The sequence below is a fragment of the Cryptotermes secundus genome, unplaced genomic scaffold (assembly GCF_002891405.2).
Source record: "Cryptotermes secundus unplaced genomic scaffold, Csec_1.0 scaffold194, whole genome shotgun sequence".
Taxonomy (NCBI): domain Eukaryota; kingdom Metazoa; phylum Arthropoda; class Insecta; order Blattodea; family Kalotermitidae; genus Cryptotermes; species Cryptotermes secundus.
This window is the reverse complement of record NW_019738957.1, coordinates 995,634-1,139,812: the sequence shown is the minus strand read 5'-3', so window position 1 is coordinate 1,139,812 and position 144,179 is coordinate 995,634. Positions and strand designations below refer to the sequence as shown.

The window sequence follows — 144,179 nt, the reverse complement described above, 5'->3', positions numbered from 1 at the left end:
TTAACTGTTGGGAACGGTGACGTACGCACAGTCGGCTGAAGAGTTATGTAAAGAAACAGAAGGCAGACACAGAATTCAGAAGAAGTGAGAAGTCAGGTCTTCATTTTATGTGGTGTAGCTGTAATAACCTTTAGAGTGTTATAATTGTTCGGAGTTAGGTGTTAGAATAAGATTCAAAGGGTTAAAATTAATTATAGTTCCGCTGGTGAATATCCAATAAATAGATTCGGCAATTTACGTCTAAGTCTTCCTAGTGTTCTCTTTCCTTCTGGCTTTCCCACCAAAATCCTATATGCATTCCTCTTCCCCACCCTTTGCACTATACGTACCCTACCCAGCTCATTTTTTTTTTATTTCTAGTGGGGTGGGACTAAGTCCCTTGTACTGCGGCCACTTCTGGCCTATTGTACCAGCCCCAGGTGATGGGTGAGGGTGATTGTGGAACAATTGGTGGAATGAAGATTGGCAGGGGAAACAGAAGTACTCGGAGGAAACCTGTCCCAACGCCACTTTGTCCACCACAAATCCCACTTGACAAGACCCCGGAATCGAACCCGGGCCGCCGAGGTGGGAAGCCAGCGACTAAGGACTTGAGCTATGGCGCGGCCCTTATGCAGCTCATTTTCTTTGAGTTCTTCACTCTAACTGTACTTGGAGAACAGTAGAAGTTAAGATGCTCCTCACTGTGTAGTTTTCTCCAACTTCCGACCATTCCATCTCACTTCTGTTGCTCTTCCCTGCAGTATTCTGAATATTGTGTTTCGGGTAGCCGCAGTTTTAGTTCAGCATTCATAAAGATGAGGAACTGATGGTCAAACTGCAGCTGTCTGCCTTCGCTCAAACAGTCACTGGACCTGCAACTTACTCATAAATATTCTAATATTCTGATAAGCCACCCACATATCAACTTCATTCAGAAATGTAACCAATATTCTTCTCTCAACATTAAGCTCATACATAAATAAAATTATTGGGGATCATCAGTGTGAATTTCTACGTCACAGATCAACTACAGATGAGATCTTTGGCATTCGTCAGAAACTGGAGAAAAAATGGGAGTACAATGAAACAATACATCGCTATTCATGGTCTTCAAGAAAGCATATGATTCAGTTTGGAGGTAAGTATGTTACGTACAATATTCTCATAGAGTTTGGAGTACCCGTGAAACTAGTTAGGTTGATTAATGTTTAAACGAAACGTATAATAAAGTCAGTATAGGTAAACATTTGTCTGATAAATTTCCTATCCAAAAAGGTCTAAAATGAGGAGATGCTTTATCGTAACTGCTTTTCAACTTTTTGAAGAATACAATATTAGGAAAGTCCAGGAAACCAGGTGATACTGAAATTAAATGGGACGCATCAGCTGCTGGTCTATGAAGATGGTGTGAATTTACTGAGAGATAATACAAATAAAAAAGGTAACAAAGGTAAAGCTATCCCTGTAACAGGCCGTGAAGGCCAATAGGGATGTGAGAGGTGGAGGCTCCTACTTCTACTCTAGATAATCGACTCACAAATGTCGGTGAGGCTGTCAGCCTTACGCGTACTCCGCCCTTTATCCCCCAGGAAGATTCCCAGTAGTCATGTCTGACAGAAACGAAGTCGACCACAGGGACAAAATGCGGATGGATGGATTAGTTAAATTGAAAATATCCACCTCATTGAGACCCGAAGAGGTGTTTTCTATGTGGTCCCGCACCATGCCCATTCTTAAGCAACGACTCAGTAAATACGTTCCAACGATTACGCAACAATACAGGACGTCCATTGCTAGGCAATGTACATGTTTTCTGTGGTGTGGTCTGATCCAGTATATATAACCGGAAACCCAGGCCGGCTAGGTAGTTGGTCGAGAGTTACCCCGTGTGGAGGCGGGGTCGAATACCACCACCGTGACCCTGCGAGTCGTAGGAGGCGACGAAAAGGGAAGTCTCAATTCTGAGACAGTAAAATATGGTCGCGAGTCCCAAGGGACTCGGACCCGAGTAAGACTGAGCTGGAAAGGGCCAGCAGCATATACAAAAGACAGACCCATCCTCTCGTCAGGGAAGGCGCCCCACAGAAACAAGACCGTAACTGTCAAACGATAGTAATTAATATTTGGTTATGAGCCCCAAAATGGGACTCGACACCAAGACTTACTGACTGACTGACCGTTAGTCGCAATGTGACTTTGACTTTGACTTGGCTAGGTAGTTGTAGATCGGAATTCAGGGGGTCGGCAGTCGAAAGTGATAGCAAGGAAGGAAGTAGACTGCGCCAAGAAGACTTAGTGTGTGATTTGAGAACTTATATGTGCTGTAGTTATAGTGATATTGGAAGTTGCAGTGAGACTGTGATAAATCCATTGCCAAGAAACGGATAGTAAAACTAACGATAACACATTGAGAAGATTCAGTGTGGAGTAATAGACAATAGTGTTTTACTTTGCCGTAGTACCAGTCCAAACCCCTTCTATAGTCACTAACACACGTGACAATGTGTTGATTTCTAGTCACCAGAATGAGGGGTAAAACCATGACATCAAAATAAGTAACAGGTGTTTTGAAAATGTGGTACAGTTCAAATATTTGGGAAAGACAGTAACAAATCAAAATTTTATTCAGAAGGAAATTAAAAAAGAGATTGAATTCGGGTAATGCTTGCTTCCATTCAGTCCAGAACCTTCTGTGTTTTCGCCTGCTGTCTAAAAACGTAAAGGTTAGAATATACAAAAATATAACTTTGCTTGTGGTTCTGTATGGGCTTGGAACTTGGTCTCTGACATTAAAAAGGAATATGGACTAAGTGTGTCTGAGAACAATATTTGGACCGAAGAGGGATGAGTGACAGGGAGTTGGAGAAAACTGCATAATTGTACTTTTCGCCAAGTAAAATTAGAATGATCAAGTTAAGAAGGATGAGATTGGCAGTGAAATAGCACGAATATGGCGAAGAGGAATGCATGTAAGATATTGGTGGGAAATACAGAAGGAAAGAGTCCACTAGGAAGGCCAAAACATAGGTGGGTGGATAATATTAAAATAGATCTTAGAGTGATAGGATGGAGTGATGTGGAGTGGATAATTCTGGCTGAGGATAGGGACCGGTGGAGGGCTCTTGTGTACACTGCAATGGACTTTCGGGTTCCATAAAATGTTGGGAATTTCTTGAGTAACTGCACAATCTACTTGCGCCGATTTTTACTACCAGATGACACTCTTGACTTCACCAGTAAGTGTCTTGTCAGGCCACGAGATTAAGAGCATTACTACATTAGCCAAAGCCAAGCATTCTGTGGGGTATGGTGTCCAATGTCCTCTGCATAATTTGTAAGCATGATCAGGAAAATGAGAAGAATAACCAGATATTTGTGAAAAATAATTTTAGTAGAAACCCTTGAAGAACGAGGACATATTTTGCAGGTCAATAGGTTTGGAGACGTTAATGGACACCATAAATACTTCAAAGAGGTAAAAGATTTTATTTCAGACATTGTGAAGTTGGCAAAATTATGAGCTCGGTTAAAAGTGGAAAGATGTTAATTCTCCACGCTTGAAAGATGTTCCAGTACTTAATGTCTCAAGGAGAATGGTACTGTAAACGCATAAACATGTAGGTGAAAGTTAGAGACCGAGAAATATTTTCAAATATTATGAAATGTTAGCACCAGTATATCACAGACTGAAAGAGTTGTAAGTTACGGATGAAGAGAATTGTGTACCGAGGAAGGAGATTGTTTGCGATGAGCCTAGGTAGTGTCTAACATGCCGGTCACAGTAGCCACAGTCTTCCCTCGGTTGAACGCTGGGATCATGAGTTCGAATCCCAATTAAGGCATGGATTTTTCGTGTGTGTGTGTGCGTTTATTCTGTGTTTGTGTTTTCCTCTGTTTAAGTAGAGGCCTTGCGACGAGCTGAAGGAGTTTTACCGTTTGNTCCCTCGGTTGAACGCTGGGATCATGAGTTCGAATCCCACTTAAGGTATGGATTTTTCGTGTGTGTGTGTATGAGTTTATTCTGTGTTTGTGTTTTCCTCTGTTTAGGTAGAGGCCTTGCGACGAGCTGAAGGAGTTTTACCGTTTATGAAAAATTATTACGGAACTGAATGAGAGGCCAGGGCCCTGAATGGGTTCGTGAGACTTTGAAAAAAAGAAGTCTAAAATGAAAAAGTCACATTTTCACTGTTATTATTCAATTAAAAAGTTACAGTTGGTTATCTGTCAAGAAGTTCTCCGTGTCCGTGGAAGCAGATGGTTAGTTACTCTGTTCAAAGAAACTAGTTACAGGACAATACGTACACCACATTTCTGCAAGACGTAACCTAACTTCTGTAACACTGAAAATCAGTCTATACATGTACTGTTAAGTGGTGCCTTCCTCTGAGACACTGTGACCAAAATTACTTACGTATTTCTTATTTCCTCCATTCATGCTACATATCCCATCCATCTTATATTTCTTCCTATTGTCACGTGTAGGAGTTTGCGCACGGCTTATAAGACGGGTTTTGGATTGGATGATTGCATTCATTGCACCTTCTATATTCATAGCTGGGGAATGCAGGCAATACAGGGGTCTACGCACTTTCAGTTCACCGTTGCACACGAACTAGGGTTCTCAGTCTTCACTAGTCTTATCCTGGAAACGGATTTATCACAGTCGCATTATAACTTCAAATCACACAAAAGGTCTTTTTGTAGCAGTTTAATTTTTTTTTTTCATTTCTTCTGAATCACCTCAGACTGCCAAATCCAGAACTCGACTAACTCAATGAACTCTTCTTCAACTGAATTCTCTCATCTTCCGACATTTCTCAACAGAGCCCTTCTTATAACAGCTTTGCACGGACCACGCAGAACATATAGCATCTGTTGTTAAGGATGTGTATTTGATATATATATATGCGTAAGATATTGTAGATATCTTATTGTTGCCGCGTCGGCTCCCGCTAGAATTTGTTTACCGAGTCCTTGCTTAGCAATAGGTATATAGGCCAAAATATGATTAACTTAAATTATTAAGTAAGCGTGGTTCAGGCCACGAAGTTTTTCATTCTCTCTCAAGTTCAGACATCTCCGTACACTCTTTATTCTCAGTTACCCATTATGCATGCCTGCTCTAGCTAATGTCGAGGTCAAGAAAATGTGGATCTATGCATCCCCCCCCGTACGTTTTCATGGTGTAGTATTTAATTAGTTAAGCACAGGGACAACAAATGACCTGCAGGCCTGCTTACCTCAGAGCAAGATCTAGCGGACAACTAAAGGCCAAAATGACATTCGGTCAGTAAGTCGTACATCCGGTCTTGGGCAAACACAGCTAACCCAAAACATATTCTTCGACTTGCATAATGTGTAGAGGCAGATGATTTATTCTTAAGTTACTTAACGATGCTGACTGAAATTCATATGTTACGCAGCGTCAATGAGATGGAAAGACCGACATCAAGTGTTAGGTTGCAGTGGCAGAGAAGGCGTGCGCCATTCGGGAAACTCAGGAACACAATAGAGGTACGAACCGGACACCTTCCGAACATAAGTTCGTGGTTACAGCTACAACATTCTATGCCTAGGCCTAAAGGTAAAGAAAAAAATACATTTTCCTACTCTTAAACAACACTACAAGTAGGCGTATAAGGGAGGTCAAAGTAAGGTTCCACGCGTTCAAAGCTATAATAAATTATTTTTTATTGCTAGTGGGGTGGGACTAAGGCCCTTGTACTGCGGCCACTTCTGACCTACTGTACCAGCCCCCAGATGACAGGTGAGGGTGATTGTGGAGCAATTGGTAGAATGAAGATTGGCAGGAGAAACCGAAGTACCCGAAGAAAACTTGCCCCAGCGCCACTTTGTCCACCACAAATCCCACTCGACCAGACCCGGGATCGAACCCGGACCGCCGCGGTGGAAAGCCAGCGACTAACGGCTTGAGCTATGGCGCGGCCAAGCTATAATAAAAGTAAAAATTGGTAAAGCTATCCTTGTAAACGGGGCCGTGGAGGCTCATAGATTTGTGAGACATAGAGGCTCCTGTTGATATACACGTATATCACTTAACAGCCATATTGGATGAGAAGAACTTTTATTATAATATAAAACAAATGAATTTAACAGCTCCCACATTTTCTAGACAATCGGCTCGTACTAGTAGATGGCGGTGAGGTTGTCAGCCTTACGCGATTGCCACCCTAAACCCCGGTACTCATTTCTTTTAGAGGCTGAGTCGACTCCTGGACCATAGTGCGGTTGGAAGGATTATGTAAATTGAAAAAAAAAATCGAGAATCGAACCCACGACCTTCCGGCTTGTAGCATAGTGCCTCAACCAGCTACGTTACCGCGTACCCCTTGCATCACGCACCGGTTGCTTCATTCCGTTGCTTGCTGGATAGAGGGGCTTGTGGGGTGCAGGGTGTTCCGGATGTGATATGAAAACAAAAATGCTAACGTCTGCACGGGCATTCTAACCCTGGCTATCAGCACGCACTTGGCCTTCTTATTCATTGAGCTATCACCGTTTGTTCACTGTATACGCCTACAGAAGTTTAGAAACAAATGCTATTCGAGGAATCGAATCAGATACAAACATAACTACCTACACTTAAGCTCAAGTACAGCTAAAGTGATGAGGAGGGCAGGTAAAGGCAGTGGTAATGCCCTGCACTTGTATTCGTGAGGTACCCGATAAGAAGGTCTGAGTGCTGGCTGTTGCCCGCCCCATGTCAGTATAAAACAGTACACTACAAATACGGATAAGGATCTTGGCAGGTTATAGACTTTCCTGGCAGATATTTTCGTGCTTTCTTGTTAATCTCTTGAGGAGAATATAGGAATAACTTTCTGAGAAAATTGAAGGAGGTACCTTTCACATCCTGGCATAATAATCGTTTGATTTTTCATAACTTCTGAAGTTGGAACGACGACTTTTTATAACAAAACTGTTTTAATATTAAGAAGTGCATGCAGATTCGGTTCACATAAAGTTTCCTACCTATAAGTTCATAGATTTTTATTCTCCTTCATTTTATCTATAATAACGGGGAAGAAAAAGATAAAAGGTAAACCTATCCCTGTAACATGCCGTGGAGGCCCATAGGGTTGTGAGACGTCGAGGCTCCCACATTTTCTAGACAATCGGCTCACAGATGGCGGTGAGATTTTCAGCCTTACGCGCCGGCCACCCTTTTCCCCCAGGAATATTCCTGGTACTCATTTCTGTTAGAGGCTGAGTCGATCCCAGGGACATAGTGCGGCTGGAAGGATTAGGTCAATTGAAAAATCCAGTGACCTCATCGCAAATCGAACTCAGGATCTTCCGGCTTGTAGCACACTGCTTCAACCAACTACGCTACCGCTACACAGGGAAGAGTGTAAACCGAAGCAGCGCGAGACTTGACCTCAGGTTCTCAAGAAGAGCACAGATTGAGAAAAGTTCTTGAGATAATTTGGAAGTAAAACAGGGCGAGTAACTGTAGGATGGATTATATTATACAATGGTGAGCTTCATGATTTCTATTTTCTTCTTATATTAGATAATTGATTAAATCAATAAGGAGGAGATAGGAAGGATACGCGTTAAACATGAATGAGGGGGGGAGGGGGTGATGCATACATTATTTCAGTATAAGAACAAGAAAGTAAGTAAAGGTATCCCTGTAACAGGACGTGGAGGCCCATAGGGTTGTGAGATGTTGAGGTTCCTACATATTCTAGACAATCGGCTGATAGATGGCGATAAATTTGTCAGCCTTACGAGCCGGTCGCCCTTTACCACCAAGACGATTCCAAGAATATTTCTGGTACTCATTTCTGTTAGAGGCTGAGTCGACCCCAGGGCCATAGTGCTGCTGGAAGGATTAGGTCAATTGAATTAGAAAAACAACAGAAGTAAATACTTCGAAAATTTAAGCATAGGTGGTAAAATAATATTAAAAAGAATGTCGCAAAAATTGGGTGTGCGAGTGTAGTCTGGATTCAAATGGCTCATAATATTGCCCAGTAGTGTACTGTCACGAACCGAGCAATTTATTTTCTGATTTGTAAAGTTTATGACTAATGTCGGCTTCTAAGAAAGGATTTGACTTTATTGAATTTGTAGAACGATTACTCAGTTTATGTTAAGCTTATACGAAAAACTTGCTTTATCACGACATGATAATTTGTACCTGGCCGCTATTAATCTACATCCACATTTTTGTGAACCCCGAAATTATTTTGGTGGTAGAAAAGAAAACAACCCACCGTCACGACCGGGAATCGACTTTTTGCCTTCCAGTTCGTAGCAAGCCTGTTTACTGACTGAGCTATCGCTGCTGGCTGAACGTACCTGTGTAACTAGATTAACATGTCTACCATCTGCTGCTGCGCAAGCTTTCAAACTGAGCTCCTAATGATTCCGAAATGAAATTCAGGGAATTTACAACCGGCCACCCATAAAATCAACGTGACAACATCATTGAGGACATGACATAATAGAAATCAGAATGGAAAGAAGTGAAACGAACAGTTGAAGAGGAAAAATGAAAGGGTAATTTGTCCATAAAGGACAGGTGAAGGGAATATAATATAATGTGATGTAAAAGGAACAATGATACTGAGTGGAACAGAAAAGAGACACTGCTGCGAAAGGAAAATAAAAGCAAACAGTCAACACTTTTGCATGAAAGGCTCAGCTTATAGTGCAACACAGCAGGAAAGTGCTTTTGGATCATTATATATTTCTGCTTAATATACTAACAACAGGCACTCCCCTTTTCGGTTTATATTGAAGGAAAAGAGGAGTTAGGATCGCTCAGTCGGTGTGGCAATATGCTTGACGACCGGAGTTTGATTCTCTCTCAGGGGCAGGATATTTCTATTCCACAACGTCCAGACCGGCTCTGGGGCTCACCCAGCCTCCTATCCAATGGGTCCCGCGGGTACAGACATATGGCGTCGGGCTAGTGTAGTCGGTATAGGGACTAACTACGGGCTGGACGACGGATGGATCCCATTTCGAGTCCCGGTAGGGTCAAGAATTTTCCCTTCTCCATATCGTCAGGCCGGCCTGGGCTCCACCCAGCCTCCTATTCAATGGGTACCGAGGGCTCTTTCCCCGGTGGTAAAACGGCATGGGCGTGAAGCTGACCACTCACCTCCAGCTAGTGCCGAGGTCAAGAAAAAGTGAATCTATACATCCACTTCCCCATAGGCCTTCATGGCGTAGAGCTTAATTAATTAAGCACAGGTACAACTTTACCTTACCTTACAATTAAATATCCATCACATCAACTAATGCTTGCTTTGTCAGAGCAGCAGTAGGGTACAATTGCTATAAAAGAAACATAATGAAAACCTAGGTCGAGAACTTAGATATCTTTAGTGTTACCATTGATTAAAAAATATTCGAAAATTTGTAGGAACATCTCGGAAGAATGAAAGAGAAGCGGGTCCAGATCTATAGGTCTCGTGGGAGGTGGTCACAAATAAGGAGCAAGCAATTTTCTTACGAGCAGAAGAGACCACATGCCTAAGCCTTGAAGAAAATTGTGACGGCATTAATGACTGAATAATACTTGAAATATTTAAGAAGAAGTTCTAGTCTCTATCTTAATAAAATTTTCATATTATATTCTGTATGAACTTCATGACGACGAACCTCAGAACAGAAAATCAATGAGCTTTGCTTCAAGCTTCTTGTGAAGGACGGGTTACGCTGATCTATAAGAAACGAAATCATAACCTCTTAGGAATTTTCAATATAGACTTCCAATTCAAAATTAATTTGAATTCGTTCAGAAATTTCAGAGATGACATGCGAAGAGGCAGACGTACTGTAATGTTAATCATTTAGCACGTAAAACGCAAACAAGCTTTTTAACATGTCTGGGCAATAGGCTCACAAAAGGCTCCTTTTGTTCATGTGTATAGGCTTATGTATTCGCATGTTGAGTCAACTGGTCTAATTTTACAGTTGCCTTGAAAACAAGTTATGCAAGAACACTGACTTGATGTTAATGCACAGAAAGATTCTTGCTTTTGCGTTACACAATAAAAGGATTTGTTAACTGACGTTTTCTAGAATTGGGTCAATTTACTGGGTAACCACGGACTGGAGGAGAGGGAAGGAGCTTCCATTCTTGTTCTCAACATTCAGTTCCACTCAGCCTCCTATATAATGGGCACCGGCAGCTGTTTCTCTGGAGATAAAATGGCCGAAACGCGCAGCTGATCATTCGTTTCTATCTAGTGCCATGTATAAAAGTGCGTGGAGCTTTACATCCACTTATTTCCATGTCTTGCTGCCATTGTGTTTGCGGACAGAGACAACATATATCTCTGAGGTCACCGTTGATGTGGATATTAGGAAGGCGCGTTAGGTATTCGTAAAGCCCTCGGTTCTTCCCTTTTCAGACCAATATCCTTAGTTTCCTCTTGTTTCTACGATTCTGTTTAGTGACCAATCATGAACAAAGTGGACAAAGTGATGTTGGGGCGGTTTTTCTCCGAGTACTTCGGTTTCCCCTGCCAATCTTCATTCCATCAAATTCTCCATCATCATAATCACCCGAGGCAGGTACAATAGGCCAATCAGTGGCCGTAGTACCGAGTGGACCCAGCTGGACTCCACCCCCCAGTAACGAATTAAAAAAATAGTCGCTGGCTTCCCACCAAGGCGACCCGGGTTCGATCCCGTGTCTGGTCAAGTGGGATTAATAGTGGGCAAAGTGGCGCTGGAGCAAGTTTTCTCCGAGTACTTCGGTTTCCCTTGCCAATCTTCATTCCACCAAATTCTCCATCATCATAATCACCCGGGGCAAGTACAATAGGCCAATCAGTGGCTGCCATGCCGAATGGACCCAGTTGGACTCCACCCCCCACAAAGCGAAAAAAGGGTGGTCTTTGATGGACGGTCACAAAGCAACTGATGCGGACCATTTAACTTTACTGGCGACTAGACAACAAGCAATTTCTGGCCAGCTCCTTATATTTACTGGCATGAAAGGGTAACAATAAATATATTTCAAAACATAAGAAGCACAAGACCGAAGTTTCCTGTCAATTCATCTGTCTCGACAAAACCCCTTGTAATTTTGAGCCCAGACAAATAGATCACAGACAATACAAGACACGAAAAAAGTATACTGAATCTACGAACGCTGGCCGACAAGAATCATATTCACCCAGCATTTCCTTTCAGCTGCAATGAAATTATTTTATTGTGTACAAGAAATGGAGATAGAAAAAAGAGATAGGAGCAGGCACAGAAACTCATCAGTTCCCTCTATACAGTGGATGACGTAGGTGTAACAACAAGAGGAACGACGCCTTGAAAATATGGCATGTCACATTACGACGGAGATTGTTAGGGCAGGGACTCGGTTTCAACCGAATTCTATTTCCAAACTCAGAATTCAAGTACTAGAAGTAATGTCCTTTCTTTGTTAGACAAACTCTCATTCTTTTTACATCCACGAGTTATCCAATATAATGTTATTGTTGTTGTTGTTGTTATTATGGCTCTATAGCACTTTTTTGGGCCTTTGTCGCTTTTTAGGCTCTTGACTATATACTGAATAGGTACGACTCCTTGGATTGAGGATCAGCCCGTCGTAAATCCTCTGCCTACAAACAAAACAACACAAACACAGAATAAACGCACACACAGATATCGATGCCTTGAGTGAAAATCGAACCCATGACCCCAGTGTTATATTGGACGAAGACGGTTCATGCCTTAGACCGCGTGGCCACTGTGATCAGCATATAGGCCTAATATCTGTACCGGACTAAAGGTCTTGTTTCCACCACGTATCTTCCCGGACTTCGTCTCAATTTTCTCCTTGTCTGTTTACAACTCCGGAAGACTCTCTTCACCCTTTCCACGTGAGACACAAACTCCGTGACCTGTAGTTCGCAAGAGAATTATCCGACCGAGCGACCGCCGCTTGTCGACGAAGTTAGCGCCAACTTTTATGGATACAGGTTTTCGTGTGATCAGCGCAACGAATCCCCACGGCCGTAAATTTCGATTTTCTAGACCGCAGCTGCTGTTTCCTTGAAATAGCTCCTCAATTATCATCACGAGACTGATTGGTCCCTGTTCCAGACCCACTACTTCTCCGACGTCTGGATCTGTAGCTAGGAACCACTAGACCACAGAGGCGGACTTCCATGTGAGACACACGGTCTGTAACTCCATGTCTTCTTTTAGGCCTATGTAATTAAGGTGGAAAGTAAATATTTAAAGACAATATTAGTCTTCCTCAAAAGTGGCGTTGGTAACATTGAAAACTATATTTCAGCTTTCCAACTTTTTAATCTTTTTATCTGTGATGGGCCTAACAATTTCGGTGCTGGATTCTGCACTAAAGAAGAACAGCTGTTTGTGACCCGAGTTTTCTGGTCAGGGGGTGTGCGAACCAGGGAAATTAACGGAAGGGTGACAGTTCATAATGGCTGTAACTACATGAGCCACTGAGGAGTTTACGAATGGGCAGAAAGATCAGGAAGAAAGCAGACAGATATTATTCATAACGATAGTTCTGTATTTGAAGGTAGTGTTAATATGCGTTCCTTGCTTAGTGTACAAGAAACAGACTGTCATGGGATGGGCAAGTCCGTCTCTCTGTCTAGTTGTCAGTATATTTCACCAGGACACCACTGGAAAATTATGAATAAATTTGACATGAAGGTTGTGACATTGGAGACCACCCCAAATACCAACTTTGTAATTTCCTGCAGTTGGTAATAGCAACGTGCCGGATGCATCAGCTTTGTGAGCTGGGAGGGACACTAGCGCAGAAACGAAAATCGGTTACAATGATAAAGTTAAGGAATATATTAACAGCATAAACTGTGACAAAGACAGTACGCTTGAACATATTAAAGACAGAAACCAAAGTAAAAGGAGTAAAGAATTTCAGAGCCTTAGGACTCCTCATTGCAGATCACAAGTACCTTGGGGTACTGCTCGGCTACCGTGACCGGCAGATAAATAGAAAGATAGATAAGAAATTCACGACTATGTACAGTCAAATGCGCCTTCAGAATGCTGAAGTGCGAAGAACGCATGCGAGAACTTTTTGCATTCTGAAACGAATTGCTCACTTAAACTTTTGTTCTACGTACAAAAAAATATGATGCTCCTTACTACCGTGGTATTATTTTGTCAAAACCTATAATATAATTTGGCTTTAATGTTTTACTTGCGTCCACCGCAATCTCTTAAATTATACTGTCAATCTTAAGTACTTCCCATATTTCTGTATCCTAGCCTATAGACCATTGTTTTGTGCGCTTGTCTTAAAAGTCTCATTTATATAACTTCTTTTTGTTTCTCGTAATCCGTGTCCCATGTTCTTGTTTCGCTCTCGTATTTTGCCATTGTCTTAAAAACAGTTCATAAAACTGCGAATTGGCCTGCGCATTCGCGGATGTTATCACACAAATATGTCTGTGAATTACTAACTTTGAATGTATAAGGGGTGGGCCTTCTTGGCCCTTGCACCGCACCACAGTGATCTATTGTGTCTAATTACTAACCTTTATGTTTCCTTGGCACTACAGCCCCAGTGGGCCTAGGCCTACCTCCATGAACTCCGTTCACTTCGGTGTTTCTAGATCTTACACATACGGTAGGACTCCTTGGGCGAGTGATCAGCTCGTCGCAAGGCCTCTACCTGTAGACAAACACAGAAAAACGCACACAAACACACATTCCCTGAGTGGGATTCGAACCCACGATCCCGGCTTCCGTGCGAGCGAACACAGTGCATGCCTTAGACCGCTCGGCTACCGTGTAGTATTCTAGTAGTCCTATTGATCTATATACAGCATAATCTTACTCGTTACCAGTTCTACTGCTCTTTGCATATCACATCCTTACACCTTACTAGTTCTACTGGTCTCTTATGCAGTATATCCTTATTCCTTCCTTGTTCCACTGGTCTGTTACATGACCCAGGTTTACATCTTCTTTTTTATTCCTAGTGGGGTAGGACTGAGTCCCTTGTTCTGCGGCCATTCTGGCCTATTGTACCAGCCCCAGTTGATAGGTGAGGGTGATTGTGGGGCAATTGGTGGAATGAAGATTGGCAGCGAAACCCGAAGTACTCGGAGGAAACCTGCCCCAGCGCCACTTTGTCCACCACAAATCCCACTTGACCAGACCCGGGATCGAACCCGTGCCGCCGTGGTGGGAAGCCAGCGACTAACCGCTTGAGCTATGGCGCGGCCCAGGCTTACATCTTACTGTTTATATTAGTGGTTTGTTACATTGCACAGCCTTACGCGTTTCAGTGTTCTCTCCTTTAGCAGGTTATTCTTCTGCCTTCCTTTTTACAACTTTTAAATCAAAATGTTTATTCCATAATTCAAGTAACTGACACTTTCTATTTAATTAACCAGATGTTTCTGTAAACAATAGGTGGACACCTATATAGGATAAGTGTACTTTCTTTCCATATTGATTTGTTCTCGTGTCATTTTCTTCACTTTAAGAAGGCCTTTGTATTGTCACGTATGTTACAATGGGCCAGAAGTGGTCGCAGTACAAGGGACTTAGCCCCATCCCACTAGCAATAAAAACTTTATCACGTATGTGGGGCTAGCATGACCAATACTAGTGTGTTCTGGATATTTTCCCTTTGGCGCTACAGCCCCAATTTTGGCCTTAGCATACCTCCTTCAAACTCTCCGTTTCACTTCGGTTTACTACATTTTAGATATTTGTTAGAGCTCCTTGGGCGGGTGATCAACTCGTCGCAAGGCCTCTACTTGTACACAAACACAGGAGAACAAACACACACAAACACTGAACTGTGAACTGAGTGGGATTTGAACCCACGATCGCGGCTTCCGAGAGAGCGAAGACAGAGCATGCCTTAGACCGCTCGGCTACCCTAACCGGCGGGTTCTGGATTAGATGATTGAAATTATTGTCACTTCTTCAGGATTAAAGTCAATTATAACAACTCACACATTGAACTGCTTCTGAACGACGTTTGTCTGCTTAAGCTCTATGGGGAATCCTGGACTTCATTGAATGCACAAATGAACTCCCTTTCATAACTGCCACTCGGCCCTAATATAAGTAAGTATATGTCACCAAGTTGAACATTAATTGTCCTCTGTTATTCTGTTTTTTGTCACTTCAATTTTGTGTTTAGCAACTTGCTATCTAGCAACGACTCGTTCGTTGCTATTTCATATGGCGGAAACGTGATTTCCAAGCCGTTGCTTAGCAATGGAAGTCCGCTCTGGCTCCATTATTCCGGCTTTCATGCCTCATGTCACAATATATTTTCATTATTTACATATCTTTTATTTGTGTATTTATTTATTATTTTCCATTCGCTTATTTTTTGTTAACTAATTTATTTCGTATTCGCTTCCTTCTTGTGGAATCAATAATTTAGTTGATCTGAAATTGTTATAACTCGCAAAGTCTAAAATATGATCACCGCCGACTTGCATTCTTACATAAGACCCTGCTGAATAGGAGGAAAGCCAAGGATTTTTTTTTTATAGCGGTAGATCATAAAGTTTTTGTGAATTACATGTAAATATTTTTTATATATTGAATTAAGATGTATATGCTTACAATAATTACTTGAGCGCGGATAATTCACGCGATAAACGAAAACTAATTTATACCGGGCCCAGACTCCCACTGTATAATTACCAGAGAGCGTAACATATGACAGCGCGTCTGACACTTGTGTCTCTAAATTAGTAGGTTCGAATTTCAGTAAGGTGGATGAGGTTTTCATATGACTTAACCCAGTCATTACAGGCCGCGCCATAGCTCAAGCAGTTAGTCGCTGGTTTCCCACCGCGGCGGCCTGGGTTCGATCCCGGTTCTGGTCAAGTGGGATTTGTGGTGGACAAAGTGGCGATGGGGCAGGTTTCCTCCAAGTATTTCGGTTTCCCTTGCCAATCTTCATTACACCAATTGCTCCACAATCACCCTCACCTATCATCTGGGGCTGGTAAAAATAGGCCAGAAGTGGCCGCAGTACGAGGGACTTAGTCCCACCCCACTAGCAATAAAAAACAGTCATTAGGTGCGAATGCTGCGGAATTATTATGAAATAGGCCCTAATATTTATTCCCCTATCCTTATGAGTTCGGTGTGCAAAATGAGACCACCTGCTGTCCTATAGCTCCTGTCGTTGATAAAGAATTGTTAAGTACATTAAAATACTGCCAAAAACTTAAGGTATCTTCAGAAGTCCGAGTAAGTTCTATTAGAAACTTCATTCTTTGTCCACAACGTCCAAACACAGCGCATGGCGAACAGGTAGCATTTACCCGCTGGGCGCCAGGAGAGGCAACTCCTGAGAGCGCAGTTCACACGGTGTTTCTATTCTTACAGCTGAAATGCAGGTTGTCAGCAGTCTACAAGTTCATGCAGTAAGCATTCAGTCCAGTATCAAAATTCAAATTTTATATTGCCACCGGAACACTAAAATGACACATATATATAATAAGCTCCGTTCAGAAATGAACATTTTTTGTTGCAACCTTCAATTTATTATCAAGAAACCCTCTGTTTGTTGTAACAGATATCGTTTCCGCATTTATATATACTACATAAACATTACAAAATTTAAATTTGTTGTAACCACCTGGAATTAAACTGAATGGACTGTTAGTTGTGGCAAGTAGCGTTCACAATATCTTAACAATTTTGATACAGTCGCCGACCCATTTTGTATCAAGCCTTCAAAATATTACATCTATGTCCATCTATATCTACTTTGCGGACACAGCTAAATTAACTGCTGTTTTATTACCAGGAAAGCCAGAATTTCGTAATTCCTCTACTACATTATTCGGCTGATTGTGAAATAATCTTTCCATTAGCCACTCCGTGTATGTACACCTTCAATTTATATCCCAAACAAAGTGAATTCATTTAAGGACGAAACGTTTCAAATAGAAATGTAAGCAGCAAATGCAACAGGTTCTCTGTTTAATCAAATATGAACGCGGTTCCTACGTGCATGTTGTGCTGCTACGGCTCAGTACCAGAGGACGATATGGTTGTAACAAAAAGAAAAGAAATACGAGAGAGAGAGAGAAACCAAATATCTCTGGGGCGCATGCAGTCTGCAGCCTCAATTTATCACGGGACGGCCCTCCTGAATACCATCCTTACGAACGCAAGGTGTTTGACAAATGAAGTGACAAGCCCGCAGTGCAGGTGCCTGACTGATGGCCTTATGACTCGAATTGAAATAAAGAAAGGTATAAGTACAGAATGTCTCAGAACAAATGTTGCACCTTGGAGAAGAAATGCGAATAGTGTTCAACTCTGAATCTTTTGCAGGACAAAATTAAAGGACACTAAAAAAAACATACGAGAAACACAAGACTCAAAATTACTAGCATTCGCTAAAGGACATGGAACGGTAATGATGTGGCTAGCAACATATTTGTTCCGCATGATTCTAAAGTACAGGTGAAAAAAGATTATGACGTTAAGAGAGGAGTACAGTGCAGCTTAAGACAGGTGACAGTCCTCGAAGGGCTATCCTGAATAATGATTCAATTTGAGTAATACTGAGTGTGTGTAATAGTAAACGAAAGAAAGGAGAAGGAACAAAAAGGAAAATAAGCTGTGGTCCGATTCGAAACAAGCTCAACTCACGATTAATCTCGGAAAATAAAACAACTGTTTCCACTCGTATTACTGACAGCCTTATAACATTCAATTGCTAAATGAATGAATTAATATGAAGGGAAGTGCAGGAAGCACAAAGAACTGAAACAAGGGATTTTCAATGAAAAGTATACTTCAAGTACTAGAGTAGTTGGTTGAGGTACTATGCTACAAGCCGGAAGGTCATGGGTTCAAGTTCCGATGAGGTCATTGGATTTTTATCAGTTGACATAATCCTTCCAGCCGCACTATAGCCCTGGGGTCGACTCAGCCTCTAAAAGAAATGAATACCTGGAATTAATTAAATAATTTTCCTGAGGAGTAAAGCGCGGCCGACGCGTAAAGCTGACAACTTTACCGCCATCTTTGAGCCGATTGTCTACATAATGTGGGATCCTCAACGTCTCACAACCCTATGGGCCTTCACGGGCTGTTACAGGGATAGCTTTACTTTTCTTACTTTACAAGTACTGAAAATTTATAGCCATTTTTGTAAGATTTGGTGTGATGAAATTAAAGAAAGAAAAAAAAAACATGGACACAATATCTTTCCAACACAAGAGCCATATGTCTGGTCCTGGAATAGCTTAATTTTATATACATTACCATCACAACATAAAGTCCATTTTCATACTTTCTTCTATTGTTTTCAAATGGCTTCCAAGTCTTTTCAGCGCCAAGAGATTCTGTGTATTTTCTTTCGCGTGCAGGAGCTAATTATAATCTAAAGCAAATCATATGACACCACTCAGATCCCCTTGCTATTGCCCAGTTCCATCACGTCAGGCTTCCTAGCCTCTGTTTCCAAACGTCTGCAATATTCGTATATTTCCATTCACGTGTCACAACTCAATGACAACACGAAAAGCTCATGTCTTGCGTTACTTCAAGATATATGTTCTAAACATCTTGATGAGAAAATTATTTTCAAACAAACACTAAGAACTTTAGAATTTGTACTTTATGTAGAATAAACAATTATGTGTGTCATGAATTTGAAAGGACGTGGAAAGAAGCAGTTGTGACCGAATTTAAGATATTACGCTGGTACTATTTGGAAGGATCAGAAATTTATGCCGATACAATCGTTTTTGGGACCGAGGTGCAGCAGAATATGATATGGCTATGCTGACCAGCGCACACCGACGTTTTGTGAAATGCAGTTCATCTCGGTCATTGAGTCAGCAGCCCTTAACAGTTTATTGAATATAATCATTCCACTGTAGGAGGTCACTAATCACATCAGTTTATACATTGTGACGCGTTATCTTACGTCCATCACCGCGACAACCGCTACAATCGGACCGGACACTTCCACGGCAACGAATACGTGGTAAATGTGGAGTTCCCGCAGCGACAAATCGCAACAGCGAATTGTCGTTGAGTAGCAACGGATGAGACGAGACACGTTACCGGTGTATTCTATAAAGAGCGTTCCCGTAACAACGGACTGTCTGAACAGCGGTAACGGAACCGTGAGGATTAGTGTCCGGTATCCAGTCCGCATAACCCCTATAGAAGCAGAGCTTACGGCACGTACAGAGCATTGAGTATTGAGAACGAAACAATCTTGGGATAGCCGCCGCCAGAGACATTTGAGATCCAGCCACGGCCAAGGATGATTGAGACGTCGCACTGAGTACTGGAGTATAGGGCCAGAAGTCAGGTGATACTGTAAGTGGTAACAATTGTAAGGTGTGTAAGAGCGAGTGTCCAAAAAGATTCGATAGATTCGAGACCCACATAAAGTTATTTGTCGCGTGACATACCCAACACGTGACAATATTGTCACGCGATGGAGTGGCTATAGACGGGGTTTGGATTGGTAATCGTATTTATTGAACTCTCATAACACGTAACTACTAGTAATTACAACCATTTCACTAATTCAAACACTATACATTTTACTAGAGCACACACTTAAGTTTTCTCAGGCTGCCGTGTCTTCACCAGTCAGTTGGTAAGGTTTCCAACGGCGGATGTTCCCGTTCCTCTGGGTTCTCGAACTATCCCCAGGCCTCAGCTAACAGTTTTCAACAGCAACAGCTCACAAGGACAGTACCGAACTCACCAACCAACTTCACTCCACTGACTGCCTGAACTCACTCCTCGCTATAACTGTTCTGCTTATAACATCTCTGCAGAGACCGCACAAAATACGCCGTTCCTCTGTTGCTATTTACGAGCCGTTGCCCAACAACGGGTCTACATGCCACACTATTCTCATTAATAACCGCCAAATTTTTGTATTATTCAAAAAGGAGCGGGCCTTGTGGGAATTGTTTATTTTCCTTTGGCTCGAAACATGTTTTTGAGACAGGTTGTTGGAGAACTGACAGCAGGTAAGCCATACGCTGCCGGGAGGAAGGTCACAGCAGAACAGTTGGTCAGGTCGACGATGTGAGTGTGGCTCCCTCGCTGGAGGCTGCGGTGCCATTTGGATCATTGAGTTTTCAAGGCAATTTGGGATTACAATTCGGGCGCAGTTCACACCAACCCACAGCCATGCAGCCCACTCAGAACTGATAAACAACTATTTACTTTAAATTGTGGGGTAAAGAGTGAGTTTGTAGCAGTCGGTGGATTGAGAATTGACAGGAAAAACCGAAGTAAAGTAAAATAAAGTGAAGTAAATGATCCCTGTAACAGGCCGTGGAGATAGGGTTGTGAGATGTTGAGGTTCCCATATTTTCTAGACAATCAGCTCATAGATGGCGGTAAGGTTGTTAGCCTTATGCGTCGGCCGCCCTTTACCCCAAGGAAGATTCCTGGTACTCATTTCTATTAGAGGCTGAGTCGAACCCAGGGCCAAATTGCGGCTGGAAGGATTAGTTCAATTGAAGAAATCCACCTCATTTGGATTCGATCCCGCGACCTTCCAGCTTGTAGCATGCTTCCTCAACCAGCTACGCTATCGGAAAACCGAAGTACCTGGAGAGAACCTGGGCCAGTGTTATTCTAGTCACCACAAATTCCACATGACCTGACCCGTGGGGTTGTCTCTATGAGAAGTTGACACTAACTGCCTGAGCTATGGCACTACCTAACTAGCTAAGTAACTAACTAACTAAATAACTAACCAACTGACTGCTTGACTGACTTACTGACGGACTTCGTGGAGCTTCTTCTTTGAGGAGCTGAGAGCAATTCAGCAGGTCAAGAAATCACTTCTTTAACACAGACTGGCTATTGATCACCGTATTGACAAAGGCTGTCTCTCCTTAGCTAGTTATATCTGGTCCACACCTCGTACTCCATTTCTCTAAGATCTATTTTACTACTGTCCTTCCACACACCCCTAGTCTTCCTTTCCGGTTATTCTACTAAAATTCTGCATCATTTCTCGTTTTCCTCATGCGTGCTGCAAGTCTCATACATCTTACCTTCATCAGTGTAACCAACTGTTGGGTGAAATATATCCTGCAAATTATTTCTATCCTCCAGGGCCTTTTTCTGCCTTTCACATAATATTCTCATCAGGACTTTCTGCTGTAACACCCTCAATCTATGAACTTTCCTTGGGGAAAGTTTCACAATCATACAAAACAAAAAAGTTTGTAGGTGTGCGTGTTTTACTTACACCCATTGCTTTAAAGAGGATACGCGGAGATGATGAACTCTGAATTTATTACTGCCAATGATTCTCTTCATTTCGTCACTAAGAAAGTTTATATCTCTTAGAACCATTCACACTTTCTTGAATGTTTCATGAAATAATGTTTTGCATGCTTATTCAGATTTTAAGAGAATTCTCCCAAATAATCATAGTGTCTTGATGTGAACCGCGCTTTAGGTGGCTGTCAGTGCTTTTAAGCAAGGGTCGTGTCGCTGTGTATTTCGTGATTTATAAAACAATGAACAAGAACAGAACCATTTATTGGGGGGGGGGCTAAAGTCGGATGGATGAAGTGTTGCCAGGTTTAGTGCAAGCAGTGACTGACTTCATCACTTGTACATGCAACGAAGTCCAGGGCGCAACATCTTCTCTATGAGCTGATAGAAGCTGTTTTGTTCAAGAAGTTCTTTGTTCTTATGGAAAGAGAGAGTTTATTAATGTCTTCACATGTGTCCGTTTTGGACCCTAGAGTGGGTCAGTTGAATGCTTCCAACAATTTCGAACCCTCTAATTTAAGATTGATCTTAATATTAACTTCCTATCAACAATCAGATCTCCCAAATGGAAAGTTGCACTGAGATTGCACCGACTATAATTTTAAGATTATTCGAATTTCTCATCTCTCCCGAGCGCGCATAAAATGAGGTGTAAATCGACCACCAACAGCAACAACGGACTCACTCAAGAAAAAGTTCTGACAAGACAGCTACAACATTGACACTACCACTACCACGGGAGATCCATACATATTTCACAACATTAAATTTCAACTAACCCCGTTAAAAATCTACCATAGCGGGATAAGAGTTGTCCCTGTGCTTAACTAATTAAGCACTACGCGATGAAAGCGTATGGGGGAGTGGATTTATGGATCCACATTTTCTTGACCTCCGCACTAGTTGGAAGCGATTTGTCAGCTTCACGCCCCTCCCGATTTACCCCCTGGGAAAAAGCCCCTGTAGCCATTGGTTAGGAGACTGAGTGGGCCCTAGAGCCGATCTGGACGCTAAGGAGAAGAGAAAATTCTTGACCGTATCGGGACTCGAACTCCGACACCTAGGTAGTCCAGCCCGTGGCCAGTCGCTATACCGACTACCTCAGAGCGAGGTACCAAGCTCAAGATCAAGCGTAGATGGTACACAATAGGAGTACTATAAAACACAAGCCCTAATTGTAATAAGGATCGCAGCGTGACTGGTTGCCCCAAACATACTTACTACAACCTTAATTAAGTAGCGGTCACACAAAAGTCTAAATAAGACCCATTAATACAAATTAATAAAGCATAATTTTAATTTATATTTTATTCAATTCTAAGCAGCAATCATCGCCTCGAAGGACATCATATATCACTTTTTAATAATAATAATACAGTATTCTAATATTAATAAGTGCATAATTAGACTCCCAAATTTATACGCTAGTGACACGTCGTATTTATTTCTAACTATTCAATTTAATATAGATAATAACGTAAATACCAGTACCATAGGTGTATATATTATTTGATAAAATTTGAAATAAGTATTTTCAAAATATAAAACCTATTAATATAAAATGTGGATCCATATTAATGCGTTAACATATTCAACAGCTTATCACTATTGTTTCATATATGCATGAAGATAACCTAAAGAAAGATCGAAACATGTAGAATTAACATATGATCCAATAAACCAATAGCGACACTGTAGTGTCTAGTTCGTCTCAGTTTCAAATAATTTGCTGTGTTGACTGACCCATTTACATTTTTCTTGAACGACAGGCAACAGGATGCATACTATAAAAGTCAACAGACTTACCTCTTCATTGGATTTTATTGATCCACCAATGAGGTTTCTTTTATACGGAATATTATTTTAAAATATTCTGCATGAAATGGGATTCTCGAAGAATATTGTTTTTTAAATAGTATATGTGTGTGTGAATGGGTATTGATAATCATGTATAACATGTAGGTGCAGATCTACGTGCAGTGTCGCAAAGTTGCTCGTATTACAGAATATCATACACCAAGTGTTTTCCCAGCATTTCTTTCAATATTTCACTAGTTTTATCCTGGTTCCTTCTACACATCTTCCAGTTCATCACTGATACTTATTCTAACAATTGTCATTTGTCGTTACATGAAATCTGTATGCGATATGATATAGGGATGTCAGTTAAAGTAAGATACAATAATTGAATGCAGGTATGTGTATTAAAATAAACGATGGTAGTTCATTTCCTAATATTAGAAATATTGATTCGCTGATTACAAACATTTTCAGTTCCATACAAAAATTAAGGGTGATCCTATTAAAAACTGGAGCCGAGGTAGTGCATTCGGTATAGCGACTGTACGGGCTGGACGACCAAGCGGTTGGAGTTGGAGTCCAGGTAGGGTCAAGAATCTTTTCTTCTCCACGTCATCCAAACCGGCCCTGGGGTCCACCCAGCCTCCTATCCAATGGGTACCGTGGGTTCTTTATCCGAGGATAAAGCGGCAGGAACGTGAATCTAACCACTCAACTCCAACAACTAGTGCTGAGGTCAAGAAAATGTGGATCTGTACATACATTCGCCCATGTATCTTCATGGCGTAGTATTTAATTAGTTAAGCACAGGGACAATTTTACCTTTTACCTACCAAAAACTACATGAACAAAAGCTATAGTCCTGTCTATAATTTTCAAAACACAATTTTGGCTTATGTATTAATTCGCAGAGCCCTGTGATGACCATCCAGTAGATATGAAGCGGACATAGCCTGAAACTGATCATTAGTTTCATCTAGTTCTTATGTCTGCGATTAGTAAATATTTTCTCCTGCTTCAAATGTGTGTGCAGTTATTCAGTTCATCAAGAAATTTCCTTCATGTATGGGTCTCGAAGGTTTACTACGGTGTTCACAAAATTCCATGCCAATCCGCTTCAGTCCGGCCCACAGTTTCGCTCCTATTGATCTTCACTTAATTTCACTGTCAACCACTCACCTACAGCATTTCGTGCTCTTTAAAAGATTCGTTTGACAAGTACTTTCTTCTTTGTTTCCCTCTTTATTTCTTAACAGTGACTAAACTGAAAGGGTTGAAATCCTTCCCAAAAGGGAGGGGAGGCTTATTTGCTGTAGAATGTTCACTTTATTAACAGTTTTTGAGTCCACCTTTCCAGGACGCTGTACTTGAGAGTTAATAAACAGTGGAGTTGTCTGTCCACTCTGACTGACGTTGAGTGGGGAGTGGCAGATGTTAGGTGTTTCTCTAGCCTCATTGTTTTCAGGAATCAGTGTCCGCACTGCAATCTGGTGGCAGGTTCAGGAGAATTTGAGATGCCACAGACAAAGCTGTTATTAGGGCTATTAGAGGAAGGCAGTTCCATATTAATTTCTTAGTGTTAAGCACTCACAAATTCAGCAAGCTCACTGTTCTTGGTTTTAAGATCATTCATTCATACGTCACTACAACTTACTTACTCCATGGAGCGGGGTCGTTCTAGAGAAGCCACCAGTGGCTCAGCTACTCAAGAATACAACCCGAAAGTTCATTGCTGTGTTCAAAAGCACCCCCCACAATATCCTATCCTGAGGCAGATCGAGCCAGTTCATGTCACTTCGTCCTGTTCCTCTGTCATAAATTTCATTATTATCCACCCGTTTTCGTCTAGGTCTTATGCCACCTCAAAGTTATGCCATTTAAGGGCGGCCTGTTTCGGCCTCAGCTTTCACGTTGCCCAACAGTATTTTCAGTGAACGCCCAAGTCGCCGTCATTCTGTAGGATGGTAACATCTGTTTGGAGAGTATGTGGTATTCCACTGGCAGCATGTGTTGAAATGAACTGGAATAAAGATGGAGCTCTTCCTCTGAAATTTAAATATTAAGTTTCTGCAACATTTCTTCGTTTCTTTTTCTGTAAAGATTGTGCATGTACAGCGCCCTGCTGTTGATCTCTGCAACCGTAGTTCGTTACTAAGTAGTTGAGAAGAAGAAAATCCATTCCTGCTAGAAATCGAACCCCTGTCATTTAACCGTGCTTTGTCACTAGACATATATGTCCGATCTACCACGGGTCCTGGGTCTATATCTGAAATGGAAATTATCATCCAGCAATGATTCTGTAGAGGAGTGAAACATGGTTTCCTCCTTTGAGAGCAAGTAAAAAAAAAAAAAAAGTAAATAAAGGTATCCCTGTAACAGGCCGTGGAGGGCCATAGGGTTGTGAGATGTTGAGTTTCCCACATTTTCTAGACAATCGGCTCATAGATGGCGAAAAGGTTGTCAGCCTTACACGCCGGCCGCCCTTTAACCACAAGAATATTTCAAGAATATTCCTGATACTCATTTCTGTTAGAGGCTGAGTCGAACCCAGGGCCATAATGCGGCTGGAAGGATTAGATCAATTGAAAAAAATCCAATGATGTCATCGAGACTTGAACCCGCTACCTTCCGGCTTGTAACATAGTGTCTCAACCAATTACGCTACCGCGTAAGAAGAAGAATTGGTCTACAAACATTTTAAAATTATTTCGGGGTGAAATATTTCAATAATTTAGAATATAACATAAGAACAAATTTCGTAACTTATGCACGTCACTAAATGTTCTTATAACAATGATATCAGATAGGCTTGACATAGGCCCGCCCTTATCTAGGATACGGAAAACTTGTAGCCTACAGTTCGAATGAACTTTTGTGTAAGGGTTCTATTCTCTGGGATATAATGCCTTATAGTTCCCTGAAAATCAAGGGACGTTTTGGGGGAATATATCACCCCAATCTTAACTACTGAAGAACACGCCAAGCAAGAAACACTCATGAAGCCAGTAGGAAACTGAGGCTCTACTTGCTCTCTGCTTCTTGCCTGTTTCTTGCCTGACTTATTCTGCTGCATTGAAGATGGAGATGACACGTTCTACCGTGACGTCGGTTGATTTTTGGCCAAATACCGGGCATTATATCACATAAGATAGAAAACTTCATAGGGGCAGCTGAGTGAAAATCGAGTCCTATGAATTTTGCTGAGGTTCTGCTCTCGGAAACCTGACTCTAAGGCAGAAAATTAAGGCCATACGGGATATCATTAAGTCGGATTTTATGGACATGAAGCGTGAGAAGAGGGAAGTGAATGAGACTCATCCACGATCGTATCAAATGGCCAAACTTGTATTAGCGGTGCTCACGCTTCGAGTCCTGCTATCAGCACAATGCTTAGTGTGTTGAGAACGTGCCCACTCATTAGTTCTCCTTCCCGTACCGTCTCGTGTACGTCTCACCGTCTCCTTTCTTTTTGTCTCTCTCCTACTGCACGTAAAATGGGGGAGCGACGAGCATATGACATAGGATTATTCTAAACCGTAGATTCGTGAAGAAGCGATTTCATCTCTTTTACTTTCGAGTTCAGAACAAAGCGAATGGACATAAAGCCTTGAAGTGAAGCCTGTAGTTACTACTCTTACAAGTAACTTCCCAAGGAGTGGAGACAGAATCGGTCAGAACAAATTCAGTCCTTTATGAAGATACCTCTGATCGATGTATCACAGGAATAAGGGACGAGGAGTCAGTGGCCGCCATGCCGAGTGGACCCAGTTGGACTCCCTCCACTAAGCGAGGGATACGAGCAAGTGAATGTCATTTTCACGTTCCGACCGTCTTTACAGTCGGAGAAAGAGCCCCAGTATCCACCGTTCTGAAAAGAGTAACGAAGAGAAAAGTCTCTGTTCTTACCAGATACCGAACCCGGGTCTTGTAACCCATAGCCAGTCACCACACTGGTTGAAATATCCAAGTTCATCCTCCGACTTGTGTCTTATTACTAGAGTAAAAGAACTGAGGCTGAAGGTTTCGAAAAAATGCTATTTTTGTTTCTGTATATCTTGCCTCACTACTTCCTTGTGAGCCACGACAGCTCCGCCGGCGCGAACTGCAGAGAGAGCTTTCATAACCTGATGGAATCCTTTGACCACCAGAATTAATCCTTGCGTAGTTTTATTGGCACTTCTGTGTATTCGGGAGCGTATAATTCCAATCTTGGCCCGAGGACCGGTTTTCCTGTCTGAGGTTTTCAACGGTTTATGGTGTATGGTTATGCTATGTAATATAACGGTTTATGGTGTGTGGTTATGCTATGTAATATAACGGTTTATGGTGTATGGTTATGCTATGTAATATAACGGTTTATGGTGTGTGGTTATGCTATGTAATATAACGGTTTATGGTGCGTGGTTATGCTATGTAATATAACGGTTTATGGTGTGTGGTTATGCTATGTAATATAACGGTTTATGGTTTGTGGTTAAACTATGTAATATAACGGTTTATGGTGTGTGGTTATGCTATGTAATATAATGGTTTATGGTGTGTGATTATGCTATGTAATATTACTCGTAATTTGCGCGAGTTGTGCGTATACGTTCAAGCTGTACGTGGTATCAGATGTACTGAAACAAGAAAAATGTAGAATTCAACATGCTGTAAGAGTCGTCTATATAAACATAAATACGAGTGAGCCTGTCTATTTCTTCGTGTATTTCTACGCTTTTCCAAACCAGTGTATCTGTTTCGACAAAATCCAGCATGATGATAGAGGGCCTCTCAGGAGTGGTTTCATGCACTTCAGAACCTGCATAAGTTCGAGTCCAAGCCAAAGCACTCCTCCGCTGTTCCTCTGTAAAAAAGCATTACAGTCGTGACTACAGTGAAATAACGGCAATGGATTCTTGAAGACAATGAAGCTGTTGTTAGGCTACGGGGTAAAACCAAGAATATCTTGTGATGTTGTTAGGCAGGGAAACCCCGAACTACTTTCGGCCGTTGCTAGATCTATTGTAATATTAGCTTCTTATACGTGTGCACTAGTCCTTTGTAATGTCGGACATNTAGCTACTGGCAGGGCCTCCCTTGCTGGACAGGTCAAAGGGTAGGCATCAGACGAAGAGAGACACCAAAAACCAAAAACTGATGCCGGAAGCAGCGTCATCAGCAGCGACTTGAAGCACAGAACAAATGATGCTCGAGATGGTTCAAGTTCGTATAGCAACAGGCGTGACCAGAGTGGTTTGAACGGCTGCTGTACTGCGATGTGGAAAGCAAATGGAAAAACTACCACATTATCACTTTTCCTGGACAGTCTCTTTCCAAAAACAGAAGATCACATTAAGTGGAGGAACTGTTTTGGAAGAGACTGTGGGCCTGTCATCTGACAGTTACTGATCAATCAATACGTGTGCACTAGTCCTTTGTAATGTCGGACATATTTGTTAGTACACTATAATGCGCGTAATGTTTCCTAAAACGCGAAGTTTCTGCTAGATGTTAAGCCCGTAATTATAAGACACATCATTATCCAGTAATACCTCAACAATTATACTGTGGCATGTAGTACCGTTGCTATGCAACGATCGTGAGATGAAACAAGTTTTGCTTCTTAGCATCTCGGTAAAAAAGTTCCCGGGGAAACGATATTTGGACTATCGCTAGGCAACCGCCCATAACAACAATAGAAGAACTGATGGAGGCGGTGTTTTCTTTTGGGTCCGGCCCGAGGCTATCGCATATTGAGGACCGGAGGCCGGCTGAATGAGTTCAGATCTGGAGTGTTAACCAGCGGGCAAAGGCGAGACCACGGAAGCTAAAGAATCTCAGTCGGTAGGATCCGTTACCAGGCAAAGATTACTGGAGACTGTAACAACCCTAGTGTGTGTGTAACTGTAACCTGTAAGATGTAATCACGAGTCGTGTGTTAAAATGATCAATAAATCGAGTCATCAAACCAAACCCAGTCTACAGTCACCCCTAAAAATCGTGACAAAACAATATTTCAGAATATCACCGTAATCACATATAGAACAAACAAAAATACTCCCTTATCATTTTTCGGTATTTTAACTAACTGTATTTTATAATTATATATTCATAAGATCTATATTACATAGCATTTCAACTTTTACAAGTATTAAACATCATTTATTATGGAGGCCTGTATATCCCTGTTAAAGTGCCCAATGAAGAGAGTCTTATTACTTTTCAAGTCGTTTTATAGGAAACTTGGAAATGATCATGTAAAGCAGAACTATGCAGCCCATGTATCACTGTAATTATATATATATATAATTTGTAATAATTGTGTTGCCATTTGTGGCTGGTCTTTATATACACTAATTAATAAAGTATACAACCTCATATTTCACTATAGGACATTTGCACGGACTATTATCGTGGAAGCATTTACAAAGAAGAATTTTCTTTTCTATTGTCATGGGTATAAACTAACAGAAATTTCTTTAATTAAACTAGCAGTACGGGAAAGGTTAAAGGCAGCCGTATCATGAAACATACCACGGACCTGGTGGTTACATTGAGAACAAGAAGGTTTGCAGAAGCAACCGAAGGGCAAGTCTCGGTAGCAGGAATGAGCCTTTCCCTTTTTGGCGGCTATATTGACATCTGTAGGTCGCAGTTGCGCGCGGTCTAAAACATGAACTGTCTTTGCTCACTCGAAAGCTGGAATCGTGAGTTAGAATCTCACTTCAGGAAGCACACTGGACCACTGTAGGTCGCGGTGCAAGGGTCGAGAAGGCCCACCCCTTATACATTCATTCATTTCACTTAAGACATGGATGTCTGTGTGCGTTTATTCTGCGTTTGTGTTGTTCTATGTGTATGTAGGGACCTTATGAGGAGCTGAGCCCCCGTCTAAGGAGTCCTACCCTCTGTGTATAGGACCAAGAAACTGAAAAGGGGGTCAAGGCTCAAGAAAGAGCTATAGATCCATAATAATAATAATAATAATAATAATAATAATAATAATCACATCTACTGTAGGGCTCACTCAGCAGCATATCACTCAGTGAATCATTGCATATATGCGACACCTTATCATCCGTAAATGTATATGATGTCGAATGATGGTATGATAATAAATCACGAATTAGACACGAAGTTCTGGGTTCCAAGGGAACAGCAATGTGACCAGAAGAAGAATTAGAAGACATAGTGTGGTACGTTACATGTGCTATAATTAGAGTAACTTTGAGAGTGTAAGAACTAATCGTAGTTACGACTAGTGAAGATCCAATAAACCGATTTCACCAATCCAAACCAGCTTCTTATTCACTGAAGCACGTTACAATATTCTTAGTTTTAAAGTGCACGACCATTCTGAGTGGGAACAATTTCTCAGCATTGCATTCTGTATATTTCGAGGCACAGTCACTTGTTCACCATCTTGTTTCGTTCCAAATGTACCGCGACTCTGCTAACGTCCATACGGATAAGGATAAAGATGTACGAGGTAAATGTAGCTTTAAAATATGTACTTATAACCTGAAAATATAACCCTAAACTTCTGTTCGATCTTCAAAGGCACTTAAATACACAACTTATGACCAACAGTTCAGCTGTTGCTGAAGTAAATCAGTCGGGAAAATGCAATTTTTACTAAAGGAACTCACTCAAGTACGGCGAAGAACCTAAGCTAAAGAACTGATAAAAACGTCATGTATTATGCGAAAAATGATGGATCGTAAGAGTAGCGAAATATTACAAGTCTTTCATATCTTTATCTACCTTTCAGTAGATCGGCGTTCTTTCCAGGTCACCGGATATCTGCATAATACTGGGCAGCTGCTACCAAACATACAGAATAATAACGTCAAAAGAATCCTTATGCATAAAGCTACAATATGTTGCTCTGACTTCAGATATCTCAGAAAGTGGCTGGATACGGATAGGTCGGGTTTGAAATCAGACAGAGAATGGATTCTCGGAGACCTATACAGGGTCAAATCTAGCTATCCATCTCTGATTTATGTATCAGAAAATCTTGCACAATACTCTGCCAGATTTTAATGATATTTCTCATAATCTCCATACAATGTCAGGCAGGTATCCCAAACAGATTAAGAGTATTGTTACGTGTATTAGATGAATATAGGCGGGGCCTGGATTGGTGACTCGATTTATTGACCACTTGTAGACACCACTCGGAACTACAAGCAATTACAACGCTATCGTTAATCTCCACACTTTACAAATCACAGCAGCACCCGCTATGCCTTTTCCAGCTTGCTGTCTTTACCAGCCGTTCTCTAGCAACGGCTTCCAATAGAGGAAGTCCAAAGTCAGAGTTACTTTATGACTAGCGGTTTACCGCCAGTCAGTTCGCCTTAGCGCCAAATCCCTAGAGATTCACGACCAAAGATATTTTCTGCAACTGAACACTTGCGGTCATATTCCTTATGTAGTATTTCTGGCGAGAAGACGCGGTTGTCTCTCATAAATACGGTTAGCCTTTCGTCAAGTAAACGTATCGCACATGTAGAGTGTTATTGAAATTCTTCTTTTTCACTATATACAAGTCCACTGCCAGTACAGGCTTTGCAAAGCAGATCATGTCTATCTCACGTATCTTAAGCTACAACGTCAGGTTATTCACTTGAACGATGGTAAGCTTGACCACCGCCAAGTTTAATCATCTCATATTTTCTGTCTGGCTTCGCCTTGTTCTATACTGCTAATACGTGTATGTTCATTCTCATGATTTTGTACGACTTCTGTCTGTTGCCTGCACAGGTTTGTTATATAAAATCGTATACATATGGAATGTTGAAAGCTGTGTGCAAATCGCGGACCGGGGTATACCTTGAGAAATTTTCAATGGTGCTGAGAACCTCATTTTCTAACGGATGCAATTTTAAGAGGTAAGTGTTTGCCGCTAATTCCCAGGCCGGGCAAGCATAAGTCATTACTGATCTGATCAGTGCTTTATGCATGATTGGTTTAATGTTGGCGCTTAAACGCTCACTTTTGAATAGGGAGTAAAAGGTAAAGTTATACCTGTAACAGGTTGTGGAGGCCCACAGGTCTTGGCTTCAGTCATTTCTATGTGCAGTCTTCATGTGGTTCTCTTATCGAAGATTACACCCAGATATCTTACATGGAAGGCGTTATTCTGTACATTCAACTTAAAATGAGTATCAGATTGTATAAGTCTGTGAGAAAAGTAGACGGCCTGAGTTTCATCTTCATTGATTTTTATGTTCCTGTGTTCACATCATGCCCCAATAGCACCGAGACCTCTTTGCAGATTTCTGATGATCCTTCTTTGCGGTCTGTCGCTTATATGCAGGTGTAATCAGCAATGAGACTTAAATAGACACCAGGTGTTCTGGACGTATCATTTATATGTATACTGTACAAAGCGGGGGACGTGACGGAACCTTGTGACACTCTTGTTTGTATATCCCTGCGCGCAGATATTTCACCTTCGACCAAAGCTCTGAATTTTCTCTGAGAAAGAAAAGAGCTACTAAGTTTAATTAGACTGATCGAAAATTTTAATTCTGATAATTAATATAGCAAGCCAAAGTGCCATGTTGTATGAAAATATTTTTCAATATCCAAGAATACAAAAGCCGTAGACAAGTTATTGTCAAAATTTAAGGCGATGTGTTCCGTAACCCTCGTACATTGAAGTGCTGTGCCGTGACGGGCATGGAAACCAAACTGGCTTGCATTAAGCAGATCACTTTCTTCCAAGTGTCTCTGGGCTATTTTCAGAGTAACTTTCTCGAATAACTTGCCTATTGTAGACAAGAGGCTAATCGGACATAAATATTCAGGAAACATTGGGTCCTAACCGGATTTCGGTAACGTTATATATTTTGAAGAAAGCAGTCTTCTGGGATTTGGCACCGTGTATATGTGGTGTTAACCGACGTTCCCTCCGAAACGTCGGTTAACACCACATATACACGGTGCCAAATCCCAGAAGACTGCTTTCTTCATAGTCACCGCCGTGAAAGCCTCAAACCTTACGTTATATATTTTGTTTCCATCCAAGGCTTTGGAAAATTGGACAGCCGAAGGCAGGGATTAAATAAATGTATCAAGTGCACCAGTGGTCTTCTTGGAAGACGCCTAAAGCATTCGTTTGGAATAGCATCAAGAACACCAGACTGTCTCAATTTCAATGAATTTATTAATTTATGTATATCACAAGGTCTTACTTTCCCGAACGGGGTGCCATCTACAAACGCGAGCAGAGCTTGGACTCCAGTCTCCACCTGTCGCTCATGGTTATCGTCACTCAGGCCATGAAATAGGAACTTGTTTTCTAAACAGTACGCAATCACGTTGGCTTTCTCGCTCGGGTGATATATAAACGTCCGTGGTGTGTCTGGTGCATTCCTTGTCATAAGCGTTTTCGCAATATGTCAGAGAGCTGGAGGCGCGACCTCACAGTTCCCTGCTTTTGTTTGTCTGTTTATCCGCCTATTGCATAACAACGTTACTACGTGCTACAGTATATCCCAAATATTTAACTTCTCATCTTTCAAGAGTGACTGATTGGTTCTTACCTTATTTAACGACTGTCTTTCAATTGCACAAATTACATAGCGTCGACTCAGAATGGGCAATAATAATGGTTAGTGATCAGATAAGGATTTTGGAGGAGAGGGTCGACACATATTTCAAGAATTCTATGAAGGTACCAGAAAAATTTCTCCCAAAAAATTTGCTGTAAACCATTGATACCAAATTTCATTGGAATCTTATATGCATAAAACAAACTCTGTGGCCTGTAGTCCGGAAGCTTACTATACCGACCGAGCAACCGCAGCTTGTTGGAGAAGTTAGTGCCAAATTTAGAGGATACAGGGTGTGACGTGGTCAGCGCAACGGAATCCCCACCGTTGTTAATATCGGTTTTCTAGACCGGAGCCGCTATTTCCTTGAAATAGCTCCTCAATTATCCTCACGAGGCTGAGTGGATCCCGTTCCAGACCCACTACTGCTTAGAAAATCTGGTAGCGCCGGGAATCGAACGCGGACGTCTGGATCTGTAGCCAGGAACTATAACCACTATACCACAGAGGCGGTCCTTATAAACATCATCATCATCAGTAATCTGTCAAGACGACAGGTCCACAGTCTCTTCCAAAACAATTACGGAAGTAAAAAAATTGAAAGGACAAGGACGTATAGCATAGTAGTATCGTATGTATACTACGTGTATGTAGTATAGTATAGTATACTGTAGTAGTATCACTAATATACTATGGTTTCACGAATGAGTTCTCTGTGGATAGAAAGGTACGGTAAGGTTAGGTAGAGATATCCCTGTGACAGACCGTGGAGGCCCATAGGGTTGTGAGATGTCGAAGCTCCCACATTTTATCTAGACAATCGGCTCACAGAAGGCAGTAAGAATTTCAGCCTTACTCGTCATCCGTCCTTTTTTAATCCCAGGAAGATTCCTGGTACTCATTTCTGTTAGAGGCTGAGTTGACACCAGGGCCATAATGCGGTCGGAAGGATTTGGTCAGTTGAAAAATCCAATGACTTAATTGGGAATCGAACCGGCGACCTTCCGGCTTACAACATAGTGCCTCAACCAATTACACTACCACGTAAACCTCTGTTGGCAGAAAACATAACAAAATTATGCATGAAGCCTGGATTTCTAACGTCATTCGATTGTTGTTTCTAGATTAGGTACAGAGGGGGAGATGAAACTTCCTGGGCACATTTTTGAGGGATACAGCTTCAATCTGAGACGAAATGGGGTCGATAGTGATGCGGAAAGAAAACTCAACGAAGGATGAAATTCTTTTCTAGTCTACTGATTGCAGATTGGCGTTCCTCCTCTGTTTCGTCTTCTGCCCCACCCATACATCATTCTCTTCAGGCTGGCCACAAGTAGAAACGGAGTTTCCCTTACGGACAAGAGGCAATATGCAGAGAGTTCGTCTGAAAGCGAATAAAGTAAAATTCTGCGTTGCTTTCCACGTGTGGCTGATTGGTTCTCTCTTCTTCCGTACATAAGAAGTATTTGTGAAGGTAAAAAAGAGACAAAGCTGTGTCTGTATTATTCAGACAAGCCAAGAAAACATATGGCGTGTGGATTTGTAAATCAGAATATTGTTAACTATGGCACTAGACAAATGTCACGCTCCGACCGATTTACACCATGGGAAAGTACACCCAGTATCCATTGGATAGACTGGACGGGAGAATGGTTTGACTCCAATATCAGTCTGGGTACAGTGGATAGGAAACAGATCTCTGTCCCTGTTAAAAATAGTCTCGTAGCATGACCAGTATGCTGACTGAGGTATCCGGCTCCAGCAGAAGTTAAGGAGTACAGCCTAATTGAACGTAACTGAGTGGAAATTGTCGATTTATTGCTCCTTATTTTATTTAACGATACGATTATCTGTAGACGTTATGTAGCGTGGAATGAGAGGCGGTTATTATCAACAAATGATGACTAAGAAACATAGGCTGCGCCATGGCTCAAGCGGTTAGTCGCTGGCTTCCAAGCGCGGGGGCCCGGTTTCGATCCCGGGTCTGGTCAAGTGGAATTTGTGGAAGACAAAGTGACTCTGGGGCAGGTTTTCTCCGAGTACTTCGGTTTCCCCTACCAATCTTCATTCCACCAATTGCTACATAATCACCCTCACCTATCATCTGGGGCTGGTACAATAGGCCAGAAGTGGCCGCGTACCAAATGGACTCAGTCCCACCCCACCAAGTAATAATAATAAAAAAGTAGAAATATAAATATATCCCAGTGCTTAATTAATTACAGGATTTAAAGAAATGTGAGGGAGTGGAGTTATAGAACCACGATTCTTGACCTCGGCACTAGATAGAGGTGAGAGGTCAGCTTCATGCTTCGGCCGCTTTACCCTAGGGGAAAGAGGCCCAGATACCAATTGGGTAGGAGGCTGAGTGGGTCTCAGAGCCGGTCTCGACACTGTGTAGAAGAGAAAAATCTCCTACCTTGCCTGGGATCTAACCCCGGTAGTAGCCAGTCGCTATACCAATTGAGTAATCTCGGCTTATGATGAATAACTAAGCATTTCTAATTTTTTTTCATGCTAGTGGGGTGGGACTAAGTCCCTTGTGCTGTTGCCACTTCTGACCTATTGTACCAGCCCCATAGTATAGGTGAGGGTGATTGTGGAGCAATTGGTGGAATGAAGATTGGTAGGGGAAACCGAAGTACTTGGAGAAAACCTGCCCCAGCGCCACTTTGTCCACCACAAATCCCACTTGATCAGACCTGGGATAGGACCCGGGCCACCGCGGTGGGAAACCAGCTACTAACCGCTTGAGCTATGGCGCGGCCTTTCTAATGGGTTACCATGGTACATTTGAATACCGGGATAGCGTAGCGGTATAGCGACTGGCTACGGGCTGGACTGCAGAGGGTTCGGAGTTCAAGTCCCGGCGCAGTCAAGAATAACTTCTACGCCATGTCTTCCAGACCGGTTCTGGGGTACAATTAACATCCTATTCAATGGGTATCGCGGGTTCCTTCCCCGGGGGTAAATTGGCTGGGCGCGAAGCTTATCACTTACCTCCAGCTAGCGACGAGGTCAAGAAAATGTGGCTCTAAACATCCACCAACCCATACGTCTTCATGGCGTTGTGCTTAATTAGTTAAGCACAGGGACAACTTCACCTTTTACCATGGCATATTTAAAGATATAATTTCACCTCTCCTAGAGATATAGAGGAAAATCCATAAGTCCAAAGAAATAAAAAGATCACAATGGCTGGTGACTTAGCACAGATTTGAAAGGGAAACCTCCCCTTTCCAATTTGGTGTAGACCGACCTACTGTTACCTTTATACGAGTACTTACATTTTTATTGCCAATACATCAATATAAGCCGGATGTGGCACGCAGTGTCGCAAGGAAGACGTTCGGAAAACACGTAGCCTCGTGCGTTAAGCACACTTTTCCTCTCTTCTTGCTCTTAAGCAGTGTCAATTGTTTCAATCACGAGAGCCAGAAGAAGGACCGTATATCCTTCTTTCTGAGTGGGTCAAACAGAGGAATTCTACCCCCGATGCCCACTGCAGTGCGCGAGCTGACCAATTTTTGGTTCGGAGATTCATAACAATAAGATCTCCGCTACTGCCAATAGTTCTTCCATCTCGCTTTTGCAAAGTCAGAAGAAATATGAAGACGGAAACGAGATAAGGAATAAACCGAAGCAAGAAAGAAAGGACGAGCAAGAAGCTGTCGCCAGGAGGACACGCAGCCTAGACGTCTGCCTGGTGCAGGGGTGTGTCAACATTCTGCGCGCAACTGTTCACTTTTCTACTCTGTCCCGAAAGGTAAACGGACAAACAACAGGAACATTAGTGGCCATTGATCCGGTCTAGTGAACTCGTGGCCCCTACGCAGCAGGTTGGTTATTTAACAGAGCTATATCTACTGCAACGTTGGTGGGGGAGATTCTTGGAATACTGACACTTCTAAGATCGAGAAATGAAAGGGACAATAACGCTATGGAACTGAGCCCTTCTTGAGAAGTCGTCAGCTGCGCAGCTACCCAAGAATTTTCCAAAATTTTATGGAACCTGAAGGTTTATTACGGTGTTCACAAGAGTCCTTTACTGGTCCTTATCCTGACCCAGAGCAATCCAGTCCATACCACCCTATCCTATCTCTCTAATATCCGTCTTCATATTATCCTCCCACCTATGTCTAGATCTTCCTAGTTGTTTCCTTCTGTCTGGAGTTCCCATCAAAATCCTAAGCGCATTCCTCTTCTCCCATACTCGCGCTACATGCACTGCCAACCACATCCTCCTTGACTTGATCATTCTACTTTTACTTTGCGAAGAGTACAAGTTATGAAGCTCCTCATTATGCAGTTTTCTCCAACCTCCTGTCACTTTAGCCCTCTTCGGTGCCAATATACTCCACAACACCCTGTTCTGAAACACCCTCAGTCTATGTTCCTCCCATAATGTCAGAGACCAAGTTTCACGCCCCCACTTAACCACAGGCAAGAATGTAGAGGGTAATAATTTTAAAAATAAATTGATTGTGAGGATGTACACTAGACTGAAGAGTTTCAAGTTCGAGTCCAGCAAAGGGCATCTATGATGAGATCCGTTCACGTACTTCGTTTCCGAAACTACTGAACATACTCTCCTCATGAAATTAGGTCGGGTCACTGCAAACCGCTCGAATAGACCACTCGCTTCTTTATTTTCTTTCTTTCTTTCCTCTCTTTTTCTTCTCTTCTTCCATTTGTTCTCGTCTATCACTGTTAAGGTAATGACGAAATGGCCGTCCAGTGCATATGTAGTTTGAATGGATGGTAGAAAGCCTACATATAGGGTTCTTGTGGTGCTTCTTAGAAGAGTCTAGTAAAATAACTCAAAGTTAGATGGAAGGATAATATTAAAATGGCTCTTGAGTGCATGGATTTGTTTCATATGTTTTAGGGCCGGATAAAATGGCAGCTAATTATATGAGTGGTGTGGAGCCGTAAACTTCTTATACTAGAAAGTAATTTACTTTCTTTGTCATTTATTTATTTATTTATTTATTTAGATATTTGTTTTGTTACTTGGTTACTTCTTTGGATTCCTAGATAATTAGGTTCTAGCAGGTTTCTCAGTTAGGTGGCTAGTCAGCCCCTTGTCCTTGTCTCCTAATATTTTATCTTCTCACAGTTAGATCTCGAATAACAACAAACAACGTTCTCCCTGGACAAGCCGTCCCCCAGAGCAATGTTTCATGACCGTCTTTATCTCAGTTCAATTATTCACAGTCAGGTGTTCCCTGTTGGGATTAATTATAATCTTGGGCCATTTCCACTAGCCGTCTGTCTGTGTTTACAGTCCTAAACCAATATGTAATTACTCTTACGCTGCATTCACTACCCCGTATTTACGCTTTAGTTCTGTAATGCTTAGTGTTCTATGGCGCCCACAGTGTTTTTACAGCTTCTTGTGAGTACATCTTCCACATGCATACGCTTGCTATCTTGCGTGTCGGACAGGAACGTGATAGCCCGGTAACCCGACACACTCCCGATAGTGTTCATGGGATTTCTCTCATTTCGGCCACGCGTAGAATCCCAGTCAGTCCTACACTTTGGTGTGCGGACAACCATTCTCCTGGACTGAAGCTGACGTTAGTAATCCGCCTTTGTCTAGTGGCACCCAACAAGTTACACCGGCGAAGCTTTACATTTGTCTTTGGGAGGTAGGCGTATTCGGTTCAAATCTCGGCTGGTTTACTAGCTACCGGTATCCTAATTGTGGTTCTCTGTTTCTATCGATTTCTTCCACGTAATTACTCTGTTTCAACCATAAAGTCTCTATTGTGTTATTCGGATTGGGAGATGATCATTAACAGGGAGTAGATAATGATTTTATGGGAAGTAAAAATAACCTTAAACTTCTTTAAAATATTACTCCGTCATCTTCCTCCAAAAGACTGAGAAAAATCACGAAACGCGTCATTCACAATATCCATGACGTAGGCGAAGTTCGAATAACGCACTTCCCGAATAACACATCAGCCTACATGGACTGGAGTGTTGATTCCTGGGTTGGGAAGGAAGAGGTAAGAAAAGGTCGTGGCCTACCTCCTCCATTCGAAAGTTATTTTCGGTTACACTGGCATAGAACTACTATCAGGAACGATCAACCCCATTATTTGGGGCACTGTCTCTATACTGGTTCTGACTTGTCAACTTTCTCTCAAATTAGTGAATTTAAAATATAGTTCAGTATGTCATGGCATACAAAAGCATGGACCAGTGAAAAATTATGTATAAGTCTCTACATCTTGGCTACATAAACCATTTCTATATTATTTACACTTAGTTATAACTTACGTACATTTTTGTAATATGCATTGCAATTCACTGAAGCATTTAGCTGGAGGGCAACAATTCATGAATGAGAGTAACAACCAAATAAATTAATTATTAAGGCAAAAATTTATATTCTGAAACAGCCCTATATAATTATAATTACATGAAGTATAAGAGGGGGCTACTATCTAAAAAAAAAAAAAAGAGCAACAGATGGATGGTCGATGCAACAAAACTAAATATATGAGATTTGAAGTTCTCACAGTTGTGGTCGTGAGGAGCTACATCTTCTGGGATACAGCTCCATGTAGTCCTCTAAAAGTCAGCTGGAGCCTCAGAGAGAAATATCGCTTCCATCTTCAGAGCCTCTGCTTGCCATATGCTTTCATATTTATTTTTTGCTGGGCTTATTGTTCGATCCTGAAAATGGAGGCAATATGTTCTTCCGAAGCTTCTGGTGACTTTCAGAGGGCTACACGGCTTTATATCCTAGATTATAGACCTGTTCAATGGTATAATGTGTCTCTCTTCTGTTACCACGTAATGCTATTTTGAATGCGAAACGTCGATTGACGTCGTGGCTCACAGGTTCTGAAACACAGGACGAGTTGTTTGGGAAAAGGAACATTGCTCTTCTGAGTAGATTCTGCACACTGGAGCAGTCAGTGTAAGCCACGATCCATTCTCCGTCTTATAATCTGCTATAGTAACCATTATTTATTACTTTTTGAAGGTTACTGACCGTGAACATGACTCTTTAAGAGCGAAGAGAGAAAAAGTGTTCCCTGAGAGGTTCGTTGCCCTCCGAATAAAGATCTCTACACTAAAAATTGAAGTTGCCGTATCGTGTTGTCGTGAGGATGAGATTGGGAGCCTTTAATGACTTCCGTACGAATTTCATTATCATGCATAATTTTATACACTCTACAGAATGGCCATCTTTTTCTTCTTTCGTGATGCATCGGTGTGTAACAGTGCTCTGTTCGCGGCTGGAACGAGAAATTCCTACACAGTGCTTTGTTTTCAGTCTTCATATCCACGGGAAACAAGCTTACATTCGTGCACACGATTTCCCGTGATGCAGGAAAAATTTATTGTCGATAATTTCAATATTATATTTTAAATTCCTGCTAGGAACAAATACTGTAAGCTCTTAGTAGCGCCACAGATGTTCATTTCCAAAGATGGGGTCCTAAGAGAGGAACAGTCTGAGAGAAGAAAACGTGCGCGAAGAAGTGACATTAATAATCGACGATGGCCTGATTTCCTGTCTTGCTCGTTAGAGACGCAATAACCTTACGAGCCGCACTATCGCCAGTGTCTTCTTTGTCTTCTTTCTCAACGCCCGAAGGTTTATAACGCCTTTACACCATCCCCCACCTTTCATCGCCTTTCCTGCACGCAGTGATTTCTTGAAACATATCTTCAGTGTAAGTGTATCCTGAATGTCACTACTTCTTTATGTGCGACTGTACATATCTACTTAAGTATCTTAAGCTATTATTCCTGCTACCCCGGTCCTTCTAAATGTATCTGTTACGCCATTTCAATGTAACATCCTGGAAGCAGAAAAACGAAGGATGAATACCTACTGTACTAAACCCAGCCAATAGACGTAATCCCGAGATAATTCAATTTCTAATCTTCACAATCCATCTCTCTCAAATCTATCTTAATGTTATCATCTCACCTTACAGGTACAAGTTTAAACTGCATTAATTTACACCATCCTGGTAAGCATTATCTTACATTGACTGATGACATAAATTTCAGTTTTGGCCTAACACAGTTTCAAGGAGTAATGTCGGGGTTGAGGTAACCTCCAACATATTATTGACATCGCAGTCAGATAGGTCGGGGCACGCGGTAGAGTAGTTGGTTGAGGCACTATGTTGCAAGCCTGAAGGTCGCCGGTTCAAGTCCCGATGAGAAACTCTCAATTGACCTAATCCTTCCAGCCACACTATCGCCCTGGGGTCGACTCAGCCTCTAACAGAAATGAGTACCAGGAATATTCTTGGAATATTCTTGGGGGTAAAGGGCAGCCGGCGCTTAAGGCTGATAACCTTGCCGCCATCCGTGAGCCGATTGTCTAGAAAATGTGGGAATCTCAACGTCTCACAACCCTATGGGCCTCCACGGCCTGTTCCAAGGATATCTTTACTTACTTTTAGTCAGATGGGTCTCACATTATATACTGTCACGATTTTAGTGACAACAGACGTGGTTTTTATCAGTAATTCGATATATTGAAATCTTAAAAGTCGTAGCTACAAGTAAGGAGTATGCTCTCACTCAATCAATGATTGAGATTAGCTCTTTCTAACGGACCCAACTGAGTAGGTTTATCCTTCCCCACCCATCTGAAGACGGAGACACATCCAGTCTCCGAAACGTCGTGGTATTTTGTCTTTTACATACCAGACGATGGATGAAGTCCAAAGCAAGCCAAAATATATTGTATGACCTCTGCTTGTTGCCTGCATTAATTCGTCATGTAATAACAAATATACGGTACTTGGAAAATCATGTACAAATACATGTACGAGCCGGCATGTGTGCACTTTGGAAATTTCCCTTCAGCACTATTAGCTAACTTGTCCTGCTTATTTCATCTCGTTACGGACCGCATAGAAAACACCGTTCCCCTATTGCAGTGCAATGGTTTCTTAGCGATGGCGTTATGTACGTATACCACAGTTGCATGCCCAGCCATCGGCATGGAATGCGCAGAAAACATTATGCTTTTGTTGTTTACGGACCTCTGCCTAGTAACAGCGACTGTTGTGACTCTACAATTCTTACTTTGAGTTACTATTCAACAATATGTTTTATCTGAGGAGAATCTTTGCCTGTAACAATTTGATAATTGTCTACATGGGCTTGACGAATCACGACGCCTCTTCCTGTTGCTCTGGTAAAGATGAGACATTGTCCAGCGTCATGATTTAGTTCCGAAGTTACTGAGCCGGTTTCGGTTAAATACGATATTCCGATTTCAATAAAATTTATGGAACGAATTTGAGCCCTACTTCGTACGAAATTCAAATTAAACTTCACTGAGTTTCCAAAATATAACTCACCGTACAAAAAGAAGTTTTGGAAACAACTAATCACCTACTTTAACTTGATACGACACGGCCCGCATAGAAAACGACGCATCCAAAAACTCTTCTATTCTAAGGTAATTTTATCCCGGGTCTTAACTAATTAAGCACTATGTCATGAAGGCGTATGGGGGAGTGAATGTACAGATCCACATTTTCTTGATCTCGGCACTAGCTGGAGGTGAGTGGTTAGCGTCACTCCTCGGTCCTTTACCCCGGGGAAAGAGTCTCCGGTACCCATTGGATAGGAGGTTGGGTTGACCCCAGAGCTGGTCAGGATGCCGTGGAGAAGAGAAAATTGTTGGCCCTACCGGGACTCGACCTCTGACCCCTCTATCATCCAGAACGTAGCCAGTAGCTATACCGACGGCTCACTCTTCTGTTGTTGCGTTTGAATTTTTACCGCTGTAACTTTTTTTACTGAGACGTTGCCCAACAACGATACGGGTATACACACAGACAGATGGGATGGATTTATGAAGTATGCCGTTGAGATGAGCTTCGGTGCCATAATATTCATTTTAAGTTCCATAAAGATCTGCTCATTCATTCAGACACATCGACAGCATGATGTTATAAGCCTACTTTCATTTTTTCGAACTAAGGAAAGAACGCCAAAACCTGCAAATAATCCTAACTGATAATACAGGCCTAATTCAAATCTATATGTGTTAGTCGAAATTTCTACGACACGGGTGTGGTGAAGCTATAGGGAAATACAAGCAGAAATAATTTTGTCCTCCAAGTGTTGTAACTTTGCAAGAGTATCTTTACAGCTCCAACATAATGGAATAGCCATTTGACATCAACTTTATTTTTTTTAAGAAGACACAAGCTGAAATTTCAAACACACATATGTGTATATGTATATATATATAATTCACAGTGTCCATCTGTCCGACATGATCTGTATCTCGCAAACTAATACAGATAGGGAATTAGAGTGTATTCAGACACTGCTCGCTTTAAGAAGGAAAACTCAGAAGAAATATATCCTATCGTCGCATGAACGGGTTAGAGCCTAAGTCAGTTTTCCCCATTTTCTTTTATCTCGTAATGAAATAATGCGACCGTTACGTTTCATGTACTTCCATAACAACCGCGGTAAAGAATATGTTCTGAATATCATGACGACGAAATGTTACGCGAATAGAAGAATTGGGAGGAGATAAATGCAAGAAATTACCACGAACAATAGAAATTGTTCCCCACATTACAGTGCAGATTCTTCTGCACGAGCACCGTACTTTAAAGGTTAACTCGTTTCTTATAATTTAAGTACGATTTTGTGAAAATACAAGGCCCTAGAGGCAGAACTCATAAAGCCCATTTTCCTATTGAACAGATTGTTTGGCTGTTCCTTAAATGAGGCTGGCGAGTGGTAGAATATCCTCTGGAGGCTCCAGCAGCGTCTTGCAGACTGTGATGAGTGATAAGCGTGCTAGCTCTTGGTTTCTCATCTAACCATCGAATTCATTATACTTGTGAGAAGGATTGCCGATGCAGTCCGACCTTCACCGTTAAAACTTTCCGGAAGTTTCGCGAAGTTCCGCAGATGAGATAATTTTTTTAAGATCTGTCAAATGATGCAGTAATATAGATGGAATAAGAAATGAAGACATAAGGGGACGACTTGGAAAATTTCTTTCTGAAAAAAAAAATTGAAGGAAGCATAGAGAAAATAAAGGAGCATCATTAAAAAATGTATGTAACCCGCATTCCTAAATAAGCTACAACTTACCAAATATATGCCAAAAGAGTGCGGGGAACATACTAAAAAATAAGAGGGTGATAATTGAGGCTGTAGTGATATAGGTATTATCGCTGCCAACTTTAAAGATAATGAAGGTTTCTCTTCCTACTATGTTCATTTACATTCCACAAAAGTAATATATGCAAACAAAATCTACCATTTTTGGACGATATATTATCATCTACTTTTCAGGATTTCATATTAAGTGGGAGTAGAATTATTCCCAAATCACACGTTCAGTTGAACTGTCCTATGTTATTAAAGGCTATAAAAATATAAGTGCCGGTCACGGTAGCCGAGCGGTCTAAGGCGTGCACTGTCTTCGCTCTCTCGGAAGTCGGGATCGTGGGTTCGAATCCCACTCAGGGCATGGATGTTTGTGTGCGTTTTTCTGTGTTTGTGTATAGGTAGAGGCCTTGCGACGAGCTGATCACCCGCCCAAGGAGTCCTACCGTATGTCTAAGATCTAGAAAAACCAAAGTGAACGGAGAAGTTCATGGAGGTAGGCCTAGGCCCACTGGGGCTGTAGTGCCAAGGAAAAAAAATATAAGTATGGGCTTGGGATTTAAACTTATATATTTGACTGTTTTACTTTTTGATAGATATTCAATTGGGTAATTCATATGAATAAGTGACCCAAGTTCTATTAGAATGCATTGAGGACCATTCGGGTGAGCGCATACCACCTGAAGATAACCCAGAAATATTTTGAAATATATAGTGGATAAGAAAAACACTGCATACGTCAGAGAGTTATGTTGAAGGTAAGCTTAGACTCATATGGCCTCAGTGGATTACGCATCATAATAAAGTTAGTGAAAACAGCAGGCATTTCAGGAACAAAAAAGGGAATACCTGAAAGACAAAATTGATGAGCTTGCAATGAACAACAAGAACAAGAACATTAGAGACCTGTAGAAAGGGATAAATGACTTTAAGAGGGGATAAGAGTCTAGCAGGAACTTAGTGAAGGATGAGAATGGTGATCTGCTTGCAGATTCCCACATTTTGAATAGGTGGAGGAACTACTTCTCTCAGCTATTGAATGTACATAGGGTCAGTGATGTTAGGCAGACAGAAATCCATACAGCTGAGCCGTTATTTACCTGATCCTAGCCCTTTACAGATTGAAAGTGCTATTGCAAAATTAAAACGGTATAAATCGCCAGGTAGTGATCAAATTCCGGCAGAACTTATTCAAGCAGGAGGCGAAATATTACGTTCTAAAACCCACAATCTAATTACTTCTGTTTGGCATAAGGAAAAATTGCCTGATCAGTGAAAGGAGTCTATTATTGTACCAGTTCACAAGAAGGGTGATAAAACTGACTGCAGTAATAATCGGGGATATTACTGCTATCAACGTCATATAAAATTTTGTCCAATATTCTTCTTTCAAGATTAAGTCCATATATAGATGAAATTATTGGGGATCATCAGTGTAGGTTTCAACGTAACAGATCAACTACAGATCAGATCTTTTGCATTCGTCAGATATCGGAGAAAAAATGGGAGTACGATGAGACAGTACATCAGCTATTCATAGACTTCAAGAAAGCCTATGATTCAGTTAGGATGGAAGTATTGTACAATATTCTGATAGAGTTTGGGATACCCATGAAACTAGTTAGGTTGATTAAAATGTGTTTAAATGAAACGTATAATAAAGTCCGTGTAGATAAACACATGTCTGATAAATTTCCTATCCAGAATGGTCTAAAACAAGGATATGCTTTATCGCCAATACTTTTCAACTTTGTTTTAGAATATGCCATTAGGAAGTTCCAGGGAAACCAGGTGGGACTGAAATTAAACGGGACACATCAGCTGTTGGCCTATGCCAATGATGTGAATCTACTGGGTGATAATGTAGATACCATAAAGAAAAAAACACAAACTTTACTTGGTGGAATGAAGATTGGCAGGGGAAATCGAAGTACTTGGAGAAACCTGCTCGAGCGCCACTTTGTCCACCACAAATCCCACTTGAGCAGACCAGGGATCGAACCCGGGCCGCCGCGGTGGGAAGCCAGCGACTAACCGCTTGAGCTATGGCGCGGCCTAAGTTAGTTAGTTAGTTAGTTAGTTAGTTAGTTAGTTATGGAAATGCAGGCGGAGTTTTGTCAGAAGTTCGGTAGGTTCGTGACAACTTGGAAAACCTAGGTTTTTACTGAAAGGTCATATTAAAATTCATTTTAAAGAAACAGAACGAGAGAATGTGGACTGGATTTTTTTGCTCACAACAGGGACAAGCGTCGCGCTCTTGTAAATAAGGTAATGAAAATTCGGGTTCCATTCCAGATCTGGGAGGTCACTTGTTTCTCTAAAAGGACTCTGTTCCACGAAATAAGTTAGTCTACTCCAAAGTTAAGTATACGTTCTTCCCACTGATACTCAGTTTATACTTCATTTATATACTCCTACTGTCTGTCTGTCTGTGCTTGTCTATCTATCTAACTATGGCTCTACAGCCCTGTGTTGGGCTTGGCCACTCTTTCAGTTTCTTGTGCTATACACAGTCGGTAGGACTACTTGGACGTGGGATCAGAACACAAATGCAGAATAAACGCACACAGACATCCATGCCTCGAGTAGGATTCGAACCAACGATCCCTGCGCTCGAGCAAACGAAGACAATTCATGTCTTAGACGGCGCGGCCACCTTGATCGGCTACTATTTCTGCTACTGTTGCTACTACTTCTACTGATGTTACTACTACTACTACTACTACTACTACTACTACTACTACTACTACCACTACTACCAGTAATAATAATAATAATAATAATCCGTGTCATGCCACAGGAAATTTATCTTGTGCTCCATACTTATCATATCGAAAGTTCTGGTTAACAGCAATATGGTAGCAAATTCTAGTCCAAATAAATGTATACATAAATAGTGAAGATTAAATGGAATTTGATTTGAATTTCATATGTGCCACATAATGGAACTCAACCGTTACCGATATACAGAAGTTAACTGAGGTATACCCCATTACCAAATTTTGTCAGAATCCATTCTTCAGGTCCAGTTGACTGTCAAATTGCCACGCAGGCCAAGAAGCCCTCCATTCGTGCCTAATTGTTTCAGTGACCGCACCATAACACGTGTTCAGCAGCTTGACGTTATTTCTCGCGATCTGTTCTGTGGTTAACCACATTCTACCAGGGCGAATGTAGCACTTCTTCAGAACCAGTTCCCAGCCTATAATTTTGCTGCAAATATTACTATTTTCACAACGAAACAATCTATATAATTATTTTCTTTGATCTCTATTTCATGGTAAGTATCAAATTCACTTCACAATCAAATATTTCCTCAACATAAATTATATTTCAGAAGAGCTAAAGGAACTCGATAACCCATTTCGTCTTCACAAGAGGAGTGGAATGGCGTTCTCTCTCTCATACTTGTCTTCTTCATCTGTTTCTATCTCGTCTCTCTCTTCTATTCCTTTGTGGTTTCACTCCTTTCTTTCGTTCCTGCTTTATTTTCATTTTTCATGTCTTGTTTATTTCTGTCCTTTTCATTCTATATCGAGACGGGCTACGGTTGGACGGCGGTGGTTCAATTCCCGGTAGTGTCAAGAGATTTTTCTCTCTCGGGCTGATCACTAGCCTCCATCTAGATACGCGGTCAATAATTGTGGACCTATACCTCCATTCACCCAGTACGTCTTCATGGCGTGGTGCTGAATTAATCAATAACAATTTCACTTACTATTTACTTCTCCGTCTCTTAGTAATTTTCTTTTTATTTCCAGATTCCTTCTACCTCTTGTCTTCGATTTTCTTTCTTCCTCGTTTCGTCTGTGTGTACTTTCTTTTTCTCCTTTTCGTTATTTCCTCACCTGTTCTCAACCCATTCTAATCCTACTTTACTTATTCTCCAAAAGTAAAATGAGGCTTACGAGATTAACTTCTGTGTGTCTGTCCCCCCCCCCCCCTTTTTTTAGAAATAGAGGATTATGAGATCATCTTGCTGTCTGGGTGTCTGTCTGGCTATGGGTCTGTGTATCAGGATCATATTAAAGGAAAGTGAGCTATTAATTCTTCCAACAACGTTTTGTTTTCTTTTCCTTTATTCTTTCTTTCCTTCTCTCTCACACCCTCTATACCGTGATCCCTTAGTCTTGTTATCAATTAGCTTATCGATCAATCGTTTGACTCTAATATAATTGAATGACAGCCGGTGTGATGGAATTCTCTGTACAGTTATATGAGTTATTTCAGTGGCGGATAGAGATCGTGATGTGAAATTCTAAGCAGCAGCCAGTCTCCTCTTGTTATGACAAAGCAGTTAACTCTTGTTTGACCCTACGAACCTTGAAAACCGACAGCGCACCGCAACAGTGGCGGATCAATCACAAAATCATGAAAGGATTTTGAGGTTCCGTCGATTTTGAATGAACTCACTCTCAGTGCCAGATTTAAGCAAACTAGTGTTTCCGGTTACCGTTCCTTGAATCTTTCCTGCAACAAATCGAAACAGTTAACTGATTATAATCATAAAATATATCCTCAGCATTTCATTCATGTTCTTACATTATTTAATGACACTGTTTGAAATGACGGAGATCAACAAGCGTCAAATTACACGAACAGGTAGAACTCTGAAGGAGATTTTAGTGTCGTATTTCAAGATACCGTATCAGCGCTTGGCTGGAGAAACACTTAGGGAGTATGTCGTGTAAAGTTATTCCGAGTAACTAGTGACAACTCCGTGGCCTGTAGCCCGCAAGCTAACTACGAGTATACCGACCGAGCAACCGCCGCTTGTCGGCGAATTTAGTACCTACTTTTGCGGATAGAGTGTGTCATGCGGTCAGCGCAACGGATCTCCACGGCCGCCAGCCAGATTCTAATTGGGTACCTTAGGAATACAAATCAAGGTCTTTGCCCCTACACCAATCTGCTTGGAATGTAATAGGCTTATACTAGATTAGGCAAGTTTAATTTGCGATAAATCAATATTTGTTACGTGTAGATTTTTTTTTTCCTTGGCACTACAGCCCCAGTGGCCTAGGCCTACCTCCATGAACTTCTCCGTTCACTTCGGTTTTTCTAGATCTTACACATATGGTAGGACTCCTTGGGCGGGTGATCAGCTCGTCGCAAGACCTCTACCTGTAGACAAACACAGAAAAACACACACAAACATCCATGCCCTGAGTGGGATTTGAACCCACGATCCCGGCTTCCGAGCGAGCGAAGACAGTACATGCCTTAGACCGCTCGGCTACCGTGACCGGCCCGTGTAGATTTAACCACCACAAATTTCTAAGAGAATGTCAGCAGTATTCAATTATGTATGTCTGTCAAAATGGCAGTAATGTGCCTGGATTCTTTGAAGCAATTCCTACTAAAGTGCCAATTCTCCAAAGCTTATTATTCCTTCGGTTTTATGTTAACATCATTCGCAATGGCATTGGTAATACTAGCATATTTAGTCATAGTAATAGCAGTCGTTGCCGGTCACGGTAGCCGAGCGGTCTAAGGCATGTACTGTCTTCGCTCGCTTGGAAACCGATATCGTGGGTTCGAATCCCACTCAGGGCATGGATGTTTAGTTCGTGTGTGTGCGTTTTTCTGTGTTTGTGTACAGGTAGAGGCCTTGCAACGAGCTGATCACCCGCCCAAGGAGTCCTACCGAATGTGTAAGATCAAGAAAAACCGAAGTGAACGGAGAAGTTCATGGAGGTAGGCCTAGGCCCACTGGGGCTGTAGTGCCAAGGAAAAAAAATAGTTGTCATTGGGGGCAAGCGGTAGCTTAGTTGGTTAACGCACAATGCTACAAACTTCGGGTTCTATTCCCGATGAGCTAATGGATTTTTCAATTGACTTCATCCTTCCAGCCGCACTATGGCTCTCGAGTTGATTCAGCCTCTAAAAGAAATGAGCACCAGGAATCTTACGGGGCGGGGGTTAGTAAAGGGTGGCCAGCGCGTAAGGCTGATAACCTCAAAGCCAATTTCTGAGCCAACTGTCTAGAAAATGTGGGAGCCTCGACGTCTCACACACCTATGTGCTCCACGACTTCTTGCAGGGATAGTTTTACCTTTAATAATAATAATAATAACAATAACAATAATAATAATAAGAATCCTACATGCAAGCATAATATTTCAGGATTTTAGAAGTGTTTTTCACAAAAAGAACTCTGTTAGTATGGCACTGGAATGCGCCTGCAACTATGACTGGGCCGTGATGTGGCTAGGGGTGTAAATTGGTTCGGTTTTGAAACTAAAATATTATTATAAATCTTTGTGCAACAAGTGTTGCTACATTAGTGCAGTAATACTGATAATGACTCCGGGTGGATTCATATGACTAGGGACAGAAAGACCTGAATTCTCTTATAAAATCGGTGAGAATGGAACTTCAGTACACCCCGACCGACTCTGGTACACGTCCAGGATCCTGTCTAATCAATGTTGGGAAATATTCCTTTGGATATAAGGCACCGGCGCCTTATATAGATATCTATATCTAATGCAGAGAATATCTTGACCTCTGACACCACTCCCCCACATATCTTCGTGGCTTGATGAGTAATTTATATCAGCTATATTAGTTGATAATTTAATATTTATCGCTAATAAAATATAATGTTAAATTCGGAACTGATCTTCCATGTCTCTCTTACAACCCACTTGTTCTGAAACACAACGCCCAATGAAATACACATTTTTCAGATAGGTTTGTTTCGTGACATGGTAAGTTTTCGCTACCGAAGCCACACGGCCGAACATGAAGCCGAGACTCCAGCAATCCCTTTGTTCAAAGCCTGACTGCACATTGGAATGTTATCAGCGATAAAGCCAGTCATGCGGAAACTTGGAGAGGCACGTGTTAGTGCTCCAGACACCAAAAGTTTCATTCTCACTTTTCGTGCAACAGAAATGTGTGGGCTGTGTCCAGCATATCTTCACTTTCCGACATGGCCAAGAGAAAAATACCAGTAACAGAATGAGACAAGTATTTTATTATGCGATTGTTGCCTCGACGTGTGAATTTAGCCGCATAAGCCATGTTATCCCGAACACGAGACGACCCCGAATGTTAAAAGACCTAATGTTTTATCTTAGCTTTCTGTTGCAGTAGATATTAGAATTTGTTTTCAGTTGTTTACCGTCCACCATGCAATAATATCGAGGTATTAAAACTAAATTATTTTAAAATTAGTCACTGCACTACCTGTTTCCGCCAGCTCATCCATCATGAGGTGAGTTCAAATCCAGAGAGAGCTTTTGTGTCTTCCGCGCTATTGCGATCGGTGTTCTTGTATTTACAGTATTTTAAAATGAAGTCAACGTAACATCCATACTGCACACTTGATAGACAACAGGCACACCGAAAAAAGACAAAATATGTGGCATAGAAGGAGGAAGTGCACTGGTTTCATTTAAAAAACGCTGTAAATACGAAAACACCAACCACAGTAACGCGGAAAACACAGCAGTTCCCTCGAATTTCAAAGCATTTGATGACGGGTGAGTAGGCCGAAATATGTAGTGCACTGACGAATTTTAAAAGGATCTAATTTTAAATCTTAGTATTGTTGCATGAGAGGAATGCAAGTAGGATATTGGTGGGAAAGCCAGAAGGAAAGAGACAACTGAGAAAACCAAGGCATAGGTGGGTGGACAATATTAAAATAGATCTTAGAGATGTAGGATGGGATCATATGGATTGGATTGATCTGGCTCAGAATAGAGACAAGTGGATGGCTCTTGTGAACACTGTAATGAACCTACGGGTTCCATATAATGCCGAGGAATTCTTGAGTAGCTGCAGATTTGGCTTCTCCTCAAGAAGGGCTCAGCTCCATAAGTAAGTAAGTAAGTAAGTATTGTTGCTTGGTGGAAGGTAAACAACTGAAAATAAATCATAGAAAGGCCTATTATTTCATGACAAAATCAGGAGGAAAAAATACAAAATTAAAAATACGAGTATCTGAGGGTTGCAAGCAAAAAGAAGTGAAAGCTATACCATAAAGAAATAATAAATTCGAAAATTCGACATCTTGTATGTAATTCTAAGTACATTCACAAATATATTCAGAAATTAGAACCCCTCACAATCATTCTGTTCTACGTCTTCTTAAGGACCCGAAAATATGGAAGCATCTGAAAGAACTCACTTTATATTTCGGCTAATACGGTAAGCACTTGTAGATGAAATAATGTTCATCCGATTGTAATTTTCATATATGAGGCCTATCACCAGAGCCTTTTATTATTTTTTTTTCAATGGTTCTTCCAGCCCATTCAAGGCCCACGCCTCTTATTCGACGGTAGGTCTCCTTGGACGAGTGATCAGCCCGTCGCAAGGCCGCTACCTACACACAGGACAACATAAACACAGAATAAACGCATTCACATACCAAATATCCGTGCCCTGAGTAGGATTCAAAAGCAAGATCCCAGCGCCTGTTGTGACCGACATCACGAAATCTTCCAGAAGGTAAAGCAGTCCTGCAATAGGTTACAATAAAGGCTGAAGGAAACATTTAATTTTGGTTCGATAATTTGCTGGGTTATTAAGAGTCAAGAAATGCGGTGTCATATTTTGAGGAAAGGACATGAATTATAAAGAAACATCTCAAAGCAAAGAAAAGAGGAAAATATTTCGCTATAAGTTGAACGAAGTGAGGGTGAGAGAGTAATTTCGATTATTACATAGGCCTAAAGAGAAACTAACAAGCAAAAATAACAATCAAGAAGAAATTATTCTAATCTCAAATAATATATATTGGTATGTAGGCTAGTATCAAATGAAATATTTTCACCGTCAATCCGAATACCAGCTCACATTAACGTCAGTAAAATCAATGTGTGAAAAGGACCTATAAACCCAAAGGCGTAGTTACCTGTATTATTTACATAAATCGTCGTCATTGTGGTTCACAGGCTGACTAATATTCTGAAGATAGTGAAGAAGAGGTGGCATGATGGTCTGGATATGTGGGGGAGAAGAGAATTTTTGTAGGAGAAGCCTCAAAAAAAGTTAAGCTGGAAGACCGAAAAGGAGACGAGTGTAGATAAGAGTTAGAATGTGAGAATCGGAAATGGAAGAAACGAACTTGGAATTGCTTTCACTGGCAAGCTTTGGCGACAGTTATGTTAAACCTAAAAGTTATTACGAAGTCTCCTAGTTTGTCAGTGGTCAAATACAAGCACAGCCTTCCATGGATCTCAGAGCGAACTCTAATAATTGACTTAAAAAGTCTCAGAGTAGATTGGTCAGTACATAACGTAAAATACTGACCTTATTAGGATCTAAAACTTAGGAGAATAAATTTATAAATTTCATAAATCAATTGAAGTTGCTCGGAACAGAATCCAAGGAATGGATTAGGTGATGACTGTGAAGAAAGTTCGACATCTGTTACAACAGAATACCTACTGTCGGTTGTTGGAATGTCTTCTTCACTTGTTCAGAAACTACTTAAATAGTTAGTTTGTCGGTTCCTTTCTAAATAGGTCACTCATTTGGTTTATAGTCTACCTCAGATACTGCATATTCTGAATAATATTATGGCCGATCAGAGTGACCGCCCGGTCTAAGTCATGAACTGTCTTCGCTCGCTCGAACGCCGGATTCGTGGGTTCAAATCCCTCTTGAAGCATGGATGTCTGTGTGGGTTTATTCTGATCCTCCCTCCAAGGAGTCCTACAGACTGTCTATAGGATTAAGAAATTGAAAAGGCGGCCAAGGTCCAACAAAAAGACGGTAGAACCATGGACAGAATTAGTAAAGCTATCCCTGTAACAGGCCGTGGAAGCCCATAGGGTTGTGAGACGTTGAGGGTCCACATTTTCTATAGATAATCGGCTCTCAAATGGCGGTAACGTTCACAGTCTTAGGCACCGGCCTCCCTTTACCCCCAGGAAGATTCCTGGTACTCATTTCTGTTAGAGGCTGAGTCGACCCCAGGGCCAGAGTGCGGTTGGAAGGATTAGGTCAATTGAAGAAATCCGGCTCATCGAGACTCTGACCCGTGACCTTCCGGCTTGTAGCACAGTGCTTCAACCAACTACACTACCGCGTGCCTCAGACAGAATTAGTGGTATGGATATTAAGACAGGGGACTGCTGATATTGATTCAATTGTAGGCACATTCCAGCTTCTCTTGTATGCAGACAACTGTTTTCCTTCCTGTCATGCCATCACTTTTCCAGACACTGTTGGCCCAGAGCGAATTTAAGCAATGGAAGATGAGTGTTCACTACGCTCACTGCATGCCTAGACGACATAGTGGTCTGTGGAAGAGTGGCGCTTCAGACTCCACGTACTTGAACATAAAATTCTGGCAATAAAATCCGGAGGCTCCTTTTATAGTATCAAGTCCACAACTAGGAAGTATCGTGAACCAATTTGATTCAGATACAATTTTCAAGTTCTTTTTCTCCAAGATACTGGTCCATGTCTCCCTTCCTACTCCGTCATTCAGGTGGCCGCTTTTCAAAATATTTCCAGAATAAAATCATTTACATCACCGAGTAAATTGGCATAGTGGTGACTATATAGCTCTGCTTTCAGGAAATCCCCGTCGTGTTCATCTGGACAGCACCCCCATTTCGTATTCAGGAGAGTCATGTTTCGAATCTCGGTCCAGATACCGATTTTAGTACTTTCTCAATCCCTCCAAGCAATTCTGAAATGGAATCGTAGTTTGTGCCAAATCCGCCTCTTTTCACATCCGATCCAGTTCATTTCCATCTGCTCGCAGTTCGATGCAGCATGCACTGGTCTTCTGATAGTGTCTAAAATTTAAAAAGAATTCCAGAATTGAGAATATGGCTAGGTTATCCGGTGTCCCGCCTGAGGTTCCTCTTTCTTTTCTTCATTCCCTTTAAGTGACTGTTCTAAGGGAACTCTGAAATACGCCTCGACAGCCTCTATCAGAATACTACACACATTCTATGCTGCATAAACTCTGTTATTGAAAAGCATCATAAAATAATTATTTGTTTCTAGCCACTGAGGTAAATATCTACCCCATCAGCATCACTGGATATTATTATCCTAAGAAATTGGGAAATGTGAATAGACAATAAAATTTTTCGTTAGTGGCAGACTACTTCCCATCCCTCTCAACATTCATGATTCCCTCTTATATCAAAACATTGTCTCTGACAATATACTACCACCCTTTCTCTGCCAACACACTCGGGTCTATGCATGCATTAACTGTTATATCTGTTTCATAGATCCAAATGTAGAGTGTCTTCTCCAAGATCGACCTGGTGAAAGCCTACAAGCAAATTTCCGTCCGTCCCGGTGATATACAGAAGACGGCCATCACCACTGCATTCGGCCTATTCGAGTTCCCCTTCATGTCCTTCGGACTGCGCAACGCCGCACAGACCTTCCAGCGCTTCATGGACGACATTCTGAGGGGACTCTACTTCTGTTTCGCTTACCTGGATGATATCCTCATCTTCTCCCGGTCTCTAGAGGAACGAGTCTGAGTAAAGATGATGAAATACAACGGATATAAAATCTGAAGTTTTTAACAACTACAGCGCATGTCTTAATATGTTAAAATATTTTTTTTCCCATTAGTTTGTTAAGATTTTTGTTGGAAATTGTAAATCAAGTTGCTTCGTGTCTTATTTATAATAAATAATAAATAAAGAAATTATATGTATTTTAACCTTCAAAAACATATTGTAATAGCGGCTTCCGATTGTATTGATGTCCCTCTGAGGATGGTCTGTAAAGACCGAAACATGTAAGGGAAAGAGGATTGAAATCAGAAAAATCTTTACTAGTCACACTGGACGGAACTGCTTAACCTCTTATGATAGTGCTAGTGTGACGGACCAGAATGAAACTAATCAAAATTAGTGTAAAATTTATGCCGTTGCTGTTTTCTTACTTATTCCTATATACAATCATTTATAATACTTATTGCATTTCACAAAATAATTTGAGAAAGTCGAATATCAATATATAAGAATAACCAAGAAATTCAATATGCAGATTACAATAGGTTTTTCCCCTAAAAACGTAAAGATTAAAATATACAACACTCCAATTTTACTTTCTTTCCTTATACGGCTATGAAACCTATTCTTTCATATTAAGGGAATACAGACGAAACCCAACTTAGGAACATAATTTTGTCACGTGATAGACGGAGTTTAGATTGGTAATCGGATTTACTGAACCCTTAAATAACTCATGACTACACTTTATAAATCACTATCGCGCATAGGCTAGCGTTCTCAGTCACGGTCTTCACTACGCTGCTTGGTAGCGGCTTCCAACAGCGAGCGTTCCTCTTCCTCTGAAGTTCCCGAAATGTCCCCAGGCCACAGCTATCAGATTCTAACTGTAACAACTCGCAATGACTGAACCGCAGCGGTCATCTAATCATTTAGATCATTGAAAGTCCCAACTTATCCTGCTTAAAACATCTCAGCATAGACGGCATAGAAAACACCGCTTTCCAGGCTCCAAGACCGAGCCGTCCCATAGACAAAATAAACAACTGTAAAGGCGGGCGAAGCTCAGTACTCACCTCAGTATGGGACATACTACCACAGTCAATAACTTCGTGGAATGGCCGCAAAGCGTCGTACGGAAATTTACGGCCAATAGTTTCAGCAATGTTTTCGGCAGCTATATCAACGTTGGCAGACTTGCATAGCGGCCAACGGCAACTATTTTGAGGGCCGTTGTGGATCTGCGTAAGGGTATGTAAATACCTTGTAATATGATGCGATAAAATCACATTCCGCGAAATTAATAACTCTACCACGTATTATTTTAAGCATGCCTTAACCTTTATTCCAATGACACACAGATACACCTTGACACTGCTAATTTAAGCACCGGAGGATTGAAACCTCAGATCTCCAATTTAACTGTGAACCTGGCAACAATTCTAAATTCTGTCACTCTCTTTCGTTATTCCAGAAACTCTGATTTGGCCTCCACTTCCATCGTAACAGACCAATCGGCTTGGCTATGAATATCTGTTGGAAAGTTACTATATTGGCGGACCTTTCCCCGGAATCTATTTAACACTATGATAAACTGGTATCTTCTGCGGGAGATATGAAAACCAGTTCACCAGACAGAAAAAAATATCGGGCGAGAGAGATGTTGGAATGTCAAGTGCAGATGAGAACGGATCCTTAGAGTGAATCGAGAAGTGTCAGTGGATCAGAAAGGATCCAGCGGCCCATCGAAATGAATCACTGAGTTGAACTTAACTGATTAGGCGACCCTGGCTAGGACCCCTTCCGAAAATTTCATGTTAAAAACTAGCTGAAAATGTAGTCCAGTTCAATGTTAGCAGTATTACTTGCCAGTGCCCCTTACTTCAGAATTCACATTTCGTGTGCCTCTACTATTCATCTGCTGGGCATATCTTTATATGGTAACAGAATCAGCGAAAATCAGATAGGCGCGATACGGAACACGAACGGGAAAAACTATAAGTGAAGGCCTATGCAACATTTTTGTCTGAAAACTTCAAGAGGAGAGGGCGCATGGTGAGCACAGATGAGGGGACGGCTTTTAAACTGAATTTATAAACATAGCTCGTCATACGGAATGAATTAAACTGGCTCAGAACAGGGTAAAATGGCGAATTTTTTAATATAATAATGTCACGTATTCGGGGTTGTCGTGTCTAATAAAAATGGGCTCTGGATAAGGTGATTGGATTTATTGGCACTTCTTTACAATTACAATCAATTATAACAGCTCACAATCAATGACTCTCTAAGACTCGCTCCATTCATTACTGGACTACGACTGTCTTCTCTGTGACGAATGACGAACAACGAATCACTGCTCACACATTGAACTGCCTTGTGACGAATTACCTCTCCTGTCTGACGATGTTCTTTTGATTTACGAATGAACTCCCATTTAGAACTTTTGACGAACCGACGAGAGAGCACCACCTCGAACAGTTAATTGTTATTCTCCCCGTGTCACGGGAATGTCTTTGTTAATATTCGTTGCCGCAGAAACGTATGCCAATCCGTGGCAACGCTCTGACCAGCACATCCGTTGCAGCGGGAACGCGATTACCGAACTGTTGCTTAACAACGGACATCCGGTCTGATTCCAATATTCCGACTTTAAGCAGTGACTGTATATTCATTTTACAAGAAGATTATCTGTCTCGGTGATAATTATTTATTCAATTCATGGTCGATATTTCTAACTAATATTAAATAATACCAAGTTACAATTATTGTTAATTAGTTAGTTAATTAATGCTTCGATACGATAATCAGTTTGTAAGAAATATGGTAAAGGAACAAACAGGTGAAAGATTTACTCCACGTGCAAATTCTATGGAGTCCATTATTGAATAAGACCATGCGTTTAACTAGGACTGCAGCAAGGTTATTTCAGTGCTTATCAGCATGTCACGGAAGGAAGGACATGAAATATTCATGGAGGCAAGGCTACGCACATCCTTAATCTCAGAACTTGACGGACGTGAATGATCAGCTTTAAGACTGGCCCTTTATCTCCGAATAAAATTCAATCACTCTAAATTCTAAATTACATATACGTATTTCATGCCTATATCTCAAAACACAGACCAAGCTCGTTTGTCTATAGAATTTCTCTGCATGCAAGAAACTGCCTCCGAATTTATGCCGTGATGGACTGGCCACTGAACTTGTTAGCAGTAAGGCCATAGTAGACGGACTGAGTAATCACATATTTCCATATTTCTCAGAATCGATATTCTCACTACCAGGAAAGTTAAGAGGGGCGAGGACGGGGTGAGGGGAAGTGAGAGACATCTGTTGAAGCTAACATTCCTTACAGAGGTTCCATCCATGGAAAACTGTTCTGAAATAAATAAGGATACGCATGTGACACCTACAACTAAACATATAAACTTCGTGTAATAGCTTTATTTTCTGCATCTTATTGGGTATTACGTAACAAAGGTATTTTTATTATTTTTTTAACCGCATAGTGGGGTGGACTCCAGCTGGATCCACTCAGCACGTCGGTAACTGATTGGCCTATTGTACTTGCCCGGGTGATTATGGTGATAGAGAATTTGGTGGAATGAAGATTGACAGGGGAAACCGAAGTATTAAAAAAAACCTGCCCCAGCGCCACTTTATCCACCACAAATCCCACTTTACCAGTCCCGGGTTCGAACCAGGGTCGCCGCGGTGGGAAACCAGCGACTAATAGCTTGAGCTATGGCGCGTCCCTTAGCAAAAGTATACTTAGGTGCCGTGGACACAAAGATTTTATATAAACAGATATTAATATGTTTAATGTTCGGGTTACTTTATTTTAATCCCACTACACGTTTCGGTTTATCAAGATCATTATCAGATGAACTTTAAGAATTACATATTTCGTCATTGAATTATAAAAACGGATCGCCCATAACTGCTCATTTACATCAGTCATCTCCGAAAAACAGTCACACAAATGATACATCACAAAAAAAAACGCCCTGGGGACCATACCAAAACTGAAAAGCATACAGAATAGCTTCCTATACACATACCAATATATCTGATACGTGTTGCAACTCTAAAAGACAAAAATTACATATTCAACTACAGAACCACGAACTCCGTACCTCGACCAATCACCTCCTTACACCAAAAATTTCTTTTTCATACTTAATAAACATTAAAAGCGTGAAGCTCATCTACACTGCCTAATAACCAACATCCCAAAGCACCACCACTCCTCATTTTAAATGTATCGAAATTATAATTCCATTTTTACCTAATTTTATTTAACCACTGGATTTCAAATGTTAATGTAGATTTTACTTTTAGCATACATTATTTCAGACATATCCTATACAAAGCTTAAATTTAAAATTAAAATTTTGCAATTAATTGTTCCTTTAGAATCACAGGTCCCACAGTCCTTCCACCTACAGCATACCAGACACCTACTTTCATCGGCCGGAGCGGAACTTCTTGGATTAGATGTAGATTCTGTGAACTCCAGTAGCGATTATTTTGCGCATTTATGTATCCCTGTAAGCGAAACCACGCTTCGCCAGAAAACAATGTCACTTGCCGCTCGATCTCACCCTGGACGACAGACTGTAGAAACCAACTGCAAAAATGAACCCTGGTAGCTGAATAGCGCGGCTGCAAGGAGTGCGTGGATTACTGTTTTATAGGGTCTAAGATTCAACATTTGTAGTTACTATAGGATTCTGACGATGGTGTATAACACACTGATATTTTGGGATTTTGGACTTTATCCATCGTCCTGGTTTTTAAGATAACAAATAAAAACACGACGTTTCGGAAACTGGATCTGTTTCCGTCCTCAGGTGAAGGAAAACACCTATTCAGTTGGGTCCCTTAGAAAGAGCTAGCCTCAATCACTGGACCTGGTGTTTTCCTTCACCTGAGGACGGAAACAGATCCAGTTTCCGAAACGTCGTGTTTTTATTTGTTATCTTAAAAACCAGGACGTTGGATAAAGTCCAAAATCCCAACATATCAGTGTGTTCAACATTTGTGTTTCCGTTCTTGCGCTAGACTTTGACACCCCAGTCCCTTGAGCTAGGCGTTTCGATGATTTTCTAGGTCAAGGTTTTCTAGGTTCAAGTCTGGCTCCTATGTTATCTAACTTCTTCTCAGTAAGCATTCGGCGCTTATGTTTTTGTTTCTTGTTTATTAAGAGTCCCCTTTGGGCCGCGCCGCAGCTCAAGAGGTTAGTCGCTGGCTTCCCACCGCTGCGGCTCGGGTTTGAACCTGGGTCTGGTCAAGTGGGATTTGTGGTGGACAAAGTGACGCTGGGGCAGGTTTTCTACGAGTACTTCGGTTTCCTTGCCAATCTTCATTTCACAAATTGCTCCACAATCACCCTCTCCTATCATCTGGGACTTGTACAAAAGGCCAGAAGTGGTCGCAGTAAAAGGGATTTAGTCTCACCCCACTAGCAATAAAAAAAAGAGTGCCCGTTGATCTAAGTTTATTCATGAAATATGAAATTGTGAATTGTTTGCCTCCTGGGAACTCTTTCATCACGAAATTCATCGGTGCTCTAAAGCACACCGCAACATGACGTCCCACACTGCTCACTAACTGTAGCTAAGAAAACATGGCTAATGGAGCTGATAACTGCTGCCTACTGCTGACATATCACGAACAAACTCCCACACATGAATCGCACTGCTCACATAATGCCGTCAAGTAGCCCGTAAGTTAATTACCTCCCTTTATTCCAAAAGTTAGCTGCCATCAGGCATGCTGATTCATCGGCAAATTCGTATGCTCCTCGCAGTAAGAGATGCACCGGTCGCCGTAAAGACCAGAGCCTGTCAACAAAATAAAAATAAAACTTCCTGTATATGGCTATTTACAATTCCTAGATAAATAGTACATACTAACATCTTGTGAGAAGGTGATACATGACAAAAGAGACACAGAAAGAAGATACTATGAAGATATTTAACAAATATAAAGAAATTCGAGGTTTTCACGGCGGTGACTATGAAAGATTTTAGGTTTTCACTTAGCCCAGTTTATTTCCAACTTTCTTCTGCTTTCACCTGTTCTCACTGTCTCTTCGCTTGCGGATTTTCATATTTTCCTTCTACCCTGAAGATGGAGGCGATACGTTCCTCCGAAACGTCGGTTAACACCACATTTACACGGTGCCACATCCCAGAAGACTGCTTTCTTCAAATATAAAGAAGTATGAAAAATATCGAGAGAGCAATAACTGACAAAAGTAAAGCAGCGCAGGTTCACGACATGATAAAGCAAGGTTGAACAAAATCTCACTACGGTTACCACAGTTTTGAATTGCTGTTAAATTCTTAGAAACGCAATTGAAATCAGATACATATTGCTGTAAACCAGTGGGCATATATGTGCCCCAAGCAGTCACTTACATAAGGTCACTTTCCTATTCAACAGCATCTCTTGTACAGAACATGGCGGTTTCGTGCATTTCTACCCTGAATTCGAAGGATAACCAGTTCGATTATCGGTCACGAGCCATTTATCCTAACTGAGGTGTTACGCAGTTTTTATTGCCTCCACTGTAATAACTCAAAAATTGCCTACGACTGCTTCTTCCCTGTTGTTCACAATTCGCTATTCGTAGCCTTCCTCCATTCCGGCCCTCTTCACAGAGCGCAAATGAGAAAAGTAAAAGTAAACCGGTCCCTGTGTTTAACTGTGTTTAAGCACTACGCAATGAAGACGTATGGGTGAATGGATGTGTAGATGCACGTATTCTTGACCTCCGCAAATTATGGAGGTGTGGTCAGCTTTACGCCCCGACAGCTTTACCGCAGGAAATCTTCGATACCCACTGGATAGTAGACTGGCTGGGGCTAAGAAGCCGTCTGGATGACACACAGAAAAAAAATTGCCTCTATCAGGACTCGAACTCCGACCTCTTGGCAGTCCATCCCGTAGCCAGTCGTTATGCAATTGAGACAAGTTCATGCAAACTAAACGAGATAATATGCAGTGTACATATAATGAGCATATTCCACGGAACTAAGTACAAACGACATGTTATTATCCGTGCTTTTATGCTTAATTTGGTCCCTGCATAGCACAGTCGGTACAGCGACTACCTACGGGCTGGACGACCGTGGGGTCGGAGTTCGAGTCCCAGTAGGGTCACATTTTTCTCTTCTCCACCTCATCCAGACCGGCTCTGGGGCCCACCCAGCCTCCTATTCAATGGGTATCGGGGGCTCTTTCCCCGGGGTTAAAGTGGCAGGGGCGTGAAGCTGACCACTCTCCTCTAGTTAATGCCGATATCAAGAAAATGTGGATCTATACATCCACTCCCCATGCCTTCATGGTGCAGTGCTTAATTAGTTAAGCACAAGAGCAATTTTACCTTTTTTATCATTACTTTAAGCTTAATTATAAGAAATGAAATGTAGCTAATTTGAGAAAGGCATGTGATGTTTCGTGGTTCAAATAAATTATTAAAATCTATAATGAAGATTACGGCCAATCTTTCTCTTGCAAGAACTAATTAATTCCATGGAGCCGAGTCCTTTTTGACAAACCACCAGTTGCTCAGCAACTCGAGAAGTTTCTAACACTTAATGGAATCCAAAGATTCATTGCCATGTTCACAAGTGCCCTCCACTTCTCTTCTAATAAGCTAATATTAAATCAACATGAATATATTCGCTGTTAGCCGATACATACTTATCCAAATTACCGAGAAGTTAAACATATAACCCATTCATGTTATAACGTAAGACTCTGTGTCCGTCTGTGACAGGACTAGTTCAATATCGAAGTTTCATCCCTTCAGATAATAGAGCTATTTCAATTGGAAGATTGTTGGACAGGATTATCAATTAAATGTAACCCCTGACGCCATATCTCGCTCTGCCAGTCGTCGTGGCCAAAGGCTTGTGGCGCTGTATCCGGTAAGAAAGGAATTTGTGCTTAGAGTGATGCATTTGATGGTTTACCGCATAGCACCAGAGGAACTGTAAACTATAGTGCCGGCCCAGTCAGCTTGGTGGCGCACTGAAGCATTTCTAGACCATAAATACATAATTTCATGAGTTTTCTCTCCACATAATATGCGACAAATGTGGTGTTAGAAACATCTGGAAAGTTTCGAAATGTGGTGTTGGAGAAGGATGGAGAAGATCAGTTGGACCGATTATGGAGAAATGAAGAAGTGTTAATTAGAGTCAGTGAGCAGAGGAATATCCTACACGAAATAAGAAAACGGAAGGCTAATTGGATTGGTCATGTTTTACGCAGAAACTGCCTTCTAAAAGAAGTTATCGAAGGAAAGATAGAGGGGCCGATAGAAGTGACAAGAAGACGAGGAAGAAGACATAAGAAGATGCTGGATGACCTTGGGGACAGAAGAGGAACTGTCATTTGAAGGAGAAAGCTCTAGATCGCATTAAATGGAGGAATTGTTTTGGAAGAGACTGTGGACCTGTCGTCTGACAGATTACTGATGATGATGATGATGATGATGAATATGCGACAATTTGTAATTCGTGCTGTAAGAGAGTGCAGGTCTTTACATAATCAAACACTTCTTCTAAGAGTAATTTTATATTACAAGACTGCAAAAGGCATAGGAGGAAATGGATGAGGAAGAATAAATAGAGAAAGGAGGATTAGAAGAAGGAAAAATATAAAATAAAGGAACGTGATACACGCATCTAGTTTCATAAAAATTGGTTCATCCTTTCAAAAGTTGTTACAGGGGGATACACAGACACAGTCATCATGGTGACAGCAAAAGCGTACCTTCATTTTTTAAAAATAAGGAAATTAAGCTAAGAATGGAAAGGGATAAACGCTCTTGTAAAGGCCGTAATGATATTCGAGGTTCCCAGTTGCTCGGATATCAGCTTATCTAGAAGATGCTTCCTCCATGAAAATAGATAACAAAGGATTACAATTGAATAGGAGGCAGTAGACATAGCACTGCTGAGAGTTTTAGTCACCAATAGAATATATCGTCTACTCCAGTGCGGCGTGATTCAGTGTGATTGATTTGTTGTAACTTAACGCAACTCGTGATGGTCTCTCTGCCGAACTTTTTAGTGTGCTTGACAGAAAGGAGGCAATTACAATGTGATGAAAATCATACCTATAGTCAACACCGGATATTATTCATGTGAACAAATCACAGGCAATGGGATGGGCGTGTAATGTACCACATATGGCAAATATAAAAAACACGTAAAAAATTTGGTCAGTGAACCTGAAAGATCCAATTAGTGGGCCTAGAGCTTGATGGAAGCAAACTCTTAAAGTGAATCTTAAAGGAGCAAAATGTAGGGATGTGGATTGAATTCATCTGATTGAGGACAGGGTCGAGTGGCATATTCTTGTGAGCGCGGAAATGAATATCGGACTCCAAATAAGGCGCGGGCATTTTCCAGACCCTTTTAACAACTATCAGATTCTCAGAAAGACCCCGGTCCGTTTAGTACAGCTTCTTACAAAAGAATTCTTTTATGTGCTCAAGTCCCTAATGATAATAAATAGCTTCTAAATTACCCAACAGGGTGGGTACAGACATCCTGTCCTGCAAGGTGAAAATGTGACACCTTTTTTCTTCTTATTTGGACAAACATTACGAAATGAAATGTTATACATCCGAATTTTCATGTCTGAAAATTGTAAAGGAATGTAGATAAATTTTGGTAAGCATATTGCGTACCATGTACGAGGTCTGACAGTAAAGTTCACGAACTCGCCAAAGTGTGCTTGCCGTGGCAGCAATGGACAGAAGCTTCAGTATGGTTGATGACGTTACCATATCAGCGTTTCACAGCTGTGTTGTTGTTGTTGTTGTTGTTGTTGTTGTTGAGCTATAGCAGTCTTTCTGAGTGGCGTCTCTTAGTGTCTGAGCGTGTTTCGGTGTGCCGACGCGAGAATTTCGGAGCTGGAATTAGAGCACCGTCGGTGAGGGAGATTTTAGCTAGTAAACAAATAAATGTGCTGGAACACCCTCCATATTCACAGAAAATAGGCCCAGTGACTCTTTTCTGTTCCCGAAGATAAAGGAAATATTGAAAAGAAGGCATTTTAATGACATTGATATTACGACTGCAGCTCTGAAGGCCATTCCACAAAACCAGTCACAAAATTGTTTACATGGGTGGACTAAGCCCTGGCATCGGTGTATGGCTCCTAAGGGAAGTAGTTTGAAGGCGACCACGTTGATATTCAGCAATGAGATATGTAGCATTTTTACCGCAATGTGTTCGCGAACTTTATTGTCAGACCACGTATTATCCGTTTGAGATTGCTACGATGACCACAGCGAAAATGGTTCCAGTGTATAAGCTCTTGTTACTAGCTATATCAACGATAAATTTACAAAAATATTTGAAGCGTTTACCCACATCCTTTTGGGCAATCAGCCTCGTAAATATGGAACACAAATCGGATGTTTCGAACTCTGAGTCGGTATCCATCATCAGATCGTAAAGTCTGTGAATCGTCGTATTTTATTCCATATTCAAACGGCTGATTTCCCCACAAGTTTTCATTGTAGCATATGATCTGTGGTAGTAATGCTGATTTTGTCATAAACAAACATTTCGAAACATAATTCAGTCCTTACCTAAACGAGACTAAGTTCACACATTTTGTAACATGCTGAAGACCTTATCTTATCCACAGAAATATACTATGACATGAAGTTGAGTATGACTGCACCAGTTACTTCGTCACCGCTGCCTTCTGCACGAGTCTTTCCTTCATCCCTAGAGCGAATTGTGCTCCTCTTGTGCGTAGAGAAACCATTCCCTCTGTATTTATTCTTAGGCTATCTGCTGCAGGGTGGGCCGACTGCTTTGATCAAGGCTGATGATGCTCTTGTCATATTCTACCTGCCTCTCCACCCCCGCCTTCCATATGCAATTTCCCTCTAGTTTAAACCTATTTTGAACTTTAATGAAACAGGTCTACAAGTTCCAACGTTTCAGGGGCTGACTCAGGCTTCTTGGGCGTTTTCTTTTAAAATTTCGATAATCATGTTTATGGAGCTTAGTGCTTAGGGGAACAGTGGGGCTTAATAAGGGGGAAGTAACAGGCAGGTGGAAAGACTGAGGAGTTCAGCGTCTTACAGCGATCATCCAGTATTACTAGGGTGAGTGAATCAAGGAGCATGACATGCAGCACGCATTACTAGAGAAAAACTTCGTGTATTTGGACACAAATTCGGAGGCCCAGTCAAAGATGGTAGGATAATACTCTCGCGTGTATACCCATTGCTAGACAACGACTAAGTAAACAAGTGCCCGCGGTAAACACACCTCAACAATAGAGAGACTGTTTTCTATGTGGTCCGCGTCGCGGCCGTTAATATGCAATGTTATTGTAAACACTCTAATTAATACGGGACAATAGATGACGATATTTTCCGTGGGATCCGTACAAAGTGGTTATAAAGAAGAATTCAATTGTGTAGCATAGAGTGAAGAGTCGAGTTTCGGGACGCCAGCATATCGGGATAGGAGCTTGGAATTGAAATGAGTTGGCAGTTGCAGATTAATGGAAAGAAGGGCAGTAGGCTGTGAAAAGAAGGCTTCATATGTGATATCAAATTACATTGAGACGGTTATAAAGCCGTTGCCAGGATACGACTAATGAAGATTGAGAATCCTAGTATGTGTGTAACAGTGAACGGTAAAGTGTGTAGAACAGCGGCAGCGCTGTAATTACCTGTAGTTGTGAATGTTTAGAATGCAATAAATCCAATCGTCCAATCCAAAACCCGTCTATAGTCACCCCTACGCGTGAAAATACTGAAAAGAAGATATTGGGAAAATAAGAAATTAGGATATTTACTGGATTGAATTGGCTAAGGATAGGATGAATTACGGACTTTTGTTAATACGGAAACGAAAATTGTATTTCTATTAAAACAGGTGAATTTAGTTCAAGGTGTGCAAGTGTAATCTTTCAAGAATAACCAGCAAAATGCAGTGAACTGTGATGTTTGAAGTAGCAGGGGAACTGAAGAATGTTGCATAACGAGAATTGCCATAGTTTGTACATTTCATTTTCATGATTAAGCCTAGAAGAATAGGAGATTATTGATCATGTAAGACTCTTCGATACATCCTAATGAGTTATATATTTTATCGGATGAAACAATACTAGACGCCTTTGTGGTCTAGTGGCTAGCGTTCCTGGCTACGGTTCCAGAAGTCCGGGATCGATTCCCGGCGCTACCAGATTTTTTTTGGAGAAGTAGTGGGTCTGGAACGGGGTCCACTCAGCCTCGTGATGATAATTGAGGAGCTATTTCAAGGAAATAATGGCTCCGGTCTAGAAAAGCGAAATTAACGGCCGTGGGGATTCGTTGCGCTTACCACGTGACATACTCTATCCGCTAAAGTTGGCACTAACTTGGCCGACAAGCGGCGGTCCCTGGGTCGGTATAGTTCGCTTGCGGACTAAAATCAGGGAGTTATTTTTTGTTTTCGAAACAATACTACAATTAACAAGGAGCTTCTGAAAAAATTATTTTTTTTTACGTAATGTAGAGTATAAATAAATTTTACTGATGGGTACCAAAATTAAATTCGATTCAAAAACTTTAATGGCAGCATCTAATCAAATTTAACTGAAATTCGCTCAGTAGTTTGGAATTTAAACATGCTAGTCAACTAACAGTCTCTTGTATACAGGCCTACTATCATGCATTGCATTACTGCATTATTGTATCACAATTAAGAGCACGATCGAAGCATACAGTCTGTACAAAGTATAATATTTATAGCGCATAAGATATTATGTGAAGATTATAGAAAATATCGCTGCTTGTCACATTCACTTTGTAATTCGGCCTCCTCCGACGTCACATTAACGATAAGTATACGATATTGTAACATGACGGTTGAAAATACCAGAACATTGGAGCCAGAAGGCACTGCGGTTGCGAGGCAACAGCTGGATAAACAAGTCTCCTTAGCAATGGATATGTACACGCAACAATAGAATAACTCTTGAAAGTGGTATTTTCTGTGGGGTCAGTCCCGTGGTTATATACCGTGAAACGAATCGGGCTCGAATACTTCCACTGTGACCCTTCGAGTCGTAGGCAACGAAAGGGAAGTCTCAAATCTGAGATGGTAGAATATAGTTGCGAGCCCCAAGGGACTCGGACCCGAGAAAGACTGAGCTGGCAAGAGCCAGCAGAATATGTAAAATACAAACCCGTCTTCTCGTCAGAGAGGGCGCCCCAAGACAACAAGACCGTAACTGTCAAACAGTAATAAATATCTAGTCATGAGCCCCAGGTGTGGCTCGACACCAAGACTTACTGACTGACTGACTGACTGACTGACCGTCAGTCGCAATATGACTTTGACTTTGAGAAAGTATTCATCAGTAATCCATTCGTAAAACACGTGACAACTCGTAAATCAACAGGAGCTGCAATAGAAAGGAGAAATATGAACTAATTAATTTGTAAAGTGACTGAAAAAAGTCAGGCATAGTAAAAGACAGGAGCCAGGAGACGACGGTAGAAGAGAGTCTAGTGGAGTTATGAAAGAACGTGAATTGGAATTGGGAGTTCAAATTTTGTAAAAGGAATTAAGACATGAGAAGGCGAAGGGGGCGAGTTCTCGGCAGTAGACTGATTGCGAGTCACTGACAATTAATTATAATTAAGAGTGATTGTAAGAGAAGACGTCAATAAATCAATGAACATAGATATGATTTGTTCAGCTGTATGCAAGGAGCGCGTAATTAGGATAGTCTGAGTATGTTGAAACATAGGCAGCAATATAAGGTGCAGATAACGTAGAATTTTCTCTGCTCTAAATTAATTAAGCATTACACAATAAGGACGTATGAGGGAGTGGATTTATACCTCCACCATTCTGGAAATCAGCACTAGATGAAGATTAGTTGCCAGCTTCGCGTCTCTTCCGCTGTACTCCCAGAGAAAGATCCTTCGTTACCCATTATGTAGGAGGCTGGGTGGGCCCTACAGCTGCTCTGGACGTTGTGGAGAGAGAAAAATTTTTCTCCTCTCTGGAATCAACCCCACGCCGTCAAGCTCATAGGTTCTCTCTATACCGACTGAGCTATCCCCTCAGATACAATTAATTCAGCTTTGTATAAAGAAGGCATAAAACCACTTTCGCTGTATGTAGAAACATGTATATAGCGATTAACTGAGCGGTATATTTTCCCTTCATATTCATACTTCTTACCGCTGAAGTTGAGATTGCAATCACAGGAGTGCCTGCCATTTCTGGGATCTGAAATAGATGTTATCGGAACATTAAAAGAAGTCTTGGAAAGCCGAGAGTGCAAGATATTGCCACGTCTGCTGCCTGTGTCCTTCTAAGCAGGATGAGAGAACACCCCCCATCGCCGTCAACACGGAACTATTGGATCCACAAATTCCATAAACATGCAAATGTTATCGACTCGCCCCTTACTACGGGAATTGCATAGGGAGGGGCTGCACTGGGAATAGGGGGCGTTGAGAACAGGGGGATGATGACATTTCTAACCTCAGGTCTACCTTACTAGACCGGGCTCCTACTCTGCTTCTCCTCAGTGTTGGATTACAGGACGGTTATACTCAGCACGGTCCGGAGTAGAGCAAGGGAGTAAGTCCGTGTACAGTCTGAGGTCGTGCCATTAAGCTGAGTACGTTCTGAAGATAGGGACAAATAGCCTTGTAAGATTGGTCCATTCTCCTAAGAGTTTCATTACGTATATACTCGTATGTATGCATCTGCCAATCACAGTGGATGTGCTGTCCAAGGCATGAACTGTCTTCGCTCGCTCGAACACTGGGATCGTGGGTTCGAATCCCACTCAAGGCATGGCTGTGTGTGTGCGTTTAGTCTGTGTTTTTGTTGTCCTGTATGTAGGTAGCGGCCTTGCGACTGGCTGATCATTTGTCCAAGGGGTTCTACCATCTGTGTAAGAGAGATTACGAAAGTGAAGAAGAGGCCATAGCCCAGGCGGCAGCTCTGGTTCCATTGACGAATGAAAAGATGTGAAACGTTTGCTCACTCATAAGGCTGAGCCCGTCTAGAGAAGCCACCAATTGTGGAGCCACTTAAGAAATTACCAGGATTTCATGGAACCCGAATGTTCATTATCGTGTTCAAAAGAGCCCTCCACTGGTCCCTATCCTGAGTCAGATTAATCCAATTCATACCATCCCACCTTATCTCTCTAAAATCCATTTTAATATTGTTTACCACCTACGTTTTAGTCTTCCCAGTGGTCCCTTTCCTTCTGGCTTTCTAACCAATATCCTATACGCATTCCTCTTACACCCATTCGTGCTACGTGTCCTGCCCATCTAATCTTCCTTGACTTGATCATTCAACTCGTAATTATACTTGGAGAAGAATACGAGTTATGTAGTTCCTCATTACGCAGTTTTCTCCAGCCTCCTGTCACTTCACCTCTCTTCGGTCCAAATATTCTTTGAAGAGAGATGAAATGAGACAGGAACGTTAGACTGATAAAATAAATCGTTTTTCATAACTTGACGAAAAGCATGATGCACAGTTCTTTATGGACTCGCGGTGTATTCTTTGATGTTGGTGTTGAATTAAACGCTAGGGATGTTCTTGCGGTAAGATGTTGTTAAGGTATGTTGGCAGTTGTTGCCTGTGGCTGTTGACTGTACTGTACTGCCAACACTTCAGCGCGGCATTGCTAAAATATATCGAACGTAGCATCTGGATGGTCTTCATTCGAGTGGCATGGATACAAAATAAAATAACCTGAAATCCAGCTCTGCCATGACATTCAGCTGTTGGTCTAGGTCTCTCCAGGCAAATGCCAGGATATGAGCTTCGAGTAGTCTACTACAGCCTCCTAAATCGTTGTTGTACCTATGCAAATTCACGATCGTCCATTTGTATTGCGCTGCTGAAAATATCATTAGAAATAAATAAATAGCCTTAGAATTTAAGCAAATTCTGTAGCAACGGACCACGGAGACTTCCTTCGACATTCTTCTTCGCGGATTGCCACCGTGCCATTGAATCCTGTAAGGCTATGCAGGAGAGTAATTACCGTTAAAAGCCGGTCACGGTAGCCGTGCCATCTAAGGCATGAACTGTCTTCGCTCGTTCGGAAGCAGGGATCGTGTGTTCGAATCCCACTCAGGGCATTGATGTTTAGAATTTGTTCGCGCGCGCGTATGTGTGTGTGTGGGTTTTTCTGTGTTTGTCTACAGGTGGAGGTTTTGCGAAGAGCTGATCACCCGCCCAAGGACCCCTACCGAATGTCTAAGATGTAATAAACCGAAGTGAAACGGATAGTTTCATGGAGGGAGACCAAGGTCAAAACTGGGGCTGGAGCGCCAAAGAAAAAAAATGCCGTTGAATATCCCAAGAGGGCTATCCTCCATTCCTATTATCGAGTATTAGAAGAAGGCAGAAAATTATTTCTTCTGTCTACCGAGCAGACTGGCGTACCGGGAAGTTCCAAACCCTTATTCAGAAAATACTCGGTTCGAATCTCGATCGAGACAGCGGTTTTCTAATTGATATTTCGTGATTTTGATATCACCTCTATTCAGCCAACAATCGCTTCCGTATAAAATATTTTAAATCGTTTTTCAATTCAATATTGCTAGATTTCATTTGTTTCATTACTGTCTGTCACATTAACAGTAATATATAAAGCTAAATAGTTCCGTTCAGTGTGACTGCTGAAAATACTTTTTTCAATTTTTCATGCTCAGACTTGTTTCGGTATTTGGAGAATATCAAAGGGACATCAATAGAGTTGGAAGCTACTATTGCAATTTGTATATGTTCTGAGTGCTAAACTATACACATAATGTACAATCACAATATAACATTAGCCTCGCCCCGCCTCGCCTCACCTCGCCCCGTCTCGCAGCGAATCAAGTCAAGTCACGTCAAAGACATCCCAAGTAATGGCAAGTCGCGTCAAGTCACGTAAATTTACGTCAAGTCACGTCAAGGCCCGCCAAGTCACACGAAATGACGTCAAGTAATGCGAGGTCACGTCAAGTCAGGCCAAGTCACGCCAAATCACGCCAAGTCAACTCAAGTCACGCCACAACACTTCTAGTCATGTCAAGTCACGTCAAATCACTTGACCTCACCACACGTCACTTAAGTTAACAGCAGGGAATGGTACCCTTCAGTTACTGATTGATGCGCACAAGTCCACTGCACAAAACCTAACCTACCTAATCTAACCTAGCCTAAACTATCCTAGCTTAACTTAACATAACCTAATCTAACCCAACCTAATCTAACTTAATTTAACCTAGCTTACCCTAACCTCGCCTCTCCCCGCCTCGCTTCGCCTACCCCGTCTTGCATCGCTTCACGTTAAGTCACGTCAAGTCAGGGGAAGTCCCAACAGGTCACGTCAATTCAGGGCAAATCACGACAAGTCACGTCAAGTCAACTCAACTCACGTCAAGTCACGTCACTTCACGTCAAGTTACGTCACCTATTGTCACCTCACCTCACCTCACAATACTTAACACTAGGGAGTGGTACCGCTCAGTTAGTGATTGACGCTCACAAGGCATCTGAGCAAATATAACATAACCTAAAATTACCAAAGTAACCTAAATTAATCAATTCCAACCTAACCTAACCTAACATACCATATCTTATCAAGCATAGCCTCGCCTCGGTTAGCCTCACGTCATCACGTCAAGTCACGCCAAGTCATGTCAAGTCACGGTAAGTCACGCCAAGGCATTTCAAGATACGTCAAGTCACGCCAAGTGACGAGAAGTCAAGTCTCGCGAAATCACGTTAAGCCAGGACAAGTCACCCCAAGTCACGTAAAGTCACGTTAAGTCACGTCAAGTCAGCCCAAGTCACGCCAAGTCACTTCAAGTCACGTCAAGACACGCGAAGGCACGTCAAGTCAGGCCAAGTAAGGCATAGTCACCTCAAGTCAACTCAAGACAAGTTACTTCAAATCACGCTAAGTTACGTCAAGACACCTCACGTCACTTCACGTTACCCCACCTCACATCACCTAACATCACCTCACCTCACTTCACCTTATGTCACCTCTATTCCCACTCAGTTACTCATTGATGCGCACAAGCCTACAGCGGAAACCTAACCTAAACTAAATTAAACTAACCTAACCTAACTTAATCTAACTTAACCAAACCTAACCTAACCTAACCAAATCGAACCTAACGTAATCTGCCCTAACATAAACAACCTGACGTAACCTAACCTAACCTAGCCTACCCTAGCCGCGCCTCACATCAAGTCAAGTCACGGCAAGTCACGTCAAGTTACATCGAGATACGTCAAGTTACATCAAGCCACGTCATGTCAAGCCAAGTCACGCCTAGTCACGCAAACTCAAGTCAAGTCACCGAAGACACGTCAAGTCAGGTAAAGTCACCCCAAGTCACCTGAAGTCAAATCACTCCAAGTCACGTCAAATCACGCCAACTCACGTCACGTCACCTCAGGTTACCACACGTTACCTCATGTCACGTCACCTCACGTCACCTCACCTCACCTCACCTCACATCAAGTAACTTAACAGAAGGGCATGGTATCACTCAGTCATTGATGCGCACAAGTCTACTGTGGAAAACTAACCTAACCTAACACAACCTAACCTAAATTAACCTAACCAAACCTAACCTAACATAACATAACCTAATCTAACATAGTCTACCCTAGCCGCACCTCAAGTCAAGTCACGTCAAGGAACTTCAAGATACGTCAAGTCACGCCAAGTCACGTCAAGTCACGCAAAGCCACGTCAAGACAGGCCAAGTCACACCAAGTCACGTCGAGTTACTTCAAGGCACGTCAAGTCACGTCAAGTCAACCGAGTCACGCCAAATCACGCCAAATCACCCCAAGTCCCGTCAAGTCACGCGAAGGCACATCAAGTCAGGCCAAGTCAGGAACAGTCACCTCAAGTCACCTAAAGTCAAGTCAGGCCAAATCACGCCAACTCACTTCAAATCACTACAAGTCACGTCAAGTCACGTCACCTCACCTCATTTCACCTCACTTCACCACACGTCACCTAACTTCACCTCACACTTCCTAAATTAACAGCAGGGAATGGCACCAGTCAGTTACTCATTGATGCGCACAAGTCTACTGCGAAACCTAACTTAACGTAAATTAATCTAACCTAACCTAACCTAACGGAACCTAGCCTAATCTAACCTAACTTGACCTAAATTAACCTAACCAAACCTAACCGAACCTAATCAAATCTAACGTAATCTAACCTAACCTAAACAACCTGATTTAATCTAACCTAACCTTGAATACCCTGGACACGCCTCAGGTCAAGTAAAGTCAAATCACGCCAATACACGGCAAGTCACGTCAAGTTACATCAAGTTACGTCCAGTCACGTCAATTCACGTCATATAATGCCAAGCCACACAAAGTCACGCGAAATTACGTCAAGATACGCGAAGACACGTAAAGTCATGACAAGTCAGGCAAAGTCACCTCAAGTTACCTCAAGTTAAATCACGCAAAGTCACGTCAAGTCACGTCAGATCGCGCCAACTCACATCAAGTAACGTCATGTCACTTCACGGTACCTCACCTCACCTCACCTCACCTCACGCCACCTCACGTCACGTCACCTCAAATCACCTAACTTAACAGCAGGGCATGGTACCACTCAGTCATTGATGCGAACAAGTCTACTGCGGAAAAATAGCCTAACCGAACCGTAACCTAACGAAACCTAATCTAACCTAACGTAACCTAATCCAACCTAATATAACCTAATCAAACGTAACCTAACCTTACATTACATAAACAAACTAAACCTAATCTAACATAACCTAAACAACCCGACCTAACCTAACCAAATCTGACCTAGCCTACCCTAGAAGCAACTCACGTCACGTCACGCCAAGTCACGTCAAGAGACTTCAAGATACGTCAAGTCACGCCAAGTCACTCGAAGTCACGTCAAGTTACACGAATACACGTCAAGTTAGACCAAGTAACGCCAAGTCAGGTCAAGTCACATGAAATCACGTCAAGTCAGTCCAAGTCACGCCAAATTACGACAAGTCACTTCAAGTCACATCAAATCACGCGAAGGCATGTCACGTCAGGCATAGTCATTTCAAGTCACCACAAGCCAAGTCACTTCAAGTCACGTCAAGCCACGTCAATTCACGCCAAGTCACATCTTCACGCGAACTCACGTAAAGCCACGCGAAAACACGTCAAGTCAGGCAAAGTCAGCGAAGTCACCTCAAGTCAAATCAAGCCTATTCATTCCAAGTCACGTCACATCACGCAAACTCAAGTCAAGTCACGTCACGTCACCTCAAGTTACTTCATCTCAACCCACCTAACGTAACCTCACCTCACTACACCTAACGTCACCTCACCTTCCCACACATTTCCTAACTAAACAGCAGGGAATGACACAACTGAGTTACACATTGATGCGTACAAGTCTACTGCGGAAATGTAACCTAATCTAAAATAAAGTAAACTAAACTAACCTGACCTAACCTAATCCTACCTAACCTAACCTAACCAAACTTAACCTAACCTAATCTACTCAAACCTAACGTAATCTAACCTAACCTAAACAACCTGACCTAACCTAACCTAATTTAATCTAGACAATCCTAGCCACAATTGACGTAAATTCACGTCAAGTCACGCCAAGGCACGCCAAGTCACGCCAAGTCACGTCAAGACAGGATAAATCACGCCAAGTCACTTCAAGACAGGTAGTCACGCGAAGGCACATTAAGTGAGGCCAAGCCAGGCACAGCCACTTCGAGTCACCTAAAGTCAAGTCACGCCAAGTCACGCAAAGTCACGTCGAGTCACGTCATGTTACATCAGGTTACCTCACCTCACCTCACCTAACGTCACTACACCTCACTTCACCTCAGGTCACCTCACATCCCCCACATTTCCTAACATAACACCAAGGAATTTCACCACTCAGTTACACACTTGATGGTCACAAGGCTACTGCAAAAATCGAACTTAACCTAAATTATACTAACATAACCAAACAGAACCTAACCTAACATAATCTATCATAACCTAAACTAAACTAACCTAACCTAACTTAACCTACCTTACCCCAGCAGCGCCTCACGTCAAGTCACGTCAAGTGACGAGAAGTCACAAGTTACGTCAAGATAAAACAAAGCCCCGTCAAGGCACTTCAAGTCACGCCTAGACACGCGAACTCACCTCAAGTCACGAGAAGACACGTCAAGTCACGGCAAGTCAGGCAAAGTCACATCAATTCACCTCAAATCAAATCACGCCAAGTCACGCCAAGTCACGTCAAATCACGCAAAATAACGTCAAGTCACGTTACCTCACCTCACGTCACCTCATCTTATGTCGACACACTCACCTCACCTCACCTCATTTCACCTCACCTCAACTCAACTAAATTAACAGCAGGGAATGGTACCACTCAGTCATTGATGCACACAAGACTACTGCGGAAAACGAACCTAGCCTAACCTAACCCAACCTAACCTAACCTAACCTAACCTAAAATAACCTAACCTAACCTAACCTAACGTAATCGAAATTATTTTAACGTTATCTAACCAAACCTAGCATATCCTAGCCGCGCCTCACGTCAAGTTACGTCAAGATACGTCAAGCCACGTCAAGACACGTCAAGTCACTACAAGTCACGCCAAGTCACGCCTAGTCACCCGAACTCACGTCAAGTCACGAGAAGACACGTCAAGTCAGGGCAAGTCAGGAAAAGTCACTTCAATTCACCTCAAGTCAAATCACGCCAAGTCACGCCAAGTCACGTCAAATCACGCAAATTCACGTCAGGTCACGTTTCGTCACCTCACCTCACCTCACCTCATTTCAAGTCACCACACTCACCTCACCTCACCGCAACTAACATAAACAAAAAGCAGGGAATAATACCATTCAGTCATTGATGCGCAGAAGTCTACTGCGGAAATCTAGCCTAACCCAACCTAACCTAACCTACCCTAACCTAACCCAACCTAACCTAACCTAACGTTATCTAACCTAACCTAACCTAACGTTATCTAACCTAACCTAACCTAACTTAACCTAGCCTACCCTAGCCGCGCCTCACGTCAAGTTACTTCAAGACACGTCAAGCAACTTCAAGACACGTCAAGTCACGTCACGTCACGCCAAGCCACGCCTAGTCACGCGAACTCACGTCAAGTCACGCGAAGACACGTCAAGTCTGGGCAAGTCAGGCAAAGTCACTTCAATTCACCTCAAGTAAAATCACGCCAAAACACGTCAACTCACGCAAACTCACGTTAAGTCACGTTATCTCAGCTCATAACCCGTCAAAACACTCACCTCACCTCACCTAACCTCACCTCACCTCACCTAACATAACAGCAGGGAATGGTACCACTCAGTCATAGATGCGCACAAGTATACTGCGGAAAACTAACCTAACCTAACGTAACCTAACCCAACCTAACCTAACCTAACCTAACGTAATCTAACCTAACGAAACTTTATCTAACCTAACCTAACCAAACCTAGCCTACCCTAGTCACGCCTCACGTCAAGTGACGTCAAGTTACGTCAAGATACGTCAAGCAACGTCAAGACACGTCAAGATACGACAAGTCACGCCAAGTCACCCCTAGTCACGCGAACACACGTCAAGTCACGCGAAGACACATCAAGTCAGAGCAAGTCAGGCAAAGTAATTTAAATTCACCTCAAGTCAAATCACGCCAAGTCACGTCAAATCACGCAAACTCACGTCAAGTCACGTTACCTCACCTCATCTCACGTCACCTTATCTCATGTCACTACACTCACCTCACCTCAAATCACCTCACCTCACCTAAATTAACAGGAGGGAATGGAACCACTTAGTCATTGAAGCGCACAAGTCTACTGCGGAAAACTAACCTAAATCAACCTAACCTAACCTAACGTAATCTAACCTAACCTAACTTTATCTTACCTAACCTGTCTTAAGCTAGCCTACCGTAGTCGCGCCTCATATCAAGCCACGTCAAGTTACGGCAAGATACTTCAAGCCACGTCAAGACACGTCAAGATACAAAAAGTCACGCCAAGTCACGCCTAGTCACGCGAACTCACGTCAAGTCACGCGAAGACACGTCAAGTCAGGGAAAGTCAGGCAAAGTCATTTACATTCACCTCAAGCCAAATCACGCCAAGTCACGTCAAATCACGCAAACTCACGTCAAGTCACGTTACGTCACCTCACCTCACGTCACCTCATCTCAAGTCACAACACTAAACTTACCTCACCACAACTAACCTAAATTAACAGCAGGAAATAATACCACTCAGTCATTGATGCGCAGAAGTCTACTGCGAAAATCTATCCTAACCTAACCTAACCTAACCTAACCTAAACTAACCTAACCTAACCTAGCCTAACCTAACCTAGCCTAACCTAACCTAAACTAACCTAACCTCAACTAACTTAACGTTATCTTACCTAACCTAACCTAACCTAGCATACCTTAGCCGCGCCTCAGGTCAAGACAGGTCAAGTGACGGAAAGTCACGTCAAGTTACGTCAAGATACGTCAAGTCACGTCAAGTCACGACAAGTCACGCATAGTCACGCGAACTCACGTCAAATCACGCGAACTCTTGTCAAATCACGCGAAGACACGTCATGTCAGGGCAAGTCAGGCAAAGTCACATCAATTCACCTCAAGTCAAATCACGCCAAGTCACGTCAAATCACGCAAACTCACGTCAAGTCACGTTACCTCACCTCACCTCACGCCACCTTATCTCATGTCACCAAACACAACTGACCTGACCTCACCTCACCTAAATTAACAGAAGGGAATGGTACCACTTAGTCATTGATGCGCACAAGTCTACTGCGGAAAACTAACCTAACCTAATATAACTAACCCAACCTAACCTAACGTAACGTAATCTAACAAAGCCTAACTTTATCTAACCTAACCTAACTTAACCTAGCCTACCCTAGTCACGCCTCAAGTCAAGTCACGTCAAGGTACGTCAAGATACGTCAAGACAAGTCAAGACACGTCAAGATACGACAAGTCACGCCTAGTCACGCGAACATACGTTAAGTCACGCGAAGACACGTCAAGTCAGAGCAAGTCAGGCAAAGTAATTCAAATTCACTTCAAGTCAAATCATGCCAAGTCACGTCAAATCACGCAAACTCAAGTTAGTCACGTTACCTCATATAACCACACGTCACCTTATCTCATGTCACCACACTCAACTCACCTCACCTCACCTCACCTAATTTAACAGCAGGGAATTGTACCACTTAGTCATTGATGCGCACAAGTCTACTGCGGAAAACTAACCTAACCCAATCTAACCTAACCTAACCTAACGTAATCTAACCTGACCCAACTTTATCTAACTTAACCTAATTTAACCTAGCCTACCCTAGCCGCGCCTAATGTCAAGTCACGTCAAGTTACGTCAAGATAAGTCAAGCCACGTCAAGATACGACAAGTCACGCCAAGTCACGCCTAGTCACGCTAACTCACGTCAAGTCACGCGAAGACATGTCAAGTCAAGGCAAGTCAGGCAAAGTCTTTTAAATTCACCTCAAGTCAAATCACGCCAAGTCACGTGAAATCACGCAAACTCACGTCAAGTCACGTTACGTCACCTCACCTCGCGTCACCTCATCTCAAGTCACCACACTCACCTCACCTTACCTCAACTAACCTAAATTAAAAGCAGGGAATGATACCACTCAGTCATTTATGCGCAGAAGCCTACTGCGGAAATCTAGCCTAACCTAACACAACCTAACCTAACCTAACCCAACCTATCCTAACCTCACCTAACGTTATCTTACCTAACCTAACCTAATCTAGCCTACCCTAGCCGCGCCTCACGTCAAGACACGTCAAGTGACGGAAAGTCACGTCAAGTTACGCCAAGATACGTCAAGTCAAGTCAAGTCACGACAAGTCACGTCAAGTCACGCCAAGTCACGATTAGTCACGCGAACTCACGTCAAGTCACGCGAAGACACGTCAAGTCAGGGCAAGTCAGGCAAAGTCACATCAATTCACTTCAAGTCAAATCACGCCAAGTCACGCTAAGTCATTTCAAATCACGTAAACTCACGTCAAGACACGTTACCTCACCTCACCTCACCTCACCTAAATTAACAGCAGGGAAAGGTACAACTCAGTCATTGATGCGCACAAGTCTACTGCGGAAAAATAGCCTAACCGAATATAAAGTAACCTAACCTAGCCTAACCCAACCCAACCTAACATAACCTAACCTAACCTAACGTTATGTAACCTAATATAACCTACCCTACCCTAATCGCACTTCACGTCAAGTCACGTCAAGTGACGGAAAGTCACGTCAAGTTACGTCAAGGTACGTCAAGCCACGTCAAGACACGTCAAGTCACGACAAGTCACGCCTAGACACGCGAACACACGTCAAGTCACGGGAAGACACGTCAAGTCAGAGCAAGTCAGGCAAAGTAATTCAAATTCACTTCAAGTCAAATCATGCCAAGTCACGTCAAATCACGCAAACTCAAGTTAGTCACGTTACCTCATATAACCACACGTCACCTTATCTCATGTCACCACACTCAACTCACCTCACCTCACCTCACCTAATTTAACAGCAGGGAATTGTACCACTTAGTCATTGATGCGCACAAGTCTACTGCGGAAAACAAACCTAACCAAATCTAACCTAACCTAACGTAATCTAACCTGACCTAACTTTATCTAACCTAACCTAATTTAACCTAGCCTACCCTAGCCGCGCCTCATGTCAAGTCACGTCAAGTTACGTCAAGATAAGTCAAGCCACTTCAAGATACAAGTCACGCCAAGTCACGCCTAGTCACGCGAACTCACGTCAAGTCACGCGAAGACATGTCAAGTCAAGGCAAGTCAGGCAAAGTCATTTAAATTCACCTCAAGTCAAATCACGCCAAGTCACGTGAAATCACGCAAACTCACGTCAAGTCACGTTACGTCACCTCACCTCGCGTCACCTCATCTCAAGTCACCACACTCACCTCACCTTACCTAAACTAACCTAAATTAAAAGCAGGGAATGATACCACTCAGTCATTTATGCGGAAATCTAGCCTAACCTAACCTAACCTAACCTAACCTAACCTAACCTCACCTAACGTTATCTTACTTAACCTAACCTAACCTAGCCTACCCTAGCCGCGCCTCACGTCAAGACACGTCAAGTGACGGAAAGTCACGTCAAGTTACGTCAAGTCAAGTCAAGTCACGACAAGTCACGTCAAGTCACGACAAGTCACACCAAGTCACGATTAGTCACGCGAAGACACGTCGAGTCAGGGCAAGTCAGGCAAAGTCACATCAATTCACTTCAAGTCAAATCACGCCAAGTCACGCTAAGTCATGTCAAATTACGTAAACTCACGTCAAGACACGTTACCTCACATCACCTCACCTCACCTCACCTAAATTAACAGCAGGGAAAGGTACAACTCAGTTAGTCATTGATGCGCACAAGTCTACTGCGGAAAAATAGCCTAACCGAATATAAATTAACCTAACCTAGCCTAACACAACCCAACCTAATATAACCTAACCTAACCTAACGTTATGTAACCTAACATAACCTACCCTACCCTAGACGCACCTCACGTCAAGTCACGTCAAGTGACGGAAAGTCAAGTTACGTCAAGCTACGTCAAGCCACGTCAAGACACGTCAAGTCACGTCAAGTCACGACAACTCACGCCCAGCCACACGAACACACGTCAAGTCACGGGAAGACACGTTAAGTCAGAGCAAGTCAGGCAAAGTAATTTAAATTCACCTCAAGTAAAATCACGCCAAGTCACGTCAAATCACGCAAACTCACGTCAAGTCACGTGACCTCACCTCACTTCACGTCACCTTATCTCATGTAACCACACTCACGTCACCTCACCTAAATTAACAGCAGGGAATTGTAAAACTTAGTCATTGATGCGCACAAGTCTACTGCGAAAAACTAACCTAACCTAACATAACCTAACCTAACCTAACGTAATCTAACCCAACCTAACTTTATCTAACCTAACCTAACTTAACCTAGCCTACCCTAGTCACGCCTCACGTCAAGTCACGTCAAGTTACGTCAACATACGTCAAGACAAGTAAAGACACGTCAAGATACGACAAGTCACACCAAGTCACGCCTAGTCACGCAAACACACGAAAAGTCACGCCAAGACACGTCAAGTCAGAACAAGACAGGCAAAGTAATTTAAATTCACTTCAAGTCAAATCACGCCAAGTCACGTCAAATCACGCAAACTCACGTTAGTCACGTTACCTCACCTAACCACACGTCACCTTATCTCATGTCACCACACTCACCTCACCTCACCTCACCTCACCTAATTTAACAGCAGGGAATTGTACCACTTAGTCATTGATGCGCACAAGTCTACTGCGGAAAACTAACCTAACCTAACCTAACCAAACCTAACCTAACCTAACCTAACCTAACCTAACCTAATCAAATCAAACCTAACTATATGTAATCTAACCTAACTTAACCTAGCCTACCTTAGCCGCGCCTCATGTCAAGTCACGTAAAGTTAGTCAAGATACGTCAAGCCACGTCAAGACACGTCAAGATACGAAAGGTCACGCCAAGCACGCCTAGTCACGCGAACTCACTTCAAGTCACGCGAACACACGTCAAGTTAAGGCAAGTCAGGCAAAGTCACTTCAATTCACCTCAAGTCAAATCACGCCAACTCACGTCAAATCACGCAAACTCACGTAAAGTCACGTTACTTTACCTCACCTTACGTCACCTCATCTCATGTCACCATTCACCTCACCTCAACCTCAACTCACCTAAATTTACAGCAGGGAATGGTACCACTCTGTTAATCATTGATGGGCACAAGCCTACTTCGGAAAACTAACATAACGCAACCTAACTTACCTAATTTATCCCAACGTAATTTACCTAACCTAATGTTATCTAATCTAACCTAAACTAACCTAGCCTACCCTAGTCGCACCTAACGTCAAGTCACGTCAAGTGACGGAAAGTCACGTCAAGTCACGTCAAGATACGTCCAGCCCCGTCAAGTCACGACAAGTCATGACTAGTCACGCGAACTCACATCAAGTCACGCGAGGACACGTCAAGTCAGGGCAAGTCAGAGGCAGTCACTTCAATTCACATCAATTCACATCAAGTCAAATCAGGCCAAGTCACGACAAGTCACGTCAAATCACGCAATATCACGTCAAGTCACGTTACCCTACCTCACTCACGTCACATCAGCTCTCCTCAACTCACCTAAATTATCAGCAGGGAATGGTATCACTCAGTCACTGATGCACACAACTCTGCTGCGGAAAACTAACCTAACCTAACATAACCTAACCTAATCTAACCAAACATAACGTAATCTAACCTAACCTAACGTTATGTAACTTAACCTAATCTAACATGCCTACCCTAGTCGCGCCTCACGTTAAGTCACGTCAAGTTACGTCAAGATACGGAAGCCACGTCAGGACACGTCAAGTTACAAGTCACGCCAAGTCACGCCTACTTACGCTAACTCACTTCAAGTCACGCGAACACGTCAAGTCAGAGCAAGTCAGGCAAAGTAATTTAAATTCACCTCAAGTCAAACCACGCCAAGTCACGTCAAATCACGCAAACTCACGTCAAGTCACGTTACCTCACCTCACCTTACGTCAACTTATCTCATGTCACTACATTCACATCACCTCACCTCACCTCACCTCACCTCACCTAAATTAACAGCAGGGAATGGTACCACTTAGTCATTGAAGCGCACAAGTCTACTGCGGAAAACTAACCTAACCCAACCTAACCTAACCTAACTTTATCTAATCTAACCTATCTTAACCTAGCCTACCGTAGCCGCGCCTCATGTCAAGTCACGTCAAGTTACGTCAAGATACGTCAAGCCACGTCAAGACAAGTCAAGATACGAAAAGTCACGCCACGTCACGCCTAGTCACGCGAACTCACGTCAAGTCACGCGAAGACACGTCAAGTCAGGGAAAGTCAGGCAAAGTCATTTAAATTCACCTCAAGTCAAATCACGCCAAGTCACGTCAAATCACGCAAACTCACGTCAAGTCACGTTACGTCACCTCACCTCACGTCACTTCATCTCAAGTCACCACACTCACCTCACCTCACCTCAACTAACCTAAATTAACAGCAGGGAATAATACCACCCAGTCATTGATGCGCAGAAGTCTACTGCGGAAATCTATCGTAACATAACCTAACATAACCTAACCTAAACTTACTTAACCCAACCTAACCTAACCTCACCTAACCTAACGTTATCTTACCTAACCTAACGTAACCTAGCCTACCCTAGCCGCGCCTCACGTCAAGACACGTCAAGTGACGGAAAGTCACGTCAAGTTACGTAAGGATACGTCAAGTCACGTAAAGTCACGACAAGTCACGCCAAGTCACGCATAGTCACGCGAAGACACGTCAAGTCAGGGCAAGTCAGGCAAAGTCACATCAATTCACCTCAAGTCAAATCACGCCAAGTCACGCCAAGTCACGTCAAATCACGTAAACTCACGTCAAGACACGTTACCTCACCTCACCTCACCTAAATTAACAGCAGGGAATGGTACCACTCAGTCATTGATGCGCACATGTCTACTGCGGAAAAATAGCCTAACCGAACATAAACCAACCTAACCTAGCCTAACCCAACCCAACCTAACATAACCTAACCTAACCTAATCTAACCAAACCTAACGTTATGTAACCTAACTTAACCTACCCTACCCTAGCCGCGCCTCACGTCAAGTCACGTCAAGTGACGGAAAGTCACGTCAAGTTACGTCAAGGTACGTCAAGACACGTCAAGTCACAAGTCACGACAAGTCACGCGAACACACGTCAAGTCACGGGAAGACACGTTAAGTCAGAGCAAGTCAGGCAAAGTCACTTCAATTCACCTCAAGTCAAATCACGACAAGTCAAGTCAAATCACGCAAACTCACGTCAAGTCACGTTACCTCACCTCACGTCACCTTATCTCATGCCACCACACTCACCTGACCTCACTTCACCTCACCTAAATTAACAGCAGGGAATGGAACCACTTAGTCATTGATGCGCACAAGTCTACTGCGGAAAACTAACCTAACCTAACCTAACCTAACCTATCCCAACCAAACCTAACCTAACCTAACGTAATCTAACCCAACCTAACTTTATCTAACCTAACCTAACATAACCTAGCCTACCCTAGTCACGCCTCACGTCAAGTCACGTCAAGTTACGTCAAGATAAGTCAAGCCACGTCAAGACACGTCAAGACACGACAAGTCACGCCAAGTCACGCCTAGTCACGCGAACTCACGTCAAGTCACGCGAAGACATGTCAAGTCAAGGCAAGTCAGGCAAAGTAATTTAAATTCACTTCAAGTCAAATCACGCCAAGTCACGTCAAATCACGCAAACTCAAGTTAGTCACATTACCTCACCTAACCACACGTCACCTTATCTCATGTCACCACACTCACCTCACCTCACCTCACCTCACCTAATTTAACAGCAGGGAATTGTACCACTTAGTCATTGATGCGCACAAGTCTACTGCGGAAAACTAACCTAACCTAACCTAACCTAACCCAACCTAACCTAACCTAACCTAACCTAACCTAATCAAATCTAACCTAACTATATGTAATCTAACCTAACAACCTAGCCTACCTTAGCCGCGCCTCATGTCAAGTCACATCAAGTTACGTCAAGATACGTCAAGCCACGTCAAGACACGTCAAGATACGAAAGGTCACGCCAAGTCACGCCTAGTCACGCGAACTCATTTCAAGACACGCGAAGACACGTAAAGTAAGGGCAAGTCAGGCAAAGTAATTTAAATTCACCTCAAGTCAAATCACGCCAAGTCACGTCAAATCACGCAAAATCACGTCTAATCACGTTACCTCACCTCACGTCACGTCACCTTATCTCAGGTCACCACATTCACCTCACCTCACCTCACCTCACCTAAATTAACAGCAGGGAATGGTACAACTTAGTCATTGATGCGCACAATTCTACTGCGGAAAAATAACCTAACATAACCTAACCCAACCAAATCTAACCTAACCTAACCTAACCTAACCTAACTTTATCTAACCTAACCTAACTTAACCTAGCCTACCCTAGCCGCGCCGCCTGTCAAGTCACGTAAAGTTACGTCAAGATAAGTCAAGCCAGGTCAAGACACGTCAAGATACGACAAGTTACGCAAAGTCACGCCTAGTCAAGGGAACTCACGTCAAGTCACGCGAAGACACGTCAAGTCAGGGCAAATCAGGCAAAGTCATTTAAAGTCACCTCAAGTAAAATCACGCCAAGTCACGTCAAATCACGCAAACTCACGTCAAGTCACGTTACCTCACCTCACCTAACGTCACCTCATCTCATGACACCACACTCACCTCACCTCACCTCACTTAAATTAACAGCAGGGAATAGTACCATTCAGTCATTGATGCGCACAAGTCTACTGCGGAAATCTAACCTAACCTAACTTAACCCAACCTCACCTAACACAACCTAACCTAACTTAACGTAATCTAACCTAATCTAACGATATTTAACGTAACCTAACCTTACCTAGCCTACCCTAGTCGCGCCTCACGTCAAGTTACTTCAAGATACGTCAAGCCACTTCAAGACACGTCAAGTCAGGACAAGTCACGCCAAGTCACGCCTAGCCACGCGAACTCACGTCAAGTCACGCGAAGACACGTCAAGTCAGAGCAAGTCAGGCAGTCACTTCAATTCACCTCAAGTCAAACGACGCCAAGTCACGTCAGATCACGCAAACTCACGTCAAGTCACGTTACCTCACCTCATGTCACCACACTTACCTAACCTCACCTAAATTTACAGCAGGGAATGGTACCACTCAGTCATTGATGCGCACAAGTCTACTGCGTAAAACTAACCTAACTTAATCTAACCCAACCTAAAGTAACCTAGCCCTCCCTAGCCGGGCCTCAAGTCATGTCACGTCAAAGTGACGGAAAGTCACGTCAAGTTACGTTAAGATAAGTTAAGCAACGTCAAGACACGTCAACTCACGACAAGTCACGCCAAGTCACATCTAGTCACGTGAACTCACGTCAAGTCACGCGAAGACACGTCAAGTTAAGGCAAGTCACGCAAAGTCACTTCAATTCACCTCAAGTCAAATCACGCCAAGTCACGTCAAATCACGCAAACTCACGTAAAGTCACGTTACTTTACCTCACCTTACGTCACCTCATCTCATGTCACCATTCACCTCACCTCAACCTCAACTCACCTAAATTTACAGCAGGGAATGGTACTACTCAGTTAATCATTGATGGGCACAAGTCTACTTCGGAAAACTAACATAACACAACCTAACTTACCTAACTTATCCCAACGTAATTTACCTAACCTAACTTTATCTAATCTAACCTAAACTAACCTAGCCTACCCTAGTCGCACCTAACGTCAAGTCACGTCAAGTGACGGAAAGTCACGTCAAGTCACGTCAAGATACGTCCAGCCCCGTCAAGTCACGACAAGTCATGACTAGTCACGCGAACTCACATCAAGTCACGCGAGGACACGTCAAGTCAGGGCAAGTCAGGCAAAGTCACTTCAATTCACATCAATTCACATCAAGTCAAATCAGACCAAGTCACGACAAGTCACGTCAAATCACGCAACATCACGTCAAGTCACGTTACCCTACCTCACTCACGTCACATCAGCTCTCCTCAACTCACCTAAATTAACAGCAGGGAATGGTACCACTCAGTCACTGATGCACACAACTCTACTGCGGAAAACTAACCTAACCTAACCTAACATAACCTAACCTAATCTAAAAAACATAACGTAATCTAACCTAACCTAACGTTATGTAACCTAACCTAACCTAACATAGCCTACCCTAGTCGCGCCTCACGTCAAGTCACGTCAAGTTACGTCAAGATACGGAAGCCACGTCAAGACACGTCAAGTTACAAGTCACGCCAAGTCACGCCTAGTTACGCAAACTCACTTCAAGTCACGCGAACACGTCAAGTCAGAGCAAGTCAGGCAAAGTAATTTAAATTCACCTCAAGTCAAACCACGCCAAGTCACGTCAAATCACGCAAACTCACGTCAAGTCACGTTACCTCACCTCACCTTACGTCACCTTATCTCATGTCACTACATTCACATCACCTCACCTCACCTCACCTCACCTAAATTAACAGCAGGGAATGGTACCACTTAGTCATTGAAGCGCACAAGTCTACTGCGGAAAACTAACCTAACCCAACCTAACCTAACCTAACTTTATCTAACCTAACCTATCTTAACCTAGCCTACCGTAGCCGCGCCTCATGTCAAGTCACGTCAAGTTACGTCAAGATACGTCAAGCCACGCCAAGACAAGTCAAGATACGAAAAGTCACGCCAAGTCACGCCTAGTCACGCGAACTCACGTCAAGTCACGCGAAGACACGTCAAGTCAGGGAAAGTCAGGCAAAGTCATTTAAATTCACCTCAAGTCAAATCACGCCAAGTCACGTCAAATCACGCAAACTCACGTCAAGTCACGTTACGTCACCTCACCTCACGTCACTTCATCTCAAGTCACCACACTCACCTCACCTCACCTCAACTAACCTAAATTAACAGCAGGGAATAATACCACTCAGTCATTGACGCGCAGAAGTCTACTGCGGAAATCTATCGTAACATAACCTAACATAACCTAACCTAACCTAAACTAACTTAACCCAACCTAACCTAACCTCACCTAACCTAACGTTATCTTACCTAACCTAACCTAACCTAGCCTACCCTAGCCGCGCCTCACGTCAAGACACGTCAAGTGACGGAAAGTCACGTCAAGTTACGTAAAGATACGTCAAGTCACGTAAAGTCACGCCAAGTCACGCATAGTCACGCGAAGAAACGTCAAGTCAGGGAAAGTCACGACAAGTCACGCGAACACATGTCAAGTCACGGGAAGACACGTTAAGTCAGAGCAAGTCAGGCGAAGTCACTTCAATTCACCTCAAGTCAAATCACGACAAGTCACGTCAAATCATGCAAACTCACGTCAAGTCACGTTACCTCACCTCACGTCACCTTATCTCATGTCACCACACTCACCTGACCTCACTTCACCTCACCTAAATTAACAGCAGGAAATGGTACCACTTAGTCGTTGATGCGCACAAGTCTACTGCGGAAAACTAACCTAACCCAACCTAACCTAACCTAACCTAACCTAACCTAATCTAACGCAACCTAACTTTATCTAACCTAACCTAACATAACCTAGCCTACACTAGTCACGCCTCACGTCAAGTCACGTCAAGTTACGTCAAGATAAGTCAAGCCACGTCAAGACACGTCAAGACACGACAAATCACGCCAAGTCACGCCTAGTCACGCGAACTCACGTCAAGTCACGCGAAGACATGTCAAGTCAAGGCAAGTCAGGCAAAGTAATTTAAATTCACTTCAAGTCAAATCACGCCAAGTCACGTCAAATCACGCAAACCCAAGTTAGTCACATTACCTCACCTAACCACACGTCACCTTATCTCATGTCACCACACTCACCTCACCTCACCTCACCTAATTTAACAGCAGGGAATTGTACCACTTAGTCATTGATGCGCTCAAGTCTACTGCGGAAAACTAACCTAACCCAATCTAACCTAACCTAACCTAACCTAACGTAATCTAACCTGACCTAACTTTATCTAACCTAACCTAATTTAACCTAGCCTACCCTAGCCGCGCCTCATGTCAAGTCACGTCAAGTTACGTCAAGATAAGTCAAGCCGCGTCAAGACACGTCAAGACACAAGTCTCGCCAAGTCACGCCTAGTCACGCGAACTCAGGTCAAGTCACGCGAAGACATGTCAAGTCAAGGCACGTCAGGCAAAGTCATTTAAATTCACCTCAAGTCAAATCTCGCCAAGTCACGTGAAATCACGCAAACTCACGTCAAGTCACGTTACGTCACCTCACCTCTCGTCACCTCATCTCAAGTCACCCCACTCACCTCACCTCACCTCAACTAACCTAAATTAAAAGCAGGGAATGATACCACTCCGTCATTTATGCGCAGAAGTCTACTGCGGAAATCTAGCCTAACCTAACCTAACACAACCTAACCTAACCTAATATAACCTAACCTAACCTAACCTAACCTAACCCAACCTTACCTAACCTCACCTAAACGTTATCTTACCTAACCTAACCTAACCTAGCCTACCCTAGCCGCGCCTCACGTCAAGACACGTCAAGTGACGGAAAGTCACTTCAAGTTACGTCAAGACACGACAAGTCACGCCTAGTCACTCGAACTCACGTCAAGTCACGCGAAGACACGTCAAGTCAGGGCAAGTCAAGCAAAGTCACATCAATTCACCTCAAGTCAAACGACGCCAAGTCACGTGAAATCACGCAAACTCACGCCAAGTCACGTCACCTCACCTCACCTCACCTCACGTCACCTTATCTCATGTCACCACACTCAACTCACCTCACCTCACCTCACCTAAATTAACAGCAGGGAATGGTACCACTTAGTCCTTGATGCGCACAAGTCTACTGCGGAAAACAAACCTAACCTAACCTAACCTAACCTAACCCAACCTAACCTAACCTAACCTAACCTAACGTAATCTAACCCAACCTAACTTTATCTAACCTAACCTAACTTAACCTAGCCTACCCCAGTCACGCCTCACGCCAACTCACGTCAAGTTACGTCAAGATACGTCAAGCCAAGTCAAGACACGTCAAGTCACGCCAAGTCACGTCTAGTCACACGAACACACGATAAGTCACGCGAAGACACGTGAAGTCAGAGCAAGTCAGGCAAAGTAATTTAAATTCACTTCAAGTCAAATCACGCTAAGTCACGTCAAATCACGCAAACTCACGTCAAATCACGTTACCTTACCTCACCTCACGTCACCTTATCTCTTGTCACCACACTCACCTCACCTCACCTCACCTCACCTAAATTAACAGCAGGGAATTGTACCACTTAGTCATTGATGCGCACAGGTCTACTGCGGAAAACTAACCTAACCTGACTTAACCTAACCTAAAATAACCTAACCAAACCTAATACCTAACCTATCCTAACTATATCTAACCTAACCTAACTTAACCTAGCCTACCCTAGCCGCGCCGCATTTCAAGTCACGTAAAGTTACGTCAAGATAAGTCAAGCCACGTCAAGCCACGTCAAGACACGTCAAGATACGACAAGTTACGCAAAGTCACACCTAGTTACGCGAACTCACGTCAAGTCACGCGAAGACACGTCAAGTCAGGGCAAGTCAGGCAAAGTCATTTAAAGTCACCTCAAGTAAAATCACGCCAAGTCACGTCAAATCACGCCAAGTCACGTCAAATCACGCAAACTCACGTCAAGTCACGTTACCTCACCTCACGTCACCTCATCTCATGACACCACACTCACCTCACCTCACCTCACTTAAATTAACAGCAGGGAATGGTACCACTCAGTCATTGATGCGCACAAGTCTACTGCGGAAATCTAACCTAACCTAACCCAACCTCACCTAACACAACCCAACCTAACTTAACGTAATCTAACCTAATCTAACGTTATTTAACCTAACCTAACCTAACCTAGCCTACCCTAGCCGCGCCTCACGTCAAGTCACGTCAAGTGACGGAAAGTCACGTCAAGTTACGTCAAGTTAAGTGAAGCAACGTCAGGACACGTCAAGTCAGGACAAGTCACGCCTAGTCACGCGAACTCACGTCAAGTCACGCGAAGACACGTCAAGTCAGGGCAAGTCAGGCAGTCACTTCAATTCACCTCAAGTCAAACGACGCCAAGTCACGTCAAATCACGCAAACTCACGTCAAGTCACGTTACCTCACCTCACGTCACCTCATCTCATGTCACCACACTCACCTCACCTCACTTAAATTTACAGCAGGGAATGGTACCACTCAGTCATTGATGCGCACAAGTCTACTGCATAAAACTAACCTAACTTAATCTAACCCAACCTAACCTAACCTAGCCTACCCTAGCCGCGCCTCAAGTCATGTCACGTCAAGTTACGTCAAGATAAGTTAAGCAACGTCAAGACACGTCAACTCACGACAAGTCACGCCAAGTCACATCTAGTCACGTGAACTCACGTCAAGTCACGCGAAGACACGTCAAGTTAAGGCAAGTCACGCAAAGTCACTTCAATTCATCTCAAGTCAAATCACGCCAAGTCACGTCAAATCACGCGAACTCACGTCAAGTCACGTTACCTCACCTCACCTTACGTCACCTCATCTCATGTCACCACACTCATCTCACCTCAACCTCACCTCACCTAAATTAACAGCAGGAAATTGTACCACTCAATCATTGATTCGCACAAGTCTACTGCGGAAAACTAACCTAACCTATCCTAACGCAACCTGACCTAAAACAACCTAACCTAACCTAACATAATCTAACCTAACCTAACGTTATTTAACCTAACCTAACCTAACATAATATACCCTAGCCGCGCCTCACGTCAAGTCACGTCATGTGACGGAGAGTCACGTCAAGATAAGTCAAGAAACGTCAAGACACGTCAAGTCACGATAATTCACGCCAAGTCACGCCTAGTCACACGAACTCACGTCAAGGTACGCGAAGACACGTCAAGTCAGGACAAGTCAGGCAGTCACTTCAATTCACCTGAAGTCTAATCACGCCAAGTCAAGTCATATCATGCAAAATCAAGGCATGTCACGTTACCTCACCTCACCTCACCTCACCTCATCTCACCTCACCTCAACTAAATTAACAGCAGGGAATGGTATCACTCAGTCATTGATACGCACAAGTCTACTGCGGAAAACTAACCTAACCTCACCCAACTTAATCTAACCCAAACTAACCTAACGTAATCTAACCTAACCTAACTTTATTTAACCTTTCCTAACCTTACCTAGCCTACCCTAGCCGCGCCTCACGTCATGTCACGTCAAGTGACGGAAAGTCACGTCAAGTTACGTCAAGATAAGTCAAGCAACGTCAAGACACGTCAAGTCACGACAAGTCACGCCAAGTCACGCCTAGTCACGTGAATTCACCTCAAGTCCGCGAAGACACGTCAAGTCAGAGCAAGTCAGGCAAAGTGACTTCAATTCACCTCAAGTCAAGTCACGCCAAGTCACGTCAAATCACGCAAAATCACGTCAAGTCACGTTACCTCACTTCAACTCACGTCACCTCATCTCATGTCACCACACTCACCTCACCTCACCTCAACTCACCTAAATTAACAGCAGGGAATAGTACCACTCAGTTAGTCATTGATGCCCACAAGTCTACTGCGGAAAACTAACCTAACCTATCCTAACACAACCTAACCTAACCTGACATAACCTAACGTAATCTAACCTAACCTAACGTTATCTAACCTAACCTAAACTAGCCTACCCTAGTCGCGCCTCACGTCAAGTCACGTCAAATGACGGAAAGTTACGTCAAGATACGTCAAGCCCCGTCAAGTCACGTCAAGTCACAAGTCACGCCAAGTCACGCCTAGTCACGCGAACTCACCTCAAGTCACGCGAAGACACGTAAAGTCAGGGCAAGTCAGGCAAAGTCACTTCAATTCAACTCATGTCAAGTCACGCCAAGTCACGTCATATCACGCAAAATCACGTCAAGTCACGTTACCTCACCTCAACTCACGTCACCTCATCTAATGTCACAACACTCACCTCACCTCACCTCACTTCAGCTCACCTCACTTTACCTCACCTCACTTCACCTCACCTCACCTCAACTCACCTAAATTAACAGCAGGGAATGGTAGCACTCAGTCATTGATGCGCACAATTCTACTGCGGAAATCTAACCTAACCTACCCTAACCTAACCTAACCTAACCTAACCTAAGCTAACGTAACCTAACCTAACCTAACCTAACCTAACCTAACCAAACCTAAGCTAATCAAACCTAACCTAATCTATCCTAACCTAAACAACCTTACCTAACCTAACCTAATCTAACTTGGCAAACCCTAACCGAACCTCACGTCAAGTCACTTCAAGTCACGCCATGTCACGGCAAGTCACGTCAAGGCACTTCAAGATACGTCAAGTCATGCTAAGTCACGCGAAGTCACGTCAAGTCAGGCCAAGTCACGCCAAGTCACGTCACTTCACGCGAAGTCACGCTAAATCACGCCAAATCACTTCAAGTCACGTCAAGTCACGTCACTTTACTGCACCTCACCTCACCTCCACTCACTTCACGTCACCTCACCTCACTTCACCTCACCTAACTTAACAGCAGGGAATGGTACCCCTCAGTTACTGGTTGATGCGCACAATTCTACTGCGCAAACGTAACGTAAACTAACCTAACCTAACGTAACATAACCTAGCCTAGCCTAGCCTAGCCTCACCTCGCCTCGCCTCGCCTCGCCCCGTCTCTCGTCGCCTCAAGCTAAGCCACGTCAAAACACCCCAAATAACGGTAAGTCGCGTCAAGTTACGTCAAGTTACGTCAAGGCCCGCCAAGTCACTCCAAGTCACGCGAAGTGACGTTAAGGCACTCGAAGTCACGCTAAGTCAGGCCAAGTCACGCCAAATCCCGCCAAGTCACCTCAAGTCACGCCACAACTCTTCCAGTCACGTCACGTCACATCACCTCTCATCACCTCACGTCACTTAACTTAACAGCAGGGAAAGGTACTCCTCAGTTACTGATTGATACGAACAAGTCTACTGTGCAAACCTAACCTAACCTATCCTAACCTAACCTAACCTAATCTAACCTAACCTAACCTAATCTTACCTATCGTAACCTAACCTATCCTAGCCTACCCTAGCCTCGCCCCTTCTCGCCTCGCTTCGCCTCGCCCCGTGTTGCCTCGCTTCACATCAAGTCACGTCAAATCACGTCAAGTCGCCTCAAATCACGTCAAGTCACGTAAAGTCAGGTCAAGTCCCTTCAGGTCACGTCAATTCCGGCCAAATCACGCCTAGTCACGTCAAGTCACGTCACGTCACTTCACGTCACGTTACGTCACGTCTTGTCACCTCACCTCACCATACTTAACACCAGTTAATGGTACCGCTCAGTTAGTGATTGACGCGCACAAGTCTTCTGCGCAAACCTAACTTAACCTATACTAACCTAACCTATTCTAACCTAACCTAACCTAACTCAACCTACCTTAGCCTATCCTAGCCTCGCCTCGCCTCGCCTCGCCTAACGTCAAGTCACATCAGATCACGTCAAATCACGCCAAGTCACGTCAAGTAACGCCAAGTCATGTCAAATGAAATCATGTCACGTCACGCACGTCACCACACCTCAGCTCACCTAACTTAACAGCAGCGAATTGTACCCCTCAGTTACTGATTGATGCGCACAAGTTTACCGCGCAAACCTAACGTAACGTAACCTAACTTAACGTAACCCAACCAAACTTAACCTAATTTCGGCGAATGGTACCCCTTAGTTACAAATGGATGGGCAGTATTTCATTGAACTCTGACGTCATTTAAGAAGATGCTATTTACCGGAAAGTAATGAAGGACTCTCGTAACATGGATTTTAAGTCGAAATATGACGATATGTACAAAATTGAACCTGTTGACTGTTTTTCGACCCATAATAGAAATCTATGCTCTTATATTCCGAGTTTATTTTGCTACGTCGTATGTTTGATTGTGGCGACAGCGCCGCTCCCACCACATGATTTTGCGCAACCCCAGAGTGATACAAATGATTACAGCATATCACATATTATGGCATTATGCTGCCCTCTAATGGCATAAATTTTTGACGAAAATTCTTTATTATCAGTGAAACGTTCCCTTCTTTCTCGTGGATGTATACGCGACCAATTCAATGACTGCTTGGAATTTTTGTTTCGCCTGAAATTGCCTTCCTGAATACGAAGTTGTATATTATACACGAAAATGGGTAAAAAAGAAAGGGTGAAAAATTACCGTCCTATAACGAACTGATAATGGAATGTCTCTATTTCAGTCAAGTTAAGAGGTTGGCTACCCTCTCACTGTGATCTATATATCCGGTGAACAAAATCAAGTTACGTTTCTTTCCTGGTATTAAAAGGTATTTATATATAATAAGACGGTGTTATATGTGTATGTTTATATACAGAGTGTCCCAGGAGGAATGGACCAAACTTCGGGAGGGTGTTCCTTATGTTAAATTATGCCGATATAACCCAAAACACCTATGTCCAAAGTTGAACGGTTACGGAGATAATGGCCAGAGAAGTGTCAAACTTTGACCGGCGTTGCACACTTGTTGATTACAAAATACATACTAAAACTGGCAGGAATATGTGGATTCTGTAATGTTACTAATGTACGTAACATCAAACTAACTTGTGAATAACATGAAGCCATAAAATTGAAGTACAANGCGTGGACCTGCAAGAAGACCACACTTTTCTTGGGCCATTATCTCCGTAACCGTTCAACTTTGGACATAGGTGTTTTGGGTTATATCGGCATACTTTAACATAAGGAACACCCTCCCGAAGTTTGGTCCATTCCTCCTGGGACACCCTGTATATATGTACAAGTTCTGCTTAATTTTCTGCCTAAAATTATATCTTAAAAGTTTCAGTGATATGGTGCAAATGGTAAGTTTTATTGGGGTATTTTCCTTGACCGAGTAATAAACATTGATTTATTAATCTGGAATCTGTTGTGTCGACGGCAATAATAATACTATATTAAATTATGTGTATAGATAAGTGGTTCGTACTACCAGAGGATTCGCCAGTCTGTTTCTTCAGTAACTGCAAATTACCCAGGAAAGTTATTGTAAAAACGAAAGTCAGCTTGTCCCTGTCCTTAATTAATTAAGTACTACGACATGAAGACATATGGGGGAGTGGAGGTATAGCTCACCCAGTTTTCACCCAGACACTATATGGAGTTGAGTGGTCAGCGTCACACACCGGCGTTGCTACCCTCGCGGATAGAGCCCTTGGTATCCGTTGGATAGGAAGTAGGGTGGGACCCAGAGCCTGTATGGGCGCTATGGAAAAGAGACAAATCTTAACCTTGCCGAGAAAGGAACCCCGGCTATCCAGTCCGTGGCCCGTAGCTATAATGACTGAAATATCCGTGTTCTACACAGGTCTAGTATTAGAATGGATTTTATTGTTGTTTGGACTGTACGCTTCTTTACGTCATAGGCTACTAAACGACCTGCCATCTCACGTTGAACTGTACTAATGAGCTTTGTAATTAGTTGGACTCCTCAGCGTAATTAAGATAGCGGAGTCAGCTCCCGGCGATGTGCCCACCATCTTCCTGATGACTCTGGAACTATACCATGTAATTGTTGGGGTGGCATAATTCAGTTTATTGCTCCATCACAATCTGAAACATATGCCGTGGCGGTAGTTCATACCGTTTCGTTCGCTGTCCCTCGCCGTCCTAACGCGTCCTCAGACTTTAGTCTCTCTATGGCCGGAAATTGTTTACATTTGTAACAGTGAATTCAGAACGCTGCTTCTTTTTTGCGGCTTTTGTAACCATTTTGTGGTCACTTCGCTTGCACTTGCACAAAACTACTCGGTTTTTATACAATTCTGCACATAAAAATGACATAGGGCATACAGTATAACTAACTAACTAACTGATTAAATTTATGGAGCTGAGCCCTTGTTGAGAAGCCGCCAAATGTGCAGCTATTCAAGACCTTCGCAGCATTTTATGGAACCGAAAGTTTCATTACCATGTTCAAAAGAGCCTTCGCAATGATCCATATCCTGAGCCAGATCGATCCAGTCCATACCACCCCATCCTATCTCTCTAAGATTTAATTTAATATTATCCAACCACCTACTTCTTGGTCTTACTGGTGGTCTCTTTCCTTCAGGCTTTCCCACCAATATCCTATTTCCATTCTCTGGCCTGCCCATTTCATCCTCCTTAAATTGATCATTCTTGTTAAAATTAACTGATATCAATTTATTATTTTTAAAACAAAAATCAGTTCGATTGCCTTAATATTTTATGATTATAGAAATCTCCTTATGATAACCTATGATCAACTTACGTAAATGTTGTCTTTATAGTGTTGGCTGTACCTCCTGATGATGGTCAGTACTAGCCGAAGTAGACAAATATTTTTCGCGTACTGAACTCTGTAGACTTGAGGGCCTTGCTACTCATTCATACTGTTACATGCATGGGGGTAGGTGTGATGAAAATAAAGGGTTCTCGCTCGGATGATTGGGATTATTAGCGCTTCGGTTATAATTTATCTTAATTATAATCATTATAGTGCTATCGTTAATTTACACACCTTCCAGTTCATCGTTGTACACGCACTAGGATTCTCCGTCTTCACTAGTCGTCTCCTAACAGCTGATCTCATCACAGAAACTAGCACTTCAAATCACTATGAAGTCTCCTTTCGATTTCTTGTTCAATCACCATGGAACCTAGGAACTCAACTACAAACTCTCCTGGACTCTTTAACTGCATTGCACTGCACTGCACTCTGCACTAATCTAAGCCGCAACAGGTTTTTGTCATATAGGTTCCGCACGGACAACACAGGAAACACAAGTCACGTGATTCCTAGCCAGGTAGTTCATTGGCACGCTGACTGTTGCCTGGCAAAGTGCTATGATGGGGGCCGCGCCATAGTCCAAGCGGTTAGTCGCTGCCTTTCCACCGCGGCGGCCCGGATTCGAACCCGGGTCTGGTCAAGTTGGATTTTTGGTGGATAAAATGGCGCTGGAGCAGGTTTTCTCCGAGTACTTCGGTTTCCCCTGCCAATCTTCATTCAACCAAATTCTCCATCATCATAATCACCGGGGGCAGACTACAATAGACCAATTAGTGGCCGCCGTGCCGAGTGGACCCAGTTGGACTCCATCCCCCACTAAGCGAATTAAAGAAAATAGCTATGACATTCGTTCACTGAGACACATCTCCCATTGTTGCACGTTGGAACGTGTTTACAGAACCGTTTCCTACAAACACTTTGAGAAAATCCGTTACAATGTACAACCTCAGCTAAATATATCTCAAGGAACAGCTGATGACTACAATGAATAATAAATATTAAGAAGTTTGAATATAAGTTTTAACTCTAACCTTACTTCAAAATATATTTTAATTAATAATCAACATCGCGTTCACAAGCGATACGTAATTTTAACGTACAGTGGAACAGTGTTGGTAAGACAGACGTGCACCTGGAGATGTCTTGTGTAGGACAAGATAATAATTTGCATTTGAGGCGGAAATATATTTACACAATTAAATATACATACATAATATTCTCATTTAGAAGAAAGCAGACTGAACACACCGCACACCACCCCATACCTTCCACTACAGCGCTGTGTAATTAGGTTTATAAGTTAACATCCCAAACATACAAAAGAAGTTTGATTTCAGTTTCAAGCACGCATGAGGGAGACCCGATAGTCCTAAAAACAGATTCACATTACAAAGTTCAAAACAGACGTGGGAATAAGAAGAATTTCTGCAGTCGTTTCGCAGACGAAAATTGCAGACTTTCGTGTAAAGATATGGGATATGCTTAAGTAGACTGATACTGTGCACACGGCACTGTATAATTGCATCGAACACATTTTCTGCGAGAGAGTATAATTTAAGACTGGCGTAGCAACATTCCTTTTGTTTATGATTCAAGAGCGAAATGAAATAATAATGTTGTATTTTAGCGTCCTGTTGCACTGATTTTCATCCATGATATGTATACAGTGGGCGTCTTGTAGTGCACTCAATTTCACCTCTTACTTCGCAACATGTTTCGGCAACATAGTGCCATTATCAGGTGCCCTAATTACGTTAATATATTGCATTGCTTGCCCTCATATGAATATGATTAACGTAATTAGGGCACCTGATGATGGCACTATGTTGCCGAAACATGTCGTGGAGTAACAGGTGAAATTGAGTGCATTACAAGACGGCCACTGCATACATATCATGGATGAAATAATAAATTGGCGAAAAGAATTCTGGTCGTACTACGTTCAGCGATTATGCAGTGATAAATAACATATTCGTAGTTACAGATTCTGATTAAAGTAATGCTATCACACGATTCTTTTTCCACGTGATTTCAATGTTACGTTTTAACAAACACGTGGATTGTAACAACGTTTCTCGCTGTATATTGACGTCGATAGAATGCAGGACAAAATAATAACCTGAAGAGGCTAATAAATATTTCGATAACGTGGGAAGTTAAAAGAAATTTGAAGAGACACTAACAAACCAAAATTGCATTAATGATAAAAAGTTAAATTTGTCCTATGATTAATTAATTAATTAAATATCACGCCATGAAGACGTGTCGATGTGTGGAGGTATAGCTTCACCAGTAATGCTATTGATATTAGATTAAGTGAGTGATCAGCTTCACGCCCCGGCCGCTTAGCCCCCATGTACCCATTGGAAAGGAGGCTGGATAGGCCCTAGAGCCAGTCCCGATGTGGAGAAGAGAAAAATATCTTGCCCTTACCAGTAAATGATTCCTCGCCGTCCATCCCGTTGTATTTTTAGAATAGTTACCAAACTGCATTTACGGAAAAATTAAAAGCATATTAATTTCGGGAAATTCATGCTACCATTCAGGCCACAGAAATTTTGTCTTCTCGCCTATTTTTAAGGAATGTAAGAAGAGAAATATATAAAACTTCACTTTTTCCAGTGTGTATTAATGTGCAACTTCGTCTGCCATTTTAGGGGAAGAATATAGTATGAGGATATTTAAGAAGAAGCTGCTGATATTAATATTTGGTACTACGATGGAGGAAGAAACAGGGGCTGAAGAATGTTGAAGAACTTCAAAATTTGTACTCCTCGCCAACTAATTTACGGTGGTCAAACCAAGGAGGATGGGGTGGCCAGGGAATGTAGCAAGCATGAAAGAGAAGAGGAATGTGTACAGAATTTAGGTCAGGGAATTTCAGAAAGAGACCACTTGGGAAGAACTAGTCAAAGAGGGAAATGTAATAAGAATGGATATTAAAGAAACAGGATGGATAAGGTGAAATGTGATTATCTGGCTCAGTATAGTAGTCAGTGGTAATGAATCTTGGGATTCAATAAAATGTTTGGAACTTCCTGACTATCTCAGTAACTCTTAGCTTCATGAAAGATAATAGGTTCAGTTTTAAGTTAGCTGTAGTTATAGTTAGTACTATTAGGTCATTCTGTGTTTATAGTCATACGTCTTATCAACGCAGAAGAGTGATCATCCGGAATTTATAGTAATAAAAAAAAGGAAAAGCTATCCCTGTAACAGGCCGTGAAGTCCCATATATTTGTGAGACGTCGAGGCTCCAACATTTTCTCTAGAAAATCAGGCTCACAGATGGCAGTAAGTTTGTCAGCTTTACTCGCCGACCGCCCTTTACACCCCAGGAAGATTCCTGGTAATAATTTCTGTTAGAGGCTGAGTCGGCCCCAGGGCCATATTGCGGCTGGAAGGATTAGGTAAATTGAAAAATTCCATCTCAACAGGACTGGAACCCGCTACCTTCCGTCTTGTAGCATAGTGCCTCAACCAGCTACGCTATCGAGTGCCCCACAGGAATTTATAGCCACGTGTAAGAAATAAAATATATAAAATTCTCTCAATACAGAACTATCTCTGACATCTTCTTGTGTCGATTATTTTTTAGTCTCATGCGCAACACTGTGTTCTATAAAATATATTAAAATTATTTAGTTTAAAATTTTATCACTACACGTTTCGACCAATGTGGTAACTTGTATGTAAGTTCCCTCGGTGCGCATAAACGGAAGGCAGCAATTTCCTTGCGCAGTAATTTTAACATCTGATGATGACCACATTGGTCGAAACATGTAGTGATACACTTTTAAAGTGAGTAACTTTTAATAAATTTTATAGAATGTGGTGTTGCAGCTGAGACCGTAAAAAACTAATCGACACTGAGTGAAATGTGCAACAGGATGCTACAATATAACGTTAGCATTTTACTCACTGTTCGCAAGAAACTACTGTCTCCATAGTTAAATTCTAACAAGAAATACTCACACCCTGTTTCTTTGAGATTATTATTATCATGCCATTTCTGTCTAGGTCTCCCAAGTTCTGTCTGACCTTCAGGCATTGTGACTGAAAGTTTTATGCGTTCTTATTTCATTCATAAGTGTTACATATCTCTTAATCTGATGAATCTTAATTAAATCTCTCTAATAATATTAGCTGAAGGATAAAAAGTAGCACGTTCGAAATTAAATATTCAGTTCTGTCCCCGCTCCTGTTGCTTCCTCTTTCATAACCTCTTCGGCGTTTTGTTCCAGCTTGACTTTACTTTCTTTTTTATTTTCAGATGGAGGCAGTCAGAGGAATGCGCGTGTCATTAGTTCTTCCCAGAACTGCTTGTAATTATGCTCCTTTCATCAGTGTTCAGATTTTCACACTTGTTCAACTTGGCCTCAGGTTACCTTATTGCATTAACGAAACTTCATTCCATTAAAAGCCCGAAGACTACTTCACTTTTGTCGCCCCATTTTGTAATTTAATGTAAGCAGAAAGGTAATGCTGATGTGCTTTCTTGGCACCGGCATTTTTTAAGAGAATTAAAACCGAAAATTAAATTCATGAGTCATATTCATTCGAGTGAACTGGGATAATTCAGTCCGGCTATGGTCTGAGATTCGATCTGCAGCATTAGTACTGATCCTCATTTTTATCATCGTTTCTAGATCTGCTCTCTAACCCACACAGCCTCCTATCCAGTTGGTACTGGTGGCTTTTCCCCTAGGGATAAGGCGGCCGAAATGTGAATCTGGTCTCTCACCCCCATTTGGCTGTAATTAAGGATGCGTGGAGACTTATTTCTCTTCGTCAGCATTAACATGTCCATACAATGCTCTTCAGGAACAGACAACTTATTTTGTTTCATATTATAGCGTATAGAACCGTTACTGGGCAACGAACTTGAAAGAAATAACAAAACAACATCTGCTACTAGGCAACAAATTCTTAATAAGCAAGTATACACAGTCGTTACTGGGTAACTCCTTGACAAATAATCATATTCCCACGGACACGTTTGGAGTACAACAATGAATTTCTACACGGTCCGTGCCGACATGTTAAAACCACAGTAAGTTTAGACGGTAGTCACTTGCAAGGTAGTCTGTGAAGAGAAGTTCTGGTCTGTGCAGTTGAATAATATCCATTGTTACGATCCGTTACCGTGAAACGACTAATGAAAGCAGACTGAAAAGATTTTGCGTGCCTGTAGTGATTTGTAAAGTGTGGAAATTTGCGATGGTGCTATAATTAAGTGTAGTCACGAGTCGTGTGTTAATCTTCAATCCGAAACCTTGTCGGAGGTCACTCAAACTCGTGACAATGCAATAGACTACTTTCCTTCTATTGTATCCATAGACAGTTTACGACAGTGACCTATCGAAATATGGCTGCTCTCCCCCCCCCCAAACGAGGAGACGGTGGCTGTGACCCTCAGCATTAGCATTTAGAACGTACAGGTTCGAATTTTGAAATAATTGCATGCTATGTAGATGGCTTTCATTTTTTTTTTTCCTTAGGGTAGGGTATGAGACTCTGTGGGACCCAGGGTCGAGCTGGACATGGTGACAGAGATAAATATTTCCTGTCCTCGCTGGAAATTAAACACTCGATATCCAGCCACTGGGCCCCACTTAACCGTCGCAGATATCCTAAATTGCAGAAACGTATAGGAAATGAATTGTAATAAAGAATAGGATTCTCTGCAGAACTTACTATAGAATTGGTATTGCTAAAATTGCTCTTTGAGTTTAAAGAAATGGGGACTGAGGATGTTGACTGGATTCAGCTGGCTCAGGCGTAGGGTTAAAACGCGAGCACTTGTGAACTCGGTGAGACATAAATTCTTTTGGGTTCCATAAAATGCGGAAAGTTTCTTGAACAGCTGAAATACTATTAGCTTCTCAAGAAGGATTCTGCTCAGTGCCTTAGATGTCAAATAGCTAATTAGTTAACTGGTTATTTGGAAGGAAATGATTCGCATTACAATATTTTAGAAGATGCGATTATGTTCTCGCTGTGTATTATAATTTATGTTATTTTAAAATTTTGCCTTTGCACAGAGAGATAACGGGGACACGCGGTAGCGTAGTTGGTTGAGGCACTATGCTACAAGCCGGAAGGTCGCGGGTTCAAGTGCCAATGAAGTCATTGGATTTTTTCAATTGACCTAATTCTTCTAGCCACACTATGGCCCTGGGGTCGACTCAGCCTCTAACAGAAATGAGTACCATGAATATTCTTGGAATATTTTTGAGAGTAAAGGGCGGCCGGAGCGTAGGGCTGACAATCTTGCCGCCATCTATAAGCCGATTATTTAGAAAATGTGGGAACCTCACAATCTCAAAACCCTTTGTGCCTCCACGGCCTGTTACAGGGATACCTTTACCTACCTTTACAGGGAGATAACATTATTCTCAACCTGCGGAATAACGCAGTAATCGTATCGGAATGGTTAAGAGTTTAGGAAACAAAATGTGGAGTTCAAACGTTTGAACTCAACGACCCAAGTATCGTTTTACACATGTTATTTCCATTTGCCTGGAGGTAAATAAACAAAGGATACAATATGCTTCATGAAAGGCAAAGGGCTTTAGTGCCAGTTTTCAGCCACAATGAGTGGGGCATGCCCGATTTATACTGGAAGACACTCGTTACCAGTCAGACTATCATATTAAAGTAAGTTTTCTTTACTTCCTCTTTGTGTAATGGAGTCCGTAATTTGGAATAAACCTGTATTGGTACAACAGACATCTTAGAGAGTGCCACGACATTTATACAGCTTATTCAAAGAAATGTACACACTTCCGTGCTAAATTGTGCCCTCCATTGGAACTGCAACTCGGACACTCACTCTGTAATTAGTCAATAGTTACGGTCGACCGAATAAACAGATTAGTTTATAAAATAATCCGATTATCCAATTCGAATAGTAAAATAAAATACAAATAGTAAAACGATGTTTACAGCAACGTGACTGACGGCTGGGAGGGAGGAATTACGTAGACGCTGCAAGGCACCTGGTGTTTCCGCAGCAAGCCCTTTTGCGATAATAACAGAGGCCGCCATCATGGTCAGACACAATGTCAGATTGCAGAGATGAGACATGAGTATTTAACATCCAGAATCTACGTTTAATGGGACACGTGACGCTTTGCGCATCTGATTGTATGTTGTTAATTACACCGTTATGTTGGCCGTTGTCCATTGTCTTAGTTAAATTTAAAATCATACCATGTTTCGTAAGCTGGATCTGCTTCCGTTATCAGATACAGAAAATGTGGGAAGCACCATATTCAGTTTTACCCTTAAATAGAGCTAGTGTGAATAGAACACTTCTCACTTTGTTCAAACCTGATGACGGAAGCAGATCCGACTTTCAAATTTTCCTATAATTCTAAATTTAACTAAGACACTGGATAACGTTCATTATAATTTTATAATTAATAATAGATTATTGGCACAAACCCTTTCGGGGTCGTGCATGTTATACTTCTGCAGCCATCAGAAGCTCGGTTGAAACCTCTTGGGTTGTCCGACACGTGTTTAGGCACAATTCAAATAACGTCCCAAATCATGTTTATAGTGGCTAAGCTGTAATATCTCCAATGCGATGGGCAGCTCTGATATCACTGTACAGCAGTGGCTGTATATAGACTTGCATTAAGGAAAATGTCCTTCAGATTAGAGCAAGAAAAGAGCGAACGTGGCCTAAATACAAGGAAATCTGATGGACTCGCAGCGAAAATGTCATTCTGTAAACAAGAGTGAACATGAAGAAAGCAGTCTTCTGGGATTTGGCACCGTGTATATGTGGTGTTAACCGACGTTTCGGAGGAACGTATCGCCTCCATCTTTAGTCTGCTTTTACCGGTTCTCACGGTCTCTTCGCTTGCGGATTTCTTATATTTTTCCTTCTTCCCTGAAGATGGAGGCGATACGTTCCTCCGAAACGTCGGTTAACACCACATATACACGGTGCCAAATCCCAGAAGACTGCTTTCTTCATGTTCACTCTTGTTTACAGAATGACATTTTCGCTGCGAGTCCATCAGATTTCCTTGTATTTAGGCCACGTTCGCTCTTTTCTTGCTCTAATCTGAAGGACATTTTCCTTAATNCACACTGGACGCTGTGGAAAAAATTATGGTATGTAGACACGCTACTAGGCAACGACTGCGAACTAAGCAGCCACAAAACAGCCATTGGTAGGTAATGGCTGTCTAAATAACGGCCGTTTCTAGGAAATAATCGCAACAGATCCATAACACGCAAACACTGAATAACCGGGAAGCTGTATTCTCTACATGGTCCGTTCTATGACTACGTGACACAACAATTGAACTGTTGGGAGAGGTGTTATGTATGCGGTCCGTGCCGAGGCTATTCAACGAGGAGCAGCTATGATTACGAGAGAGTCTTCAGACCACAGTTAAAGAGTACGAGGTTGGCGTGAGACGGTCGTCAGCCTGCAAGGACATGAGCCCGGGAACATTTTACATATTGTAACGTGTTTACGTTACAGAATACGCCGTAGAGATCGTTAATTGGTTTATTCAACAATCTACAAACAACGGCTATAATTAATGATCACAATGTTACGGGTTTCCACAGTTTACAAACCCTACAACAAAATCTCTTAACACTGTCTTCACTTGTCTTCACGTACTACTAACGCGGGAGCTATACAAGTCTCCCTTAAATACACACTCCGGGTATAACCGTACTACAGCACTCTCTATGTCTGGAAAGCACACAATAAGTCTTCCGCTCGTTGACTTCTTAGTTATCGCACACTCGCAGGCTGCTATGTTTCAACTGATCATCACACTGCTGTGGGTCCGCTTATATAGCCTTGCGCTGTTGCTAGTGTGACGTGGCGGATAGCATAGGACGCTGTTGCTAGCGTGACATCACCGCTGTTGATTAGCATTGCGTAGTTGCCAGGTTACGGGGCTCGGCTATCTTCGGCTCCGCTCGGCTCTCTTCGGCTCCGCTCGTGACGTCACCGCGCGTTGCGCATTGCGGGGTGATTACTCGCCTATTACGCGAGGGCTAATTTACCGCTACGTGGAGCTGGGGCGGTAGGGATCAACATGTCACAATATATTTGTTTGGTACATTTTCTTTTTGTGTGTGTGACATAAGTCAGTTTTTAGAAAACTGATAAAGTTCTATTTCGGACTTACTCGAAATATGGTTATATTATATTTAAACCAATAATAAAGTAGTGCGCCTAACAGCTTTCAGTGTGAAATCGGAATGCTAAATATTTACCATATCCGTTGGGTAGTTTGCAGGCGAAAAAAGTGAAAGGCCAGACAGACGGCCAAGTTGTCCCTAATATGCTTTATCTTCGTACAAAGAAGAGATCCTGAGACGCAATTTTGAGAGATTGAAATGTTATTCAAGATAACTGAAACTTTGCAGAGTATTTCAGTGGTTTACGGACGGGTATAGATATGCCACAATGTTTCCTTCTACCTTTGCTTATTATGTGAATATTCCGGAAATTCTTCGTCAGGCATGTACGTGTAGAACAACCCTCAGAGCTTGTTATTGACCTAACCAACACACAGGAAGCTAAGACCGTAAAGTAGTTGACTAGTTGAAGGTAAGGTAAAGATAAAGCTATCCCTGTAACTGGCCGTGAAGGCCCATATGGTTTGAGACATCAAGGCTCCCACATTCTCTCTAGACAATTGGCTCACAGATGGCGGTGAAGTCAGCCTTACGTGCCTGCCGCCCTTTACACTCCAGAAAGATTCCTGGTAGTCATTTCTGTTAGAGGCTGAGTCGACCCCAGGACAGTAGTGTGGCCGGAAGGATTAGGTCAATTGAAAAAAAACTACTTCATCGAGACTCGAAATTGCAACCTTCAGGCTTGTAGCATAGTGCCTCAACCAACTAAAATACCGCGTGTCCCTGTTTTGTTGAATATTTAGTTATAAATAGTTGTTAGTTTTTGTGTCATATAATTGGTCAATTTATGGATCTCTTAGATGGGTAATAAAGCATTTATATTAGTTACCTAATTGTTATATAAATACTGAGTTAGCCAATAAGTCGATTAGTCAATCAGTTAATTATTAAGTCTAGTTAATCATTTAGCTGGTCTTTGTTACGTTACCGTTAATTATAACCTGCCGGTTATAACGAGCAGCAATTTATTATTATAATTAATATGTGTGTTATGTGTTTAGAGTACAGAACGAGAGATATGCGGTAGTTTGCACCCATGAGGTGACATAAGACAATCATTTCCTTGCCCGTTGGATGTGTCTAATATTTTTCTTAGGAAATTTGAAGTTTTGAGAAGGCGGCAAATCTTCTGCGCAATTCTAGCCTTGGCGTCCAGTGCAGCATTTCCCTTTCGAGTAGCAGGGCTACAGATCCGAACTTAGACATTATCAATCACTGGCCTGTCCTAAAGGCCCTTTGCTTCGTGGGGCTCAAAATCGCTACAAACTTCCACTTGACTGGAAATTCGCAATTTCCGAAGGCCTCCGAATTTTTAAACTGTGCCAATCAGGAAAAATTAAGGCGGAAACATTTGCAGTTAAGATGATTCCTGGAATTGTCTGGACGTCAGAGACTTTCGGCTCTGCAAAGGCTCTTCTTTCAACTCCCGGAGCTTAGAGACGCAACCCCGCACCGCTCGTGTTAAATTCTAAATTTTGAACCTTCATGAATTTTCGGCCCAACGGTACAAGTGCACGCACTTAGCTAGGTGGAAGTTCGGTAAAATAATGTTGATCTACAAATTATTAAGAAGAGTGTTATAGTACGAGTATTAAAGTGGAGCCAAGTTACTACAAATCACATTGAAGTAACCAGTGTATCATTAACTTCAGTGTTGCGTAATAAATAGTAACTCCGACTGTAAACGGTCGTTTTGGTCTGCCTGTGCGTGTCAGTAGAAAATAGTATGTTTCCTACCCTGTCACATCAACGCCCGTTAAGCCCAGAGATAGACCTCGAGTTCTACCTAGTCAAGACCAGAGCTAATCATCTCCGTGCTGATGCTCACCCGAACGCATTGCAGTAATTTGTAGGCACCGCCAGCTGGTGACTACTGCAGCCCAAATAAGTACTACTCCATAAAGGCTTATGGGGGAGTGGTTATATAGATCCATATTTTCTTGACCTCGACACTAGTTGGAGATGAGTGGTCAACTTCACGCTCCTGCCGCTTTACCCCAGGGGAAAGAGCTCCCGATACACATTTGATATGAGACGGGGTGGATCCCAGAGCAGGTCCGGACGAAGTGGAGAAAAATCTTGACCCTACAGGAACTCGAACTCGACGCTCTCGGTCGTCCAGTCCGTAGCCAGTCGCTATGCTGGCTCTGAATTAAAATCCGAAAATATATTGCTAAAATTATTAAACAAGCGAAATGTCTGTCATATTCAGAAGTGAAAGTACATTTTCCCTTCCAAGTTTTTCATAGTAACGAAAGGGAAGTAATCCTACAAGAGGGGTCAACTTGAACTTTATTTTATTGCTAGTGGGGTGAGACTAAGTCCCTTTTACTGCGGCCACTTCTGGCCTATTGTACCAGCCCCAGATGATAGGTGAGGGTGAATGTGGAGCAATTGGTGGAATGAAGATTGGCAGGGGGAATCGAAGTACTCGGAGAAAACCTGCCCCAGCGCCACCTTGTCCACCACAAATCCCCCTTGACCAGACCTGGGATCGAACCCGGGCCGCCGCGGTGGGAAGCCAGTGACTAACCGCTTGAGCTATGGCGCGACATTTGAACTTCATACATCCTCTGTTCACAGACCCTGCAGTGTGCATATTCAGTGCCACAGCAACACAGACCATTCCCTGCACACAGATTTGTGGTCACCTTATCGGTAGGAGAAGGATTCATCAGGGAATTTACAAGAATGTTACACTGTCCTCCGTTGCCAGAGGAGCTGTTTCTTCTACTATTAGCTCTTGTGGATTTAGTCCTTGTTGACAAAAGATAATTATGAATATATGAGAAGAAACTAAGCTGTTCCATTCCACGCACGAAATAATCTCGTTTAGGTGCACTGGTTATTCGTCTGGGCTTCTTGGGCCTTTACGAAGATCGGAGAAAGAAACATGTCACGCTGTCTCAACAGTTAAAGTAGCTGAATTATACTTTATCGTGGAAGTATAGTAGGCCTAACAATAAGTTTTGTAAACTATACTGGCAGCAGAATCTTCATACCTTGCCATGAAATCCACTAACAGAGAAAGGTTTATATATTTTCGTGTTTTTTAATGTATTAAGCCGTCATTCGTCTGCAGAGAGTACACGTATATCTAGACAGCTGATGACTGATGAAGAGGAAAACTGCGTGCTTCCACGTACTACATGCTCAATATTAATCCTGTGCTTAAGAACCACAGTACTAAGACACATGAGGGCGTGAAGGTGAACTTCCATGCATTAACAGCGTTACTATATTCAGATGATATCCATACCTCCTCGTAATGACCTCCACATACGTATTTTTTTTTTCATGGGGTGAGACTGGGTCCACTTTGTACTGCGGCCACTGTTTGGCCTGTTGCACCACCCCCAGATGGTAGATGGTGATGAGTGTGGAGAATTCGGTGAAATTCGAATTGACAAGGGATACCGAAGTACTCGGAGAGAACCTGCCCCAATACCACGTTGTAGAACAAAAATCCCACATAAGTTACCCGGGCTCGAAGACTGGCTTCCGCCGTGGGAAGCCGGCGACTAACCGCCTGGGATAGATCATGGCCTTCACATACGTACTTTATAGGATTTGGCTACTTTCAAATTTTTGCTACTGAAAATCATCTCTGGAATCCATTCGACGCTGTACATATTTACAGCTGACACTTCATTGTTTATAAGAATCAGCCTATATCCACTGCAGAGATACAGATTCAGTGGAGATTTTCCTCCACGCTGCAATTGTGGTGTTTCACATAAACGGTTATTTTACCCGACCGTTAAGCTCTATTTATCCAAGATCCACAGAGTGCAATACAATGGATAAAGAAGAACCCATAACAGTTCAAGTGTTATAAAGAGGCAAAGATCTCAGAAAAGTTGGTACAGTTATTTATTAAACATCATTAGAAAAATCATGTTTTCTTCTCCTACAACAAAATTAGATAGACTGTACTAACATGGGAAAGACAGAGCCAGAAGCCACTAGCAACAGACATCGAATGGAACTAGTATTTAGACCACGCTGCAGCGTTTTATTGGATCACTGATCAGGCAGGCAGGCAGGCATTCAAGCAGGCGGTGGGCACGCCAAGGTGAAGGACATGTTCATGGATCACCACTTTCACACCACCGCAAGGAAACGTGACTTCTGGCCTGTCTTTTCACGTTCAATATAAAGATACCGACAATATACTCCCGGCAGATCAGCTTTCCTTCGTCCTATCTTTCATTTTTGTCAATTCTTTCCCTCTTCCTTCGTTCTATTCATGTCTTCTTCATTCCTACTATTCTTTTTCTCATTTTTCGCCTGTCTTTCTTTAATTTTGTTTAGCTTACTCTCTCGATTCCTTCCTCTTTCTTTTTGTCTTTGTTTTATTACATTTTCCTTTTATAAATTCCTTCTTCTGCTTTTGGTTTACTACTTTCTTTCTTTCTTTCTTTCTTTCATTTTTTCTCTCTTTCTTTCTTTCTTGCTTTCTTGTATGCTTGCTCATTCTTCCTTTCCTTCTTTCCTACATTCTTCTTTTATTTCTTTATTTCTTACAGCTTACTTGCTTGTTTATTTATTTCCTTAGCCCTATTTATGTCTTTACCATTGCTTTCTTTTCTTGGCACTACAGCCCCAGTGGGCCTAGGCCGACCTCCATGAACTTCTCCGTTCACTTCGGTTTTTCTAGCTCTTACACATACGGTAGGACTCCTTGGGCGGGTGATCAGCTCGTCGCAAGGCCTCTACCTGTAGACAAACACAGATAAACGCACACAAACATCCATGCCCTGAGTGGGATTCGAACCCACGATCCCGGCTTCCGAGCGAGCGAAGGCAGTGCACGCCTTAGACCACTCGGCTACCGTGACCGGCCATTTACCATTTCTTACCCTTTTCTATTCCTTGTACTTATCTTAAAGTAAAAAATAAGAAGTAAAGCTATCCCTGTACCAGGCCGTGGAGGCCCATAGGGTTGTGAGACGTTGAGGATCCAACACTATCTAGACAGTCGGCTCAAAGATGGCGGTAAGGTTGTCAGCCTTACGAGCTTTACTCCCCAGGAAAATTATTTAATTAATTTCTGGTACTCATTTCTGTTAGAGGCTGAGTCAACCCCAGGGCCATAGTGCGGCTGGAAGGATTAGGTCAACTGAAAAAAAAAAATCAGTTACCTCATCGGGACTTGAATCCGCGATCTTCCAGCTTAATTTCTTAATTTCAGACCAGAACCAACCACTTTCTTCAGCCCTCCAAATACTGCATATAACACACAAGCACTATCAGTTTTCAAGAGTGAAGCAAATTAAGTTCCAGGGAGTCTACATTATTCAAGAAGGGACTGTAGCCTCAAGTGACCACAATAACGCCATTACTGGTTGTTCTGCTTACGTCTGAAAGGAGAACTTCTGAGTTCTGTTTGGGTTACTGTCTAGCAGTGTGCTCTTTCTCTGTTCAGATGAATATCAAATATTTCACTCAAGTGCACCTAGCTCCTAATATGGGACAATAATGCGATTTTCCTTTTAAATTTAACTACCTGTCTTGTACAGCACGAACAGTTCAACATTCCAACACGCTGAACAGGTTCGCTTTATTAAACAGAATTAACGCCGTCTGGTTCACTTCTCGAATGACGTGTTTGATTGATTAAATCATTGATTGACTGATTGATTTTTGTCACTCTTTAGTTTATTACGGTGTCGTTTATCTTCTAATTTCTTTCTAAATACTAAAGATTACAAATGTTTTTCTTCTGGCGCTACAGCCCCAATTTGGGCCTTGGCCTACCTCCATGAAACTCTCCGTTTCACTTAGGTTTACTAGATCTTACACATACGGTAGGACTCCTTGGGTTGGTGATCATCTCGTCGCAAGGTCCGTACTTGCACACAAACACAGAAAAACACACACAAACACTTAACATCCATGTCATGAGTGGGATTCAAACCCACGATCCCAAGTTCCGAGCGAGTGAAGACAGTGCACGCCTTAGACATAAATTGCCCTGTGGTTTGTAGATGTATTTTCGAAATTTGACTCTATCGTAAAGGAATGACATGAGCTGATATTTGAGGACCGGATATTAACAAGTGTATTTAGATGAGAGGAAGAACGTTACAGAAATCTGTAAACGCATTTCATAACGACTAGCTTCGTACTGCGGACTCTTTGCCAAACAACATTACAGTGATTAAATCAACGGGAACGTGAGGAAAGGAGCAAGTGTCACTCAGAGTACGCGGAATGCATACAAAATTTTGACCGGAATAATCACTGAAATTATATGACCCCTTGAGAAAATTGCTGGTAAATGTAAACGTAAAGTTATCCCAGTAACAGGCCGGGAAGGCCCATAGGGCTGTGAGACGTCGCGGCTCCCACATTTCCTCTACACAATCGGGCCACTGATGGCGGTAAATTTGACAGCCTTAAGCGCCCGCCTTCCTTTACCCCCAGAAAATTCCTGGTACTCGTTTCTGTAGGAGACTGAGCCGATCCCAGGGCCATAGTGCGGTTGGAAGGATTTTGTAAATTAAAAAGAAATCTATCTTATCTGGACTCAAACCCGCGACCTTCCGCCTTGTAGCATTGTGCCTCAACCAACTACGCTACCGCGTGATCCCAGTCAATGGAAAAGTGATGTTAAAATATTGTTGAATGAAGTAAGTTCCGAAATTGGCCGCGCCATAGCTCAAGCAGTTAGTGGCTGGCTTCCCACCGCGGCGGTCCGGGTTCAAAACGGGTCTGGTGAAGTGGGGTTTGTGATTGGCGCTGGGGTAGGTTTTCTCTGAGTACTTCGGTTTCCCCTGCTAATCTCCATTCCACCAAATTCTCCATCATCATAATCATCCGGGGCAGGTACAATAGGCCAATCAATGGCCGCCTTGACGAGTGGACCCAACTGGATTCCACCCTCACCTATGCGAATTAAGAAAAATAAGTTGCGAAATTACGAACTAAATTTAATTGACTAAGTATAGAGATCAATGGCGAGCTTATGTTACACCCTTTGGTTTCTCACAAGAAACTTCCTTGATTGGTTGTCTATATATCGTATTTTATAAGCCAATTTATTCACATAGATATGAAATATGGTTTGTCTCCCAAAAAGGAACAGGGAGATTGAGGGTGTTTAAGAACAAAGTTCTGGGAAGAAAATTTGAAAAAATATAAGCAAATAAACCAGGAAGTTGGATGTCGAGAATTTTTGGATTTGTATTCTCTATCTACTAAATTTTCAGTGATAAAACAACACTTCTGATATAATAATTCATGCTGCAAGATTTGAAGAAACAAATATACATACGACATTTTGTTCGATATCCTGAAGGCCGACAAAACTCTTTGAGATCTAGGCTAGTTTGGAGGATGCTATTAAAATGGGTCTTAGAGAAGTAGGCTCTAAAGATGCGATGAAATGAATTTTACTGGCTCAGGCTACGGTCAGTGGAGGAGGTTACAGCAAAGTGACGAATCACCACACTGTGAATGTCTTGAGGATCTAAATCACTGCATATTTTCGAGGAAGACATTGTGCTAAGTTTCGTTGTTATCTCCAGAGATTCTCTGCTGCCACGTGGAACTCGTGAATGGCTATGGATATGAACAGAGAGAAAGTGAGCGTAGACTTTTAAAGTGCTCTCTTGGCAGTTATACGTTCGAGGTCTACACAGGGGATCAAAAAGTGCATTAGACACGATATCCATTGCCCCGATAAAGATTAGAACCTGGCATCTCCCGAATACAAATCAGACTATACTACATGCTGCTGAACGAACCTGCTCACTCTGAAAGAGAGGGTGACCAGGGGAACATTTGAAAGTAAGGAAGCTTGAGCAAGGGCGGAACTGAGAACACTACGTTTCAGGGAAATGATATTGCAATGCTTTCGCCGCTTCTTTTTCTTTAAGGGAAACTGTAGGGAGAAAATCGATAGAGTGAAGAGATAGGTATAAATCAGTCGCTTACGTGACCGGTTACAGGTTGGACGACAGGGTCATGTTATCAGCATAATAAAATTTAATTTCTTCCCATTATATTCAGTTTGGCACTGGAGCCCACCTTCCGTGTCCATATTGACTCCTGAGCGCACCATCCACGTCCACACTGCCCTGGAGCCCTTCAACCACATCCGTACTGACACTAGCGCCCTCGATACACATCCCGTCAGACTCTGAGGACGACCATCCATACTCAGACTGATTCTGTGGTCCACCATCCGCATACAGACTGGCTCTCGGTCCCGACAAACACACCCAGAATTGCTTTGGAGTCCACCATCCTCAACCAGATTAGATCTGCAGCTCACCATGCACAACCAAACTGACTCTGGGGTTAATCATACATAGCCAGACTGGCTGTGGGGGCTCTGGCTCTGTGGGTCCATCACTCACAGACTGGCTATAGAGATCCACCATCCACAATCAGTCTACTTATGCGGGATCACTCTCTATACACTGGCTATAGGTGTCCAGCCTATGTACCCAAACTGCTCTGGGGCCCTACATTTACACGCAGACTGGCTCTAGGAACCGCAGGTTACTATCCACTTTGTACCAAGAGTCATTTCCTCTGGAATTAAAAGTTACGAGTGTAAAACTGGCCACTCACCTCCAATCAGAGCCGACGTTAAGAACGAGCGAAGCTCTTCCCCCTTAATTCCATGCTACATAGGCAAGGTTGCAACAATGTCTTTGCATTGCAGACAGACAATGACATTATGTGCTTCTTTCCAATTCTGTATAAAATGCACTTTTGGATGTAATGCAGAGGGCCATGTAACCAAAATAAAATTGTCATTGTCCTTAAGTACATCATGACGCCATTCAGAGAGCCTGGAAGAAACGGAGCGACTCTCTTCGTGCTTCAACCCATTTGTCCCCAGAAAATGAGTAGCTAGTACCCACTGAACTAGAGACTAATTGGGTCCCAGCCAAGGTCTGAACGTACTGATGAAAAGAAAAGCAATCACTTCTTGTAAGAGAAGTCGAACCCCGTAGTACAGCCACTGTCCAGTCACTTCAGGAGCTTATGTCCAAACTAGGAATCGAAACTCGATGATCCATGTCGCAGACAGAAACTTAAATGACACACCTAACTCAGACATTTGCAAAAGACTAAGAAAACAGATTTTGTAGATGCAGTCTGACTTAATCTGCTGTATTATTTCTCTCTATAGGCCTACATTGTTTCCGTTTGAATAATCACCGGAAGTAACTCAATGCAGCTGAGTCCTTTGTGAGAAGCCGCCATTTGTGTAGCTACTCAAGAAATTCCCAACATTTTATGGAATCCAAAAGTTCATTACCGCATACACAAGAGCTCTCCACTGGTCCCTATTCTGAGCCAATTCAATCCAGGCCATACAAAACCAGCCTATCCCTCTAAGATTCATTTTAAAATTATGCTCCCACCTACGACTAGGTCTTCCTAGTTTTTTGCTTCCTTCTGGTTTTCCCACCAAAATCCTATATGCACTCATCTTCTCTCCCATACGTACTTCATGCCTTGCCAATCTCATCCTCCTTAACTTGATGATTATAATTAAACTTGGCGAAGAGTACACGTTAAACATTCCCCTAAAACAGTGGAAAAATAAGAAAAAGATATGAATAATTTCCATTTTGGAACTAGCGTTCTCCGAAACACAAGAGCTGAACGCTTTATATAATTATTTACTCTCGTGGTTTTGAGTTCTAAATAAGCATGCAGCCTCCTTGGCCTCCTGCTCGTTTCTTCTTGTTTAATCTTTAGAAACCATCCGTCATTGCAATCCGGGGGATTCGGCGTTCACTGTTTGAACAGAGCATTTCAGTCCGTAAGTACACACATGCTTGGAGGAACCCGCATCTGCTACCTAACCTAGCCCAATGGAATCCAAAATCATCATCATCAACCTTTGCTCGCTCGCTTCTGTTTGCAATTCATAAATGACAAACCCAGCCTTGCCTTTCTTAGCTCATTGTATTAAGTTCTGTTTATACTGACGAATGTTTGTATTGAAGATGGAGGATTTAAATAACTAACTGCTGCTTTGTTTGCTTCAGGGATTACTGACCTCTTAAGGGACGAATCTCAAGAATTTCGGCTAGGAAATTTTCAATGCAGTGGCAGCTGATTTCACTGGTGCCGGTTGTTTACTTTGTCGAAGCTCTCTTGCGGGAAGTTACGAAACAGTCTGCGCTTCCAGTCCGTGTAACCTCGTACAGAGGAGGCCCGACCTAACAGAACCTAGAAGAAAATAATCCAATCAATCATCGACTCACTAATCACTCAAATTTCGTACCAATCTATCCATTAATATAATGACCAATCTTTCTGTCTGAAGAAAGCATTCTTCTGGGATGTGGCGCCGTTTCGGAGAAACGTCGGTTAAGACAACTTCTACACGGCGCCACATCCCAGAAGACTCTTCTTAGTTAACGCCGTGAAAACCTCAAATCTTACAAATCTTTCTGTCTGTTTGTCTATCTGTATTTCGACTGGTCCTCACATTACTTGAATGTGTCTCGAACAGCGACATGAAAAGTTTGCAGAATTACCAATTGAAAAAGAAAATAGCCTATTCGGAAATTCTGATAATTGGAACGTAATGAAGAATAATCTATCGCGTTGCGGTGCAGCCAATAGACAGATAACGGCTTAAATCGCTTATTTAACAATTTTGCTACCATAGGAATTTTGTAACGTAAAGGATAGATGGTTAATCAACATGGACTAATTAGTGGAATGAAAATTAGCAGGTGAAACGGAAGTACTCGGAGGAAAACTGTTCCCATATCACCTAGTCTACCAGAGATCCCTCACGATCTGAAAGGAGAGATGAAAATGACAGAGTACTTCTGAAATGTGAAATCAAATCTATCTCCCTGAAATATCTACCTCCATAGCAACCTCACTCACAAACAGCCACGTAGCTACGCGAACGCATGCAAGCACACACACATACACATACATACATACACAGTACATGGATACATGCATAGACACATGCACTCGAATCTATCATTGCATAATTCGTGTAGCTGTAATGTTATGGAATTCTGTTCGCGAGGTACACGAGTCTCGGACGGATTCTAGAAGATGTTTGGTAGCACCCACGAAAATGATGGGAGAGTACCTTTCCACAGAATACGACTGTCTCCTAGCCAGTCCGAACCTATTCTCATTTCATAGACCCCTCACTTTATTTTCCCGATGAGTTTATTGACTTTTTAATTTACTTAACCCTCCCAGCCGCGCTACGACCCTGGGGTCGGCTCAACCTCTAGCAGAAATAAGTACCAGGAATCTTCGTGAAGGTAAAGGGCGGCCGGCGGTTAAGGCTGATATCTTTACCGCCATCTGTGAGCTGACTGTCCAGAAAATGTGGGAGTCTCGACGTCTCACAACCCTATGGGCCTCCACAGTCTGTTACAGGGATAGCTTTACTTTTTTTATTTAATCTGTCAGCCTGTTTATACACAAACATCTGATATCCTGTAGCTTATAACTGCAAATAGGCACTACTACTTCCTCCACGCGTCTCATAATGCCCTATTCAGATTAGCATATAATTCTAACTAACCTTTGATATACTCAAGGTACGCGGGTTCAAACCCGGCGGAAGTCGTGGAATTTTTAAGGGAGGAAAATTTCAGGGAACAAGTCCTCCGGGTGGGACTTTAAGCCGTGGGTCCCTTGTCGTAGATTTACGGCACGTAAAAGATCCTCATGTCTATAGGAGACCTCTGAGCAAAATTAGGCAACAAGTCTCCCGCCCAAGTAGTTTCCAATGCCTCTGGTAGATGGGGGAAATATCAGGTACCGAAGGCCGACCTCGTTGGCTGCACGGGACTGATAGCACGCACCAGTACCGGTAGGGTATGGCGACAGTAGAAATTAAAAGGGGACGCACAATGGACCAATAACTGGTCTAAGTGCATGGGGAAGCCCACCCCCTCTAACAATAATAATAATAAAACCTTTGATATGAATTATTATCTTCCGGGATATGTTTCCAGTACATGTTCACGGACGATTCGGACGATCCTATTGCCTCCATATTCAGGGCTCAAATGTAATCCGAGCAGGTAAAGCAGCAAGCTGCAAGCTTACTCATAGACACTAAAGGTAGAGGCCATTTTTTTTTTTCCTCCGAAACGTTTGTGAACTTCGACCAGTCTGTATGCTGTCATATCCCAGAAGACAGAGACCTACTCTTCATAATCACCATGAGAACTTCAGGCTTGGCAGCTTTTGACTTCATACATCACTGAGATATAACATTCTGTTATTTACTGCAACGTTTCCTCAAATGCGCTTTGTCAGTAAGGAAGTGACTAGCGTTCGCGGGTGATGTCAAGTTCCGGCATGAATCTTCGCTTTCACGCTGCTTCTTCCCTTCGCTGCTGAGGCAACTTAATGCCTGTACCGACCTTGAAACAGCGCAGTCGGTATGGTCGGTATAGCGACTAGCTATGGGCTGGACGACCGAGGGATCGGAGTTCGAGTCCCGGTGTGGTGAAGAATTTTCTCTTCTCCACGTCCTCCAAATCGGCTCTGGCGTCCACCAAAATTCCTATCCAAAGGGTACGGGAGGGTCTTTCTCAGGGGGTAAAGCGGCCGGGGCGAGAAGATGACCACTCACATCCAATTAGTGCCGAGGTCAAGAAAATGTGGATCTATACATCCGCGCTCCATATGCCTTCATGGCGTAGTGCTTAATTAGGCAAGCAAAGGGAAAACTTTACCTTTATTTTATCGGCCTTGAAACCTTCTTTCCATTGTTACTGTTAGATTTTGGATTTCGTCTTCTTCTTGGTCTTCCTTGTCATTCCTTTCCTAAGTATGTTATTGGATTGGTTATTAAATGACGCTCTCAATATCGAGGTTTTATGACTGAAATATTAATAAATGTGGGCCAGCTGGTGGAATGAGAACTGGCAGGAGAAACCGATTTATCGGGATAAACCCACCCCAGCACTACTTTGTCTTCCATATACGTTTCACGACTTAACCTGGGATCGAACCCGGGCAGCTGTGTTTAGAAATCGGAGACTAGTTGCCAGAGTTGTCTTGAAGGTATATAAATTCTCTTATTCCTGGCAACCTGTCCTTACCAGTTCTGTTTACGTGATATTTCCATCCGTTCCTGTACTTAATAATCCTTCGAATATATCATCGGCCCTTGATTTTCGATCTTTTTTCCTCTAATCGTGTGTGTGCAGCAAATGGTTCCTGGTTTTCCAATTCCAGGAAATTAACAGTTGTATACTTCGACAGTCATTGGTTAATCTTCTTTAAGAATCAATGTGAACCGTGCACATGCAATTACAAAAGCAATACACAGATTGAAATTTCTCTTCTAGAACAAAAGAATATCGCATCATATTGTGTGGGAACCTGTGTGCGAACCAATACTTCAACCTAAGTAGATTCTGTCAGTATAGATAAGTGAATTATCAGGCCATCCCTTGGTTACGATTTCTACATATTATGTAACCCTATACAAATTACTGCCGATCACAGTGGCCGCACTATCTAAGGCTTGAACTGTCTTCACCCGCTCAAACACTGGGATCGTGGGTTCGAATCCCACTTGAGACATGGATATCTGTGTGCGTTTGTTCTGTGTTTGTGCTGTCAAGTCTGGAGATAGCTGCCTTGTGAAGGGTTGATCCCCCCTCCAAGGAATCCTACCAGCTGTGTAAGAGATAGAGAAACTAAAAAAGCTGCCGAGGTCCAACAAAGGGCTGTAGAACTATAGATACAGATAGATACAAATTACTACAAACATTTTGGTTTAACAAATTTTTCTGAATTTAAAATTTATCTTCGTATGAGGCAATTTCTTCCCTTTTTTAAACAAAAACGAAAAATATCTGTGCGATACACGCACTGGTCTCTTCTGAAAGCGCAAACTGCCCTAGAATGCTTCTTACTTAAAAGGCTTTTGTAGATGGTTACCCTATTCCTTTTTTCCCGTCCTGACAGCTGTGAAGAGAGTAAATGGGGTTAAGTCCACTATTCTATACTTTCTTGTCACATTAAGAAGAAGGATTTGAATCTGTAGTGAGGGGTTCCAAAGAAACACTTGATATACGGACCACGTACAGACTTATGCATTTACAAGAACAACAAAAACTAGGGGAATGGTGGGTAGCGTGATACTCCAACTGAAGAGGTAAATTCATCTGTGAGCTTGATGAATTAAGCACCACGTCATGAAGGCTTATGAGGGAGTAGAGATATAGCTCCATTTTTAACTTCAGAACTAGGTGTGTGGTCAGCGTCAAGCTCTTCTTGCTTTATCCTGGGGAAAACAGCCGCCGGTACTCTTTGTACAGGAGACTGGGTGGACCTCAGAGCAGGTATAAATATTGTGGAAAAGAGAAAAATATTTTTCTCCATACTGACTGAGCTGTATTATGTACTAGATCTACAAACACGATTCTTGGACAGGTTGCCCCATTTCTTACAACGAATTTATTAAAGAAGTTTCTGTCTCCTGATTCCTTGCACTTTCACCAATTTTCTGTGTGTATTTAAACGCTCTGTATCAAATTATTTTGTCTTCAGTGTATACTGGAAGTTGTTAGGCAAAACTTTCCAATGGTGAAGACGGCAGAGTTACGAGTTTAGTAACTGGTATGCCTTTACATATTTCCCCCCAAATGCCGTACAATATCCATCTCAGCTTCCTATTCCTATATGCTGTTTTTTTTTTGTAGAAGACTTATTCTTAATCTTAATAATTTATACTTCTAAAACTTCATGCTTAGGCACAATGTTTACATGACATACCAATTACCAGTCAGGATCTTTACCGCTGGTAAATGTGTTATGTAACTTCTTCCGGGAACTTCTGATATACTTAGCAATAGGCTCGGCCTTGGCCGGAAACTGCGTTACGACATTTTATTTATCCGTCACGTTTTCGTATTCTAGATGGTAGCAGGATTCTTTGAAGCAACTGAAGCTTCCGTGTTTGAAACCTACTTTCAGTTTTCTTTCAGAACACACATATGCCTCCACATATACATATACAGAATGTCCCAGGAGTTTGGTGCCATAATTCAGGAGCGTCCTGAGGGTTTCCTATAGAATAATTTTGAAATAGGAACCCATGTCCGCAAACGTAAAATAGCAGCGCTAGGGCGGCATTTAAAATCATTTCGTTTAAACTTGGCGCCTCAATGTCGAACTGCATGCATAGAGGAACAGCCATCCACCAGCACTCGTGCCATTGCCAAGATTGTGGGGACATCAAAATCAAGTGTTTGGAGGATCCTGCACGACCAACAGCTTTATCCGTATCATCCAACGCGAGTACACCACGTAGGTCCAGCTGACTTCGTACCACGAGTTCGATTTTGTCAGTGGATACTGAACCAGTGTTTACATCAGCCCAACTTCCTGAATCGCGTGTTATTCACAGACGAAGCGCAGTTTACAAGGGATGGCTGGTTCAACTGTCGAAACATCCACGTTTGGGCTGACGAAAACCCCAACATTTCTGTAGTTGGTTACCACCAGGCGCAATTTTCTGTCAATGTCTGGGCGGGCATCATTGGCTATCACTTGACTGGACCTTTCCTCCTACCACCGCGACTCAATGGGCCCTTTAACAAGGTGTTCCTGGAACGTATCCTTCCGACTTTGCTAGCAGACGTGCCTCTGATTATGCGGAGGCAAATGTGGATACAACATGACCGAGCGCCGGCACACTTCAGCATTGTATCACGAGACTACCTGGATGCTGCTTTTCATGGTCGTTGGATAGGAAGAGGAGGCCCAGTTCCTTGGCCACCCCGATCCCCAGACTTGACACCTCTGGACTATTTCGTCTGGGGCCATGTGAAAAGCCTGATCTACGACACGCCTGTGGATAATGAATTCGAGCTGTTGGCCAGAATACTTGTTGCATGTGACGTGATCCGTGAGACACCTGGAATATTTGAAAGGGTGCGCCAAAGTTTCTTGCGTCGATGTAACGCATGCATTGAAAATAGAGGGCGCCAATTCCAACATCTACTCTAGCAGGTGAGTCTTAGGAGTCCGGAGGTGGTAATATGCTTGTGCATGCTCTTCGACATTGAGGCGCCAAGTTTAAACAAAATGATATTAGATGCCCCCCTAGCGCTGCTATTTTACGTTTGCGGACATGGGTTCCTACTTCCGATAGGGAACCCTCAATACGCTCCTGAAGTATGGCACCAAACACCTGGGACATCCTGTATAGCTCACAGAACGTGAGCGTAATGCTGCAGCCATTCTTCAGCTGCTATGTTACTGGCTTTTCCAGGGCCCAATAAGAATGATATAAACTATATATCAAAAGGGGTGCCTATGGAGACCAGCTACTACTTCTCTATATAAATTGAGTTGCTTTATTTCATAAGAGACATCTGCTGACAGCCCATATCTCAACACGAGCACAGGCTCGGAGATGAATGACTCGCTGAGACTGCAAGAGGAACTCACACTGCAGAAACAACTGTAGTCACTACGAGTGCTCGTGATATCGACGCATGTTACACCCTCATTTTGTCTGTTCCTTTATCTTCATATTACAGGTAGGTACTAAATACTACATCGTATCTCAGGTAAAGCAACGGGTTACGGACTTAACGACCAAGGGGTCGGAGTTCGAGTCTAGGTAGGGTCAAGAATTTTCTCCACGTCGTCCTAACCAGCTCTTGAGTCCACCCAACCTCCTATCCAATGGATGCCGGGAGCGCTTTCCCTGAGGGTAAAGCTGCCGGAGCGTGAAACTGACCAATCACCTCCAGCTAGTACCGATGTAAAGAAAATATGGCTCTATACATCCACTCCCCCATACGCCTTCATGGCGTAATGCTTAATTAGTTAAGTAGAGGGAGAGCTTTAACCTACTTGTTACAAGAGTTAGGGCGTATGTTTTAAATAGTAAATAAATCAGATCTACACAATGCAACAGGGTGCTGAAGTATAACATTTTAGATACGTTATTTTGCCTTTCCAAAGGCTATTTGAACAGTTCTCCATAGATGGCTTCATAATGTAATATCTTGCCATGAATTAATGTATGTTTAGCCTATATTCGTTCTTTTAAATACAGTGGATATCTCGGTTCATTTCCCCCTACATAGAGCTGCACTATTAGACATACATAAAGTAGTAATTTGGTTTATTATTAAAACTGCAGAGGAGAAGAGAAATCATGATATTACGTTTATATAAAAATGAAAGCAATAGGCTTACACAGCAAAATTAAATACACTTCTATGTATATTTTACAGGTGGTGACGTGTTTCCTATTTCTCTGTTACTCAGTGCTGAAAATATGTCGCTTAAAATTACGTCATAATCTCAAAGCCTTAGCTCTAAGTTCCATAACTTCTTAGGTTATTTAACGATGCTGTATCAATCGAGCACTAGGCCGGTAATATGTGATGACATGAGAAATATAATGTTGAAAAATGAAGGGTTAAGGATATGGAAGGAGACGGCCGTGTACCATTTGAAATTATTACCCTGATACTAGTTTACTGGAACTGAGGTAAAGTACAAAAAACTCGGTCAGGTTATACGATAATTCAACACATATTCGAATAGAGTATTTTCTCAACATAAGTTGGTTTAAGAACTTAAAATCTGAATTGAACACAACGTACAGACAGACTGGAAAAAGTGATTCCTGTACTATAATTCACACGCTTCCGGAATGACTTTAGGTAGGAATGTCAGACCTGATTAGAAGAAAAGACCAATTCTACTTCTGAAACTCGGAGCCGCTTGAAACAAGAATAATATTTGTAAGATTTGAGGCTTTCACGGAGGTGACTATGAAGAAAGCAGTCTTCTGGGATTTGGCACCGTGTAGACTGCTTTTACCGGTTCTCACGATCTCTTCGCTTGCGGATTTCTTATATTTTCCTTCTACCCTGAAGATGGAGGCGATACGTTCCACCGAAACTTCGGTTAACACCACATATACTCTGTGCCAAATCCCAGAAGACTGCTTTCTTCAAGAATAATATTTGCTTACCTGAAATCATGCAGGGTCTGCTTCAAAGCAAGTTCTATATTCTTATGAGTACAAGCACCGAGAGATGCGTTCGCTTACGACGGAGGCCAGTGACACAGGCAGCAATAAAGAGACGGTATAGCTCAGTCGGTGAATTGATTGGTTAATGGAAAAGACGAGTGGGGCAGAGATGTTACCCTTCAAAGCTCTGTTCACAGACCGAGCAGATTTGTGTAGAGGTACGGTTTGGACTGGTTTTCAGTACTCATCGTTCAAATCTCGACTGGATTACTGATTAACTAGACCGAAGGCTATTTTTGTTTCCCTCTGCCTTTTGATAGGGACACTATGCTACAAGCCGGAAGGTAGCGGGTTCAAGTCCCGATGAGGTAATTAGATTTTCTTTAGTTGACCTAATCCTCCCGGCCGCACTATGGCCCTGGGGTCGACACAGCCTATAACAGAAATGAGTACCAGGAATATTCTTTGAATGTTCTTCGGGGTAAATGGCGGCCGGCAAGTACGGATGACAACCTTGCCGCCATCTATGAGCCGATTGTCTAGAACATATGGACGAATAAGATGTAAATTAGTGAAATTGCCCCAGTTCGAATTTCAGAAAAATCTATGGAAGGGCTTATGGGTTGCTTGACAATTTTTGATTACCGCCCGATGCAATCTGGGCTTTATTATGGGTCAATATGGCCGAAAATAAGAGTTTTTCAATATTTTTTGGAGTAATTCTCCCATGCAGAATTTCAATAATATCTGTGGAATTGTTTGAAGGATATATGGAGAAATCAATTTAAGGTCTTATATAAACCAGGACTTCTAATGGATAAATACAGCTGAAAATCGAAATATCTGTGAATATATAATGAAAATTCGCCATGTTGAACCTTAACAAAAGCGTCCTACTACTTTAGTCAGAGATCCCAGGCGTTCAGGTGAATAAACGTGAACTTGACCATTCTTTCTCTTTTTGTAAATAAGGTTTATTAATCCGCTATTAAGAAATTAGGATCATTTAAAATATTACAGTAAGCACATCGCCAAGAAATGCTACACAAAACAGTCGACGCAAATTATTAATCGACTTACGGAAATTCTTAACCTGATTTTGTAAGGAAATGTCTAGTCTAGTCTAGTCTATGTGTCTTTGCGTTGCGCCAGAAAGATGTAAACCTAGAGCAGGTATGGAGTTTATCCTTCATGGGAACTTGACAGAGTGCGAAGTTTTCGCATAATTAGGTCTCTTAAAATATGTTTTATAGACTCTATGTATTATTCTCCTAGCTAAGCTGTTGTGGCTCACCGCACTGCTGTTCGTGGCTTACGAAACGTTTAAAGTAAACTTCACGTAGCTCCTCAAAGCAGCACGTTCCTGGTAGACTTCGAATTAAAATGAACAGGGCAGGAGCTTCCAGCAGACAGCTATTTCAAGGAAAGATCCATTAAAATGCCGGTTACTCCCTGAGCGAGCTCACCTACCCCAAATAATTGTTCCATTTCCGTCCTTAACTTCTTTTTAAATCTAATTTACCTTAGACTGTAAACGCCTTTTCCTGGTTAATGAAATGTTGAAATCTCTTGCACTCTAATCAAAATGTCATACACGGTATTTTAATATTCTCTTTTTCAAGGCCGAGAAATTAGGGTTTTAGAAACGGAAATTCATTATTCTGTTCCCACAGGTGAAAGGGTTTCGGTATGTTTAGGGTCTGCTGAATTGGTCCTATCACATTTCTATATTACTGAAGCCCTGGAACGCCCTGAACACAATTTCAGTTCTCCTGGCATAAAATGTAGATACATTGTAATATAATATAACAAATACTCGGAGATAGGAAACAAATAATAAGCAGAAAACGACGCCCGTATGTAATTAACTCTGTAGTGTAGGGCCTTCTTCATAATTGGATAATTAGTTAATTAAGCTCATATAGAACCTGAAGGTTTTTGTGTTCAAAAATGGTCACTATTGTAACTAATTCTGAGTCATTTCACTTCAGTCTATTCCTTCTAATAACATCCAATCTAATAACACCTTCCCACCAACTACTGTCTCTCCTAACTTCTCTTCCCTTCATGTTTCCATATCAAAATTGTGCATGGATTTCTCACCTCGGCCGTGTGTGGTACATGTACCTCCCGTCATATTCCCTATAATATGAGAAAAATATCATTAGGTAGAGGATACAAATTATGAAAAAACTGAAATTATATGCAAGATGTTCATAGTTCTGCAGCTCATGGCGCACCAAGTTGCATGTTTTTAGGTTGCACTCACAAATGAACTGTATTTACGTTATTCTCTGGTAATGCTCTGTGTGTCTCATTCAAATGCTATCTTTATAATACACCATGTGAATTAAAGGCAAAGCAATGTTGTCCTTGTGCTTAATTAATTAAGCAGGACGCCTTGAAGACTCTTGATCTCGGAAACAGACGAAGAGGAACAATCAGTGTAAGATTTGAGGTTTTCACCTCGGTGACTATGAAGAATACCATCTTCTGGGATGTGGCGCCGTGTAGATTTTGTATGAACTGACGTTTCGGAGGAATGTATCGCCTTCATCTTCATGGTAAATAAATCCGTGAGTGAGGCACCAGAGTGAGCAAGTGGCTGTAGCAGCCACCTGCCAGCTAGGACTCCTTATGTAGCCACCAGCTCACGCTGGTTCCTCACTCACGGATTTATTTACCATGAAGATGTAGGCGATATGTTCCTCCGAAACGTCGGTTCACACCAGATCTACATGGCGCCACATCCAAGAGGACGGAATTATTCATAGTCATCGTCGTGAAAACCTCAAATCTTACGCAATATTTATGCAAGTGACGTAGCAAATCCTCTGAAGAGACCTAGTCGCGTTGGTCCAGTGCTCCCAAACTGCCATTCGAGTAATTAATTTGCCTTACATGGCGCAGATTTCATATCCTCTTGTTTGTGCTGGTCTACTGTGACGTGTAATATCTTGCAATTCCAACGGGAACCTTAGGGCTGTAAGGAATCCACGTGACCAATCAGTACCAAGAGCGAAGCCCTGCCTCTTGTAGTTAAAACACGAGTGGAGATGAGTGTCCCACTGAACATAATTTCCAAATACACTGTTTGAGATTATGCGTGACCCGTTCACCGTAGTGCTCATTTCTTTGAGGTGAAACTATTTTACCTGTCTAAACAAAGTGGGATTAGCCCCCTGATTTTGACATACTAAATTTAATACTATACCTTTTCTTATTGCTAGTGGGGTGGGACTAAGTCCCTTGTACTGCGGCCACTTCTGGCCTATTGTACCAGTCCCAGATGATAGGTTAGGGTGATTGTGGAGCAATTGGTGGAATGAAGATTGGCACAGTAAACCGAAGTACTAGGAGAAAACCTGCCCCAGCGCCACTTTATCCACCACAAGAACCACTTGACCAGACCCGGAATCGAACTTAGGCCGCCGCGGTGGGAAGTCAGCGACTAACCGCTTGAGCTATGGCGCGGCCAGTACTTTATCTTACTTTACTTAATCCGTTCCTCTTATACCTTTACTGTGTAAGGATTTTTTTTTTTTCATTTTGGTCATTTTACAGACGGTAGGACTCCTTGGACGAGTGATTAGCTCGTCGCAAGTCCTTTATCTAAACACAGGATAACACAAACACAAAATAAATACATACCAAACGTCCATGACATGTGTGGGATTCGTACACACAACCCCGGCTTCAGAGAGAGCGAAGACAGTACTTGTCTTAGATCGTGCAGCCACCGTGACCGGCCATTTCATAGTACGCCACTAAATTCACCGTGAAATTAGACGTGTGTTCTAATGTTATTTTTAACAGTTCCTCATAATTAACAACATGTAACGGAATGCAAGGGAAATTAATTTCTGCCATGGATGTGTATCCTACATATACTAGCAGTGTCTACATTCCTTGAAAGAGAAGCTATTTTTCCTTGTCGTGTATAAACTATAGGCTATACACAGCGCCGATGCTCTTCACTGCTCCCTTGTTTTGAGTCTGTGCTATATGTTCACAATATTAAACAATATTTCAACCACGTATTATTGAGTTTAATGGGACACTTATTTTAGACCATGTAAAGTCTGCTAATTTTCATCACGAGTCTTTCTTTTCTTCCCTTCTTCTTCCCTTTGGAAATAGTAATTTGAGCTTCATGAGAAGTAGAGCCGTGCCATACCTCAAGCGGTTAGTCGCTGGCTTCCCACCGCGGCGGCCCGGGTTCGATCTCGGGTCTGGTCAAGTGGGATTTGTGGTGGACAAAGTGGCGCTGGGGCAGGTTTTCTCCGAGTACTTTGATTTCCCCTGCCAATCTTCATTCCACCAATTGCTCCACAATCACCCTCACCTATCACCTGGGGCTGGTACAATAGGCCAGAAGTGGCCGCAGTACAAGGGACTTAGTCCCACCCCACTAGCATTCATGAGAAGTATTAGCTGCATAAGAATGAAAAGTTAAATTCCCCCGAGAACGTTTAATGTAGACCTATATCCCAGATATAGGATTTCACCCATATTCAGTCGGTATCTTCGGAGATAAAATATACTTACAGACGGACAGATATGCCTCTTACCATACGAATTATTATCTTACGTTTTACACATAGAGCTCATAAATGTCGTCTTAGTTACATATAAGAATTTATGAAGCTGCGTTGTCTGGCCTGAATTGTGCGACACAACCTTTCGTAGTCGGAATTCCTTTAAGAGATCTATTAGCATTCGCAACTAAATTAGTTCTGTACATGCAAACAAAAAAGAAGAAAACAAACATGGAAAAGAAGCCGTGTGGTAGAATAATTTAAGGCGTATTAGCTACCAGACTTGAATATAAGATAATTTACACCACTTGTATCAAAGTTTATATTAAAAAGTGCCTATTACAGTTTTCATAATTTGGAGTTCTGTTTGCTTTAAATTAAATTCCAAGTGTCTTACTTCTAATTTCATATCTATGGAAGAATGGAGGAAATGTGAAACCATAACTTTATTTTGTTGGATTTCAGGTCCTCACAGCAGTGGCTGTCAAGTACCCTGTCCCCTGGGATGTAATGTCGTGCAGTCAACTGATGTTTCAGAGTAAAAATATAATCTCCGTATCAGGGTCAAAGAGTAAGGCAAACGAGAAACCAGCAAGAAATATTGCAGTCTGATTCTGTGAAATGTGCCGCCCTGTGGGGCCCTTAGGTTCGCCTGTACCTGTGCCGGCCACGTGTATCATTACGTTCCATTTAATGCAAACACTTTGCTCCTAACGAGTACTGAGCAGTGCTTTACATATGTGCTTGAGTGTTTATCAGTAATTCAATGTTTAAAACTGTTTAGTGTACCACACAGTCCGTCAACAATGCAAAAATTGTTTCTTCTCTCTTTCACTTTCACTGTCCACACAACATGCTTCGGCCCTAATTGGCCATCTTCAGGTGCTATTACTATGCTAAAACTGCTACACTGCACTAATATCATCCCTTCATCACGTATGCAACTGGACGCTTCTTGATTCAAAACTACAGAGTGTGCTATTTTGACGCATACCAATCAGACTACTATAACAATGTTTTGAACACATGGGACACGCGGTAGCATAGTAAGTTGAGATACTATGCTACAAGCTGGAAGATCGTGGGTTCGAATCCTGATGAGGTCATTGGATTATTCAATTGACCTAGTCCTTCCAGCCGCACTATGGCCCTGGGATAGACTCATCCTCTAACACAAATGAATACCAGGATTCTCCCTGGTGGGTAAAGGGCGGCCGGTGCGTAATGATGACAACCTCACCGCCATCTGTGAGCCGATTGTTTAGAAAATATGGGAATTTCAACGTCTCACAACCCTATGGGCCTTCATGGCCCGTTGCATGGATAGCTTTACCTTTTCTTTAGAGGAANTTGTACGTGACAAGAAGCTAAGTCTTGTTTGTTTTACAAAACATGGACACTCTCAAGTTATTCCTGTTCCTGGAAAGCATCTCGCGTTTATGTACAATAAAGCACGGCCTAGTGAGTGAACAAGAAGGCTGTTCATTGGACACCGCAAATATAAATACGAGAATAAACTGCACTATCACTTGACTCCAACGAGTGGCTTTTAGACCCCGTCTCTAAAACGCTGCATCTGGATAGGACATAATTCAGCGGTTACAGTAGGCCTCCACCTTCAGTGAGATGGCCGTTAGTCGCTTGTTCCTAAAGCTTCTCCACATGCTAGCACCCCAAATTAACCCCCCTCATCAGATTCTACACCAAATTATTCTGTACTTATTTCCGTGTAAGCATGCGTGTGCTTTTGTATGTGTATGTATGTATGTATGTATGTATGTATGTTATGTGTGTACGTTCGCAGATTATTCGTAACACTTCCTTGTACTTTTCATACATTCACACAAACATATGTATTCATTCATCATGTATATATATACTATATATTGTGACGTATTTGCGCTATGCAGGACACCCCCTCCCCCGCCAGCGGTGACGTAACAGCATCCGAGCGCTACCGCTGCTACGGTAACAAGCCAGTCAACACTCCGCCCCCTCCCCCGCGGTGACGTAACAGCACTTTCCACTGTGACGTAACAGGGGACACCGCTGTAACACGAGGCAACAGGGAACGGTATAAAAAGCCGGCTAAGCAGTATGTGACCAGAGTGTGTGATCAGGAGTGACAACGTGTGGATCGTGAGTAACAAGTCAGTTGAACTGTAGCAGTCACCTAGTTCAGTTGTAGGGAGTGAATCGTGGAGAAGACTGGAACGTGTGATTAGAGGCGATAGTGTGAGAAGGTATTGGGGGTGTGCAATACAGTGACACTGGTATAGCTCCCGTATTGTACCGTGAATGAGTGAAGGCTATTGAAGATAGAGTGAATACATTATTGTGTAGGGTTTATAAATTGGGTAAACCCGCAACTGTGTTATAAATAATTGTAGTTACGATTTGTAGGTTGTTAAATAAACCAATTAACAATCCGAACGGCGTCTTCAGTAGCAAAACAAGTATATATATATATATAGTCACGTGTTGGGTATGTAACGCGACAAGTAACTTCACACCGTTCTGGATCTAGGAAATTTATTGCACATTCGCTCTTACATTTATACAATTCACAATTACACCACTACTGCCATCTGCAGATCACAATTACTTCTCCTGCTTCCATTCACTCCTGCGAACGCTAGACTGAAACTCACTGGTTACTCCCTCTCACTGACGAATACTCCTGTTATGTAGCTTCCGCACTGACAACACAGAAAACAGTTTCGTGATAGCCTTCACTGTTGCGCGACATCGTGTTAACTGATTTCCCAGCAACAGTTGCTGCACGGGCTCCCTTGTTGCGTGACTCTGTGTTTGCAACAACGCTGCGTAGCAACCAGCGAACTTCGACTAGGCTCGGCTCGGCGCAGATAAACACCGCTTTCCTTACTGTTGCGTAACTTGGCAACCGACCGTTTATCAAGGGTTGTGGCAACTCGTTCCACATGTCACAATATATATATATGTGGTCGTAACCACTTCTGACACCAATTGCCCAGTGTCCGGGTGTCTGTGATTAATAATGAGTTCTGGATTGGACGATTGGATTTATTGGCACTTCTATTACAATTACAAGCAATTATAACAGCTCACAATCAATGGCTGCTTACGAGTCGCTCCATTCCTTGCTGGACTATGAGTGTCTTCTCTTCTACTGTGACTGACTTTCTTCTGATATACGAATCGGTCATTTCTTCAGCTTTCCTTGTCCGCTGGTTAACACTTCACAGCTGAACATCGAACTATTGAAATGCATTCTCAATTCTCTTACGACTGACTGAATCAACTCTGGAATCTGAGTCTGTGTCAGTCTCACTTTACGACCGACGGTCAGTCGGCCAGTCTGTCTTGGCATAAGCACCCATCTGGGGCTTGCGACCAGATCTTATTACTGTCTGTCAGTTAAGGTCTTTTCTTTTCTTCTGGGCGCCCTCTCTGACGAGAGGACGGGTCTGTCTTTTTTAATGTTGCTGGTCCTTGCCAGCGCAGTTTTTCTCAGGTCCGAGTCCCTTGGTACTCGGGACCATATCGTACTCTAAACATTGAGACTTTCCTCTCCGTCGCCTCCTACGACCCTCAGGGTCACGGTGGAGGTATTCGACCCCGTCTCCACACTGGTCAACTCTCGAATCTGAGTCTGAGTTGACCCGTGTGGAGGCGGGTTCGAATACCTCCATTTGGATACCCCCCTTTTATAACTTGGAGCGAACCGAATAGAGATCACCACCTCGAATATTTCGTCTATTATTCGGTGTCTATCCGTTGCTATGAAACTTGTGTTAATTTCGCAGCAACTCTTTGATTTCTACAAGCGTATCTGTTGACGCGCTTTAACAAGCCTTTTTCTTGTAATGGACTATTCAGGCTCTAAGGCGTCGTATCACTATATTTTGCAGTAGGTTAACAAATTTGATACATTTTCGAAACCTCTAGTTAGTTAGTTAGTTAGTTAGTTATTGGAGAGGGTGAGTTTCCCCATGCACTTAGACCTGTATTAGTCCATTGTGCTTCCCTCTATGATTTCTACCAGTCTCTATATCCTACCCGTACTGGTGCTTACCATCAGTCTCGCCCAGCCAGCGAGACCGGCTCTACTAGCTGAGAGGTATCTATAATGCTTCCCCCATCTACCAGAGGTATTAGAGACTGCTGTTGGGCGGGAAACGTCCGTAATTTGGCTCAGTGACCTCCTTTGGAGATATGAGGTTCTTTTACGTGCCGTAAAGCTACGACACGGGACCCACGGCTTAAAGTCCCTCCCGGAGGACTTGTTCCCTGAATTTTTCCGCCCTTAAAAATTCGACGACCTCCGCCGGGTATTTGAACCCGTGTACTACGAGTCATGAGGTGGGAACATTACCTCTAGACTACGCAGGCAGCTTTCGAAACCTCTAAGAGCGAGAGTGATAGACACAAAATAAAAATATCTATTCTATAAACGTGCTGTTTGAGACAAATATAGTCATTATCAATGTGAAAATGAATCGTAAATTTTCAAATTTTCAAACAGAACATAAACAATAAAGATATTTCAGCTGAAATATTACAGTAAAATTCTTGCTAGTACATTACATCTCTCACACAGACACAAACAGCAGAGTGCTCTAGAATGTCGCAACACACTGTGACACACACCGTGAGACTCTCATTAATGGTCAGTTTCTTCCATTCTAATGTGACGTCTGTGATAACGCAGTAACGAAGGGGAAGACACAAAGGGACGGAATTGTATACGTGAACCAAACAGGACGTCGGCACCGCTTTACGGGAAACAACTGACATGTTGCAGTATGTACATACAATTTATACAAAGTATGCATTTTATGTACCTTGTTTATAACAAAAACAGGATGCACACTATTAAGATTGTGGTACGTGTTTTGGCTAATCAAGTTCCTCAAAGTTTTATTTAAGTCTACAATCACAGTCCCACGTGACAAAGTTGGCCTTTATCTCTAAAAGAAACAGAGAAATTAAGATTAGAGATAGAGCAGCTAGAGTCAAAATGATCGGGTTTGGAATACCAGCAAGCTTCACTGCTGTGTGCAGACCGGCTCAGAGGCTCAATACACTAGATAATGGGAACCGAGAGCATTTTTCCCACAAGTAAAACAGCCGGAGCTTGAAGTTATCGCATTCCTCACATGAGAGAACCGAGTTATATAAATTAATAAATTTACTGCAATCAAATCCTCAGATGTAAAGCGGCCGGAGCATGAAGTTTCCACACGCCTCATAAGAAAGAGCATAGGTAGCTGAATTGACAAATTTATTATTTACAGGCTAGCTGAACAGGGATACAGTATCGTTAATTCTCTACCATCTTGTTAAGCATACCATTCCTCAAATCTCCCTGAACTTTTATTCTGTCGGTAACGGGGTTCGTTCTCCAGAAGCAATTCAGTGGCAGCGTTAAATTTGACCCTTATTTCCATCTAGCGCTTAGGACTAAACTGTCTGGAGCTTTGCTCCATAACGTGGTGCTTAGCCACAGAGACGACTTTACGTTACGAATCCGCCTCCAGGATTCAGCGTGAACGAAGCTGAGCGGAAATCACAATTAGTTTAGGCCTGTCACCTTAAAGTTCTAAACCTCACAAGATTGAATGAGGGAGACACACCTTCCGGGAAATATCTCTCCAGATATTATTTAATGGTGAAAATAGAGGAAAAGATATGAGGTACATATCAGGTCAGTGGCTTGGTAAGATATTTTCGCGCAGGTATATTTTCAATTACTCACAAGCTGAGTGTTCAGGGGAAAATATTCATTCACGTTATGCACTTTATTCGAAGGGGAGAAAGAGCATTATTTTTCAAAATGGTAAGGAGTAGTGGCTTCAACCAAGGGCCACGGAGTTTTTATTTTACAATTATGAATATCATAGTTTTGATATGGAATTTCGTGACCTCCACAGCAACGAATTCCATGTAATAGGCAAGAAGAAGACAACAGGCTGTGGAGACCCATAGGGCTGTGGAACGTCGAGGTTCCCATATTTTCTTTAGACAATCGGCTCAGAGATGACGGTAAGTTTGTCAGACTTACAAGCCGGCCACCATTTACCCCCCATGAAAACTTACGATACTCATTTCTGTTAGAGGCTGAGTAGACACCAGGGCCATAGTGCGGCTGGAAGGATTAGGTAAACTAAAAAATGTCCGCCTCATCGGGACTCGAAACCGCGATCCCCCGGCTTGTAACATAGTGCCTCAACCAACTATGCTACCGCGTGCAAGGGATCGATTATTTCTCATTCTAAGACTCATACTAGTTCCGAACCCTTTAAGGAATTTTGAATTAGATTCCTGGAATATCAGGACACTTTCAGCATATAGAGTGTATTTTTCACCACCACTGATTAAGATAAAGATGGATTAATGCAGTGAAAAGAGACAGCAGAAGAGATTATCTCTAGAGAAGTTTAGAGGCGTCAGAGAGACGAAGAAGGTTCCCCTAACATGTATGCTCTTGCGGTGTCCTTACAGTTACATATCAAACCTGTTTCTGACATTACTTGTCGATAATTTGAATAGAATATCAAAAAGGTATTTTTGTGACAAAATGCTGGTTTCCGTATGGTACATATATCGAAAATTTCGTCCTCTGTCAAGACATTCATCACGGGTTCATGTGGGCTCTCGGTATGATGCAGCACAGGGATTAACCTTCCTGCTACCTATACAATTGATCCTCCAGAAAGCCCTCTGAAGATTAGCCGCTTGAACTGAATAGCAATTCAGTCATTCACGAATTTGAATGATTTACTTAGACTATTGTATACTGTACGTTGCGTGATAGATCGCAGGTCGTCAGGTGTCCATGACATGGCGTAATCTTTTAGATGTGGGCAGAAGCATTTCTCTCAGAACAGAAGCACATTCATATCCATTCCGGATTATACGGAAATTCTAGGAATGCTTACCGGTTATCTGCAGCCCCGCTCTGAAATGTTTGTTGCAGATATCGTGATGCTGAGTGGATGTGATATGAGGTGGGCAGGGCATGTAGCACAAATGGGAGAGAAGAGGAATGCATATAGGATATTGGTGGGAAAGCCAAAAGGAAAGAGACCACGGGGAAGAGCAAGACGTAGGTAGGTGGATAATATTAAAATGGATCTTAGAGATAAAGGATGGGATGGATTGGATTGATCTGGCTCAGGATAGGGACCAGTGGAGGGCTTTTGTGAACACGGTGATGAACCTTCTGGTTCCATAATGTGCTGTAAAATTATTGAGTAGCTGCATAATTGGCGGCTTCTCAAGAAGGGCTCGGCTCCATGAGTGGGTGAGTGAGTGGATATTAGACCAAATACTCGTATATAAGTTAGAGACTTGTGTACTGACCAAATCAGTAAGTGACCGAGTTAGTAAGTCACTGACTGACTGACCGACAGCCGGTAACCAATTAACTGATGAGCTGAATGAGGGTGTGACTGAGGTAGTGAGTGAAGGACTGGCTGAATTAGCGAGTAACTGATTGAAGAAGTGTCTAAGTGAATGATTTTCTTCCTGAGTTAGTGAGTGACTCATTGACTTGTTGCTTGAATGAGTGATTGGCTGATTTAATGAATAACTGTTTGATTAGCTGACTTACTGGCTTACTCGGTGACTTACTATTTGAATGAACGACTGACTAAATTAGTATGTGACTGATTAACTGACTGACTGACTGAATTTCTACCTGACTGATGTGTGTGGGTGGCTAGGTGTAGGTGACTGAGCAAATGACTGATTCCCAAGCTTCGGCAAGGGGCCATGCTGGCAGCGCTAAGTATGTGTTTAAGGATTGAACCAGAGCAGGTGCCCTAGAGTAGGCCGTATACCTGATAAGTTTTAGGGGATGTTTCACCAAACATCCTGCCCTTTGTACAAAAATGAAAAGAGATCGTTTTCTAACCCCTAATGGGGGGTACTAAAGCCCTTATGTATACAGAGCACACCCTGCATATAGCGACAGATGGAAAGGAAAAACTTCTTTTTCCCCCCGCCACTCGGCAATACTTTAAAGAAAAGCTCATACTGAATCTTTATGGAAGTACAGTCTGCTGTTCGTGTAAAGTATGACTTGTAATTCGATTTATGGAAGGAACCTTACACAATTTTAAGTCAAGAGTGGAAGTATGTGCTCAGTTGGAATGCAGATACCTTTCAGATAAGGTCGTGCCCTGTATTAAACAAATTGATCAATTTTATTTCAGCTTCGTATGGAGTAGGGATTAGTTATGAAAGACCGATTTTAACTAAAATCAAATTTTCTCGAAGATTTTTAGGGGAAACTACCAGTGTTAATATTGCAGAAACCGATTAAGTAGTTTCTGATGTAAACGTTTGGGCAGAAGGACAAATTAGAGCTCCACTTACATGTTCACTTTATGAACTTGTATAACGAACGCATACAAGAATTCGTTTCGTAGAAATATCCCTCCTTTATCATCGTTCCTGAATAATATATATGTAAAGATCATGGTGTGAACGAAGAAGTTCATGGAGGTTGGCCTAGACCCACTGGGGCTGTAGTGCCAAGGAAAAAATAAGATCATGGTAAGGTAAAGCTACCCCTCTAACAGACCCGTGGAGGCCCATAGTGTTGTGAGACTTCGAGGTTCCCAGATTTTCTAGACAATCAGCTCATAGGCCAATGACCTCACTGGGAATCGAACCCGCAACCTTCCAGTTTGTAACATAGTGCCTCAACCAACTACGCTACCGCGTGCTCCGTAAAGATCATGGGCCTTTGGCAATAAATGTTAATGAAACGGAATACCCGTTTGGTGCATTTCCAAGTGATTTCATGAATTCTTATTGCTACTGACCGTCTCCTCCTGCGGTAATATTCATGATTTGTGCTCTTCAATTGTGTTAATAAGGTAATTTAAATCGCAGTTATATTCTCGATGAAGATAAAAGCAGATAAAATTTTGAGAATTCTTGCTATCATTCAATTCGAAATGATACAAGATTAAGATAAGCAAAATTATAATTACACCGGTTTCTGATATTGAAGTGACATCTATCATCTCAGCCAAAAGAAGGAGAGAGAATGAGCGTCTCTGAGTGAGTGTGTTTAGAAGTGATACAGCCTCTGTGATATCTACCCCTATCTAAAAGCTTAAAACTTGCATAAGTGTAACGCGGATAATTAAGACCTAAACGAGAGGTCTAAATGAAAGTGAAGTGAGGTTTTAACAATTTATTACACATAATAGTCTATGTTGAGTTAATCGAATGAGATTGTATAGGTACTTGCGTTCATACACGTAAGTACATATAAGCATAAACATCCTCTGTTGTTGAAAAGCGTTTACCGAAACATTGCATAGCAACGGTCGCGGCAACGACCCCATAGAAAGCCAGTCACGTGACAGCTATCTCGCCAGTCCATTTGCGCGCTGACTGTTGCCTAGCAACGAGCTATAAACATTCGTCCTATTGTTGAGTGTGCATACGCGAGATGTTTATCGAGCCGTTGCCTAGTTATACACATTACATTCTATATACATATGTTTTAGAATATATATCACTTCAAAATATCAATTATTAAAGAGACAGAACAGCCATATGATATTGATTTTGTGACCCCAATGCTCTTAAGATACGCTAAAATGCACGCACATTGGAATTGTCATCTCGGAGAAAATTTGAGTGTGCCCGAAAAAGAGAAATAACAGAATTAATGGGGAAAATTATGAAATGCGGACGTTGTATCCATCATCCATTCCTTTGTTTAATCATCCAGGCAATGTCAGTTTCTTTTCCCCTTGGCACTACAGCCCCAGTGGGCCTAGGCCTACTTCCATGAACTCCGTTCACTTCGGATTTTCTAGATCTTACACTTTCGGTAGGACTCCTTGGGCGGGTGATCAGCTCGTCGCAAGGCCTCTACCTGTATACAAACACAGAAAAACGCACACAAACATCCATGCCCTGAGTGGGATTCGAACCCACGATCCCGGTTTCCAAGCGAGCGAAGACAGTACATGCCTTAGACCGCTCGGCTACCGTGACTGGGGTAGCTATGTTTACAGTCGCAAAATCAGTGGCGCATTTGCTCCAGTAAAGATTTTTCTTTGCCAGTTTAAGGAAAAATATACCGACCATTTCTTTAATACAAGACCTTTCACAACTTCCTATAATTAGGGATAAACCGTTTATCTCATTTCAAATGTTCCATGGACGCTATATTTCTGTCATAGGGAAGTAACTGTGGAGGCACATTTGGTAGCATGAACTTCATATGAAGATGTAAGGATATTGGTCAATTATTTAGAGAAGTTTATTAGTCCTCAGATGCACAGAAGTATGTAAATGTATGCATCGAACTAAATTCTGTCTTCCTTTATAAATCCATCCTAAAAGTTATTAAAATTTACTGTTAAATGAATTTGGTAAGTATTAGCTGGTCTTTCTGAAATCCGGCTCCATATTATAGGAGAAGTGACTATATCTCTAACAAATAAAAGCCCCCCTAGAAGCAATGGTAACAATAATACTCACATTTTGTCACTCAGACCGACCGTGTAATTTCTCATACATAAGTATAATAGAGAAATCCAAAGAAGGGAGAGATCTCATTCTTCAATTGTGTCGAAAAATTATATGTTACAAGAAATCTTTGACGTACTTACAAAATCACTTCCGTTCAAAATCGCTTTTGGTCGACCGTGAGTGAATTGTTTAAAAAGCGTAGGATGGGATCCACAATGAAATTCGATACAGTTTAATTAATTTTGCGTAGACAACTCTTGTGTCCCACTGACATTATTTTGTTATCGTATCTTCTGTGCACACAGAACACACGTCAGCTCCGAATCTCTGTAGCACATAATTTACGAGTGACGAAACAAGTATCTAAATTCCGTCTCATAATTCTTGAAAATTTCTTCACATGTAGCATTAAAGTATTATAAAAGAATAAGAAACGCATGTAATACTTCCGTTGTGAAACCTTATGGAAATAGATCACATGACACAAAGAAGTATATTCATAAAAAAAAGGTTAAACTGTCCCTGTAACAGACCATAGAGGCCCATAGGGTTTTGGGACACTGAAGGTCCCACATTTTCTAGACAATCGGCTCACAGATGGCGGTAAGGTCATCAGTATCACGCGCCGACCGCCCTTTACCCCTCAGGAAGATTGCTGGTACTCATTTCTGTTAGAGGTTAAGTTGACTCCAGAGCCATAGCGCGGCTAAGAAGTATATTTATTGTTTCTTTAATGACGCTGTTCAAGCTGCAGATGCAAAACAATTAGAAAACTGATGAGCACGAGGGAAAGATATCAAGATACGAGTATACCAAAGTCATCCGCCTGGACAGAAGAGAAATCATGAAATATCTCAGTCAGAGAGACGGTAATCCACTTACCTTCGCCGTATAACTATATAGGGTTACTGCTATATTAAATTGCTCGATTTATGTATTCAGAACCCCTAGGGACACCGAGATACAGAGGTTCTCAAATCCATGTAAACTGTTGCGAACAAGCCCGAAAGACACGTGATGATGGATTTCATAAAGCAGCATATATTCTGGAGTTAAATTATCCCGTATAAGAAGTTCATCAGCATCCTAAAGTTTCGCTATAAATCAAAATCAATTCTATATTACAGAAATTCTGGCTTCTGTTCACATCTTATGTTTATTTGCCATTACCACCGCTCAAGCACAATAAGCATTGGGTATGCTAGAACACAACATTTGTAGGGGTAACAGCCTGTTTTCTGTGAATTATTTTTGTCACCTCTAGGCGTGTCTGTCTAACAATCTGTGGTTTGGAATTATGAAAACAGATTAACACGACAAAACTGGAAACAGAAAGCGGCTAGGTGAGAACAGGAAATCAGCCAGCGATAATTCATATAATACACGTTATTCCAGCTCTTCATAGACATATATGAATTCCTGACATGAAAAAATTCCTTAACGTTTCATTGACAACAAATATTTGTATGGTTTGGCCAAAAAACAACTTTGTAAAATTCAAATATAAATTATATTTCGGCATGAAAATTTCACGGAAAATCCTGCCTTACACATTTTAGGTGGACAGAAGAGAACTGCAATTTCTATCATAAAACAAAGAGGTAACGGTTACTTTGCAGGTAAAGAGGAAGGAAATGACTCTTATTGTTGGCATGAATTTTATCGCATTAAATGAATTTTTTTATATGCTAGTGGGGTGGGACTAAGTCTCTTGTACTGCGGACACTTCTGGCCTATTGTACCAACCCCAGATGATAGGTGAGGGTGATTGTGAAGCAATTGGTGGAATGAAGATTGGCAGGGGAAACCGAAGTACTCGGAGGAAACCTGTCCCAGCGCCACTTTGTCCACCACAAATCCCACTTGACCAGACCCGGGATCAAACCCGGACCGCCGCGATGGGAAGCCAGCGACTAACTGCTTGAGATATGGCGCGGCCTACGGTCACACGTAAATAAATATGATTTGGCCATTTCTGTGAAGAAGATAATTCAACAGATAGCCAAATTACATAAGTGGTCAACTTACAGAGATGTCCATCTACATAGGTTTCATTAAAAAGGAATAAATACCACTATAGGCTATACATAGACCTGACATTTGAAGGGCACTCTCAGAAAACTTTGATATAGCAAAGGTAATGACCAAAGTACAAAACTGTATTATACCTAGAAGAAAAAGTGTCTTCATCCAAACATTCAAACCAAGGTTGCTTCTAACGCTGAATATTTTGCAAGATCTACATCGGATGTAAATATTATTTACAAAATAAATTCTTATGGTCAAAAACCAAACAAAGATGGATATTCTTTTTTTCCCTTTCCTTGCGAGGAGGACAGTTTTTGTTTGAACTATACACATATATTTCCGAAACAAAACATTCTTAGCAAACTTCAGTCAAAGCTAAATTTCACTGTTTATACACACACATATATGGAATTCAAGGGAAGTCATTTCTCTTTTCGAAAGACCCTCCACTTATTGTTGGCTTAACATACAACGGTACTCCCTGTGTCCTCCTACTCCTATTTATTATTACGTATTTTCCGTCATATTGAATAAGCATTTCAAATTGACAGAATTCAGACCGAACGAATCTAATTTGACTTGATACATCCTGGTCTGTC

The 144,179-nt window shown here is 42.3% G+C and overlaps 1 long non-coding RNA gene across 2 annotated transcripts; it reads right to left on the bottom strand.

Annotated features, from left to right (window-relative positions):
- Nucleotides 1-48,147: 48,147 nt before the first annotated feature.
- LOC117282855 lies at nt 48,148-126,611 on the bottom strand. Of its 2 annotated transcripts, none has more exons than XR_004513768.1 (3): nt 126,527-126,611; nt 118,574-118,746; nt 48,148-49,196 (listed from the first exon to the last, which is right to left on the bottom strand). It is a non-coding gene; the product is annotated as an uncharacterized LOC117282855 (long non-coding RNA). The 2 variants fall into 2 exon arrangements; XR_004513769.1 differs by lacking the exon at nt 48,148-49,196 and adding an exon at nt 61,811-62,028.
- Nucleotides 126,612-144,179: the final 17,568 nt, after the last annotated feature.